This window comes from Ambystoma mexicanum, chromosome 6p (assembly GCF_040938575.1).
Source record: "Ambystoma mexicanum isolate Mex_15411 chromosome 6p, UKY_AmexF1_1, whole genome shotgun sequence".
In the NCBI taxonomy this organism is placed as follows: Eukaryota; Metazoa; Chordata; class Amphibia; order Caudata; family Ambystomatidae; genus Ambystoma; species Ambystoma mexicanum.
The window spans coordinates 616,546,928-616,691,106 of NC_090935.1; the positions used below are offsets into that span (position 1 = coordinate 616,546,928).

The 144,179-nt window shown below is 46.8% G+C and overlaps 1 protein-coding gene across 2 annotated transcripts in view; it reads left to right on the forward strand.

Moving 5' to 3' along the window:
- CERT1 (ceramide transporter 1) overlaps window positions 1–8,986 on the forward strand; it is a 1,636,484-nt gene extending 1,627,498 nt beyond the window's left edge. Inside the window, exon 17 of one of the 2 annotated variants that reach the window (XM_069627469.1) lies at window positions 6,035–8,986. The gene's annotated coding sequence lies outside the window, so the exon portion shown is untranslated. The remainder of the gene's footprint in view (window positions 1–6,034) is intronic. The other variant, XM_069627468.1, reaches the window with a different exon arrangement.
- Window positions 8,987–144,179: the final 135,193 nt, after the last annotated feature.

A 144,179-nucleotide genomic window follows, 5' to 3' on the forward strand; every position in this document is an offset into this window, starting at 1 on the left:
CATTGGAGACAGTTGCCCAGGGTTACTGCCTACCCTTTCTACACATCCCTCAGTCATTCACCGGGGAACAGCTCTCTAAAAGTTCCAGATCCGCTCCTCTTGCAGGAAATTATAGACCTGCTAGAGAAAGGTGCCATAGAACCGGTACCTGTAGCGGACAGGTACAAGGGCTGGTACTCCCCCCTACTTTCTCATACCAAAGAAGTACGGAGGACTGAGACCCATCCTGGACTTACGAGAATTGAACAAGTTTCTCAGGAAGGACAAGTTCAAGATGGTAACTCTCTCTCAGATCCTTCAGGCCCTCCAGCTCCAGGACTGGCTGGTATCTCTGGACCTTCAGGATGCTTATTTCCATGTGCCAATCCATCTCACACAGGAAATACCTGAGGTTCACAATTGGAGACTCTCATTATCAATTTCGAGTTCTGCCATTTGGGCTGACCTCCGCCCCGAGGGTCTTCACCAAGCTGATGTCGGTAGTGGCGGCGAGTCTAAGGAGGGAAGGGATCCACATCTACCCCTACCTGGACGATTGGCTGATCAGGGCTGTATCTTCGAAACAGGCCCAGGCCCAGCTAGATTATGTCTGCCACTTCCTTCACAAACTGGGCTTCTCCCTCAATTTAAAGAAGTCACAGATGATACCATCATAGAGACTCCAGTTCATTGGAGCGGTCCTGGACGCTTCCCTGGGAAAAGCCTCGCCACCAGAGGTGAGGGCTCAAGATATTCTACAGATAGTCACCAAGTTTCAAAATGCCCAACGTCTCCCAGCCTTCGACTTTTTGAGGTTGCTAGGCCTCATGGCATCCTGCATCTTCCTTGTGCCAGAGGCTCGCCTGAGAATGAGATCTCTTCAGTGGGCACTGAGAAGTCAGTGGTCGCAATTCTCAGGGAGAATGACAGATCTCCTCCGGATTCCGGACAAGGTAGCCCGCGACCTTCAATGGTGGGCCTATCCAGGGAACATCTTGAAAGGAGAACTGTTTTGGCAACCATGGCCAGAGATAACAGTAGTCACAGACTCCTCACTCACGGGGTGGGGAGCCCATGCCAACGACTTGACCATCAGCGGTCGTTGGTCTCCATCTGAGTCCAGACTCCACATCAACCTATTGGAGCTAAGAGCAATCAGACTAGCGCTGAAAGCTTTCCTGCCATCAGTACAGGGGAGAAATGACCTGATAATGACGGACAACACGGTGGCCATGCACTACCTCAACAAAAGAGGAGGCGTAGGATCACTGCCACTGTGCAGAGAGGCGATGCAGCTCTGGTTTTGGGCAATCCAAGAAGGAATCTCTCTATCGGCAGTCCACCTAGCCGGAGAGAAGAACTTGACAGCGGACGCTCTGAGCAGGCAGAGCAGTCTCCCACGAGTGGGTGCTAGCTCAGGAAGTCCTTCAAGAGATCTTCGCCCTTTGGGGAACCCCTCAGGTGGATCTGTTCGCCACAAGCACCAACAGGAAGTGCGATCTGTTCTGTTCAAGGGAATTTCCCCCGAGAGGAGCTCTAGGAGACGCGTTCGTAGTGGACTGGGAGTTTCCACTCCTTTACGCTTCCCCACCAGTCCCTGTTATTCCTCAAATGATCAGGAGGTTGAGAAGATTCCGGAAAACCATGATCCTAATTGCCCCGGATTGGGCCAGGAGAACGTGGTACCCGGACCTTCTAGATATGTCCATCTGTCCTCCAATCCGTCTTCCACTCAAAGAGAATCTTCTCTCGCAGAAGCGAGGTCAGGTTCTCCATCCATCCTGACACCAGAACCCTCAACCTTCACGCTTGGCTTCTGAAAGGGTGAGGTACAAGGATTGGGATCTCCCTGATGACGTCATGGAGGTGTTGCTTTCGGCCAGAAGGCCAGCAACAAAGTCTTTATACCGCTGCCGTTGGAACAAATTTTGCAGCTGGTGTAGGGAAGAGAATATCGACCCTTTTTCATGTGGTACACCAACGGTGTTATCGTTTCTACTCTACTTGGCAAACTCAGGCCTTCAAGTTGGCACTGTAAAGGCTATGTCGCACTTTCTATCTTCAAGCGCACTGCGGAGGAACCATCGTATTTCAAACTTCCTCTAGTGGTACAATTTCTCAAGGGATTAACTAATGTGTATCCTCCAAAACCATTCCAGGTTCCCTTATGGGACTTAAATTTAGTCTTAAACTTCCTAATGGGCACTCCATTCGAACCACTTCACTCTTGTGCGCTGAGATTTCTCACGCTTAAAACTGTCCTATTGGTAGCACTAACATCTGCTAGGAGGGTGGGTGAGGGAGCTACAAGCTCTCTCCTGTAAACCCCCACATACAATCTTCCACAAGGACAAAGTTGTCCTACAGGTGAAGCCTAATTTCCTCCCAAAGGTGGTTTCTGAATTTCATATTACTCAGAAAATTACCTTACCTTCGTTCTACCCTCCTCCCCATCCGGGGAAAGAGGAGGAAAGGCTACATAGGCTGGACCCAAAACGAGCTCTCGGCTTTTACATCAGCAGAATGGCTAGGATCAGGCAAGCAGACCAACTGTTTGTAGGATACTCAGGTCACAAGTTGGGACTACCCATAACAAAACAAACCATCTCCAGGTGGATTATTTTGGCCATTGTGGAATTTTACAAACTGGTAGGGAAAGAGCCACCCCAAAATCTCAGGGCTCATTCAACCAGGGGCATCGCAGCCTCTTCGGCTCTCCAAAGAGGGGTAGCGGTCTGAGAAATATATGTGGCTGCCACATGGTCGTCCGCACATACATTCACAACATTTTACAATCTGGATTCCTCCACTACTCAAGAGATCAGATTTGGCAAGGCCGTATTACATTCGGTCCATCCCTAAAGGGATACATAACATTCTCACTCCCACCTCCAATTACATGCCACTGCTATGGGAGTCTATCAAAGATAAGGAATACGTCGGAGGACACAATCCCTTCGAAGAAGTTACTTCTTACCTTGTAACGTTCTTCCGACGGGAAGTTCCTCCGACGTATTCCTTATTGCCCCTCCCATCCATCCCTGCAGTGATACTTCCCTTGTGGTTGCAGTTTATGCTCCTTCAAGGTCAATAACCAATTCAGGCATGACTTTTCTTATGCTACAAAACGGAACTGAGCAATGGACGCAGCGCGTGGCTAGCTATGGGCATGATGACGTCGGCGCCGATACGGTGGCCGTCGAGGGACATCGACTCAGCGGACGTCGACGCGCAGCGCCCTCTACAGAAAAAATTTCCGAGGCCAGCAAGCTGGAAACGTATTATCAAAGATAAGGAATACGTCGGAGGAACATCCCGTCGAAAGAACGTTACAAGGTAAGAATTAACTTGTTCTATTTACCAGGGTAATTTTCTATACACCCTGGTAATTATTAGTCCACAGGAACAATTTGATTCCTGGGAAAATACTCTCACTGAATTAAGCTTATGGAAAACTACCCAGACTATTCTTTGAGTACACTCCTTTGGGTGTATTTATGTACATATGATAAATGTTTTGCTTCATAACTTTTCCTTGTTTTAATGGTTGCAAGAATGTCATTTGAATAACCGTGTGTTTTGAATAATAAATGTTATGTCTGTACTCTTAGGTCTTATTCTTTGGATTTCATTCCTGTGACTTTCTTGTGAAAGCAAATACCTTGTATTAATATGGGGATTCAACTGAAATAACTGACAGTAATTAGGACTGTCTTTAGCGTGGGTACCTCTTTTAATTTTGTGTATAAAATATGGTGGGTATCTGTCACAGGAAGGGACCTATTCATGTCCTTGCTTGTCTGGATGACTGGCTGATTTGATCATGCTCTCCAGAGGTAGTCGGCGCACCTGTACCACATTGGTCATCTGTTGCATAGGTTTTGTTTTTACCCTCAACTTCAAAAGGTCCTAGGTCACAGCTTCTAATATGGCCCCTTTGGTCAGGCGTGTTCTGACATATGCTTGGGCTCTTTCCTCTCGTGGACCATGTGTCAACATCTTTTAGATGGTGCAGCTTTTTCAGTACAACAGCAGTATCCCAGCCATTCCTATTCAACATATTTCCGGTGCCAGAGGCTCAGCTGTGCATGAGATTGATCCACGGGGGAGCTGCCCTCTGTGGTCTATTTTAGGGCATCATGGCAGACCTTTACAGGTTTTGAGCAGTGTGATGGGATCTGCTGCAGTGGACCCTCAAACAATCTGCTAAGTGAGACAGCCTTTTCTGCAACAGAGGCTGCAGTTGACAATCAAAGATGCGTCTCTGAGCTGCAGTGGTGATCAGCTGGAGAATTGAACTGCATATGGAGCACATTGAACTCCTGGAGCTGAAGGCTCTCAGGCTGACTCTGGTTGCTTTTCTTCCATGTATGGGGCAAGCAAGTCCAAATTGACCGACAAATGTGACCATGCATTACTTCAGGAATGGTGGTATGCGGTAGCTGGCACTGTGCAGGGAAACAATGTGACTGCGGTCGTGGATTCTGGAGAATGTTTTCATGGGACAGAATGTTGTTGCCAACACCCCAAACCGAGGTCTGTGGGTCTCCCACAAGTGAAAATTGTCAGGAAATGAGTGCCCTTTGAGGTTGTTGACCCTTAAGGGACTTTTCCTGGTTGAACGAATGGAGAGTATACTCCTGGTGCTTTCTGTCAGGCCTCCATACCCAGCCTTCCCCAAGGAGGAACTGATTTTGTGGATGGGAGCATCCTTCCTACACAAGTTTGTGTCTGACTTTCAAAGGTGTCAGAAGATTAATTTTCTGGTTATTTATCATGTTATTTCTGATGAATTGGTCCTTCCTCCCAGACATTTGGCATCCCGCTCTCTCCTACCCCTAATGTGGAGTGCGTTTTGACATAGTTAGGTGGTTCCTCAACCTCTGTGTGTGAGTGAAAATGGGTGGAACTGGGTCTCCATATACATCACCCATGAGGTTACATTGGAAGTCATGGGTGCCAATTCGGAGCCCACAGTGCGACTTGTGATGACTGAAAACGTTTCTGTAGTCGGACTTGCACCCGAGGAGGGATCTGCTGGTGGAAGAATTTATTCATCCAAAGAAATATTCTCGAAGGTGAGTAATTTTTTATTTTCTTGTATTCACTGAAGGAAATGTTATCCTGTGGGTTTGACGCACTTTAGTGCTTTAAGTCTTATTGGAATTCCATTTGACATAGAAAATGGATCTACCAGTATTTTTCTCGCCTCCTTGCCATTCCCTGGTCAAGATGGAATTTAATAATTCTGATCCTAAACAATCTGTCATAATCCAAGTCATCTGAACTGAGGCTTTTTGCATTTTGCTGGCGCTTGTACAGAAAGCTGTCCCCCAAATAGATTCTTTCTGGATTGTCCTTATTTGGGGTATGCTATGGTATGGGGTGCAAGAAAGATGCCCTTGTGTTTTTGTGCACATTGAGTGCACAGGCTTCCTAAACGGAAACACCTCACAGATCTTTCTCAGGCGTCACATGGGCATCCGATCACACATTTGCCATACATTGCCTGGTTTTCCTAGCAGAAAGGACAACCGTTTTGGTTGTTCTGGCTTCATCCCCTGAATATTCTGGTTCCATGCTTTCCTACCACCTTCTGTGTTGGTACTGTTTTGTGAATCACAGATGAGAAAGAATGGTATAGATTAAAAGATGTTTCTCCTGCATATTTAGTGATCTTCCTGCCCTAACACTCTTGGGGGATAGCTCATAACCCAAGACATTAGTAGCATTCTTCTGCCTTTGAGAGCAGTGAAAATGTATGGAATGGAAGTCATCCCATTTGTGCGACTCCCCTCTAAGTAAATTGGATGTCCTGTTTGGTACCAGTGATGTTCTGATGTCTGCACCTATATGCACACCCCCCTGGTAGCCATTGAAAATATTTCCAAACTAGTCTTTCACAAGAAGTATTGCATCATAAGAGCAATATATGTGAAAATGTGTCCATCAGCAAAAACATTATCAGAGGAAAGTAACTTGTTCATTTGTGTTTTTTGCTGCATCATTTTATTTTCATGTAGTTGGTGGTTTAACTCTATATTTCTGTCTTTAGTCATTCAAAAGAATACTGTGCGAACATTCCATGTTGGAGGAAGCGACCAGTATGAAAGCTCCAAGCTGGAACATAGGGTCTGCAGCCTTTTTACCGGCCCATGTCCTAGAAGTGCCCTGAAGTGAAATAAATCCCAAGCACCTGAACATCTAACACGATCTTCTGCTCCCTGTGTTGAGTTGGTGTACAGCTGGAAATACATTTATGAACACATGTTCATGGCTGTATTTTTTTTATTTTGCTTCCTTTACTTGAAAAGCAAAAAACTGTGGGTTAATGCTTTAATTTTATAATATGTGCAAATTGCTCTTTTTACTGTTGCCCTGCATTAAAGCTACAAAATATTTTCTATTTTTGTGCATGTGTAAAGAGCACAAAAACGTATGTGCACAAAATGTTCACTGGCCTTTTTTCCAGGTCTGCAGTAAACTCTAGGAGAAGATTTGACATGTTTTGTTTGCTTTGTATAATGTATAATCATTGATTTCATTGCTTTCCTCTTATTTCTAAAATGGATCACTTTATGTAAAATTTCTCAAAGTAATTATTGAGAGCTGTCAATGACAGATTACTCTGCCTTGTTCTCATCATACTCCTATGAAGGCCTTCTGGCTCTGAAGGAGCAATCTGTGAAAAGCTTTATTTTTTCCAGAAATCTTTATATTTCTATTGTATTTTTTAGTTGTGAAATCTGATACAAAATATGTGCTATTAAAACATGATCCAGAGATTTCAAGATTGATTTCAGTTTGATGTGGGAAAGCAACGGCCTGGGAAGCAAAATCTTGAAAAAGTGGATTGTTTGAAAACATTGTTGTGGTAGACAGATGCTGTATGTAGTCGTGAACTTGAGCGAAGGTGCAATTTAATATTTCTTGATGAACAGCAATCTTGATAGATGGCTCTAAAGTTGTAAAACATTTTAGTTATTAGAGCCAGTCTTGGAGAAAGTAATTCAGTGTGTACATCTAGAGCAGACAGTTTCTCTTGTTTAATCTAGTACATTTTATGTAAACAGATTGTGCATGCACAGCACTGAGAAAACGTATATTTGGACAAGCACAAATCGGTGTCCTTGTAGGATACTATGTGAATGTCCTAGACTGGAAAGGATTACAGATTTTAATCATTTTTTCCACTGACTTCATCAGTCTTACAGATCTCTTGCTGTGTCAGTAAGTTCTTTTTAAAAAAGAATCAAACTTTAAAATATGTATATATGAACTAGATAAAGTCCGCTTCCAGATGGTAAAAATTAAGAACTGAAATGGTAGATTCAAAGTAGTCATTCTCAAAGCTGAAACCGACATATTTCTAAGTATTTATTCTGTATCTGGTGGTGCACTTGTCCAACAGTAACACAATGGTGCACACTTACACATTTCACTCTTACCTTTCCAAATGACATTTTTATTTAATCTTCAATTTATCTGCATGTACTATGCCCTATTGCAGTAAAATCTGTATTTGATTCTAAAATGTGGAAAGTGCCTATTTTGTGAAGCTAGTTTTGCAAATAGGACAGAATATTGCTGTACATGTGATCAACAACTTTGAGCATTTTAGTGTTTAAATCAATTCCTTAATATACCTCAAATCTCTATTCTTTACCAATCAGCTTAAATAGTCTCATTAAACAACACTAAAAGGCATCTTAAGTTGATTACATACGGAGAAGATTTATGTTTGTTCGATCATTTGCCATTCTCTACTCGATAACTGGCATATCAGTTTCCACTTTAATTTGCAAGTCTTCATTTTTTCAAAAGATATGGGAAGTTTACAAGCAGTATATGATTATTCATATCATTAGTTGCATTTGCACTTAATGTAATGTACTTTTTGCAATTATACTGTAAATAAAATTATTACACTAAAGGAACTATTTGTAAAGAATGCAGATTACTTTTAGACAAAAACTATTCTTTGTACTGATTAGCCCTGACCAGTACCTAAACTGTTTGGCATAATACTTTGCCATTGTGTGGAATATGAAATGCTTCAATTTGTGAATATGCATTGATTATTTGCAAAATCAATTATTTTTCCAAACATTGTGGAATTTTAAAAGCATCCATTGGAAATTATTCCCTGCAGACTTGGTGGTTTAACTTTCCTAGCTTTACCTCTATTGTTATACCTCTGATTTTCTTTGCAATGCCTCACTCTTTAATTTTTATTTTCCTATTGGAGCCTTGAAGCACATGTGAAAGTATTGCTGCCTGTAATCTACCGGAAGCATCTTTTCTTTTAATGATAGTGGATTTTTTGCAATGGTTGCATGGTCAGAAATTGGGATGTTCTACACAACTTTGATTTGCTTTGGGAAAATGGTGGTTACAAAAAGGTCTGCAGATGCAAGACTACTTGAAGGCTCTGGCTTTGATTAAAACACTGATTACTGTGTGCAGCTTCCATATAATGCTTCTTTGTCTTAATAAAAATGCTATCAGGTTTAAGGTAACAGCTGGTCTACTTTGACCAGATCATAGATTGGGGCATTTCTTTTTTTCTTTTTAATTGGGACCTACGGTTTAAATTGTATTATTCACTGTAACAAACTTGCTTAGATCAATTTTGTAAAGATCACTCTGTTCTTACAATGCAGGCAACGGCTGCGACCTTCCACTGAGCAGGGCTAGTTTTTCAGTAAACATGTTTATTCTCTGCAACTTAATCAAATTTATAAAATAAGAATTGTTACTAATATTTTGGGCAGCAGTTGTACGGATATTTCTGTATTTGGAATTCTTTTCATCTACAGACGCAAATTAATCGTATGTTTACGTACCCTGAGAGTGTGTAGACTGTGGTTACTGTTTGTTCCAAAATAGCTTTATGATCCCGATGATGTTTAAACAATTGATTAAACAGGTTGGTTCTTTCATGTTGCAATCAAAAATTTAAAACCAGTATTTAAAAATGACAAGTATTAAAATATTATGGACAATGTTTGGGTCTTTTGTGTGTGTTTTAAAAAAAAAAATATATATGTATATTTAAAGAATTCTACCTAAAAGTAGTGGAGCGTAATAGAAGTAGCCTTTCAGCACTACCATTTGGTACACTGTCCACTTTCTTTAAATTATTGTAATTTATTGCTTTTATAGAAGCAGGATTTGAAAGCGTATTTCTCCCTGTGGGTATCCTGATGCCAATTTGTTTTCAGTCAGTAATTGTGGGAGTGTGGGGGCTGTAACTGGTGACAATGGCCTGCATTCTAAGTTAAAAGACCCAAGCCTGTGGAGAGCTAATATCTGTTGCCACCTTGTAGATCCTGTCACTCCTTAGATTATTTCCATTAGTATGCCAGTATAATGGCCAGGGTGCTAATGGTTTCTTTTTTTGTGGGGTGGGGTAGCTGAGTCATGCACGGCATTTTTCCACAAACTGCAAAAGAAAAATTCTTATAGGAATTTGCACTTGTCGCTTTTCTATTTTCCTGTTTGATGGTGTCTTTGTGGGTGTTGGGCGGAGAGGAAGTATTAAGGGGCAAGATGCGTTTTTTCCCAATTCAATGCGGGGTGGTGGGGTACAAAAAGAGCGGACTGCGCCACACTCAGTAGCCCACTCGTCCATCGAAATGTAAGCCTTTATCGTTTAATTCAGCCCATTGTCCAAGCAACCTGATTGGCTGCTCAAATCAAGTGGGCCTTTTCTTAGTAGCAGTACTACCCTTTCTGTGTTTCTTAACCACTTTTTTTGCCCGAGTCTGCTACTCTTCACCACGGGTATACCGAACTTTCAGGTGTGGATGCTCAAATGAAGTCTGTGACATATTGAAGCATTTAGTAAATAAATTGTCCAATTGCCACATGTTTTGCTCTGAACTCTGGGTACGTTATTATCGTTGCACTTGCTTCTGGGGTCCTAAACTCAGCATGTAGTGGGAGGCCGATACGAGCAGTATTCCTGAAGGGTTTTATAGGCAGAGCTGCTGGCTTTTAGTGTTGAGTTCTGTAAACCGAACCTCAGAATGTCATAAATGTTTTTTAGAAGATGATAAACCGCAGTTGAAGTGCATTCCTTTGCTAAGACTGCCCCTGACTGGAAGTGCAAAGCCACTTCAGAACCACTTCAGTGTAAAAAAAAGTTTGAAAGACCTTTAGAAGACCTTTCATTCGTCACTAGCTCCCAGTGCTCCAGATAGGAGTTTGGATTGTCACTAGCTCCAAGGGCTCCAGATAGGATTTTGGATTGTCAATAGCTCCCAGTGCTCCAGATAGGATTTTGGAGTGAGAGTATTTTACTCCCAATTTTTAGAATTGGGGAGTAAATCCAATTTCAAGAGTAAAAATGATTTTCCTCCTTCGCAAGAGTAAAATGTGTCTGGCAACTATCCAATTTGTGCATAAAATTAAAACTTTGTTTGAAAACATAAGTGAAAAAACAGCTTTATTTCATAGTGGTTCTAATATATTGCACCTGTGGAAAACATTTCCCCATACAGGAACCTTGTAGATGCATACTACCCAGGTTCATCTTCATGATACTTGGGCACAAACCCTGTTAAGAGTTACTACAGATGCCATCTGTTGACATCGGTTGATTCATAAATCAAGTCCCTCACTCTACTAGCATCACTTCTCTGCCTCTCGGGCCTACTGTTGCTGCCTGGCACTACTTGCTTGACAGCCACTCCATGTTTTTGCCCATTTCGCCTTCCCTTTGCTACTTAGTTTCCCCTGTCTCTCACTTTCTGACGCTGTACCTCTCACTCTTAAGTATTGCGGTGCCACATTTTGTGGTCTGTTTCTCTGTCAATCTGCCTCTCCCATCTCTGCATTAAATTGTTGCTTTTTCCTTCCTATGTCTCGCTGTGGGGCCTGGGTCCAAAATACCTTCAGCTATCCCTCCACAAATACCTCCCCTCTCGAGCTCTTCGCTCCTCTGCCTCCAACTCACTCAGGGTCAGTCGTTTTTCTAAGAAACGAGCAGGGGGTAGATCTGTCTTCGGCTGGGCCCTCCCTCTGGAACAGCCTCCCTTCCACTCTAAAACTTGAGAAGAACCATCTCCGGTTCTGGAAGCACCTCAAGACCTTCCTCTTTTCTTCTGCCTTCGCTCCCCCTCTCCCCTGCTGAGCTGTTCTCTCTTGGCACCGTGCACCTGGCCACCCTCTATCTTTTGGGCCCAGGTACCTGCTCATCCTGCCACCGGGCCACCCCTTGCACTGGGGTCTGTATCTGTACCCATACAGCCCCCCCCTTTTTCTTCCTGCACTTATCAGACCTACCCTGTCTGCTGCCTTAAACCTGGCACTTGCAAATTGCTGGCTGCGTTAACACTGTTTGTTGCCTTTATTATTTATTTATTATTTATCTGTTTCTCCTCTGCTTCGCACTTTCCACATCTCCCCTTTCCATGCACTTTTCCCCTCCCCCCTCTCCCATGCACTTAAGCGTTCTCAATGTCACTGGGCCTAGTAAGATCGCTGTTTTGTTCTCCCCTGTTCCCCTCCCTTGCCTTGTCGCGCTCTGAAACACTTGTGTACGAGCGCGATAGAAATAAATATCAATGTATCTGTTCATATAACTCCCCTTACTCTCTCATGTCATTACTCTGGCTACATCTGTTTTTTTTTATTTTCTCGGTTGTGGTTGCAACTCCTTTTGATTATCTTTCTTGCACTGTCTCTTATGTGATTGGCCTGCCCTTCTTTAGTCTTGCTGTTCTGTCCATCTCTCCCCACCTGCTGTTGATCTGTGTTTTATTTTACTGTCTCCAAATGTCTCTTTTGCTCTGCTTCTCACTCCTATTGTGTGTTTGTCCAATTATTAACTCTGTTTCCCTTCTCACTTCCTTCGTTGCCCTATCATTTCGCTCATTTCTCTCCCTTCCTGTTTTGGATTGTCTAATATGTTCTGTCCCTTCACCTCCCCCTCCCCACTTTTGCTCTTCTGTATTGCTTAGGTTCAGAGTTGCGCTTCCTCTCATGTTTTTCTGTCTTTTAACATAGCACCAATAAATATCCAAAAAGCTGAAAATGTCTTTTCTATTTAAAAATCTAGTGCAGCTTTACCATTGGGTGCTCCTTTTTAGATGTGTGCAAACCTTCCTCTGGCCATTAGGCTGGGAATTAGAGTTAGAGGTTTGTCTGACCAGATCCAGCACTTGCTTAAATGCAGATGCTTTCCCAACACTGTATGCCATTACAAGTACAAGAGCCCATGAGGTGTGTATTCTGTGCCTTCACAGGTATAGCAGCCCTGATGAAGTGTATGTTCTGAGCCATTACAAGTATAGTGGTCCTCATGGAATGTGTATGTTCTACTTCTGAGCCATCACCGGTATAGCAACTCTAATGAGGTGTGTTCTGAGCCATTGCACATATAGCAGTCCTCATGGGATGTGCTTCTTCTGAGCCATTACAAATATAGTAGCCCAAATGAGATGTATGTTCTGAGCCATCATTGGTATAGCAGCCCGGACGAGGTGTGTGTTATGAGCCATTACAAATGGAGCATCCTGGATGAAATGTGTGTTCTGAATCACTGAACATTTAGTAGTCCTTTTGATAAATCGAAAGTTAAGTCAACAGATACAATTGAATGTTACTTGCATCTTGCATATTTCTGATGCAGACTCATAACTCGCCTATTAACAGGATTTTAACGAACAGGTTACACAATAATCTCTACAGCAGGGTTATTGACCCCCTGAGCTGCCTTTCTCAACAGGCTGTTGACACCAACAGACACACAGGGTTAGGGCACTAGCAGTTCCATGTGAGGCTTGCCTGACATACACAGGTTGTCAAAAACTCCAAGCCTGTTTGGACTATCCTACATTAATCAGGAGATTCATAATGAGGCTTTGAAATGTGCTAGATTTTTGGCAGTGGGACTCAGTATTCGGACATGGGAGAAGCAGAAGTTTTGAAAAGCGCAAGACTGAGTAGAAGGGGTTGAAGTATATGACAGCAATGCCATCTTCTCACACTATCGGGGGGTGGTGGGAAGAGCTCAGACACTGTTCTTGCTCTGTACTTTAGCTCGCTGCAGAAAATGGCAACACATGTTGTGCTTTCCTAACCGCAGCTCTGTTAAGAAATCCAGGTACTGTCCCAAAACATAGTCTTGCTAAGAAATGTGGGCATGATGCAATCAGCCCTGCAGTAAATATTTGGCATTGTGCCATGACATGCGTATGATAAATTAGGCTACTTTGCCTGAACATATAGCAGTCCTGTTGAAAGGTACAGGTATGATCTGTGCCACTAAATAAATATATACAGCACTGCTTCTACCTGTATCCATTATACCTGCTTGCGGTGGGTGGTCAGAAAGGGAGTTCAAGTTCAGACCACATGCCTAGCTATGCAAAAAGTTTGCAATCCCCATGCTGCTGCAAATGCGCTGCCTCTTTTAAACCCAAATAAGCAGAAATGCAACCTTTGTTTAAGACTATTTTCATTTTACACAATAATACCTGTGTCCTAAAGCAAAGTGGGGAAAGCATGTTCATGATTCAAGATGCTTTAATAACCTACAACATGCAGGCAGTTGAACAAAGTGAACAGAACACAAATTCCCTTTTACATTACTCAGAGTATTATCTTGATAGAATCCGTAACAGAGGAGAGTGTTAAAAAAAAATGAGACCAGGACTCATGCCAGTTGCTTCTTTCAAGGTACTGTGTCGATTACTAAAGTAAAGAGTGGATTTGCAAGTTTCTGCTAGCCAGGCTGTCACCAGTGAGCTCCATGATTTATAGGGGTGCTGCCATAAAATAGCCTGTGTAAGTGGTACGCAAGGAAGAATTAAAAGGGCCGTATTGACAAGATTTCTGTGCGTAAAAAGGCCCAATACGCACCTTAACGGGAGGGCTGCCAGGTCCTCATTTTTTGTTCTTTAGTATTATGGGGAAGTCGTCATCCTACAGTGGGGGTAGAATCCATAGAACATTTCTAATGGATGCATTCCTACCACGGATTCCTCATCTATGATATCCCTGTGCAGCTGTTCTCCAGACACTTTCCAAGAGGCGCAGCACGGCCCTTCGTTGGTTCGTCCAACACCTTTGTGTCCTCGCCGGCTATGACGTTGGGATATATATATATATATATATATATATATATATATATATATATATATATATATATATATTGAGGCTTGTGGAATCTGCTTAGATCACATGCTGTGCATAGGCTGACATCTAGTGGAAGCTGCGGAGTATTAGTTTGTTTTTTGAAACTCGAAAATGGGCGTCGACCTAGGGTGTGCCAGTAATACTATCCCTAGTTGACGTCCACTGTACCCATGATCCCTCACGCGTGTAGGACCCTCAGATTGTTTTTTCCGCCATACTTGTTGGAAGCATAGTTCCCTGGCTTTTTGCCATTTGTCATATATTAACCGAAAAATTCCCGGTTCTCTTATCCCACGTCGAGACTCCGAAGATCGACGCCGGTACTGAAGAACGGACAGCCGTTGAGACTGCACGACGGACTTTGGGCCTCGGAAGGCCTCTGGCCTCGGCCCTGCAAGTAGGGAGAGTGGGGGGTGGACATACTCGCACTCGTTTATTTTCCTGCATACACTCGCCCGCTGCTAACAACATATGGAGAGTACTCCTTTTAAATTCTGCCCCAAGTGCAACCATAAATTCCCTTGGGTAGATAAGCATAACACCTGTAATCTGTGTCTGCCTAGGGACCACCCTGAAGCAAATTGCCGAGCGTGTAAGCTCTTTAAAGCTAAGACACTAAAGGACCGCTCCACCAAACGTTGGGCCCACTATGCCAGGTAGCTGGAGGCCATGGAAGCTGTGGGTTCCTTCAGTGATGGCAGCAACGCCGCCCTATCGGACGGCGAAGGCACAGGAGTGTCGTTAGACACCCAAGCGCGAGCCCCCGACCTCAGAGGACTGTCCGGCGGGGCAGTTATGGGGACTACACCCGGTGGCATGATCGCTACACAGACATTTACATCTAAGCACACTAATCCCTCCCGAGACTCGACACGCGTGTTCGGCAGAAAAAGGCACAAAGAGAGCAGTCTGCAGAATCGGTGTCCTCTGGGCGTTCCAGGTCTCGATCGCCTCATGACGCACAGCAACCGTCTACGATTGCTAAGGGTGCCACGCTTCCTAAAGTCACAGAGGTATGGTCATCAGAAGACGAATTCGACCACCACCACCAAGCAGCTCGTTCAAAGTCGACTCCGGCAGCTCGTTCCACATCTGCCTCCGAGTCTCGACGTCCCCCTTCTAAAAATTCAGAACCTACGGAACCCACCTCCGAATCTCGATGCCAGGCGTCTAAAGATTCAGGGAAAGCCAAAGAGTCAGGGAAACATGCCTCTACACATGGTAAAGAGGACAAACGGAAAAAATCATCTGAACACCAGGTTCAGAAGGACAAACATAAATCTTCTGATAAGCCCAAGACCACTGTCACTAGGCCTAAGGTTGTCCCTCCACTCCATATGATATGGGGTTAGAAGAGGAACCTCAACAAGAGGTGTTCATTCCCAGTTCCAAAGAATGGAGCTCTGAAGACATCGACAGTGATGAATGTCTTTTGTAACAAATTTTTATGAGAAAAACCCTGATTACTTTCTGAGCTATCAGAATACCCCTGCTACCTCTACTCCCTCCGGATCCAAAGACCCTCAGCCTCCTAGTAAGAGACCTCGTACTGAGACTCCAGCTCGGGGCCTGATTTCAGACCCACTCACTATTCAACCTTATCTTCAGTATAATGAGGGGGCGTGGCCTGGAGCTCATGGTGGAAGGAGGCTAAGGTGCCGAGCTCTGGCCGAGACGCCGCATTACGATCCTTTCTCGACTGCATGCAGGAGTATCTCAGGCGACAAACTTAATCAGATGGTGGCGGAACCCACTGCCGACTAGCGACGGCAGTCCCGAGAAAAATCGGGGCTGGGAACATGAAAATATAGCCCTACACGGACCCCCCCCCCTGCCCTTACTTGCATCCAAGATGGCGGCCTCCACGCAGCACTGATGCCGCCTGGGACCCCGCGACAGACTGCCGCTTCTACGCCCATCACTCGGGGGAGGAAGAGAGAAGGGGGCTGGAATCCAAGGGCACATAAACCCCTGAGGCTCTGAGGAAGAGCGCTCGGCACCCATAGCCCCGACGCTACGCAGGGTGTTGTGGCCCGCCCAAGGGCCCCGTTAAGTGGGGGCGGACTTAGACCGCATCGATACTACGGACTCGCGGCCTGATAAGGCGGAGCACGGCTTTCCATCCACCCGCTCCGCCGAATATAATCAGAATCGTGGGAGAGGGTCGCAGGAGGGAGAGGACCCGGACTGCTCCGGAGGCACTCCGGAAGGCTGAGCGAGGCCCCCCCTCACAGATACCTAGCCCCATCGGAGGAGCACAGAGCGTACATCAGCAAGAAAGTGCACCCACACCAACGGCCTCTGAAGAGGAGGCAGACTAACGCCACAGGCTCGGGGCAAGAAGGCACCCGATCCCCCGCAGGCGGACCACGCCGGCGCATCAGTGTCGTGGAACGAGCGCTCACAAGGTGAGGAGTCCGGGGGCCCCAACAAACAGTACAGAGGCATCAGCGGCCACCTCCCTGGCTCTGTGCCTTACACTACTTAACCATCCACCCAACGCACCCTCCCCAGATCCTACCACGGGAAGGAGACCCAGACCCCAATGGGGAGATAAAACTTCCAGCTCCCCCCACTGGATCAGTGCCTGGGGTGTGTCTAAAACGTATTAAACACCCCGGTAAAAACCTATGGACCACCGGCACCTGACGCACTACCCCTTCACAAAGCACAACCCTACAACTCTCTAGCAGGGCACCATCACCCAGTACTTACCTGATCCAACCAAAGCAGGAATCAATATCACCGCCCCCCAAGGCAGGCTCGGCACTGCATACTCAAGAACTTGCCATGTCCTCCAGAAACAAGCCAAAACCCACTACAATGGACAATTATGTCTCCACCAAAAGCACGGCTGACCCGCATCCCTCCGCCCCTGAAACCACTCAAACAAGAAACACGGAACCCCCAGAGAACCAGTCCCAAGTGCTGGAAGCCATAGCGTCTCTGTGCACATTTATAGATTCCAAGATAGATGAATTCAGGTCGGACATTCAACTTGTGCGACAGGACGCCAGGAATTTTACAGATAGGGTCGCCACTTCTGAAACAACCATAAAAGAAACGACAGAAAACACAGTTGAACTGAGAGCCAAGGTAGTGGATCTTGAACGGAAAGTGGCTATCCTCGAAGCTAGGGCCGAAGAGGCTGAGGGGCGCGCCAGAAGGGGCAACATCAGGCTACTGGGAATTCCGGAGGGCGACGAAGGCCCAAACCCCACTGCATATATAGAGTCCCTGCTGCAACAGGAAATAGGCGCCGGAAAACTCACACAAGCCTTCGCAGTCGAAAGGGCACACAGATCCCTCCAAAAGAAACCTCCTCCGGGCTCGCACCCTCGCCCAATAATCGCAAAAATACTTAATTTCCAGGACAGGGAAGTCATCCTGAGTCACTCCAGGGAAGGAGGACCAATAGAACGCGGCAATTCAAGAATATCCATCTACCCGGATTACACCCCAAAAGTACAGAGGGAGAGGAACTCATTTGTTCCAATTAAGGCCAGGTTGCGGCAACTAAATATAAAATACATGTTGCTTTTACCCGTCCAGATTAAAGGTCATCTTCAAGGGCCGCTCGATCTTCCTCTGGAACCCGCTGAAAAAAACACAAGTTGTCCCTATGATCGTACAACTGGGCAGACCGATCTGGACCAGAACCTGTTCCACCCTCCAACTGAGTCACCCATACTGTCCCAACACTCCCATCCTTGTAGATGCATGCAAAACCATGCCAGACCTCAGGGTGGCAAGAAGCTGGGAAAGCGAAGGGATCTATGCATGGGGCGACATATTCGAGGATGGCAAATTCAGAGAATTTGAATCGATCCTCAAGTCAGAGGGGCTCAGAGGAGGCCAATTCCTATGGTACCATCGCCTCAGACAGGTCACAAAAAAGTGGAGTGGCGGCGAGTGGCAGTCCTGCAGGTTACTCAGAAAGCAGAGTCTGTCCTCCTTGCCTCTCATTGTTGGAGGAGGAGCTTTTCACCAATCTATCTACAAGAACCTCCACGGGACGCGGAGCGGCGGCGAGTGGCAGTCCTGCAGTCATGGCTGTCGTGTCTGCGGGAGTTGCGTTCGCCGCCAACTCCCCCCCAACTGAGGAAAAGCGCAGGCTGCGCAGTACACGTCCCAACTGGGACTTTGACGAACCGCTGCCTTTGGATTTGCCAAACACCAAAAGAAATGTAGGTGTGAAAAGCCCAAAAGGGAAACGAGGAAGACCTACTAAGCATGATATGCTTAAATCCCCAAATGACATTTTAACCGAAATTCACCTCAATTCTCCACCGGCAACTGTCTTGACCTCGGCCGTGGCCGAAAACGAGTTAAGAGTTACAAATCTCCTCTAAGAACAACGACGAACTCATGCATTTCAAACATGGAAACGCCAACAACAACCATGACGAACTTGGGAAACTCCCACCCTTTGACCCGCTTACCTGATACTCTCGGAGGGGAGACCGGGTTGGCGTCGTCTGGTGGTGTAGTTCCTGGTTCGACTGGCGGAGTTCCTGGTCCATTGAAGATCTCAGGAAGCGCTGTGCACACGACGCCGGCCGCCGTCGCGGGGGACAGCCACCGGAGAGCGATGCAGTGGAAACGGGGGAGGGGCGGGTAGTGGTGGACCCGTCCCCCCTGGTTGCCGTACAGGCACAGATCCATAGCTGCATGGGAGCCGAGCAGACGGAGCTGCCGGGGGCGGGGAGGAGTCGGGCCAGTCGAGAGAGGCGGGCCAAGGAGTTGGCATGGACGCTGGGCTTCCGAGATCAGTAACTCCAACTGAAACTGACTCGGCGGCCCCATGTAACGCAAAGAAAAGACCAAGGGTGCCCGTCCCTGCACCACAGACCAGAATAAACATTTTCCGAGGAAAGAAAAACCTCATAAGGAAGGGACGACCATTGACAAATCAGATCCCCAAAGAAAGTACTGGCAGAGAGACTGAAGCCTTGAACATGAAAAAGGGGAAAGAGAACGAAAAAACCCCTTCTCAGCCGTCTCTAATGAGCTTCTTCAAAGGCATTAGTGTCGGCCGCTTCTCCCCTAACGTTGAAATAACTGATTTGGAAATATTGGAAGCCATCAAAGACTATCCGTCCTTATCAAAACATAGGAGGTTGGAACGACAAGCGGCATTTGATCCGCCACCAACTTCTCAATGCTCGCTAGCCCCGGAATCTTTGCTAAAAGAGTCAATCAACTTGGGGCCAAAGGAGCAACAGATATCCTCGAGCACGAAGAAATTGCAGGGCAGAAGGATTATAGTCCTGCCCATACAAGAGCAGGAAAGTGAAACATCGCCCTTAGTGGCACCGAAAACGCAAAACATGAACATGTTTGTGAATCCCAAAAAGAGCTCAAAACATTAGCAACTAGCTCTAAATGCAACAGAGACCGGAGACAAACTGACGAGGGTGTCCCCTCCTCAGCGATAACGAAACAGCCTCCAGAGCCTGCTCTTAAAATCATTGATCCCAGTTCAATAGCTGGGCAAGCATCCAACAACTCCTTACCCACCAGACCACCCAGTAGGAAATCGGCTCCATTAAACCCGCTGGAAAAGGGGACGGCTGGAGCGATTGCAAGAGAGACTACTGGGTACTCTCCCATACTTAACTCTACGCCCATAATGGTCCCAATCATATGTCGCCCAGGGCACATAAGATCTGAAGGCCTGGAAGAAGGACCGGTTGGCATGCATCAGCGACCCCTACATAGAGGCTTCTCACTAGATAATTCTTTGAACACTCTGCAACAAAAACCATCGAGTAAGACAAACCCTCTCTCTCTTACACCAAGGAAGACACCCGCCCAGGGCATACCCTCAGCGAAAGAGACCCAGACGAAAAAGCCCAACATTTTTTACCATCATGTCAGCCATCACAATTGCATTAGCTCCTTTCACAAAACTCTGAGTCCATGAATGATACCTTAAAGGACCAAACGTCTCTTCAGGCCACGATACTCACAAAATTGACGTATTTGGAAGGATATGTAATGGCCCAGACTGACCGGCAAAAACAGCTTGAAGAAAATCTTCACTGCAAATTACCAACTCGGTCTCCAGCTGTGCTACCACTTCTATTGAATGATGGTTGTCCGGCAGATAAACTAGCAAACAACAAGACCCATGAACTGATGCCACAAATTGATCTAACTACCTCAAGTCATCGAACTTTATCTTGTAAGACAAAGACGCCACCAACAGCAAAAAAATTTGTAACAGCAGCAGAAAACTGTAGAAGCACGGAAGTTCTTCTAATTATAGACGAAAACAACATTCCACAATCTGACACTACGGATCAGCCATTTAAGATCTTTACAAAAAAGACTCCTGACCTAGAAAAAGTACCACTAACAGAGAGGAAACCTCTCGGAACAAAAAAGCCTCAAGTTGTTACAACGGGCTCAAAGAAGAAACTGTCTGATCGTCAGCCACTAAGATTGGGACCGCAGGAAAGCAATTCTCCCAAGCAGCTCTCAGGTAAAGCCCAAGATCCAACTACACACTCACCGAAGTCAGTGGATGAATTTATGGGAAACGAAAGCCTAATGAAGTTATCTCAACACTTAGAAGATCCTGGACGGCTAGCCCCTCTAGGCGAGCCTTATCTTTCACCAGTTCGAAAAGTGACTTTTGGAGTTTCCCCGGACAGCCCAATAACGACTTCTCTCAACAGCAACATGGTCCAAAGCCCTGGAGTTTTCTTGACGCTTGAACGCTGTAAAAAAACTATAAGAATAGAGGCGGCTGAAAAAGGAGTAAGAACGAAGATAAAGCCTTGCCATGTCCAACAGTCCCCAGAAAAAAGACAACGATCGCCTATGCTGGAAAGTCCAACGAAGAAAGCTCGATGGTCAAATCACAGTACTGAATCGCCTAGACATTCATCGAAGCAACGAAAAAAGACAAGAAATCCGCCATCTAAATAACACACGCAAAAGTCCCATGCTCCAAACCATCGATACCACTCGCAGACGGAAAAATATCATAAAGACCAAAAACTAAAAACGGAATGGTGATGGCAATTAAAGCTGGAACAAATTAAAGGAAACTTTGATGAAATAATTCTGAATAGGAGATCAGTGCTAACTCTGCTCCACTATGTTTGCAGCCTGAGAGCAATAACAACTGACGACCTGAAGATTGTGGACCCTAGCCATAAAAATGGCAGAGCACAAACTTACCTCTCTATTTCATCGGAAACGATAAAAAAATCTTTTGATTAAAGAAACCGGCGAGTCGCTCCGACTAGGATACGATCTTACCATCCCGAAAGAAAGCAGAAAAATTGTCCAAATCAGAGAACGTGGAACGGCAAACCTCAGAGTTTCCACGACCACGGCAAAGACAGCGAGAACCACCAACAACCTCAGAGGCCCATGACAAAAAGTGAAAAGTCTTGCTTAAAAACAAATAAGGTAACCACGCAACGATTGGCCGAAACTGTGCCATTTCCTTCTGGTTTGGGGAAAACTATTAGACAAGAAGTGCAACATGTTTCCCGGGACGAAAAGCTAAATCCAAAACCTACGTCTGTTTAGAGTCTTTGGGCCTGGCTGCCAAAAGCCCTTATAGCAAAAAAATCCTCATAGCAACACAGGCCTCCCCTAGAGGTCAGCGAGGAGCGGCGATCACCTACTGCAATTAACTTAAGACTTGGCTCATGGAACACCAGAGGCTTTTACCACCTAACTGTTTCAGGAGACGTAAATTTGGGCGATTTTGACATCCTGTGTCTACAGGAAACTTGGCTTACCAAACGACCGAGATTAGACGGTTATGAAATAACTCTAGCCCCGGCAAAAAAGAGCATCAAAGGCCGTCCATCATCTTGTCTATTGACGGCAATTCGTATAGGCCATAGATTAAAGCTGAAAAAAATACTAACGGCAAACCAGTCTTTACTAACTGTGCTCCTAACATGGACACATAAGCAAGCCACTGACGATGAAATGCAAACATCGCCGGTGGCAATCATAAACACCTACTGGAATCTGGCCAAAACAGAAGCTGGAACTTACATGAAGGAAATGGAAGCGGCCATTGATGAAATTCTGGCTACTTATCAAATATCCTACCTGTTAATCTGCGGAGATTTAAATTCAACTACTCCCTCGCAAAAACTTAAAAGAACCCGTACGCCAGCTGATCAGAGAGGAAGGTTATCGCAGAATTTAATGAACTCTAGAGAATTACACAATCTCGAGCTGGTCTTCCCTAATTCGGATCGCATCTCAACATGGTCAAATGGAATGACGGAATCAACTATTGATCATATATTTACCTCGAGGTCCTTTTTGGACCTGATTTCAACCTTCGAGGTAATTAAAACAAAATCCAGCGATCATAACTTGTTGGCAGTCAATTGGAAAACTCTGACAGATCCTGTGGAGATCTTGGATTTTCAATTGGAAGCGAATAGGCAAGGAAACAGACTCAGTCTCTCAGCAGAAAACATCAAGGAGCTGACAGATAACTACAAAATTCTCGAACTCGAAAACCAGTCCAATAAAACCGACTATGGACCTTTACTTACATTATACAAGAAGCCCTGTACTAAGATCTATTCATCGCCAAAGTCAAAAACCATAGTTACGATATCCAGGTAGTCGAAAAACAACGGATCTATCGGAAAACTGTGAGAAATGCATCAAAACAAACTTCCGCCAATGCTGAAAATCTAAAGAGTGATGCAAAAATCGTTTACCGTTCATGGCTGCGAACTCACCGACTGAACATGCATCAACAAGACGCTGAGGCAATTATCAAATCTATCTGCTCAAAGAACTCAAAAGAATTCTGGTCTCTGCTAAACGCTACATCATTGACGTCTTCCAGAAGTATCCAAAATACAATGGGAGAAAGTGCATGGAGAAAACATATAGAAAAAAACCTTCAAATCTCCTCCTGACAGACAACCAACCAACTCTGTGGAAAGTGTTAGCATGTGGGACAGATTCTCAAGCTAATAACGTCGTTGAAAAATTCGAGAGCTCCTAGTCCGGAGGGCATTACCAACATTGACCTGAAAGCTCACCCGGCTGCTTGGACAACATTTCTCAGTGAAGTCTTTGCAAGATGCTCGGATTCCAGAACGATACCTGTTTCGTGGACGTCGGCTATCATAGTGCCCATCTACAAAAAAGGAGACCCGAACAACCCTGTAAACTATCGGCCAATAGCCTTATTGGACCCTATTGGAAATGTTTACGGTTCTCTACTTCTGAAACGATTTCAAACTTGGGCCAACGAGGCTCCGTGTAATGACCACTTTCAATCTGGGTTTAAGAAGAACACGGGAGCCACTGTCGTTGAGCCTTCTCAAAAGTAGAACGATGGAAGGAGGTCCTGGGCTATATCTGGCGTTTATTGATTTTACTCAAGCTTTTGACAGTCGATAGATTACTTTTATGAAAAAAACTTGAAGCGTGGGCATGTCCAAAAGAAATCTTGGACCTCATTAAAGCCCTCCATACGAACACCACGGTCAGAATTCGATTAAATTGTAAAGGATCCATCTCTACAGCTATCGCGACAAGCAGAGGAGTTAAACAAGGATGCACCTTGGCGCCTTCAATTTTTCTGGCATATATTGGAGATTATCAGCTAACAGAATCTTCGGTAAGATCTTTTCCACCAAAATTGGGGGCGCAAAAAATAAGTAGACTCCTATATGCGGACGATTTAATCCTGATAGATCAGACTCCAGTGGGCTTGCAACGCCAGTTGGATAATCTCGACTCCTATGTGACAGCAAATAATCTGGAAGTAAACAAGGAAAAGACAAAAATCCTTGTTTTTGAAAGAACAGTGTAGAAATCGAATAACAACAAATGGTACTACCGCTCGTCCCCGATTGGAAAAAGTCCAGAGCTTCAAATATCTAGGCGTGATACTGGACAGTACAAAAAAAGATCTAGCCATGCAGGAAGCGCTTCATTCGAAAATGAGGAAACTAGCTACAAAAGGCAAAGCAATTGATAGAAAATTTGGACGATTCTCGATGATTCCAGCTTTGAACTTTTATAAATCCAAAGTAGTGCCTTCTGTAACATACGGAGTGGAGGCTATGTTACAACTTCCTACCACTATCTGGCATAAACTTGATGCCGTCCTGGGATTGCCCTCCTCTACGCCTGTTGCCTCAATCCGTAGGGAGCTGAGTTTGCTGTCTGTTAGGGTCAGTAAACTGTAGCTCTCTAAAACTGTACAGAAAATGTCTGCTACCAACGAGTCCTACCTTGTTTAAACTAATAAAGATGGAACTGGACATGGGCACCAATAGATCGCTACAGTTTTGGAAAGAAAGGATGCTGACACTACTTAAATCAATTGAGAGTGACGAAGAGGAATTGCTGTCAAACCCATCGAGGATTCTAAGAAAACTGAAAGATCTCGACTGGATCCAGACGTTGGACAAAGCCTCAGAAAATAAATGAACGCTTCATCTGCCTCCAAATATAAAAAAATTGAATGAACTCCAGGGTTACGTAAAACAATTCCCGAACAGGCAAGCAAGAAACTGCCTTTTAAGAGCCAGGCTAAATCTGCTTCCAACAAACGAGATAAAATTTATCGGAGGCTTATCAGTTACCAGCGACTGTAGACTTTGTAAAATGCCAAGCGAAAAGGAAACAGTAAGGCATCTTCTCCTCAACTGCACAGAAATTGGGAAAGTTAGGTCTAGCTACATGCAACATTTTGCGTCTGATCTATCGCTTGAATCTGAACTATGCTGGTGGTCAAGGATGATTAGTGGAGATAGATCAACCTGGCAAATCGCGACTACCAAAATACTTCAGTATGCCTTGAGTAAACTAGAAACCAATTCAGCATAAGACGGCAAATTTAAAGGGCCACTAGTTGGCTGAAGACTCTGGTGAAATCGAACAAAAAACTTTAACATTTTAAAATATAGAAGATAACACGACACATTGACAAAAGAAAAAGTTTTGTAAAAATCATTTGTTTGATTGAAACAATAAAAAAAAGAAAAAAAAAAAGAAATGGCGAGACTGGCCAGAAGAACCTAATTCAGACCCCTTGCTTCAAGAGATGCATGAGCTCTCAGACAGCTGGAAACGAGTAACCTGCCTCTACGGACGACTGATGGACAGGCCCAACCCCAAAAGTGCAACACTAAAGGAAAGGTGGGAGATCGACTTGGGGACCACCCTGACGGACGTTGAATGGGAAAGAATACTACTTTATCCCAAGGAGGTCTCTAGGAACACTCGATTCCGAAAAATCCAACTCAATGTTCTCTATGGAACGTACATGACTCCGAAGAGGGTGGCCGGCTTCAACAAAAAAAAATCCCCAAACTGCCCTTGGTGCGGCAGCGACGCAGCGGATCTGCTGCACATGTTTTGGACCTGTAACAAGGCGAGGCACCTCTGGTCTAAAGTAAATCAAACCTGCATAAATGCCGGCATCACCAGATACAAATGGGAACCGAAAGAATGTCTACTGGGAGCCCACCCCAGGGCAAGCAAGATCAAACATGTGGTCAAGCTGATGGACATTTCCTGCATCCTGGCCAAAAGGACCATGGCATGGCTTGGAAGTCGAAAGGGGGTCAGAGGTATGAACACTGGATCAAAGACTAGATCGGTGGACCGCAGCGGAGACCAGAGCCTGGCAAGATGGAGCCAACACCGGTGCGGACGACATAAACAACACCCTTGAAGCATGGAAGGCCCTCCTCCGTGATATACCCTTCTCCGCAGATCACAAACCCCCCCTGAAGCACCTGCCCGTTCCGACATAAATAAGGCAAGAAATCACTCAATCCCTCGACTCGGACTTCTCGTGAGGCCTGAAACAACATCTTCCTACTCCTCCGCTTCGGAACCTAAGCTGAATACAACACCCTGACTGAAGAAGACTGTGCTGCCTGTTGTTACTATGTTGTTATTTGTTAAATGTTTTCTCGTTTGGCTAATCAGAACCATTACTAGATCTAACCTGTAATGTGTAACTTAACCAAATGCCAATAAAAATCTGTTTATAAAAAAAAAAATCTTCAGTATAATGAAGACCCAGACATACAAATACTGGACGACCAGGTAGGGGTCGAATGTGGGGATGATGAGGACCAGGATGAGGAGGAGGAAGACGAGGCAGAGGCCCATAGTCGCAACTCCCCTATTCCCAAGGACCCACCGGTGAATGACTCACCTGTGGATAATCAGCCAAAAATCCCAGAGAGGGTCCAATTACTCAAGAGCAAGGAATCATTGTGGGGAGGCAACCAACAGGCTACCCAGAATTTTGCCAGAGGTCAAAAGAGGGGCCGTGGTAGGGGGAGAGGCAGCCCAGGTAGAGGCGATACTCCTCCCAACAAACAGTGACGCTCCGCTCAGGGTCCCTTCCCATGCATCCCCAGTAGGGGGGCGCATTTCCAGCTTCACCCACGCATGTGTGGGGATCATCTCGGACAGATAGGTGCTGTCCACAGTGTCCGCGGGATACTGTATCGAGCTGTTGGAGCGCTCCTGCAACCAACCTCCAAGACAGAAAATACACTCCTTGGAGCACCAAAGAAATCGTCATTCTTCTTGCAAAGGACGCAATAGAACTCGTCCCGGGCAACTAGGTAAACGAGGGTATTTATTCAACTTACTTCCTTGTGCCAAAAAATGATCTAACAATGCGCCCAGTATTAGACTTGCGCCCTGCAAACAAGTATGTCAAGCCTCAAAATTTTTGCATGACTACACTCCAAGACGTAATCCCCCTACTAAAAAGAGGAGATTACATGGCATCATTGGACATGAAAGATGCCCATTTTCATGTTTCCATGCTCCCAGCGCACAGAAGATTCTTGCGCTTCAAGGTGGACAGTCGGCACTACCAGTTCAAGGTGCTGCCCTTCGGTATAGCCTCGGCTCCAAGGGTATTCACCAAAGTACTGGCGGTGGTGGCGGCACACCTACGCAGGGAGGCAATCCCAGTGTACCCTTACCTGGACGACTGGCTCATCACGGGGGAGACCCCAGTAATTTGCAGATCCAACATCCAAAGAACGATCGACGACCTCTTCGAATTGGGCTTCTCAATCAACGAGAAAAAATCAAGCCTGGTGCCAAGCACCTCCAAACAGTTCCTAGGAGCTGTCTTAAACACTCAAGAGGGGTTGGCCTTTCCATCAGAGGAAAGAATTCAGAATCTATTACTGCAAATTCCTCAATATCAGTCCGGTCGTCAGATAAGGGTTCGCAAAGCGATGTGTTTGCTAGGCATGATGGCGTCCTGTATTTACCTGGTTCCCCACGCGCGCCTGCGCATGCAACCCATGCAGGAATGGTTGGCGAAACAGTGGTCTCAGGCAAGTGGTCAGTGGGACGATCTAGTGGTCTTTTCGCCAACACTACTACAGAGTCTTCGCTGGTGGACAAGAGAGAACCTGTCAAAGGGGAAAAACCCTTTTATGATCCAAAGATACAGTCTGTAGTCACTACAGACGCGTGCCTGTCAGGGTGGGGAGCACACCACCTTCACCACACAGCTCAGGGTCTGGTCCCACACAGTGGCCAAGAATCACATCAACCTGCTAGAACTCCTGGCAGTCTTCAGAGCGCTTTGAGCGTTCGAACCCCACCTAACGAACCTGTCAGTGCAGATCTTAACGGACAGCATGACTGCGATTTTTTACATAAACAAACAGGGGGGGCACCCTTTCACCAAATCTGTCGAGGCTTGCCCAGAAAATGTGTATATGGGCATTCAGACGGAACATTTACCTGTTGTCTCGGCATGTTCCAGGGGATCTCAATTCACTAGCGGACGCTTTGAGCAGAGACCCCCTCCCAGAGGAGCACGAATGGTGTCTACACAAAGAAGTCGTGGGAGTCCTCTTCTCACAGTGGGGTTTCCCCTCTATAGACCTATTCGCAACAAGCAAGAATAGACAATGCCCCGGACACATCCAGGTTCCCCCAGCCAGACTCCATGGGGAACGCCCTATGGATGAACTGGTCAGGGATGTTTGCCTACACTTTTCCACCAACCCCTCTGATGAGGAAGGTGGTCAACAAGATGCACAGGGAATCGATGATACTCATCCTAGTTGCTCCCATGTGGGTGAGACAACTGTGGTTCCCGCACCTGCGCAAGATGGCAGTGTGCGAACCCATCAGACTACCGTGCTGGCACAACCTACTCTCCCAGCAAGGAGGACAAACAGTGCATCCTCAACCCAACTCAATGGACTTGGCAGCATGGCTCCTGAAGTCAGTTTGGCCATCTCAACCTACCACATAGATGCATGGATATCCTAAGAGTCATGGAAACCGAATACTGCACACTGTTACTTTGATAAGTGGAAAAGATTTGTTATTTGGTGCCAGAATAAACAAATCAACCCAGTTGATTGCACTCCTTCCAATATTGTCACCTACATGCTCCACTTACTGGATGCAGGGCTGGTATTTAATTCACTCAAGGTACATCTGGCGGCGCTATCAGCCTACACCACCTCCCATAACAAGGTGTCATGGTGGAAGGTGCCAGTTGTCAAAGCCTTTATGGAAGGGGTGAAGAGACTCCACCCTCCAATTTCTAATCCTCCACCAGGGTGGGACCTTAATGTGGTGCTTGCTAAACTCATGGGACCTCCCTTTGAACCCATGCATAAAGCTAGTCTCAAACACCTTGTGGAATCAGAAAAATCCAATATTAAGGCTTTTACACCATGCAAAAGGAAAATACACCGACACGGGCTTGTAAAGATTCCCAGAATCTTTTATTACAAAACTGAACAGTTATAAAACAAAGTACACAAATAGCTATTTGGCCGTCAATACATCAGAGACCACCAGCAGGGTTCAATGTGAGAAGTGAGCAGGATTTGCTAGCTGGACATCGGCGTATTTATACATTTTCGTTATAACGATGTCCAGCCTCTCAAGATAATCATGTACTGGGCTAGGGTCACGCCAGGTTCGTTCCTAATTTACATATCTCGTGCATGCGGTTTACTTTTTAATACATTCACTAACAAACATTATTATTCTCTAAGTTTAACATTACACTCTTTACACATTACTTTAATACAGATCAAACAAATGTTTCGCATGTCGTATTTGGATAGCGTTATTGTTCTTGTATACTTGTAGGTTAACATTGCTGATTCAAGTAATCCCCTGATCCCGAGGTCAACAAAGGACAAGGTCTACATGACCCTAACATGTAGCCTGAAGGCAGGTTGGACATTAACTCTCCTACAGAGGTTGAAGAGGTTAAGGCAAGAACAAGAGCACACAAGACGGCCATTTTAGGCCACAGGGTGACTTTGTACAATAAACAAAAATGGCGGCTCTAACCTAAAATGGAGGCTTGATTCACTTGAGGTCACGACCTTGTAATGCGAATTTCCTCGCAAAGCGACTGGGCATAGGCCAACATATAGAATGAGGACAAAACAATATATCAGTTCTAACAAACCCTCCTTTTGGCCTATGCCAAGCGCTAAACCACCTTCAATCATTTTGCGATTAACTCCACATTTCAACGTCTATACACCCCGAATCATTGTCAGACATATCTATTGCCGTTAGATCAGACACTAGAGTTTCTTTCAGCACATACTCTTTGGAAACCTTATCTGGGGCGTATGTTTTATGCCCTAATACACTTGTTGCTTGCGCGCAACACCCCCCTAATACTGAACATATACCAGGGAGAAACTTTCCAAGATAATCGATAGGGCCGAAAACAGCTTCCATCCCCACGACCGTAGGAGGTCCCAAAACCATGCACTAAGTTCCCAGTTTCCCTCAGGAACATGCACTTCTGAACTAAGAACATGTAGATTTTGGATAGCCCTAATGATCGTTGTAGAGGAGTCTGGTACGTAAACGCAGCAAGCTGACCCCACTAGTTTACATACTCCTCCACGCTCAGCCAGAATGACATCTAATGACATCCGGTTCTGAAGAGCCACTAATCTTATCGCTTTCTGTTCTAAAGTCATATTGCTGAGATGCTGTCATTCCATAGACCAAAGAATAGTGCTCTAAGAGGAGCGTAACAGGCAGTTGTCAAAGGTAAAGGATGAATATACCAACCTAGCCCCTTATCCCCATGTTGCGGTAGATGTGAACAGATCCAGCAATTGGTTCTATTTAAAATTGCATGAGTGGCATTCATGATTAACAAAAGGGTATTATTCTGATAGTTCCGTCTATGCGAAAAATCTCTAGGCGATAAAGTATGCAATTGCACGGAAGGAGTGGGGATAACAGATACATTTTCAATAGGTAAAAAGTCCTCTAACGGATATGCTTCCTCTAGATACCATAACCCAAAACCAACAGTTACTAAAAATCCAGTTATTATAACAAAAAGGCAACAATACACTTTGGGGGTCCCATTGCATGCTTGATCATTGTCTCTGCTAGTCACATATTTATCTAAACGTTCGGTACGAGCGGTAGCAGGTGCAGGCATTGTAGTCTTCAATCGAAAAACACCAATTGTTCGTTTGCTGGCGACTCCAGTCGCGCGTCTTCTTAATGTCTTTCCCACAACCCTTAGCCAACATAATCCTCCCGTACAGTCGGGCCAAAAGGCAAGCCCTCAAATGATTTTCTCAATCGCACAGTCAGACCGTGCTGTACATCTATTTCCTTGGACGTAAATTATATTTCACAGTTTCTGGTGAGAACAAAGTGTCGTCACTTCCTCCTGGAGGTGGCGAGTGAACGGAAATGGGATCAGAAAAGGATTGATCCGGACGTTCCACTGTTGGAGAGTGCGGAGACAAGATGGCCATTTTGTCTGGCCTTGTGAATTCTGGAACGGTCTCTGATACTCTTGTCGGTTGTTGCTGTTTCAGGCACGTTAGTTACAGCAGTGGGAAGGGATTCTGTGTCTTCTGTATCTTATGGCACGGGCTGCGGGATCAGTTTGGTGTGCGTCGCATGGATCCAGTTCTTACGACCCGCTACCCGCACAGCAGTCTGGGTGACTAGCAGGATTTGGTAGGGACCCCTCCACCGAGGTGCAAGGCAAGATGACCTCTCAAAAACTTTCGTGAGGATCCAGTCCCCCGTTCGTAGACTGTGACCAGGACCCTCGTATCATACAAGTAATGCCTCTCGCACCTGGTGATAAATTGAAAACAGATTTTTAGTCAACTGGTTACAGTAATCTGAAAGAAGCACATTCTCTATGTCCCGCAACAAACTACTTTTTGGCAAACCCCAAATATTAGCAGGTCTCCCCATTACCACCTCAAAGGGAGAAAGCCCAGTCTTAATTTGAGGGGTTGTTCTCATCGACAGCAACACGATCGGTAAGGCGTCCGGCCATTTTAACTTGGTGCCAGCACACGTTTTAGCGAGCTTGTTCTTTGTAATGCCGTTATGCCTTTCCACTAATCCGGCACTTTGAGCATGTCTGGCCGAATAAAACCGTTTATCAATCTGTAATCCTTTGCATATTTGTAGGATTACATCAGCGATAAAGTGTGGCCCATTATCCGACCAGATGACACGGCAGCCCGAACCTAGGAAAAAAACTTTCAACAGAGTTTTTGCCGTGGTTATGGCCGTTGCATCTCTAACCGGGAAGGCCTCAACCCACTTAGTAAAGGCACAAATGACAACCAACACATATTTAAGATTGTTGCAACGTCCCATTTCAATAAAATCAAAGTGAATAACCTCAAACGGAACAGAAGGTGGAGCGAAACTTCCTCTAGGAGTCCAGGTACCTTTTCCTACATTATGCTGCAAGCAGACCATGCACCCTTGGACAAAACGCTCCGCAGTTTTGAAAATCTTATCATTGGCCCATACACTGTGTAGCATTTTAGTCAATTTACGCGCACAAACATGTGTCGGACCATGAGCCATAATAACCATCATTGTAATGTAGGCGTCAGGGAGTAACCATTTTCCTTCAACATTGTCCACCCAACACCCATCATCCAATCTCCCTGCACCCTCGACCCATCTCTTAGTTTCCTCTGTGGTAGCATCTGCTTGAATGTCTTTTACAGAATCGATACTTTCACCCAAAGTGCAAATATTTACAGTTTCTCTTACAGTATACATTTTTGAACTAAAACCAGTGGCAGTTTGTTTAGCTATCTGATCAGCGAAAGCATTCCCTTTTCCTACATCATCTGTAACCTTTTGATGTGCTGCACATTTTATAATAGCTAGTTGAACAGGGAGTGCGAGTGCTGAAAGTAATCGTACTATTAAAGTGCCATGCTGAATTTTCATGCCATGCAAGGTCAAGAAACCTCGTTCTTTCCACAATCTACCGAAGTTGTGAACCACCCCAAAACCATACTGACTATCGGTATATATATTTACTGTAAGCCCTTCAGAAAGTTCGCAAGCTCGGGTTAACGCTATAATTTCTGCGGCCTGCGCGGAATTATGCATAATTCTTTTGGTTTCCACAATCGTGCTTAAAGTAGCAACGGAATAAGCAGCCGTGGATGTACCATTCGGAAGTTTTAAACAAGAGCCATCACAAAATAGCTCTCCTTGTGGGTTATTCAAAGGCGTGTCTTTCAGATCGATTCTACCTTTAGTCTCTTGTTCTGTCGCATAAAGACAATCGTGTGACGTTTCGTCACTTTCAACAGTATCTTGCGGGACAGGTAAAAGTTCAGCCGGATTCAATACACAACACCTCTGAATTTAAATGTGGGGGGCAAACAAGATTAGTTCATATCTTGTCAATCGTGTGGAAGTGAGGTGTTGCGTTTGAGTTCTATTCAATAAAATATCTACAGAGTGAGGTACCATTAGGGTTAACGCATGACCCAGGACCATTCCCTCACTCTGTTTTACAGACGCTGCAGCAGCAGCAACAGCTCTCAAACATCTCGGCAAAGCGCATGCAACAGGATCAAGGGCGGATGAGAAATAGCCGCACTGCCTATTCTTCCCTCCATGTTCCTGCGTTAACACAGCTAAAACACATCCATCACGTTCATGCACATACAACACAAAGGCCTTGTCATAATTCGGAGTTCCTAAAACCGGTGCTGAACACAGCGTGGATTTGAGCAAATCAAATGCTGTCTGGTGTTCCAAAGTCCATGACAATGGCAAAGAAATGCCCTTCTTTGTCAAAGCCAGCATTGGTTTAATCGTTAACGAAAAGTTAGGGATCCACAATCTACAGTAAGAAGCCATACCTATCAGGGCTCTAGCTTCCTTCTGCGTATTTGGGACAGACATGCCAGAAATAGTCTATTCGTTCAGGTGTCAACCATCTTCCCTCCTTTGACAGGAGATAGCCTAAATAGGTGACCTCCTGACAAAAATATTGGAATTTTTTGAGTGAAGCTTTATGGCCATGTTTCGCTAGATGACAAAGCAACAACACGGTGCCTTCTTTACAGGCACCCTCAGAATCAGCAGCCAAGAGGAGGTCTACATACTGTAGCAATGTGCAAGTAGTAGGCAACTCGAGAGTATCGAGCTGCTCTTTTAATGCTCTACTATAAATACTTGGACTCTCAGTGTACCCTTGTGGTGCACGAGTGAATGGGAACGAGCGTCAACCTAGGGTAAACACGAACAAATACCTGCTATGCTTGTGTATTGGAATACTGAAAAACGCGTTTTTAAGATCAACAACGCTAAAATGAGTGGCAGAAGCCGGAATCATGGTTAGTATCGTTGTAACATCAGGTACAATAGGAAATTGAGGAGCCACAATTTTGTTAATAGCGCATAAATCAATTATGAACCGAAAGGGAATCGCATTATCACCTTTTTTGTTTACTGGCAAAATGGGGCTGTTACATAGGCTACCCGTAATTTCCTCAATTACTCCACGATGTACAAAATCAGAAACTATACATTTCAAAGCCTGCTCGCCTTCAACTGAGATCTTATATTGCGGGATGCGAGGCAATTTTACTCCATGTTTCAGAATAATTTTAACAGGTTCAATTTGAAGAATGCCCACATCATTATCATCAATTGCCCATAAGCATTCTGGAACATTACTGAATTCTGACGGTAAAGGTTGAGTCAAAACCTGAGATGCGAGTGGTTGCTGAGGTGAAATTGTTAACTGAACTCCGTCCGGAGAACATTGTATTACTGCATGCAATGCCTTCAACAAATTTAACCCCAGCAAGTTCTCCCCACAGTTTGTGGTAAGTAGAAATGGACACTGTTCCGTGAAGGGACTCAGTGTTATCGGTACCGGCAATGAGACCGGACAAACTACAGGTGTGCCTGAAAACCCTACGGAAACGTTGGACTGCCCTGACAGGGGAATATTTGGAACCCGTGAATGATCAATGGAACATTTCTGTGCTCCCGTATCTACTAAAAATAGATGCTTCCTATTTCCCACCGCCATCTCAACGTAGGGGCCTTTCTGATGAACGGGAATAGGCGTTGGTTCCAAATCCTGCTTTGGGCAATCCTAGCGAAACAGAATATTATCAAAAGGAAGCTCTTCAGAGAGGTACGCGGCAGAAGTGTGATCAAAAATGTTTCTATTATCCACATTCGAAACTTCCTTATCTTGTGAAGGAGGTTGCTGTGATTCTGGTGCAAACTGACCTCTGCCAGGACCCCCTGCACCTGGGCGACCTCCGGATCGTCTACCCATGTTCCCAAATGACCTTTGCTGCAAGGTCGGACATTGTGCGCGCCAGTGGCCTTCCTGTCGACAATAGGCACACTGGTTAATGGTTACCGGAGCCAGGGGCGTACTTCCCTGTGGAAAGTACTGACCTCTAAATTGATTACCCCCTCTAGGGTTTCTAACAATCTTTTGTAATAGGACTTTTGTTTTCAGGTCACCCTTTTTTTCCTCAAGTTTTTCCTTTTCATTATTTACACGATTTTCATAGTACTGAGCCATATGCAGTACTTCTGATTGAGACTTTGCCTGCCAAGTGATTTCGGAGGACATAATCTGTAACTGGATGTCAGGCAGCAATCCATGTACAAATTTGTCAACAAATAGCCTTTTCCCTGACTCTGTGCCTAAGTCTTGTCCACTGAAATCTGAAAATACCTGTTCAAACTGATTGAAGAAATTGGTAGCACCCTCAGACTTTCCTTGGGCCGTAAGCTTGTCCCAAATTATTCTTTTTTCAGGAACTATGGTTTTCAATTTTACAATAATCCTATCGGGCAAAGTTAATATCACTTGAGTGGGTCTCTCGCCAGCTGGTCTTTATCTAGCCTAACCATGTTATCCCATGTATCTCCTAACCCAGGTACATCATCTACAGATCTGTTTCCATAAATCAACTGGCAGGAGTACGGGAAATAATAAATCAATATCACTTAAGGTCAATACCGACGACTGTAAGACCGACTCTATTTCTTTATAGAACCCGGTCGGATTCTTTCTTACATCGGGAATAGATTGCTTTATGGTGTTCACTTCCTGTCTTGAAAAAGGGACGTGAACAAACTGTGATACGTAATGTGCAGGAATTTCCCCCGCCAGTATTCCTCGCACAGCATTGGCCGCAATCTCAACTTTCGGGACAAATGTCAGAGGCACCTCTCTCATAGGTAACTGCGAAGTAGGCAGCTCCGAACGCTTACTAAGCAACAGAGCCAAATCAAGCGCTAAGGCAGGCGACGAAGTATCAATCGAAAAGGCTCTCTTACAAACACTCAACAATTCTGCGGGACAACAAATCTTTCTTTTTACACTCATTCTGCAGGTACTCTACCACCACCTGTATCACCTTCTTTTGCATTTGTAACGTATACTGACTGTATCTGTCATATACTTCATCTGGAGTTATCGACATATCCGAAATCCATCTTATCGCATCCTTTGTACAAATTCGCGCTTCCTCACCCTTTAATTCACGGCGAGGAGAAAACCGTTTCTGTAAGTACATAATACCGAAACTACCACCATCTGCTTCCTCATTCTGTAACCCTTCCAACTCCTTCCTATACTCAAAAATCCTCTCGACATGCTCATATACCTTCTCCGCTGTATCTCTGGACAACGCTAAGGCGTTCAAATCCTGTAACCCTGGTGGGAAGTCTACATCCTTTAATCTATTCCACATTATACTCAAATGAGTCCCTAATCCTTCAATAAAAACATTTTTCTCAGGAATATCTTTTACATTTTCGAGTGTGGAAAAAACATCAGCTTGTTCACCCTTCTCCATACAATGTTTAGCCCAAGCGATCAATTCATTCTTTTTTTCTGGGGGCACAGTATTACGAGTCACAACCCTTGGTCTCGCTCCCTGATCTACTACAAGCGATGCAGAATCACTTGGAAGAGGAAGAGTAGGCACATTCTGAATATCAGTAGGTGGAGGCAAAGGGGCAGGCAAAGGAGCGACGGCTAGAAGAACAGGAAGAACAGCAGGGAGGACCGGAGGAACTATAGGAGGGGGGGATAACAACGGGAAGAGGCAAAGCGCCAGGAGGAGGGACGTATGGAGGTGGCGCGGAGGCATCGGGCCTTCGTTCATGCAAAAGTTTATTCATCAATTCATCTGACGTATGAAAAACTTTTGAAGGGTACATTTTCTGAATACCTAATTGAAACGCCCTGTCCGTGTTCCTAACTGACTCCAATTGTTTATTTTGATCATATAACAGTGCCTTTTCGACACTTGTCATATGTCTACGCATATGTTTCTCTCTACTCTTTTGTTGCTGCAAAGCTTCTGTTTTCCAACTATGCAATGCGTCAATGCTGCAGGTCTAGCCTTTTTCTTTACTAATACCGACTCTAGATATTCTATACGAGGGATTTCAAAACTACCATTGGTTGGCCACTGAAGATTAGAATTATGTCTGGTCTGTCTGTGCCAAATGTCATTAAATGCTATACTACCAAAGCCTTTCTTAAAGTACATAGTACATGCCGGCGACCCCTCCTGTGGTGCGGGACGGCTATTTTCCAAAGATTGTCTGTCGCTGCGGAATAATGCCCTAAAGCAGGCAGACAATTTCCCAGGCATATCAAAGTTCTGGTGTTACCTGGTCAAGTAATTGTGCTCGCGAGTACAATGTGCCAAATTAAAATTGTCAGGGTTAAAATAAGAATCCGGTCACAATTCACCTGACCAAAGGACTGGGAGGCCCGATCAGGTTACTAAGGACAATGCTAAGGACCCACGTGTCTGCTGATTTTTGGCAAATTTACCCACCTTGATATATGGACCCTCGTCAAGACGTCGTCTCGGGCTACAGCTCACCGTTCAGGGATCGGATCGTGCAGTTTTGTCGAGGAATTTGCTTCTCGTCCAGAGTGGCCGTTTCTGTTGGCACCGTCCGATCCCGGTCCGATAGCCGAGCCAACCTTCAACGAGACGAAGTCGATCTTGAGGGTCCCTATTCGGGCGCCATCTGTGGAATCAGAAAAATACAATATTAAGGCTTTTACACCATGCGAAAGGAAAATACACCGACACAGGTTTATTACAAAACTGAACAGTTATAAAACAAAGTACACAAATGGCTATTTGGCCGTCAATACATCACAGAGACCACCAACAGGGTTCAATGTGAGAAGTGAGCAGGATTTGCTAGCTGGACAAAGGCGTATTTATACATTTTCGTTATAACGATGTCCAGCCTCTTTCAAGTTAATCATGTACTGGGCTAGGGTCACGCCAGGTTCGTTCCTAATTTACATAACTCGTGCATGCGGTTTACTTTTTAATACATTCACTAACAAACATTCTTTAAGTTTAACATTACACTCTTTACACATTACTTTAATACAGATCAAACAAATGTTTCGCATGTCGTATTTGGATAGCGTTATTATTCTTGTATACTTGTAGGTTAACATTGCTGATTCAAGTAATCCCCTGATCCCGAGGTCAACAAAGGACAAGGTCTACATGACCCTAACATTTAGCCTGAAGGCAGGTTGGACATTAACTCTCCTACAGAGGTTGAAGAGGTTAAGGCAAGAACAAGAGCACACGAGACGGCCATTTTAGGCCACAGGGTGACTTTGTACAATAAACAAAATGGCGGGTCTAACCTAAAATGGAGGCTTGATTCACTGGAGGTCACGACCTTGTAATGCGAATTTCCTCGCAAAGCGACTGGGCATAGGCCAACATATACAATGGGGACAAAACAATATTATATCAGTTCTAACAACCTGACTTATAAGACTGCCTTCTTAGTAACCATTACATCCACAAGAAGGGTCAGTGAAATTCAGGCTCTGTCGGTGCAGGATCCTTTCTTTACTGTTTGATTGTTTATTTGTATAGCGCCCATACACAATGTGTTTCAAAGCGCTTCACGGAGGGAGGGAACATGGGGGAAACAAATTACATTCTTACAAGTCCTTGAAACAATTCAGAATGTGAAGATAACTATCGTACTAGGCCTGGCGACATTTCTGATAGTGTAAGTGCTGAAACATTTATGGAGGAGAGGGGGAGGGAAAGAAGATGAGAACAAACAAGCAGTAACATTAATGCATGATGACAATTGATGTAGTACAAGTGGAAAACAAGAGGAAGGGGAGGATGGACAGACAGGCTGCTATCAAAGGTCAAGGGACACATGATAGGAGTAAGTGCCAATGGCATGAGGGACAGAAAGAGGGGGGAAGAGGGGAGAGGGTTGATAGTGGGGGGACAAGACATGCAGCCATCAAGCATGTCTAAGCAAGGATATGAGGTAACAGGGTGCTGAGGGAGAGAGACCACACCAAAGAAGAAACTGGAGAGAGGGCAAGAGGGTCGTAAAGACAAATAACAGGGAAGGGGCATGGGATATGGAGGGGTAGGAGAAGAAAAGGGAGAGAGGAGGAGAGGGGGCAAGGAGACAATTTGGGTGGGGAGGGGGGATGAGGGGAGCAACACGGAGCATGGGGGGGTGAGGAGACAGGGGAGCAACACGGAGCATGGAGGGGGGACAGGGTAGCAACACGGAGCATGGAGGGGGGACAGGGGAGCAGCATGGAGGGGGTGGGGGGACAGGGGAACATCGGAGCATGGAGGGGGAGGGGGGGACAGTGGAACATCAGAGACACAGGGGAAACAATGGAGCATGGAGGGGGTGGGGGGACAGGGGAGCAACACGGAGCATGGAGGTGGGGACCGGGTTGCAACATGGAGCATGGTGGGGGGAACAGGGGAACATCGGAGCATGGAGGGGGGGTCAGGGGGGACAGGGGAACATCGGAGACACAAAGGGGAAACAACGGAGCATGGAGGGGGTTTGGGGGGGACAGGGTACCATCGGAGACACAAGGGGAAACAACGGATCATGGGGGGTGGGGGGGAAAGGGGCGCAACACGGAGAAACTAAGGAGCAAAGAGGGGGGACAAGGGGAGGAAATACAGAGCAGGAAAAATGGAAAGGGAGGGACTCGCCAGAAAACGAACAGGGAAACAAACGGCCTTAGAAGGCGGGCCTTGGGGAGGCAGGGCCGGCGTCCACCTGCCAGCTTCGGTATTGGGCCTTAAGTGGAACACAAAGGCCAATCACAGTGCAGCAGGAGCTGTGGTCGATAGGGACAGCAGACAAAGAAGAAAGTAACCACCATCTTGGAAGGTGGATTCAAGCACATGGCTCCAATGAAGTTGGTTCTACGAACTCACCCTAGGTTCTCGCCTAAGTTAATTTCAAAATTCCATGTTGACCAGTCCATTGAGCTTCCGGCCTTCTTCCTGGAACCCAAAAGCTCTGCTGAGGTGAAACTACACACACTAGATGTGTGAAGAGCGGTCCTTTACTACGTAGACAAGACCAGACCGCTAAGAAAGACAGATCAGCTGTTCTTCTCCGTAGCTACGGGCAGAGAAGGAGATCGTGTCTCTAAAGGCGCCATCTCTAGATGGATAGTCAAATGTATCCAGCTGTCTTGCTCCCTTTCAGAAAAGACACTGCCATTTACGCCAAGAGCCTACTCTACAAGAGGCACTGGGGCCACTCTGGGTTTCATTGCAAATGTACCCCTTGACACCATTTGCAAAGCAGCTACATGGAGGTCTATTCACACCTTTACTCAGCACTACTGCATTGACACTCATTCCAAGACAGATACTCAAGTGGGACAAGCGGTTCTAAGACATTTGTTCGCTCATGACCCTTCTCACATCCCACCTCCTCCTTCTAACACTGCTCGCTAATCTATGCACAGCATGTGATCTAAGCAGATTCCACAAGCCTTAGAAGGGATACAATTCTCACCGTAATCGTAGATGCTTTTATCTGCTTAGATTCATATGCGCCCGCCCTTCCTCCACTCTGAGAGAAGGTGCATGGATGCTTGTAGTCTTATCTATCTGCTTGGATACTCTGTGCTACTCCTCATGTCATAAAAAACACAATCTGAGGGTCCTACACGCGTGAGGGTTCATGGGTACAGTGGACCTCACACTAGGGATAGTATTACTGGCACGCCCTAGGTTGACGCCCATTTTCGAGTTTCGAAAAACAAACTGTATTCTCCAGCATGGGGTCTGGCATGGATTCACATGCTCATGAATATTCCCCGTCGTCAGGCTGGGAATCCTCGGTAAAGAAAAAATCAGTATCAGTTTCGTTTCTGATCTGTCCTTCTTAGTAGTAACCAATCACTGGTCTCTGGGTCATACTGCCCCCAGCCAACGACTGCCCTCTCCCTAAGCCCCGCCCCTGGCAGCCATCCTCAGATTTTTACCGCACGTTCAAGTTTTGGGAGTCCTCGTGCTATAGCTCTCGAGTTTTTACTGTTTTATGCATTTTTTTTCAAGAGATTTCTCATTTTTTTCAGTCAATCGAGCCTCATGCTTCACCATTTCTACTTCCGATCAATAGGGACCCGTTTTGGAATTTTCTACGCCCCTCAAGGGCGAAGTTTTCGTCGAGTTACGGTTCTCGGAGGATTCCAGAAGTTTGAGGCCTACCTCGTGGACATGGCCCAGGAGAAAGAAAGCTCGACACCCGGATCCAAGCTGTTTAGGAACTGCCCTGGATGCGGATTACAGAATGTGTCCAGGGAGGACGAGCATTCGAGATGCCTCTACTGCCTTCACGGAGACAAAACGCACGTGGAGAAGTACTGTGCATTTTGCATGAACATGACGGATCGGACTATGAGGGATCGACGGACCCGTCTCGCCAGCTGGCTGGAAGGAAAGAACCCAGCAGGTGAGAAGTAGTAGTCCGAGCGGTCTTCTAAGTCCTGTGAGGACGCTCCAGCGACGGGGGCCCAACAGCAGGCAAAGCACCGCGAGTCTGCGGGCACCGGGAGCGCCGAACGGTCGGGCTCCTCGGCTGCCATGCAGGGCGCACCTTCACCGGCGCCATCAACCACGAGCCAACGCTCTGGCTCGGGGAAGAGAAAGTCCGAGAACCCGGCTAAGCTTCTGGAGAGGCCCCGGTCGATCTCGAAGGAACCAGCCAACGGGGAGCGAGGCGGTGAACCTCCCCCCGAGGTGAAGGCCTCAAGTGCACCCAAGGTGGTGAAGGCCTTGATTCACCTGGCTAAGTCCTCTACTAAGGTAGTCGCGACGGCCCTGGCGAAGCCAGTGGAGGCTACCCCAGTGGAGGCGACCTCGGGGCCCAGAGTTTCCCTTCCACTGCGGAGGGAATCCTCTTTTTAGCCCATCGAGAAGACCCCCGTGAAGACCCCGGTGGAAAAAGAGGGGGGGCGGTGGCCGTTACGGACACAGCCTCCGAGGAGGAGTTGGTGGAAGTCGTGGAGGGCCTCAAGGGGAAGTTTGGGGAGGCCCCGTCCCATGGGAGGAATCCCGACGAGGGGGACAAAGAAAGTGAGGGTGGCACCAACGAGGCTCCCATAGAGGAGGAGCAACCATCGCGCCCGTCGCAACCCGAGCCACAACACAACTCGGTGGCCATTTTGATGGCAATCCAAACCTTATGCACAGTGATAAGGACGAGTTTGCCCCTAACCCCAACGGATGACCCAGCGGAACCAGGCCCGTAGGGAAGCCCTACAAACAAGAGGAGAGTTCATCCACCTGCACCTTTCCAGCCCTCACGGCCTTCTCAGCTGTTGTCTCCTTCTCCTTCCCCTATCCTTGGGGATGACACGGGAACAGATACGGCCACGACGGGGACGGATGACAACGGTGGTGAGGACGGGACGGACCTCACACCACCACCTCCTCGGGCCTCCCCGTCCGACGAAATTGGCTCCTTCCACGCCATGATTGCCAGGGCATCCGAGCTTTTCCAGCTCTGCCCTGAAGAACAAAAGAAGGAAGGATTCCTCTACCAACGGCGCGAGGCCAAAAGGAAGACGGTCCTTGCGGTGCTGTTGCTGGATGACATCTGGGACGAGGGACTTGTTCTTCTGAAGAACCCGTCCACGACACCTGCCAAGAGGGACCGGTAGGAGAAATAGTACCGGGTCCCCGAGGCCGCCACCTTGTGCCTTAGGGCACAACCGACCCCGGATTTGGTCGTCTCGGAGGCAGCCAAGAAGAAAGCAGGGGGGTGTCAGCCTCAACTTCTACTTCCCCACCGGACGGCGAGGGAAAGAAACTGGACGCCATGGGACGAGTCATCATGGTGGCGGCGACGATTAAGGCCGTCAACGCCCTAGCTATTATGGCCCGCTACGACAGGGAGTTGTGGTACAAGATCGCCCCCCTGTTGGACTTCCTACCGGACGACAAGAGAGCAGAGGCCTGGCGATCCTCCTAGGTGAGGTGGTGTCGGACCATACCATAACGGTAGCCACGGACATTGCCGACACCGGTTTCTGCCAGTTGGGCAACGGCATTTGCCTTCGGCGGGCGTGGCTCAAGGCGACGGATTTCCGCCAAGACGTGCAAGCCAAGGTTTTGGACATGCCCTTCGACGGGAACAATCGGTTTGGAAAGGTAGTGGATGAGGCCATCAAGACCGACATGGAGATGGCTCGGGCTTTGGGAGTTCTGCAGCAACGACGGCCCGGCCGCCCTTTCGGAACTACGGAGGCAAGCAAAGTGCCTCCAAAGGATTCAGCGGTGGCTCCTCGACCTACCGTCAGGCGGCCCACTCCTCGTCGCAGGAAGCCTACAGGGGACGAGGCAAGTCAGGTGGATCTCGCCGTGGTTGCCAGGGAGGCGAAGGCGGCAAGGCCGCTGCCAAGCAAGATTGAACCGGCTGTTGTGTCGGGCCCCCACCGGAGCACCCCGGTGGGAGGCCGGCTGACGAAGTTCGTCAGCGCGTGTGAGTCCATCTCCACTGACCGTTGGGTGCTGGATGCCCTGGCCCACGGGCACACTCTCGAATTTCTAAAGAAGTGTCCCTGCATTCCTCCCGTGGCCAGGAAGGAAAACCATGTCCCTCAACTGCTGTTGGAGGTACGGGCGATGCTCAAGAAAGGAGCCATCGATCTTGTCCCAAGGAAGCTCCGGGGCTCCGGAGTATACTCAAGATACTTCCTCGTCAGAAAGAAGACCGGAGGATGGCGTCCCGTCCTGGACCTGCGTCGACTAAACTAATACATCAAGGCACAGAATTTCTGGATGGTCACCCTCCAGCACGTGCTGGGCCAGCTGGAGGAGGGCGACTTCCTATCGTCGGATTTGGAGGATGCCTACTTTCACATCCCCATTCTAAAAGGACACCGAAAGTTTCTCAGGTTCGTAGTCCAAGGACGGCACTACCAGTTCAAGGCCCTCCCATTTGGATTGAAGTCGGCGCCCAGGGTATTCACCAAATGCCTATCACCGGTGGCGGAGCGGCTGCGCCTGCAGGGATCCACGTCTACCCCTACCTGGACGATTGGCTCATCCGAGCAAGGACAAGGAAACTCACCGTCGAGCACACAGCGAAGACCGTCTGGCTGCTCCCGGACCTGGGATTCTCCAACTTCCCCAAATCCCACCTGGTCCCGTCGCAGGTCGCACTGTTTCTGGGAGCCAAGCTCAACACAGTAGCGCGATTGGCCTCGCTGTCGGAGGAAAAGACGAAGGCCATCCTGGGCAAGGTGCAGCGTCTGCTGGCCACGGACGTGACCACAGTGAGGTCCATCAAGTGCCTTCTTGGAATGATGTCCTCGTGCATCTATCTGGTGCGCCTGTGCAGGCTTCAGATGCGTCCCCTACAGGAGTTCCTCGACGCCAGTTGGATGCAAGTGGCGGGCAGCTTCGAGGACAGGATCTCGCTCGACGAGGTTTTCCGCCACGCAATCCGGTGGTGGGGCACCCGCGCTTATCTCTCGGCGGGCACGGACTTTCAGACCCCAGCACACCAGATGCCTCCCTAGAGGGGTGAGAAGCGCACACCGAAGATCTTCACGCGAGAGGCCTTTAGCTCCCAGAGGAGAGGCCGCTCTACATCAACATACTGGAGCTCCGAGCAGTGTTCAGGGCCCTCGGGTCGTTTCTCCCGTCCCTCAAGGACAAGGTGGTGAGCATCTTCACCGACAACACCACCACCACGTTCTACATACGGAAGCAGGGAGGAACCAGATCCCCAGCCCTATCCAAGGAAGCCCAGGATCTGTGGCATTGGGCCGTTGCCCAGGGGATATTTCTGGTGCCCTTTCATCTAGCAGGGATTAAAAAACACAATTGCCGACTCACTCAGCAGGGAGCTGCGCTCGTGCCATGAGTGGGAACTATGCCAGGATCAAGTGGATCTACTCTTCCAGCGATGGGGCAAACCCCAGCTCGACCTGTTCGCAACGGCGACTAACTCCAAGTGCCAGAGGTTCGCTAGCAGGTTTCCCCAGCCGAGGAGCATGGGCGATGCTTTCTCGTTCCCCTGGGACGGCCTGTTCCTGTATGCGTTCCCTCCGCTGCCGTTGCTGCTCTGACTCGTCAACCAACTCAAGAGGTCCCGGTGCAGGATGATCCTCGTCGCACTGGCATGGCCGAGACGGATCTGGTTCCCGGACCTTCTGGACTTGTCAGAGTCCCCACCAGTCAAACTGTCGACGGACGCAGATCTTCTCTCCAGAGAGGGAGGCGCCATCCTTCATCACGACCCGGAGTCGCTGAACTTGCAGGCCTGGCTCCTGCAGCACTAGAGTTTAGAGGGTACGATATCCCGGTGGACTGCAAGGAGATTCTTGCATAGGCCAGGGCATCCTCAACTCTCAAGTGCTACGGACACAAGTGGAAGAGGTTCTCCGTCTGGTGCCATGCACAGAAGTTTAACCCTCTACGGATTACGGCCCCTCAGGTGCTACTGTACCTACTGTCGCTGGCCAAGGCGGGACTAGCACATGCTTCCATCAAGATACACCTGGCAGCGATTTCCCAATACACCAGAACTACAGGACGGCCATCCCTGTGGGCTCATCGCCTGGTAAAGGAATTTATGCAAGGACTGTTCCGTTCGTTCCTGCCGGTGAAGGCTCCGGCCCCGGCGTGGGAGCTCAACGTGGTGCTGAACAGCCTCATGGGGCCATCATTCGAGCCTCTGCATTCGGAACCGTTGAAGTTCCTGTCGTGGAAGACAGCGTTCTTGTGCCCATCTCCTCTGCATGACGCGTGGGAGAGATCCAGGCCCTATCCTGCAAGCCTCCATACTTGACTTTTCACGAAACGAGGGTGGTGCTGAGGACGCACCCCTCCTTTATGGCCAAAGTGCCGTCAGACTTCCACCTCAACGAGCCCTTGGTGTCACCAGTTTTCTTCCCGTTGCCTTTGTCGCCGGCCGAGAGGACTTTGCACTCGCATGATGTAGCTAGAGCGCTGAAGTTCTAAGTGGGCCGCATGAAAAGTTTTCAGAAGACGTCACAGCTGTTTGTGAACTTTGGACCTGTGAACCAAGGGAAGGCCCTCTCAAAGGCTTCCATTTCCAGATGGCTCTCCGGCTGCATCATGCACTGTCACCGGTTGGCAAATCGACTGTTGCCCATCCGAGAGCCCATTCGACCAGAGCAATCGCTGCTACCACAGCGTTCTTGTCTGGTGTGCCCCTGCTGGACATCTGCAGGGCTGCTACGTGGAGGTCGGCGCACACCTTCATGAGATTCTACTGCGTCGACCGGGATTCCAGGGTGGAGTCCAGTGTCGGCCAAGCAGTGCTGCGCAACCTGTTCGCCTGAAGGTGGGCCTGGTGAGGAGGTAAGAGTTGCTTAATGTTGAGTTTATGTGATGCTTAATATTGAGCCTTTGCCACCTCCCGTGGTTGTGCATGTGTGTACTGCTATCTATTCTTATATTCATGAGCATGTGAATCCATGCCAGACCCCATGCTGGAGAAGGAACAAGTTACTTACCTGTAACTGTTGTTCTCCAGCATGGGTCTGGAATGGATTCACATGCGAACCCTCCCTCCTACCCCTCTGCGGCTTTTCACTTGGTCATACTGCCACTTTACGTGCTACCAAATCTGAGGATGGCTGCCAGGGGCGGGGCTTAGGGAGAGGGCAGTCAATGGCTGGGGGCAGTATGACCCACAGACCAGTGATTGGTTACTACTAAGAATGACAGATCAGAAACGAAACTGATACTGATTTTTTTTTTCTTTACCGAGGATTCCCAGCCTGACGGGGAATATTCATGAGCATGTGAATCCATGCCACACCCATGCTGGAGAACAACAGTTAAAGGTAAGTAACTTGTTCCATACTCTGCAGCTTCCACTAGATGTCGGCCTATGCGAAGCTGCAGAGTATTACAGTTGTTTTCAAAATTCGAAAAGGGACGTCGACAGAGCATGCCAGTAATACTATCCCTGGTGTGACTTCCACTGTACCCAGGGTCCTTCATGTGTCGGGGTCTCTCAGATTGTTTCGTAGACAGACGCTATTTCGCGTAGTTCTCCTTTTCGGCATACCGCCATTGATTTATACAAATTAGAGATAGTTGCTCTTCCTATGCTTTATATTCTACATCGCCGACTATTGATGACATCTGACAGCGGTGAAGATATGCCTGTCGAAGACTCCCATCGACTGAACCGTCTGGCCTTGGAAGGCTGCGTCGGGCTTCGGCTCACACAGTAGGGAGTAGGGGGGAGGACATTTCAGAATCTATTCACCGCTTTTCTTACATTATTCTTGCCTAGCTGCCATTTCTTTCCATTATGAATAGAACCCCTTTCAAATTATGCCCCAAGTGCAACAAAAAATTCCTTTGCGTTGACAAGCACTTAGTGTGCAGCCTTTGTCTCCCTTGGGATCACGTCCAAGGGACCTGTCGAGCCTGTAGGCTCTTTACACCCAAGACATTAAAGGACCGTTTAACCAAGCGCTGGCCCCACCACGGAAAGCAGGTCGAGGCTACCATGGACGTGGAGGGGACTTTCAGCGACAACAGCAACACTGTGTTATCCAAAGGTGAAGGCATACTTCAGTTTCCCAAGCGCAGGCCCCGACTCCATCAGACAGTCCGGCGGCCTTGTTACGGGGCCAACACCCGGCGGCAGTAGCGCACTCAGTCCTTTCCACTAAGCACACAACCCACAGCCGAGACTCGACATGTTCATCGAACAAAGGCCCACGCACAACATCTAGGGAGAGGTCTGTAGAATCACTGTCTCCTGGGCACTCGAGGTCCCGATCGCCACATGACCGGGCTGTCAAAAGACAGAACAGGCGTCGTGACTAAATCCATTCTCGAATGTCGCACGTCAGACGAGATTTCAGATCATTCCGTAACCGAAGTTCAACGTTCTTCGTCAAACGGTAAAAATCCCTATACAGGAGGCACTAGCCCGTTTGGTTAAAAAACACGTCCCAGAAGGCCTAATGAATGGGAGGGAATCCAAGAAGTCTTTTAAGACCTCTCACAGGGAGAAATACCATAAAGATAGGTCCCCACTCAAGGACGAACAGGAAGAGGATTCCTTGTATACAGCCCTAAAGAAAAAGAGCCACCCTTCACCACAAGTCCCAGTCACTCCTCAGGATCAGGGGTTTCCATTGGGCCCTGTGTCCATTCCTAGCTCTGCCCAATGTGCATGCGAGTATATCGATAGGATCATGAAAAGGATGACCTTCATAGCAACCTTTTTTTTAAAAGGACCCTAGTTATTTCCAGAGTCTTCAGTCAACCCACCCACAACAGTGCCCTCTAGTTCTCAGGACCCTGTATCGGCCACTGCTTCTCAACCCCCTTCCAAGAGGTCTTGCCCCGATACCCTAACTATTCCATTGCAGCAAGACCCCCAGTCATTGACCTGGACACTGATAGAGAAGACCTCTATGTAACCCAGGAGGCTGCAGACCCTTACTATGGTGATGATAATGAAGAGCCAGACATGTATAACATACTCTCCCGTCAACCAGGATCCTCCTGTGGCAGATTCTCCTATAGATAACCAGCCACTACTAAATGACATGCTCATCAAGGCAGCTGAGCACTTCTAGATAAACACACATGGAACTCAACAAGATAAATACTTTGTTGACGACACTTTGGGGGATAAAAAGGCTGTCACTCAGTTCTTTCCCCTCGTGCAGTCTATTCAGCGAAAGAAACAACCCTTGCTGGAAACGCCCAACCAGACGAGGACAGTTATTCCCTGCATCGAGAAGCTCTTCTGACTTGGTCCATCAAACCCTCTCTATATCGGGGGACAGCTCAAACCTGACTTGTGTAGTTACAACAAGGAAGGAAGAGAGCAGGAATACCCCTAGCCTCTTCTGAAGCACCTCCGGACAAGGAGACTAAAAAGCTGTACACGATGGGTAGGAAAGTGGCCTCTTTGGCTGTCTTTCAGGCGAGATAGCCAATTGTGTCGGCAGAAGGCAGGGTAGTTTCAAGCTGCATGTAAAATAGTAATCTGGACGCCCCTGACAATGCAGGAAGGATTATTGCAGAGGGAACAATTAAGCGTCATGCTTGGCTACGCCAGTCTGGCACTTCTTAATATGCCCGTTGAGCCCAACGTACTCTTTGGAAAGGCTGTTGAAGTCACCTTGAAAACTGCTAAGGAGGAATACGATGGACTCAAGTCGTTGGGCCAGCTAACCAATAAACCCGCTGGCCAGAGAGACAATAGGAACTTTCGACCCTCACGTGGACCAAATTCACAGAGGTGTTCAGGCTACAATTGGAATCAGGGAACGTCCTGGGGTAACAATCAAGGCCAAGCCTCACAAGTTTACCAGAGGGGGCAGCGCAGATCCTGCGGCCGGGGGAGGTCCTCCTCGTCTAAATGTGGTACCACACCTCCAAAACAGTGGCTAGCAGCTTTAGGTGCCCTCCCATGCCTCTCCAGTAGGAGGGCGTATTTCAAACTTCACCCAAGCATAGGAGGGAATCACCTCAGACAAATGGGTGCTATCCACTGTAGCAGGCAGTTATTGTGTGGAGCTCATCCAGCAACCCCGGAACCACCCCCGCGCCAGAAGACTCACTCAAGGGAAGACAAACACATCCTCATCAAGGAAATTGCAACGGTGCTCCAAAAGGATGCCATAGAAATCGTCCCAGCCATCCAGGTAAACTAGGGTATTTATTTAACCTACTTCCTTGTGCCAAAGAAAGATCTAACAATGGGTCCACTATTAGACTTACGCCCTGCAAACAAATGTGTCAAGCCACAAAACTACTGCATGACTATGCTACAAGAAGTTATTACTCTGCTAAAGCGGGGGGATTCCATGGCAACATTGGATATGAAAGATGCTAATTTTCATATTTCAATGTTACCAGCGCACAGAAGATTCTTGCGGTTCAAGATGGCAAACCAGAACTACCGATTTCAAAATGCTACTCTTTGGAATAGCATCCGCACCAAGGGTATTCACAAAGGTACTGACAATGGTGGCAGCTCACATGCGGATGGGGGCCAGTGTACCCTTACCTGGACGACTACCTTACAGAGGAGACTCCCCAAGTTTGCAGTCAAAACATTCAAAGAACTATTGACCTTCTATTTCAATTGGGCTTCTCAATAAACGAGAATAAATCAAGCTTAGTGCCGAGCACAAACAAACCGCTGTAATAAACTCAGAAGAGGGGTTGGTCCTTCCATCAGAGGATAGAGTCCAAAACATGTTACTGCAAATCTCTCATTATCAAGCCGGCCCCAGATAAGCATACGCAAAGCTATGCGTTTGCTAGGCATGATGACGTCTTGCATTTACCTGGTACCACAGGCCGACATCTAGTGGAAGCTGCAGAGTATTACAGTTGTTTTCAAAATTCGAAAAAAAGGATGTAGGAATACTATCCCTGGTGTGACTTCCTCTGAACCCATGGTCCTTCATGTGTCAAGGTCCCTCAGATTGTTTTTTTCCGCCATGCTAGACGGAAGCGTATGGCGGAATTCCTTTCGGCGATAAGCCATTGACTTTGTATAATTACGATAGTTTTTCTTTCTATCCTTTCATCGACTACCGTAACACCACAGCGAGGAAAGAGAAAGAATACTGCCATCGGAGACCATCGCGACGGACCGCACTGCCTTGGAAAGCCGTCCCGGGCCTCGGCCCAGACAGTAGGGAGATTAGGGGGGAAGCCATTGTTAGGCCATTTTAGAATGCATATTCTCCCCTTCCTACACTTTGTTGGCCCGGCTTCAATCTCCATAACACAGAATTATGGAAAACACCATATAAGTTTTGCCCTGGGTGGACTAACATTTAGTTTGCAACTTGTGTCTCCCGAGAGACCATGTTGAAACGTCTTGTCGAGCGTGCAGGCTCTTCAAGCCTAAGATGTTGAAGGACCGTTCCACTAAGACCTGGGCCCACTATGCCAGGCAACTCGAGGCCATGGAGGTAGAGGGAGCCTTCAGCGATGGCAGCAACGCCGTACTTTGGGACGGCGAGGGCACCGGAGTAACTTCAGCTACTCAAGCGCAGGTCCCCAACCCCGTAGGACAAGCCAGCGACCATGTTGTGGGGACTACAACCGGCGGCGGCAGCGCTACAAAAGCACACACCACAAAACACAAGCCCCAGTCGTCATTTGACAGATGAGTCGAATACTCGATAACGTTCGACACCCCGTGAACGGTCCACTGAGTCCCGGTTCTCTTGGCAATCTCGTTCAAGATCGCCACACGACAGGGCTAAAACGTCGAAAGACGTCAAGGGTGTCGCACGAAAAACACCTTCCGAAGGTCGTTCATCCGCGGACGAAGTCTCGGCCCCCACACTCGAAGTTCAACGTTCATCTGGTAAGACGTCGGGCCCCAAAAAGTCTGTTACACACTCCTCTGGGCCCCAGGGTGGTGAAAAACACCAATAAAAAAATCCTCTAAGACCCCTCATAGGGACAAGAGTCCTTCTAGGGACAAGTCTTCACAAAAGGGAATTTTGTCCAAGCCCATAGAGAAACCTAAGGACTCTAGGCCAAAGCTTATACCTCCTACTAATGAAGCTGTGAGTATTCCCAACATTGTAATCCCAAGTTCAAAGGAATGGTCTTCGCAAGATATCGATAGTTATGCGAAGAATGACCTTTATGGCGAATTTCTTTGAAAAAAAACCCAGATTACCTTCAAAGTTTTCAATCCGCTCCTCCCACCTCAGCCCCTTCTGGCTCTCAACCCTCTGCCTCTCAACCCCCTCCTAAGAGGGCTCGCTCTGATGTCCCCACACAGGGCAGAAGTATAGATCTATATGACTCTGAAATAGATCCAAAGACCAGGACGATCTTTCATTTGTGGAAACATCTGACCCTCAACTTATTGATGAGGACACAGACAAACTTCATTATGGGGACGATGAGGACCCAAACGCAGACCAGAAGGCGAACATGTATTCCATAGATTCTCCTATTAATCAGGACCTCTAGTGGTAGATTGCCCTGTAGACAATCAACCGCTCCTCAACGAAGTCTTAGCCAAAGCGACAGAACACTTCCGTATTGACACAAAGGAGGTACAGGAAGACAGACTTCGCTGAACAATTATTAGTAGACAAAAGGACAGTTTATCCCGCTGCTAAAATCTGTGCAACGTAGATTTCAACCTTCTTTGGAGGCACCTAAACTCGCACGGGCCGTTAACCCGCCTGTGGGAAAAACTGTTCAGGCCTGCACCTTCAGACCCCTTATACATAAGAGGCCAGTTAAAACCAGACTCTTTGGTTGTTGCCACCACAAGAAAGAGAGCAGGCACACCCCTTGCTTCCTCCGAGGCTCCACCGGATAAAGAGAGCAAGAAGATATATGCAATGGGCAGAAAGGTTGCCTCTTCTGCAGCCTACCAAACAAGAATTGATAACCATGCTACACTTCTGGCAAGTTACAACTGCCATAATTGGGAGGAAGTTTCTGCGTTACTCATCTGCACCTGAGCCACTTAAATCTCAACTAGCTCAGGTGGCAGCAGACGGAAGAGCTGTATCTACTTGTCTCCTCGTCAAATTTCGATGCGGCTGACAATGCAGGTAGAGTCATCGCAGAGGGCACTATTATAAAGAGGCACGCATGGCTTTGCCAATCAGGCTTCAGACCAGAAACACAGGCCACCCTAATAAATATGCCAGTGGAACCTGATGTGCTCTTCGGCAAAGCTGTGGAAGACGCACTTAAGACAGCAAAGGATGAGTATGACACTCTAAAATCCTTAGGTCAGCTCACAAACAAGCCCACGGGGCAAAGAGGTAACAGTAATTTATTTTCTGAGCCAACATTCTCAGAGGGGATCAGGATACAACCAAGGCCAAGGTTCCTATGGCAACAACCAAAGACAAGCCTTTCAGGGCTATCCACGAGGACAACGTAGAGGTGGTAATCTGGGCAGGGGCCCAGCTTGAGGTGGCACCCAACCTCAGAGCAAGTGACATTCCGCTCCAAGTACCCTCCCATGCATCTCCAACTTCACCCACGCATGGGAGGGTATCGCCTCCTCGGACAGATGGCTGCTGTCCACGGTAGCAGGGGGCTACTGCATAGAACTACTTTAACATCCTTGCGACCCCTACACCCCCGAGACAAAAGGTCCACTCAGAGGAATATCAGCGGATCCTTCTAGAAGAAATAACAGCGCTTATATTAAAGGGCGCCATAGAAGTGGTCCCAGCCAACGAGGTAAACAGGGGTATTTATTCAACTTAATTCCTTGTGCCAAAAAAAATCTAACTATGCGCCCAGTATTAGATTTGCGGCCTGCGAACAAGTATGTCAAGCCACAAAAGTTCTGCATTACTATGCTACAAGAGGTGATCCTGCTTCTAAAAAAGGGGGGGGGGGTTACATAGCAACACTGGATATGAAAGATGCCTATTTTCATATTTCAATGTTCCCAGCGCACAGAAGATTCTTGCGTTTCAAGATAGCGAACCAGCACTACCAATTCAAGGTGCTACACTTCGGAATAGCCTCGGCTCCAAGGGTATTCACCAAGGTACTGGCGGTAGCGGCAGCGCACCTGCGCAGGGAGGCAATCCCAGTGTACCCTTACTTGGTCGACTGGCTCATAACCGGGGAATCACCTTTGATTTGCAGACAAAACATCCAAACAATGATCAAGCTCCTCTTTCAATTGGGCTTCTCAATCAACGAGAAAAAATTAAGCCTGGTGCCAAGCACTTCCAAACAGTTCCTAGGAGCTATCCTAAACACAGAGGAAGGATTGGTTTTTCCCTCAGAGGAGAGAATAAAAAATGTGTTACCGCAAATACCACATTATCAGGCCGGCCGCCAGATAAGGGTGCACAAAGCGATGCGTTTAATAGGCATTATGGCATCTTGCATATACCTGGTTCCTCGTGTGCCTGTGCATGCGTCCCGTACAGGAGTGGTTGGCGAAACAAGGGTCCCAGGCAAGCGGTCAGTGGGACGATCTAGTGGTGGTTTTTCGCCAACACTGGTACAAAATCTTCGCTGGTGGACTAGAGAAAACCTGACTAAGGGGAAACCCATTTACGACCCACAGATACAAGCAGTGGTCGCAACAGACGCCTCACTGGCAGGATGGGGGTGCCTCACTACCTTCACCACACAGCCCTGGGTCTGTGGTCCCACACTGCAGCTTAGAACCACATCAATGTGCTGGAACTTCTGGCAGTATTGAAAGCCCTTCAGGAGTTCAAACCTGTCGGTGCAGATCCTGACGGACAGCACCACAGCGATATTTTATATAAACAAATGGGGGTACACGCTCTCCAAATCTATCCAGACTTGCACAGACAATCTGGAAATGGGCACTCAGATGGAAAATGTTCCTGTCATCACAACATGTTCCAGGGGAACTCTACTCTCTAGCAGACTCATTAAGCAGAGATCCCCTACCAGAGGAACACGAGTGGCATCTACATGAAGAAGTCGTAGAACACCTCTTCTCTCAATGGGGTTTCCCAACTATAGACTTATTCGCCACAAGCGAAAATAGTCAATGCCCAGACTTTGCACCCAGGTTCCCCCAGACAGGCTCCTAGGGGAACGCCCTATAGATGAACTGGTCAGGGAAGTTTGCTTACGCTTCCCCCCCACCCCTCAGACTCCTCTCATGAGGAAGGTGATGAACAAGTTACACAAGGAACCGATGACCTTGATCCTTGTTGCTCCTATGTGAGCAAGACAACCGTGGTATCCACATCTGCGCAGACTGGCGATGTGCGATCCCATCAAACTCCTGTGCCAGTACAACCTACTCACACAGCACAGAGGACTAACGGTGCACCCACAACCATACTCTTTGAACTTGGCAGCATGGCTCCTGAAGTCAGAGTTCTAACATCTTAATCTACCAGAGATTTATGGATATCTTGAAGGAATCAAGAAAACCGAACACTAGGCACTGTTACTCTGATAAATGGAAACGATTCGTAATTTGGTGCCAGAATAAGCAATTCAACCCAATTGATTGTACTCCTGCAAACATTCTAACCTATGTGTTCCACTTACTAGATGCAAGGTTAGTGAGTACACCTGGTGGCTTTGTCAGCCTATACCACTTTCCATAACAAGGTCTCATGGTGGAAGGTACCAGTCATCAAAGCATTTATGGAAGGGCTAAAGAGACTACAACCTCAAATTTCTAACCCACCGCCAGGTTGGGACCTTAATGTGGTACTCGCTAAGCTCATGGGGCCCCCCTTTGAGCCTATGCACAAGTCTAGTCTCAAACACCTGACTTATAAGACTGCCTTCTTAGTAGCCATCACTTCCATAAGAAGGGTCAGTGAAATCCAAGCTCTGTCAGTGCAGGATCCTTTCTTTACTATACATAAGGACAAACTGGCTTTACACACTCACCCTAGGTTCTCCCCTAAACTCATCTCCAAATTCCATGTAAACCAGTCTATTGAGCTACCGGCTTTCTTCCAGGAACCCAAAAGCTCTGCTGAGGTAAAACTCCACACACTAGATGTGAGGAGGGCGGTCCTCTACTACGTACACAAGACCAGACCGCTAAGAACGACAGATCAACTGTTTGTCTCCATAGCGCCAGGCAGAGAAGGTGAACGCATCTCTAACAATGCCATCTCTAGGTGGATAGTCAGATGTATCCAACTATGCTATTCCCTATCAAATAAGACACTGCCTATTATGCCAAGGGCCCACTCCACAAGAGGTATTGGAGCCACTCTGGCTTTCATTGCAAATGTCCCCCTTTTTTTTTTTTTCTTTTTTTTTTTTTATTGGTTTATCCAACCTTTAAAAGAAAAGATTAAAAAAACTACAAAACAGCACACAGATCACTCCCTTACAAATTTCCCTTTCCTCCCTCCCACCCTCCTCATAGGTAGGCTGCTTTGGGATCAGGACAGAACAAAGTCTTCCTTTCGTCTCATACAGTACTAGGCTTTGACTCTGCTTCCAGCCGAGTTTTTAGGAATTGTAAGAAGTTTATTAGAGCAAACAGTACTGCTCTATTAAGTCCTTCAAAGAGAACTTGCCACCACTCTTCAGTGCTCCTTGTACGGTGTGTGTTGATCACGGGAGCAAAGCAACGGCCCCTTTGTTGCTCCAGAGACCGGCAAGACATGGTCAGATGTTTCAGGGTTTCTTTGGCCTCATTACAAAATCGACAGTTAAAGTTGAAATTAGTCTGTTTAGACCTAGTTCCCATGCTATCTTTTGTAGGAAAGACATTTAGTCTGAAGCGCATGTATAAGGCCCTTGCATGCTGATTCGGAAGGCGCATTAGGTAATTAGCACGTTGGTCATATGCTTTAGCCTCACCTGGTACTTCAAGCATTGATGAAGAGCCTGCTCTTTGGTCACAGGTTTGGAACCAGTCCAATTTCCAAAGCTGCTTCTTAGCAGCCTCCGGATTGTCCAATAACAGAGAGAGGGTGATATCGTATTCTTCGAGTAGAGCTTGAGACGGGCGATTCCAGTTCGCAAGAATGGTATTTGCGTTTTCCAAATCAGGCCTGTGTAAAATGCCGAATTGGGGCACCGGGTCCGTCAACATTGTTTTACGATATAAATTTAGCAGATTCCAAGTGACTCTAGCGTGCATCGAAATCAACCCTAATTCATAACGTATACAGATAGTTGATGTACCCTTTGGTAATTTCAGCACTCGTGACCAGAAGATGTTTTCTAGTGTATTCCAAAGCTCATCCGAGGCTCCAAATGCATTTTCTCCTCTTTATATCAGAATGGGAACCACTTTCTGTTGATAAAACATAATGATTGGTTTTAGAGAGAATTTCCCGTATCTGTTATTGATCACGGAAGCTTGGGATGCTAACTGATGACACTTGTTTTTGGCTGCTTCGCCCCAAGGACCGTCGTTTCGGCTCGCACTAATTCTCATGCCCAGGTATGTTGAATGTTTTGCAAGCTGAATTTTGTCCTTGGCAATGTACCAGGATTGTTTCTTGCCCCTGCCACAAGAACCTTCTAGTTTTTCTAAGATCAGAATTTCGCATTTTTGGTTGTTAATAGACAGTACATTCGCTGTTATATATGCGTCTATTGGAGTCATTTTGCGTTGAAGCCGTATTGGGGTCTGATCTATCAATACAAGGTCGTCGGCGTATACCAGGTAGTCAATGGGTGCGCCGTGTATTTTTGGGGGAAATGTGTTTGCAATAGAGAAGACTTCTTGTATGTCTGATATAAACAGGTTAAAGATTGTAGCAGCCAAATGGCACCCCTGTTTTATGCCTTTGTGTTTTTATTTTGGCAGGCAATGTGCCTCTCATATCAAGACGAATATTAATGGAGGTTTCCATGTGCAATTCACGAATTGCACTCACTAGGCTCATAGGGCAGTCCCACTTGACTAGTTTCTTCCACAGCAACTCTCTATTGATACTGTCAAATTCCTGCGAAAGATCTATCATTGCCAGGTACAGCTTGGTGTTTAGTCTGATTGTTTCCATCTTTAATATATTCAGTATAAGTAGATTCAGGCCACATACATCCCCCTTTACAAACCCTGCTTGTCTTATACAGTATTTGCAAAGCAGCTTCATAAAGCTCTATACATACTTTCACTCAGCACTACTGCATTGACACTCATTCCAAGACAGATACACAAGTGGGACAAGCAGTTCTAAGACATTTATTTGCTCATGAACCTTCTCACATCCCCCGCCTTCTTCCACTGCTCGCTAATCTATGCATAGCATGTGATCTAAGCAGATTCCACAAGCCTCAGAAGGGATACATTACTCACCGTAATCATATTTCTAATGCTTGTATCTGCTTAGATTCACATGCAACCCACCCTTCCTCCTCTCCAGCGAAGGTGCATGGATGCTTATGAGCATGTCTAATACGGATCTGCTTGGATACAAGTGTACTCGCGCTACACCTCATGCTACCTCATGTCAGAAAATAACGATCTGAGGGACCTCGATGTGTGAGGGATCATGGGTACAGTGGCCGTCACACTAGGGATAGTATTACTGGCATGCCCTGTAGACGTCACTTTTCGAGTTTCGAAAACAACTGTAATACTCTGCATCTTCCACTAGATGTCGGCCTATGCATATCATGTGAATCTAAGCAGATACAAGCATCGGAAATACGATTACGTTGAGTAATGTATCATATATATATATCACTAACAAAAAACGTTGTTAAAGGGATGTTGTGGTTAAGTTGCACTACCAAAAAACGTATGAAATTCAATGGAAAAACATTGTTACAGGGACGTTATGGTTACAGGTAAAACCGAAAACCTGCAGAAATTCACCAGTTATGGAAAGGTATGCAACCATAACTCTTGCTACCACTGTGCACTGCACGGACTAACACCCATGACCTCAAAGATGACATCACAAATGTCATTGCTGACATCACTGATGCCATCACATATCTGGCTCCCTCTTTTTTTGTTCACTGACATATGGAGGGCAGGTGGTTTGCTTCAATGACAGTCAGGAAGTAAACATTCAAAAGGTACTATATTTGTAGACCTTACACTCCTTTCCTAAGGGTTCTGTCACATCATATGATACATGTACATAGGGCAAGATGCAGGCCTGAAACATAGCAATCATTTCTGTGCATGAAGATAATCAGTTAGGTTATGAACACTTTCTGGTAATACTGCTGCTTTTTGCTTACTGTACCTTCCCGGTATATGGGCATAATTGTGCGCGTTGTGGTCTGTTTGTTTTCTGTGTAGTAGTACAAGTATGTAGTGAGTGAGGGGGTATTAGCTACTTATTACATGCTTCACAGTACGCAAAACTCTCAAAATAAAGCATTCATTATACTATCTAGTTACAGGAGGCAAAACTTTCTTCACATGTTTAGCACCACCACAGTGAATACTTGACAAGATATAAGTTTGAATTGATATGTATTGCCCTTTGTGAGACACGTGTTTCGGCAACTTCTATGCCTTTTTCAATCAAGGCGATTAGCTATTTAAGTTTCTGACAACTTTTGTCTGTGATGGTTGCACAAAAAAATAACGGGTTGAATCCCACCTCAAAAGTCCATGTTTGATCTTCGACCGACGCTCGCATAGAAGTTGCCGAAACACGGGTCTCAAAGGGCCATAAATGTATATCAATTGAAACGTATATCTTGTTTAGTATTCACTGTGGCACTGCTAAACATGTGAAGATTTTGCCTCCTCTTAACTATTGGCATAGAGCATGGGGTAGTCTCTTCACAGGCAGACGACACCACTATAGGCGCAGGGCAACTTAGGTTGATATCTCAAGACCCCAATGGTTTAAAGCATTATACTATCTAACGGCAAAAATGTGAATATTGGACCTCTATGGTGCATGCTGCAGACAATGTCTACATTTCTGCATGAGTTGATTGCTATACTGGAAAGAAGTCTGTAGTGCAATGGTGTTTATAGCAATGGATTGTGTAATGTTATGTTACTTTGCATTTATATAGCGCCTTATGTACCATCGGTATGGTCTGAAGGCGCTGGTAGGTTGAACGCCCTTGGGAACCAGAGTTCAAGTCAGTAGAGAGTAGTGAGTCAAAGGTGCATGTGAGCACCGGATGTGTGCGGCTGGTGTGGCATTCGTGTAATAGCTGCTTCTTAGCGGTAGGTGTGGTGGTTGAGAGATCAGGATTATGTGTTCGTTCTGGCAGGATTTATCCAGACCGAATGTGGCTGCGTTAGGCCTGAGGAGAACAATAGACAAGAAAGGAGATCCCAAAACAAGCTACCTATTGATGTCAACATTTAAGTTGGAAATTCAGGCTAACATGAGGTGACTATAGATCAAAATCTTGCGTGAAACATATACCACAAGATATAAGCAAAGGCCGGTATTACAAAAATATATTTAGTTTTATTTTCTAATACATGATAAAACAGGGGACGTCAATGGTCCATTCTTTTTTAAAACAAAAACATATGAGACAACATATAACAATAATGCATAAGACACAGTATTCTCAAAACATATAAATATCGATTGGCATGTGTCAAAACTCAATAAAGCCCATTGCCGACTTAGAGTGGTGTTAGTAAACAAAGGTGACTTCCAATAATATACAATGTAGTTAATTTATCAAGGAAGACCCCATAGGAAATGTGCCAACAGAAATAACTGTTTCCAGCCTTAGATATGTGAACACTCAAAAATGAGAGAGTATAAACTGATGTAACCGGACAGCTGATGGTCCGACTAAGGCTTTCGTCAGGACACAGAGAGGACACCTGATGTTGGATGTCGTGTTTTCGGAAGAGATGCTTTTTGTTTTTGACAATATATCTAAAAGAGACACAATAATATAAAACTATTACCAACCAGCTAGATGATTTGTTGCAATTGTAAAATGACCACATTATTCCTGATATTTCCAAACATTTAAGTAATTTCTTAATGTGCATCACAAGTATATCATTGTCCAATAAAATATATATACCACTTTTTTGCTTTCGGATTCATCTAGTAATCCATCCGATATTATTCTTATATCTATACACACGTCTTTCCTTTTTTTTGACCTGACACAATTATCTTTCATTTATGATCATATTGTATCCACACTTATGGATTCTCAAGTGCAGCAAGACAGCCCGGGGGGGGGGAGAGGGAAGGGGTGAAGGAGAGAACAGGGACATGGGTCAATAAGAGCAACAGGGAGAAGAGGTGATAGTTATACCTACTGGATTTCGCAACCTGTCTGTGTAAGTACCTTGTCAATTTCTTTAAGGTGGACCCAAATGAATTCAAACCATGTGTTCATCAATACAAATATTTCACTCGTGTTGGTAAGTATGTGCACACAGCCCGGCGTGTACGTTTGTATTAGTGAAGTTCTACAAAAAAGACCAACAAAAGGGCTAATTCGCATGTGTTTTGCCTGTGACTAATTTAATTCTGAGGTGCACAACAACTATGTGTTCATACCTGGTGGTTTATGGGAACCCGCCTGAGTGCACGGCCACTGCGTATTTTTTCGTGTCGCCGGCATGGGGAATCTTGTTTATGTAAGAAGCTGTACTGGAAAACTTGTTTCCTGGATGGTGCTCTATCTCGAGCGCTCTGTTGTAATTGAAAACAGAGAAATATTTCAACACTTACTTGTGTGGCAAGAAGCCTACGGCGTATCGGGATCCATGTGTAAATGCGAACAACTCATGTTAGATCACATGATACGACTGATATAGCCAACGTATGGCGTAATGACGTCACGTGGCCAATAGAAATCTGGTGATATCTCTAGGGCCAGGATCTATTTATGTGGTGGCCATTTTGAAATATCTACCAGCGCATCCCAAAATATGAGTGTGTGTTTATGTCTGAAGCGTACGAATGCTAGACACATCGAATATAATTGTTAAACCTTACAGAGTGATTATTGCAGCCCTCACGTGCCAGCCCATGGTATTTAATGGAAAAAATTGACGCACGAAGGTCGGAGGGAAGACTATGGTTTTTACTTGCTTAGATCAGAGATAAAGATGGTGTATTGACCATGTCTAGTGTATAACCACATGCAAGCTATATCTAATGTCAGATGGTTTTATACACGGCTACTACAGCCCCCAGCAATGGGAATATGTAGATATGAAAGATACTGTATGCGTGTCGATGCTCACTGATGCCACAGGTCTGTTGCGTGTAAAACTCATTTATGGCCAAATAGGTTCCACTCGATGTACAGATTTAGACCGCATTTTACCGAGTCTAATTTATGGATCCATTTTTGTTCAAGTTTACGCAATTTCAGATCCCTATTTCCCCCGCGGGGGTGTGGATCTACAGTTTGCAGCACACACCATATGTCATGTCATTGTGTGAATGTCTCATTTTTTGGTAGTGTTCCACCAGTGGTTTGTCCTTAATCCCATTTTTTATACAGGAACGATGTTCCCCTATTCCGGTACGGACTGTTCTTTTAGTTTTGCCAATGTAAACCAGCCCACATGGGCAGCAGATACAATAAATGGCCCACTTAGTTGCACAATTTGTAAATGATCTGAGTTTCCAAACGACAGTTTTCAGGTCAATGGATTTCAAATTGTTGGTAAAATTGCACATTAGACATTTGCCACATTTGTAATGTCCTACTACCGGAGGCAAGTTCCAGAGTGTCGATTGTTTGGACAAGTTGGCAGGCTGTCTAGGATATGGGTGCACCAGTTTATCTCCTAGATTTTGTAACCGTTTAAAAGCAAAACGGGGAGGAAGAATGGAAAAAGATTCTGTGTTAATCATCTTCCAATTCTTGAGAATAGGCTTTCTCAAATCGTTACTTACAGGAGTGAAAGACGTCACACAGGTTATTTTATCCAGTTGAGTGTTTTTTTGTTTAGAAAGACAATCAATCCTTTGAATATTAGCTGCCCTCTTGTATGACCTAATGGTATGTGAGGGGTAACCTCTGGCTTTCAAATACATTTTTAATACCTCGCTGTGGGCGACAAAGTCTTGTTTATCAGAACAGTTGCGTCTGATGCGCAAAAATTGTCCAAAAGGTAGGTTTTTCTCTCAATGATTGCGGATGAAAACTTCCAAAATGAAGCAAGGTATTCTTTTGGGTCCCTTTTTTGTATAGACCTGTCCCAATTAGGTTGTTTGGCATTCGATACAGGAGTAAATCCAGGAATGCAATTTTTGTATTATTGGCCTCCCAGGTGAAATTAAGAGACAGCTCACATTGATTCAGCCAGATATTAAAGGTCTTTAGTTCTTCCATGGTGCCCCGCCAGATCATAGATATTGTCAATATAATGATACCAGGCTTGGATGTTTTTGGCAAATGAATTGGTGTCAATATATATATGATTTTTCTCAAAATGGTCCATATATAGGTTGGCCAGATCAGGGGCAAATGTGGCCCCCATACTGGTGCCATTGAGTTGTTCGAAAAAGGAACTGTCATGGATAAAGTGCAATGTGTATACATTCAGCAATAAAAGCTGAAGGTGGACGTTTGTCTTCTCGTGTTTCGAGCAATTCCAACATAACATTGATGCATTTGATCTGTGGTATGTTATTATAGAGTGATGTCACATCAAGTGTGACGAACAAATCCTCAGTCTCAATGGTGAGTGAGTCCAGAATTTTATCATTGCAGTGGAATCCTGCACAAATGATTTCATTTTACTCACGAAAGGTCTCAGGAACACATCGGGCCTGAGGAGAACGCCTGGCTGGGGGGGGGGGGGAGTAACCAGCAGTGGTTACTTAGAGTGATGGGGAGTATGCGGCAGATGTTGGTATGCGAACAGTTATACCGAATGGTGTCATAGTATCTCTGTGTTCTAGTTGAATGGTGGTGTAAAGAAGAGAGTAAGCGTGGTGATGGGTTACATGCTCTTTTAAACGTTCCACGCACTCCAGTCTGCCCCACGCACTCCAGTCTGCCCCACGCACTCCAGTCTGCCCCACGCACTCCAATCCGCTCCACGCACTCCAATCCATTTCATGCATTCGAATCTGTTCTATTTACTCCAATCCGTGTATTCTAAGTTGTTTTATGCACTTCATCCACATTTCACCCGTACCATCTACATACGTTTCATCCACATACGTCGCACACGTTTCATCCACATACGTCGCACACGTTTCATCCACATACGTTTCATCCACATATGTCGCCCGTTTCATCCACATACGTCGCACACGTTTCATCCACAGACGTCATCTGTCTACATACGTCACCCGTTTCATCCATACACATTATGCATTCTATCCACCTACGTCATCCGTTCTATTCACATACATCACTCGTTCTATTCATATATGTCCCCATTCCATCCACATACTTCACCCGTTCCGTCCGCACTATGCATTCAGCGGCTCTGCGTACTCATCCGCTCTTTGCATTCTTTCGTTCTAGGCACTCGTCCGCTCTAAGGCACTCGTCCGCTCTAAGGCACTCGTTTCCATCCACAAACATCATCGGTCTACATACGTCACCCATTTCATCCACACACGTTACGCGTTCTATCCACCTACGTCATCGTTCTATTCACATACAGCACTCGTTCTATTCATACATGTTACCCATTCCATGCACATACTTCACCCGTTCCGTCCGCACTAAGCATTCAGCGGCTCTACGTACTCATCCGCTCTACGAATTCTTTCATTCTAGGCACTCATCCGATCTACATGCTCTACGCCAGTCATCCACTCTACGCCAGTCGTCCGCTCTAGGCGCTCACTTGCTCTTGCGCACCCCTCCTTTCTTACGCACTCATTCGCTCATATGCACTCGTTTGTTCCATACACTCGTCGGCTCTACCCACTAGTCTGTTCTACGCAATCATCCACTCTACACACTCCTCCATTCTTATGCACTTTTCCGCTCGGCGCACTCTTCCGCTCGGTGCACCCATCCGCTCTGTGCACTGATCCGCTCTATGCATTCGTCCTTTCCACGCATTCTTTTGGTATATGCGCTCATCCGCTCTATGCGCTCATCCGCTCATCCACTCTATACACTCATCCACTCTATACACTCATCCGCTCCAGCGTTCTACAGACTCTTTCGCACTTCTGCACTCATCCGCTCTACACACACATCCTTTCTGTACATTCATCTGCTCTCGGACTCCTGCGTTCTACACATTTCTCTGCACTTACGCACATATCTGCTCTACACACTCGTCCGCTCTACATATCCAGCTGCTCTACACTCATCTGCGCACTCATCTGATCTGCCCACTCATCTGATCTGCCCACTCATCCGTTCTGCGCTCTCATCCGTTCCACACGCTTCATCCATTCCACACGCTTCATCCATTCTTAAGATTTCATCCACTCCATTCACTTCGTTCATTCATCATGCATTACATCCATTTCATTAATTTAAATCTCGTTACTGTTTTCGTACGATTTATTCTTATTTTCCACTTCACTGCTTTGATCTACTTTACTTGTTCTATTCTGTTTGTCCTTTTATTTTGTATTGGCGGTTATTAGATGTCAATTTCTCGCATCTAGTAGTTTGTTGGATTGGTGTCATTCAGATGCTGTTATTCTGTTTGGGTTAGTTTGCGTATGGGTTGGTTTTAGGGAAAGAGCCAGGTTTTCAGTAGTTTGCGGAAAGACATTAGAACTTCAGTTAGGCGGATGTGGGGTGGGAGTGCGTTCCACAGCGTGGGGGCCAAGGCTGAGAATGATGATCCGCTTAACCGGACTGAGTTTGTCTTGGGTATGACTAAGAGGCCAGCTGAGCTTGATCTTAGAGTGCATGGAGGGTGATAGGGTTTTAGCTTGTATTGAAGATATTGAGGTCTGGTTGTATGTAACGCTCGATGGGAGATGCATAAGGTTTTGAAAGTCACCCTTCGGACCACTGGAAGCCAGTGCAGAGTCTTAAGGGCTGGGGAGATGTGGTCTCTTGGTCCGAGCGCAAGTAGCAGTTTGGCTGCGGCGTTTTGTGCCCTTTGAAGTTTATTCAGTTGGTAAGTGTGGACTCCGAGGTTGAGGGGGTTTGCATAGTCCAGTCTTGATATAACAATTGATTGGACCGCCGAGAGTCTGTTGGGAAAGGAGAGATATGGAAAGATGCGCCTAAGGGTTTTAAGGTGGTAGTGGCAGGATTTTAAGACGTTGTTGACTTGGCGCGAGAGTGTTAGGTCAGAGTCAAGGGTGCATCCAAGGTTTTTCACTGAGTTAGAGGGGGTCGGTGAGTTGCCCATGGCGGATGGTAATAAAGTGGGTGTGGAAGAAGCTCGGAGTTGCCACATACCATGATTTCAGTTTTGGAGGGGTTTAACAAGAGGTGGCTTTGGGTCATCCAGAGCTCTGTCAAGGAGCAGGAGGCGAGGTCAGGTCGGCAGTTGGGTTTTGAGTTTCAGGAGTTTTAGAATCAGTTGAGTGTCATCAGCGTAGTTGTAAAAGAGGATGTTGTGTGAATGAATTATTGGTGGGAGGGTGATCAAGTAGAGATTGAACAGGAGGGCAGATAGGCATGCTCCTTTTGGGACTCCCGTGTTGACTGGTCGGGCTTGGGAGGAATAGGTGGAGAGTATCATTATTTGGTACCTATCTTTGAGGAATGAGGCTATCCATTTAAGAGCGGTTCCACGAATTCCTAGGGAGTGGAGGCGGTCAATAGGGATTGAGTGATTGTGCTGAAGGCGGCGGATAGGTCGAGAAGGATTAATGCGGCGCATCCCGCGGAGTCAGCCGTCATTTTAAGGTTGTCCCAGATTGAGGTTAGGGTGGTTTCATTTCCATGACGGGCCCTGAAACCTGATTGTGCGGGGTCTAGGAGATTGTTGGCTTCGACAAAGGCATTTAGTTGGGAGTAGGCGGTTCGGTCAATGAGTTTGCCAAGGAATCTGGTGTTTGAGATGGGCCAGTAGTTTTTGGGCTCGAGAAGGTAGAGGGAGGATTTTTTTATTAGAGATTTGACATGAACCGTTTTGAATGCATCGGGAAAGATACCCGAGGAAAGGGAGTCATTTATGATGGATCTTGCGTGGTCTCCTGCGCAGGTGGAAGCGAAAATGTCTTTGAGGGTTGTGGCCGTGCAAGGGTCTAGCGGAGAGCCGGATGGTTTGCGGGCAGATAGAAGTTTGAGAAATTGGTCTGGTGATATTGGCCTAAAGGATTTGAACGTTGGTTGAATAGAGGTTGCAGGCCGTGGGTTGGTCAGTAAGGGGGGAGGGTTGCCTGGTGGATGTAAGAGAGCCAGTTTGGTGGTTAAAGCATTTGTTCTCTCGAAAGCCGTGGCGTAAAAGTGGAGAGAGAGAGTCGCACAGTGATTGTGAGGGGGTTGGGGCGGTCGTAGTGCATGCCGGTTTGGTGAATTCGGAGATGATTTTGTGAAGTTCTTTACTGGGGTTTTTTGCAGTTTAGGATTCAGAAGTTGTTGTGGGCTTTTTTTGCTTTCCGGATTTCGGCCTTGTACTGATGCAGGTGTCGGGCCAAGGTGGTTCTGCTCTCCTGGGTTTTGTCTTTCTGCCATTTGCGTTCTAGGTATTTATATAGTTGTTTAGTGGTCTTCAACTCAGGTGTGAACCATCTAGGGAACAGGCCACAGCGGGCTGATGGTTTGCAAGAGGGTATGAGTCGCATTAGTGAGGTGTTGAGCCATGAGTCAAAGGCCTCGGGGGTTAGTTGTTTAAGTTGGCAGGTAGGAGGTGGAGACTGGAGGAGTGCGTCAGCTAGGTCAAACAATTATTAGTTTTTTTCAGCATTTGCAAAGCTTCGGAGGATCAGATTCAAGTACGGGAAGGGGGTCGGGTGAGCGAATGGCGAAAGAAACAATGAAGTGATCGGACCAGATAATAGGGGTGGGGGATTTAGATGTATCCGGTTGTGGGAGCTAAAGATGGCATCAAGAGTGTGTCCTTTATAGTGAGTCGGGCCGTTTGTGGGATTGGAGGTTAATTGCGTCTAGACCGTCAACCAGAGAGTGTGTCATAGGGTTGGTGGGGATGTTGAGCCATATGTTGAAGTCTCCAAGGAGGGTGAGGTTGGGATGGTTTAGTTGAAGGGTGGCAATAGAGTCGCAGAGGATGTTTGAGAATTGTCCATCGTAGCCAGGGGGGTCTGTAGATTATTAGGAAGCTGTGTGAGAACGACGGGGAGAGGGATAGTTTAACAAGGAGTGATTTTCAGGAAGGAATGGAAGGTTGGTTGTCGATGATTGAGGCAGAGAAGTGGGACTTGAAGACTAATGCTATTCCCCCACCTCTGGAGAGACGGTTCAGTGGGATGAGGGAGTAGCCAGAGGGGGAAGGCTTCATTGGCGATTGAGGGCGAAGTCGTCAGAAAACCAAGTTTCAGTGATGAAAACCAGGTCTGGTTTGTCAGAGGCGAGGAGGCAAAAGATGCAGTGTCTGTTTGCTACGGATCGGGCATTAAATAGGATGCAGTTCACTTTGGTAGGTGAGGTTGGTGTCGGAGCTGGAGCGGAAGGGAGTGGGGGGGAGAGAGTGGAACTGGAGAGGGAGAGGGTGGTTGATGATCGATGGGAAAAGTGGGCGAGCGGAAAAGTTGGAGGGTTTTGGGTGGGTGGATGCATGTGTTAGGATGATTGGCTTTGGCCCTGGGGTGAGCGGTTAGGAGTTTCAGTTGCAGTTGGTGAGAAATCGAGGGAGAGGGGTTTCAGGAAGGGTGAAGCGAGGGGGGAATGTGGTGATTGGGGGAAAGAGGTGGTGGGTCGAGACAGAGGAGGCGAGGAGTGCAGAGAGAATGAGGGGGACCAGGTACGTTTCCTCTTTAGTGTCTTTGTTGCAATTGGTGTGTGAGAGAGTGTAGGGGGGGTTGGAGGGGGAGAGGGATGAGGCTTCTGTTCTTGCTAGGGCTAGGGGTGCAGTTTTTAGGGAGGGGAAAGGGTGTGGTCGAGGGGGGAAGATGGTGGGGTTTGTGGGAAAGGCAGTGGTTGGATGATTGCAGGGCGGGGAGTGCCCGGTATAATAGTGAGGGGAGCGGGCATGATCAACGTAGGCTGGTCGGTGGTGGGCTTCGGGAGAGCAGTGGTTTTAGGGTGGTTGGCTCGCCATTGTGCGCCTCTGGCTTGTTGTTTGGGAAGGGTAGGGGATGTGAAGGAGGGTGGGATGATTTGGGAAGGGGGGGATGGGGAGGCAAGGCAGACCGGAGAGTGGAGGCGGTCCACGGTGGTTGTTTCCGGCAAACCCTGGTGGAGTGGGTGCACTCATGGTTAGTATGAGCTGTTAGGTGTAGGTTTTGGTGCAACTTACACTTTATTGGACTTTATAAGTTCTGCTATATCACTGGGTGTTTTGGTTACAGGGTTCCACTAAGACTGGATATATTATTCATTTATTCTAGGTTTTATTGTATTAGTTGTACTAGGTTGCAGATATTGGGCCGTTTTGAAGTGTAGCTAGACCTTAGGATATGCTGATTAGGCGGCCATTTTAGTTGCAACTACAGAACAGTTGCTCTGTTGGGTAGGCTTTCTTCTAGTAAGCTGGAATACAGGTAACTTATTAGGGCAAAATTGAATGTAGCAACACCACAGGTACGGTTTAGGTGGATTTTTAGGTGCTGTTTAGGAAGGCTTTCAAACGTTAGTTCTAAATTCAATGGGGGCACGCTATTAGGCCCACTTCTAAATTTGAGTTTTGTACAGATAGGATATTAGGGATGCTTCTATATTCAGCTAATAACTCAACGCTACTGGGCACACTATTGGAGAGGGATATTATGTACATTGAGAGGGTATTAGGCATACTTCCGAGTTCAGCGTACACAGAGTATATTAGGTACACTTCCAAGTTCAATTTGCACATAGAGGGTATTGGGGATACTTCTGAATCCAGCTAGGGCACATTATTATGCACATTTCTAAATTTGGGCAAGGTGCACTATTGGGTCCACTTCTCAATTTAGCTTTGCACTGAGAGAATATTTAGGGACACTTCTAAATCCAAGTTTTGCACAGAGACGCTTTTAGGGACACTTCTAGATTCAACTTTACCCAGAGATGATATTAGGCTATTGGGTACACTTCTACATTCAACTGTACACAGAGATGACGTTGGACTATTAGGTACACTTCTAAATTGAAATGAATTATGTATCTCATGATAGTTCTCCCAATGACATCTGATAGTTTTGTGGCAACATTATATTGACAATCCCTTGTGGGGGCTTGTTATGAAAACTAAAGGCACGTGTGATGTCATCAGTATGTCATCAATGACATTTGTGATGTCATCTTGAGGTCATGGGTGTTAGTCCCAGTGCACAGTGGCAGAGCGAGTTATCATTGCGTACCTTACCATAACTGGCTTATTTCTGGGAGGGTTTCGGTTTTACCTGTAACCATAACCTCCCTGTAACGTTTTTCCATTGAATTTCATAGGTTTTTTAGTAGTGCAACTTAACCATAGCGTCCCTTTTTAACGTTTTTTTGTGTGTATTTCTAGGTTTTTAGTAGGGCACTTTAACCATAACGTTGCTTTATCATTGTTTTTTCAATAAGGTGATAGGATTTTAGTAGCGCAACTGAACCATAACGTCCCTTTAATAATGTTTCTTTCACTGAATTTCATTTGTTTTTAATAGGATACTTAGTTTGTAAAGATGTACTGTACAGCATACTGAAGCCGGTGACTCTAGCCGCTGACTCTATACTAATAGCCACAGTGGTTGGGAACAGTGCGTCTGGTCACGGACATCTGGTGGAGTCCAACGTACCGAGAAGGGGAGGAGGGTCATAAAAAGCGGTAACAGGCAGCAAAGACAAAAACATACAGAAAGAGCAGCAAGTGCATGAATGGGAATGGAAAATGCAGTAGCTGTAAAAAGTCTGCACTTGCGCAACAAAGAGCGCAAAGGCATAGGGTATGCAGCATAATGGAAAGCACCAACAAGAGAAGTGACGTTTGCCTTCATCAATCTTACTGCACACCTGCTTCACAATCCAACAAAGGACGAAGAGGCAGAGTTAGGGACGTCAACTACTGAGAGCAGAAAGTCACTGCAACGTGGTAAGTACACTAAAGGTTGTTATAATTGCACAGATCCGGTAGCGTAAAATAGTAGGAAAGCATGATGTTTTCTGTTTGTGCGCAGCAATGACTACCACCCTAGAATGGCTGGAAGATAATTTTCTGCATGAAGAAATGAGTGAGGACGATAACCCTATTGGTACCCATCACATTGTGAAAAGGGAGAAAGTTACTGCAAGGGAAGCAGCAAAGAGTGGATGGAGGAACATTTCCTGCATGACGAAATGAGTGAGCATAGTAACCGCATATGTAGGGAAAGCAGTGTCAAGATTAAAACAATATAGTGCTTCATGTAAATTAACCACGTGTTGTCCTTTAACAGAACATACAGGAATACAAAGGAGTACACGAGAAGCAACAGCTTTTGCACAGCAACATACGGCCACCGAAAATGAAGGAAACGCTGTACATATAAAAGTAGACCGCCTGGACGCCAAAATGGATCAGTTGCTCCTCAAATTTGCTGCCTTCAACATTTTTTATAGAAGAACATATTATGGGAAAAATAAGATATCGCTGTCCGACTTGCACATGCCCGCCTTCCCCGTACCTGCAAATTGCGTGTCATGACAGATGCTTCGATGAGACCTCAATCCCTTCTTCCCCTCACCAGCAGCTTGTACAAATGGTGAAATCCCCAGTATAGGTATCCGTTTCTGGTTCCCCCTTCCCTTTCCGAATAGTGGCTATGAATGTGTGCTAATAAAGATTGATATGTTAATTTACTGATTGTATATGTGCCTTTTCCTTTGTTTTAAGAAGGCCATTATAAGTGTGAAGGGCAGAGAACTGGTGGGGATGATTGCAAGTGAGGCAAATGGAGGAGTCTTACCACCGCCGCACCTGGCTGCCCTATGTGCAATCACAATGGAAGCATCCGTAGGACACCATTACGGGCCGCATGTTTGCATGCACAGAACTGCCTGTAAGTTGTTGCAGGACCGTACGTTTGTCTGTCGCACAACTGTGCACATGCGTATCTTGTCCTGTGACGCCTGGTAACAGTCACTGGGCAACATATGCGAAGAAACGTGTGATGCAGTTGTAGTAGGTGGAAGTGCGCACCCATGTCCTGAGAGTACCTTTTGACGTAAACATTCCACCTACTGTATCGTGTGCACACCAACCTTATGTAACAATGTTCAATGCACATGTGCCGTACATTTAAGTAGTCCGGGGATGGCAAGGGTATCCATAGGAGAGGTATGCACGTTGCCACAAAGTAGTATGGGCAATATACATGCTGCAGATAGGCATCCAAATGGATGTCACCATGGTAATGGAACAATGCTGCGCATGGGCCTTTATTTAGTGGACACGAGCCAGATCCATGCACATCGAAAAAGGACCATTTCCTGCAATGTATGGAGTGTTACAATGAGAGTGGGCCCTTACAGAGATCCTACACTCTTCCTTCTGCATGTAGGTATTGTAGGGAAAGACTTAGGCCCACTTTCCGGTGGTACGTGCTCCACAACAGTCCTATAAAAGGGCACACCCCACAAGTGTGCTGCAGTCCCTGTTTGGCTTTCCAGAGAAGAGCAGCGGTGCATATTGGTTCTTGCAGAAATTGCTTTCTCACCAATTGTGTGCCTGCAAAGTACCTCTCCAAATAATGGCCACCAGAGCTTCTGCTACTACCTCTAACTCAGGAGCACCCACACCCTTACCACCAACGCCTCCTTCTGAAGGTCCAGAGCAAGGGAACATGTGTCATAAAGTGGAGGGACATCAGAAAGAAAACCAGGATAAAGTAGAGGGAATCTCCATTGCCTTCAGCCAGCGTGAGTCGTGGGTGTGGAAACTATTTAGGACCGTTGTAGATGTCCCAAAATCACGTGCAAACCAGGTGCAATACTCAGTTGTGGGAAAAAACCTGGCTTGTACAGCTACAGCACCACCTCCATGCGGCGGCACCTGAAAGTGAACCACCAGGCAGCTGTTCGGAGGGTTGTCGCCTTCCAAGCAGGCAGTAGGTAATTTACCTCTGCAGCATCCTCCGGATCTGCTCCTGCTACCACTAGGCACACTCCAGTGGGCCAGCGTGTCCCGCAAGCAGCCTTGCAGGACATATGCACTGCAACAGACAAGTACCTTTCAAAGGTCACTGTATTGTGCATATACTGCGATGCGGTACTGTGTAGGGGGGGGGAACATTTTTGAAGTGCTTTTGAGGCTTCGGTTCCGGGAGCATGACAGAGTGCCGCCTACCCAAGTGAGGTGCAACCCACATCTTCTGCTCTCCACGTTTGAGTTCTTATCCCTGTGGTTGGTACCCTTTGCTAGATCTCCCTTCCATTCCTGTCTTTTGTAGCGTGTCGGATAACAGGAAAAAAGCTACACAACCAGAAGGAGGGAGGGGAGACAAAAAGGCTCTTTTCAGAGCCACCTTGCACTGTTGAAAAATAGAAGTTGAATGAACGCATGCAGGCAGTGGCTCAGTCTATGAGCGCTGCATACAGGGATGTCAACAATGGGCGGCGTGACTCTGTCAAAAGCAGTGTACGCATTTGCAAAACGAAGTGGTGGCTCTGAAAAGAGCCTTTTTGTGCTGTTTGTGTTTGCAACGTTGGAAGTGGTCAACAACCACAGAGAAAATTGCTTGCTAAAGTTGTAGGAAGCACTGCATTGCATTTTGGATATTGCGCAGGAACAGCTCAAGGCCAGCATCAGTCAGATGAAATCCATCTGAACGAAAAAATGTTGCAACTACGAAACGTAATGGTTTCATTGTGGAAGGACGACATGCCAACGTATTGCAAAAAAGCGCAAACAGCCTTGTTCGCATTGCGCCAAGCTTTCTCCATTTGTGGCCCACAGAAGGAAGAACGCAGCCACATCTGTCTCTGGGCAGTGCGAGGAAAAAAATGATGTGCGACTTTGGAAACATTTCCATGAGTTGCCGTAATGTCTCCTTCATCGCAAACTGCAGTGAGATGCTGCTAACATGCCCTAAACTGCTCCTGCCACAATGAACAATAATGTCTGGACAATGAACAACACCAAACTGGCACAAAAAGGACCCAGATGGACCCACGTATTCTGTCACAGTGCACATCGACCTTATGGAACCCAAGGTGTGCTGCCAGTGCAGTGTTCTGTGTAAACTTGTACCCAATGTATCCAGGAGTCGCCCAAAAGCCATATAGTCTGCCTACTGAACGGCAAAACCGTCCCCGTAGCCATCTCCACTCCCATTTGCAAACAGACGTTCTAGTACATTCTGTTTCTACACACCACACCCAGGAAATCGTATTGACCAATCCCAACTCCTGCACAGTCCCATTTCCATTGTAGCCACCCTGAAAATACCCAGATGTAGCACGTGTGCTCCTCCGACTGGCGCGGCTTTCGCGAACATATTGGTCTGTGTGGGAGGGCTGTGCAAACACATTTTAAGCATCATTGAAAATGGGCGTCTTGGTGGTAGTTGTGAAAAATGTTTTGTTTTTGTAAAGCAACGTGTAATGAAACCCCTTTTTGTGTACTCGTTGTTGGGGATTGCTCTCTGATTTTCCTCCGTACATTACACAAGTGTCTGCAATGTACATTATACAGAAGACTAATTTGTATAGGGGAAAAAATATCAACTCCACTGACAAACGTCACACTAGAAGCACTACAGTTCCCATGGCCACAGAAGAACATCCTAGCATGGAACAGAAAAGCAGACATGCACCTGATTTGAGCAACTACTGCGAGCGCTGCGCCCCAGTAAAGCAGGGCCACTACTCCTTCCCTTTCCAGTACTTATTTTACCAGCACTCCCTGATTGGCTACTGTTAAACGATTGCAGACACATTCACCAATTACCAAGAATTGTGCATGTAACGCTATTGCATCTATTGAACAGTCCATACCAACCGTTAAACACGCAGAGGTCAAGTGTCGTGTAAATCAAAACCACCTGCACAGGAAAGTACTGTAAAACGATCTACGAGTTCTGCTCCCACATACATTACTACCCATCACCACGCCTTGTAGGTATTACTACTTTTTGTACAGTACATTGGCAACTGTGTATTAAATGCATAGCTATAGGGTACCTAGCAGTGAATCTCCATAACATACTCCAGATTCGTACTGTTAATTCTCCCATCACCTACCATTAAATGGCTCCTACAGTGGCAGGTGGTGGCAAAGTTGCCATTTGCCCATAACAGCCATTGGTATATGGAAACGGTTACTCTGTTCCGTCAATTTTACAATGCTTTCCCCCATTTATAAAATTTGTAAAAATCGCACACAAAATGATCAGACAGCGTTTCCCACCAAACTAAGCCAAGTGCATACATTGCAAGCATAACGACTGTTTCCTGCCTCATGCCCTAGATAACAACAGTAGTTAAAGAATGTAAAAATGTGTGCATTTACAACAGCAACATACATAAATGTGCATAAGGAAATTAAAGCCCAGAAGCAATGCCTGCACTCATGTAGCAAGCATACATATGTGGAGAAGTACATGCAAATGCATGTACAAAAATATTCTGCTTTGCACTCTGCATCTTTCCGCACCTTTTTGTCATCCTTCCACAATGCGAAGTACTGCATTTTTTAAAGTAAATAGGCCTACACTAATACACACACACGTGTGTAATGAGTCATACAATACACTCCAAATAACCCACCTATCCCCTTAACAAACATGCTTATGCTCCCAAGTGCCCATTCATATTGTAAGCCTTCCATTTATACACACACACTTTCTCTTCCTACCTACCAAGATAGCCCCCTATAGTTTTGTGGAATGTATTGCACAAATGCAAGCACTTTGACAACATATTTTGTTACCATCTTTTTATACAGTTGCAGTACCCACCTCTCTCCGGAAAGCCACTGCTGTGTGCACTTCAAAATACAACCTGCAATACACCTACTCTCAGCAAGCAACAAAGTACAATACCATCATACTGTTGTATGTCTTCCTAGAAGAGTGCACTATTGTTATATTGTAGCATATAGATGTCCGGCAACCCACCAATCTGTACTTCATTGTTACTCATGACACCTCTACAGGTGCTCAGTGTTTATGTTGCCACCCTTAGACTAATCCCCACACACTAAGACACTGTCCCCAACCTAAATTTAGAGATCACTAGACAGTGACACACTTCCATCTATATGCCTACTCTCCTATTGACCCACTCATGCACATTGCACACATACACATTTGAAAATGTGCACACCCACACTTCCCTTTCTTTGCCAACAGCTACTGCACAATGCCTACCAAACTGCAACTCCGTAGAAAGCAACGCAGAAAGAGAGCCACGCAACCTAAAACCACAGAAAGTAGCCATCCGCTGCCAGCTGCTCGTGACCAGAAAGTTGATGGATAAGACGTAATGCACTCATTAAGGAATATGGATGCATATACCAGTGAAGACAGTGTAGTTGATCTGTCAAAATGTGCGAATGAAAATAAAAACACTAAATACAGTGCAACACACACTACTGCTAACAGAGCACGTACAAATGCTAATGTAACCACAAGCAAGCATTCTAAAAAAGTAATTTTACAAAAAAGTTGCACCAGAATCCTTCAGAACCTTATACAGGGCAGAAATCGCGCTCAACCCTCAAAACCTACCGCAGAAAAGTCATCCTGTAAGCTCTTGTAGACAGTGCAATGATCATGAAACAAATTGTTTATAGTAATTTTGAACAGAATGAAACCACTAATAAGATTAATTGGTAGATTGCAAGCCCTACTTCGAAACAAACGCAATATCAGCATAGATATCTTTGGCCACATCTGTACAGGTGAGTGGAGTCACACCACCAACGCAGAGCCATACTACAATGAATAATCATACAAACAACAACAAACAAACCAAATTCCCTTACATCCGAGTGGACAAAAAGATACACAATACCACAATGGCTGAGGAAACACTACTTTCAGAAATATCCCCATCAAACTTAGATGGCACTCTCCATTCCACCACAGCAACACGCCTCACCTACAAATTGCCTTGCACATCAATGTGTAATGTTCGCCAATGCTTAATCAAATCTTTGCAGCAATTTCTCAATCAGTATGTCAAAGGCAATGACAAAAGAAAATAAAATACTACAAACTATGGACTCCTGTCCATTGCGCAAGTACACTGGAATACAAGGACATCCCTTAGCGTGTATTTCTGGACCTGCTTGCGAAAGCACCTTCCACCGTATCAAAATGTTAGCAACCCACCATTCAACAGTCATAAATCTAGTTTACTAACTGTGCTATGCAAAAAGTCCAGCGTTAGCACTGCAACATTTAAATGATAGTCTCCTACACAGTACAGCCAAACAAGTGCTCGATGAAATGGAGCACATCCAAAGGAAATATTGTGGAACTGAAGAGCACTTACAAATGCCAGCATTTGCAGACAACAGCACTGACAGCAGTGCAGCTACCAACGTTTTATATCACACATACAGAAAAGAAATACAAAAGTTCAAAAGCACATCTGCAGAAATGCCAAACCAACTATGTGTGTTGTCATAGAACCTTCTATAGGAAGAGCACCAAAAGTACAGATATAATGCAGAAAATAGAAGGCAATGAGGAATCCCAATGGTTTCAATTGGCTCTGTACCTTCTAGCTGAAAACAAATACGAAATTACAAACACCTCCATACTGTGCACATACTGCACTGCAAAACTTGACAGTAACCAAAGGCCTTCACGAGCAATTAGTAATAATTTGGAAGTATTTCCACTGCCAAACGCACTGCAGCAGCTTAATTTGTATGAGTATTATATTCCAAACAGTGCACCCTTTTCAAGCAGTGATACGACTTCAACCGAAAACTGCTAAATTGACTCCCACAGAATTACTGAGAGGCAGTAGTTTATTTACCATTAGATCTCAAACAAAATGTAGATGCTCTACGAGTGCAAAGGCCAGTACAATAATCTTTGATTATCTTGGTAAATGGTGTACCTACAAAAGACAAAAATAATTGTCAGCAACTAGTGGATTTAAGCAAAGTTAGGGAAGTGTTGCAATACCTTAAAGAAAACAATGAATACTACAAGGAAATAAACGTTCAAGAAAACCTCAGAGAAACAACCAAAATAATTCAGGACTCAACAACAACTGGCCAATTTGAACGTCTAGATCCTAGTGCAGCCTCCAATATTTTAGACCACTATACAATTCACCGGATGCAACATTTCTGTCCGATATAACTGACGCCAACTTGCTGGCGATGCGGTCACCATCAGTTGGAACACTGAATTCGCTAGTACTGCAGACAAATTCTACACAACCGCAAGAATCGGCACAAATACATGATATGCAAGGAGGATCCACTAACGAATTAGAGAGCTCAAAAGTCGTTGAGGCAGCCAATAAGATACAAGGCGCACACAATGACATTTTACAATTAAACATCCAGGAAACAAAGGCGGCAAACATCTCAAAAGACTCTGCAGGCAACTTATGTGCCAGTGACAAAGAAGTACTGATGCTTGATGAATCCAAAATAATGGACGTGGCGGCGTCTCCACTTGTACCCTTTCCAACACTCAATGCAAGCGCCTCCACGACTCATGACGTTGCCGCCCATGAAGCACGGCTGACGGCACGTTTAAAAGCTGATTTCATTCTCATGCGCGAGTGCCTAAATGACAGCTTCATAAACAAACATAAGGGACGCGCAAAACTTCGACAAGTGAGCACGATGTTGAAATAACCTAATCACTCTGCTAATAAAGCAGCCTCCATACATGATCCAGCAATTACAGTGGGCTCGATCAATCTAGACCTATCGGATGATTGTCAGCCAACTGGCTCATGTAAACCAAGAACTGATAATGCCCATGTTGATGAAACTCAAACAGGACGGGCTTAATACAGCCTGTTAGGAAGCAGACCATCTCAGACGTGTACAAGTAATCAAGTTAACGACCCCACAAATACTAAAGGGAACATTTCCATTGCAGCTGGTATCCAGATTCACAATAACGTTTTAGCAGCTACTTCCATTGCTTTAATGCCGTTTATGAAACTGTACGAGTTGTTGAACGACGCGGTGCGTGATCAGAATTCTATACTAGCTACTGTGAACAACAAATTGACATCTCTGGAAACATTCATTGAGCACTTAGGCAGTCGTTTGGACCTAGAAGCTGCAACTCCACGTCAGTGGCATTCTCGCCTGAACGAAATAACCAAACGGGAGGCACACGAAAAAAGTTGATCTTGCAGAGGCCTTAGTCGAATGCACAAAATGGATTAAGCATAACGTCGCAGTGCAGCCTCGAGGGAGCACAAGAGTTTTGCACCTACAAGTACCACAACATTGACCAGGACATGAACAAACCATGCAATGTTCAACTAGACCAACTTGTGATGCCATTCACGGAAACAGAGTTAAACTGCACAGAAGAGTCTCTCAGAGGCAGGAAAAAACCTTGACATGAGAAACAAAAACAAGGAGAATGTAGTAGCTCCAAACTCTACCATATTGATGGTTAATGGAGTGACAATGGCAGCCAGCTCGAACATTCCCCTTGACTCACAAACTAATGCCCTGGCTAGTAAAGAGGCACTTCCTGTACAATCCTGTAAGTCACCTAACAATGATAAGTCCATATCCTTGAATGCTCAACAAAACAAAGCAATAGTATTGGACCAAAAAGCCTCGTTTGGAATTTTCTCTGGTTCGGCCAAATCAATAAAATCCACAGATGCTCCAGCGCTGCTTAAGTCGTCTAAGCAATCAAAAACTGCGAGAAACACGAAGAAGGTCCCAGCCCCAAAACGCCCATGCACAAACAATGCGAAAAAATGTATAAGAAATCTGATCACGCCTCCACGACCTAAAGTTGAAAAAACCATCTTGGTGCTCAATCAGCCAGAAAAGCAAAATAATAACAAAAATCAATTAAAAGCACCAACAACCACCTTAGGTAAGGCTACAAAACGTGGGCGAGAAGACATTAGTTCATCAGTGGATCTTACTGCAAATGACTCAATAAATCTGTGTGATCTATCAACTTACACAGTAGACGAAGAAGAGGAACCAGAAAGCGCAACGATTGAAAGTGAAGGCCATGAAATGAATTGCGATGAGAGACCGGGACAAGCCATCACTGGCAAGTTTGCTCAGAATGAACGTTACCCACTGGGTCCAGCTGGACTGCGGCCACTTGGACGCAATAAGGAACAGCTCGTCAATTCCAACGATCGACTTGGAGCACAAAGTAAATCTTTTGGAGCTCCAGTAAATCCAGTACTGAAGCTTAATCCGAAATACACTAATGCGCAATCGCAAAATCAGAAACACCAAAGTAGTCGAGACAGATCGGCTCAGCAAGCGCCAGTAAATGATGATTGGTGCAAACTGGAACTTGAAAATATCTTGGACAAAAATGAAGTAAAATTTAAACAGAGCTAATGTAATGAGGTTGCTTTATTATGTACTTGCCTTACGAAACATAAGATCAGATGACATTGCAATAGTAGAATACAAAATAAGATCTGACTGGGTAATCCTACATATGAAGTCAAAGACTGTAGCAAGACCACCACTAGATGCAAATGATCACTTATTGTTCTTCGGATTTGATTTATCAGTGTCTGAAGAGCAGCAGTCTTTCCACAACCCCACATATGAGAAAAGCCAGCATCTTTCTTCCAACAATGCCAAAAGAGAAGTGTTGTGGAAACAACTCAAACAACAGTCTGCGCATCCAGCCGAAACAAACAAACAAAGGAGAAATGTATAGGACCAGGCAGGGTCAAGAGGCATGACCCAACTATTAACATCATGGAATACGCAAGGATTCGCCCACTTGTTTCAAGAAAGAGAGCCACAAGATATGAAAAGTGTGTTCATCTGTTTGCAAGAAACGTGGCTCCACAAAATCCCTTCATGCGATGGCTACACGATATTCTTAAATGAGGCTGGTAAAAATCAATTTGGACGCCCTTTTTCTGGTCTATTGTCCATGATAAAGAACTCCTCAGGTTGGGAAGTGCTAGAAATTAAAAACCCAACTTATTTGTTCAGGCGCTCACTCTTCAAATATCTACATCCAACCAGTCAGGAAATATACAAAAACAACTATTGCTAATAAACACCTACTGGAACCCTGTAATGATCTCAGAGTCGGACTATATGGCTTCATTAACACTGCAAATAGACAGCTGCTATGCATCGTTCACAGATCCATTCATCTTAGTGTGTGGTAATCTAAACTACAGATGGTTCGATGAAACAAAAGTTCGTAACCCCAGTGACATGCTAAAAATTCCAACTGAACTTTCAGATCGTGGCACTAAATGGGATTACGAGCCAACGACATGAAACTGCGTAATGCTAAACGGATGAACCAGAGGCGAAATCCCTACAGCCCCCACTTGGCCCCGAGGGGAATTAAAGAAAACTCTGGATTATTTCTGGGTTTCCGAAAATCTACACTTTCATATTTCAAATTTATCAATAAAGAAATCTACATCAAGCGATCACAATGCACTTGTGCTATCCTAGGAGACCTTATATAAATGATGTCAACCCAGCCATACAACGCTACTAGACATCAACAGCGCTCAAAATCGACTGCGAATAAACAGCAAGCAGATCGACAATCTGACAACGGATTATATCCACACCTGTACCCATAGCTCATATGTAGAATGTGTCTTTACTAAAACAGTTCACCTGTATGCACAAGTCGATGCCCAGAAGCTATAAACATCCATTTAGCCCTGAACTATGCGAAGTTAAGAAAACATTACAAAAAGATCTAAAAATGTTAAAGAAGGCTGGTGGAAAAAATCTAACTTAGCTGATGGCTAAGAGTCGTCAACGTTATCGAAATTGGCTCAAGTCTTTTAACAGCATACGGGGACAAGAACAAGCTGAACTGATGCTGCGCTTACTGATTCAAAAAGATAGCTACAACATATGGAAAATCATAAACTCTGGTCATCTAAATCAGATGAGCACTCTAGTGAATGGAGTGAACACCGATAGCTGGGTGAAGCACTATACGGCAGTATTCAACAACGATGATGCAAATAATCTTGCCAATCCTACACTAGAAGCTTGCAATTGGGACGTGATCGAATCTGTTGAAGATATCGTAAATGCAATTCAAAAACTGAAGTCCTTGCGAGCCGCCGGACCTGATGGGATCTCAAACTATATGCTAAAAGCAAATAAAGATAATTGGGCGCAATTTATAAAAGTGTTATTCGATCACATAGCCCATACGGCAATGATCCCTGTCTCCTGGACTTGAGCTGTTGTAGTCCCAGTGTTTAAAAGAGGAAACCGAGACGATCCGGCAAATTATCGTCCCATAGCATAGTTAGACACTTTGGGGAAAATATTTGCCACCTTCCTCCAAAGAAAAATCTCCATATGGGCAGAAGACGCCATGATTTATGACGTAAGACAAACTGGGTTCACCAAAGGAGTCGGAGTGGAACTTAACCTGATGCTATTAAATCTGGTCAAACTGGATGCAATAAAACACAAGAAAAGACTGTTTCTAGCATTCATTGACCGACCTAAAACAAGCTTTTGATAGCATCAATCGTCAGCTCTTGTGGAAGAAATTGAAGACCTGGGGCTGTCCAGATCAGCTACTATTTCCGTTGATGGAACTACACGCACACACCAGCATTCGCATGCGTCTAAATACAGAAGGTGAATTATCAGAAGAAATAAAAACCACAAAAGGTGTAAAACAGGGTTGCCCCTTGGCAGCCCTGCTGTTTAAACTTTTTATATCAGATCTTCCAGCAGCACTTGCACAAGCACGGTCTTTTCCCCCCAAAGTAAATGTTAATCACTTAAGCCACGTAATCTAGGCAGATGATGTAGTGCTGCTTGACAGCACTGAAATAGGTCTACAAAGACTGCTGTCAGCTCTGCAAGACTACCTAACGGCAAATCAGCTAACAATAAATGTGAAAAAGTCACAAGTTGTCGCCTTGGGACATAAAACTAAAACGAAGAAAGAGATCTTTAGGCGGAAAGTATACAACGAATCATTGACTAGAACAGATGCAATTCGATACTTGGGAGTCTCTTTCAACATCTCGATTAGAGAATGGAGCTGGACCAATGAGGTCTCATATCGCATGAGAATGTTTGCATTGCAAGTTCTAAAACTGCATGCAAAATATGGAAAATTCACACTACAACCATTAGTAACCTTTTACCAGAAAAAAGTGACCCCAGCGGTATGTTTTGGCTGTGAAACAGGGTGGAATATTGATGCAAATTTTTGGTCACAATTGGAAGGGAGCTTTTGGCGTAAAGTTTCTCAAACTCCCGCAATGTGTCTCAATGGTGGCAATAATGCACGAGCTGGGTCTTGAATCCTTACATTCCCTTGTCTTGTGGAAATCGATAACACTTCTCCGAAAAATGAGACAATCACCCGTAAGAAAAGCATGCCTCATTTTAAACAAAAGTAATGATGCATCTGCCTCCCTACTAAACAGTTGGGAAGAGAAATTAATGGCTATTCTGAACACCGCTGATATAAAAATGTCCTTGGTTCTAAATATTCCACAACTGGCAAAAGAAAAATTCAGACAATGGAATTGGATCCTTACCACAGAGAAACGAGCCTCACTGGCAACAGCGATAGACTTGGGCCTGACATTGCAAAAAGCAGGCAAATTGCCAAAGTATCTTGTCAAATTTCCATCGAATTATCGTCAGAATCAGTTTCTAAGACTACGCCTCAACCTATATCACACGCAAAAGAGGTTGATGAAAATAAAAGATCCAAAGACTAAGAACGATACTTGTCGATTCTGTCAGAGGTGGAATCAATTAAACATTTGATAATTGAGTGCCCGAAGATTGCCGTCCAGCGCTCCGTGCACCTAGAACGTTATGCTCCAAAAAATGGAAATATGATAGAATGGTGGAGTTACCTAATAACGGGGATACATGTCCAGCTAACATGTGATGTTATTAATTTTATGGACATGATACTACCGCAATCACCAAAGTTGCTGTTTAGCCCCACAGGATGACAAATTGTAGACCAGAACAGATGACTGGCATTCTCTTAAATTATCGTTGTTAGCCTGTTGAATGACGCTGAAGAGAGAAGTTAAAGACTTCGCTTCTTTTCTTCTTTCTCCTTCTTCTTTCTTGTTCTTCTCTTGTTCTTCCCTTTTTTTCTGCCTTTCTTGTAGTGTGATAGAAATACATGGATATTTTGGAATAGGATTGACAAAAAGTTTTTCTTTTACAAAACTAATGTCAATAAATTTTTTTTAAAAAATTCAAAACATGTCCGCTACACAGCTACTTCAAAAGGTGCAAGAGAAGGACAAAGTTTTACAGTCAAGTATTACAATTCTCTTGGCAAACATGCATGGTTCAAAAGAGTCCTGGTTCCGACTGCATGCAAATGTATGGTGTATGCTACGCAACCTTGGCCCACCCACATGCTTTGTCACTTTAAGTTGTGCAGAGTATGCACGGGAAGACTTGCACACTTTGCTACGCATAGCAACAACAAAAAAAACAGGTGTAGACATGAAAACACCAGGAGAGCTTTGCTCTCTTGATTCCAGTAAATGTTTCACGCTACTTCCATCATTGCTTCCTTGCCATACTGCACTTCATTTGCAATAAAGCACTTGCACCCTTGGAGAAGTGGGACACTTCTTTTGGAGAAAAGAATATCAAGCCAGAGGAGCACCACACATCCACATGCTTTTGTGGATTAAAAATGCTCCTAAATTTAGTGAGGAGAGTGATGAAACTGTTTTGCAGTACATTCACAAATATGTCACTTGCGAAATCCCTTCGGAAAGTACACATAGTGACCTACGTGCACAAATTTTGCAATTCCAAAGACACAAGTGTGGCAAGCATTGTCGATGCAAATATAAGAACAGAGTCAAATACTACACCAAATGCCGCTTTGGTTTCCCTAGACCATTTTCAACAAGCCATGTAAACAGCCTCATGGCTTCGGTTCCACACAGTGTGAAAGGAAAATCTCCTAAGAACACATACTGCATAAAAAGGAGGGAAGCATCAAAGTACATGAATGATTACAATGCAATTATTGCCCTCCTATGGAATGCCAATGTTGATGTACAGTACATTGCAGACAATTCCACTGCAGTTGCACGATATGTCACAGCCTACTTGACCAAAGCAGAGAAAACAGAGCTCAAAGACCTCTGGGATGACATATCATCTGACAAAACACTGGCACAGAAATTGTACAGCTTTGGCATTAAAATGCTGTCCCATAGAGAATGTGGCAGCTACAAAGCTGCTGACCGTTTAACCGGCACCGCCTTGTATGGGAAATCTGAAAACATAATGTGGCTAAGCCTTGGGCCTGCTGCATCCATAAAAAGAGTACTGAAATCATACGAAGACATACAAACAATAGCCAAAAGCGATCCCAACAGCCAGGACATTTTGAAGAACGACTTATTGGACACATACTACCCAAACAGGAGTATTACTTTAGAAGCCTTGTGCCTGTACCAGATAGCCCAAAACTTTGCATACAAAAACATTAAACCAAATGAGGAAAAAGGTAGATACAGAGTGGATGAAGCTGTCATTAAAAACTCCACAACACAACTGTACTACATGGCTTTACTACAACTTTTCAAACCATGGAGAAAAGATTATTTATTAGCCACCCACACCTCCAATGTAGATTCTTTCAATGCCAGTGAAAGTACAATTACAGATAAACTTTACACGGTACATCATCATATTGGACAAGGAACACCAAGAAGAAGACGACCTTCAAGCACTACTAAATGTAGAACCTTCTGAGAGCAGTGAACCTTTTCTAACAGGCAGCCAAGACCCACTTGGACAGCCACTCATAGAAAATGAGGCAGAATTAGCCATGACGGAAGTAACCACCACTATGCTCCAGTATGAGCCATCTGCAGAAGAGTTGGCAGTACTGAAATTCCAAGAAAAATGATGAGCAGCGTACCATTTTTGTATAAGTAAGTGAAACCATTGAACATGGTATACAGCACGAAAGTAAAACTTGCACCTCTGACAACTACAAACCTGTACTGCTGTATCGAAGTGGTGAAGCTGGTTCAGGTAAAACATTCTTAATAAAAATTATCAGTAAATACCTCCAACAATTAACAAACAACAACTGTTCTGCTGTTGTAACTGCCCCTATAGGTTTGGCTGCCTACAACATAGGTGCAGTCACTCTACACTGATTGCTACTCCTCCCTGTAGAACACCAAAACAAATTAGAGTACTATAAACTTTCACCAGAATCTGCTATGGAGCTACACAGAGTTCTCAGACAAATGAAAACGCTCCTAATGGATGAGGTGAGCAGGGTCTCCAACCTAATGTGTGCTTTGATTCACCTCAGATTGCAAGAGGGCCTCAAAACAGACCAAGAAGAACTCTTTGGAGAAAAACATGTCATTGTTTTCGGAGATCTCCTTCAATTAACACCAGTGAAAGGTGAACCTATCTTCAAAACCTTAGGACACAAAGTGTGCCGTAAAAGTCTTGGAAGCATCGGGAATGTAAATCTCTGGCAACATTTCCAATACAGAGAACTAACTCAAAACATGTGTCCGTCTGCAGACCTCACCTATGCCAACATTCAAAAAAACATTGGGATTGGTGTACTATCAAAGGAGGCGCAGTCTACCCTCAATACTAGACGCATACATGAGCTGTACGGGCATAACACATGTGCTAATGATGTCATGGAACAATTCGCTCAGAAAAATGTCAGCTGTATGTCCTTAATGCCAACTTTAGCAAGCTGTGCACAATTTAATGCAACAAAGCTGAAAAAAGAAAAACAACCACTAGTGGAAATTCATGGCACAGACAAACTGGACGTACACGGTATGACAATACCTATGTGTCAAAAAGGCATAGCATGACTGAAAACCTTAGAGAACTCTATCTCCAACACAGCTGGTTTGGAGAAAATGTTATCATTATGTGTCAACTGTAGAGTTATGCTAAAGCGTAACATTGATGTACAGCAAGGTTTAGTTAATGGAGTACTTGGTACAGTTGTTGGCTTTCAGACATACCCATGGGACAACAGCATTCAGTTTGTGAACATCAAGTTTGACAAACTTTCAGAAGTTAAAAATATAGGATGGACAACGGCGTGGTTCCTTTTTTCAAAGACCTGTATGTACGCAGAGAACCGTTTCTCTGTCACTAGCATATGCAGTAACTATTCATAAATTGCAAGGTCTAACCTTAGATCAAGCATTGATTGACATTGGCAGCACAGTCTTTAAAGAAGGCATGAGTTACGTAGCACTGTCATGGCTATGTACACTGGAAGGACTGTATTTAGTGAATTTTGATGCAACTGCAGTCTGTGCAGACATTCCTTGCATCAGAGTACAATAGACTACAGGCACTGTACACACCCCATCTGAAAATGTACCCTATTCCTCAGAAACCAAAAGGTTTGAAAAGAAGGCTCATTCAATCAGAAATTGCAAATGATTTGGTAACAGTACCATCTAAGAAAATGAAAGCAACTCATAATGCATCAGCTACCAAAAGCACATCCAAAAGGAGTAGAAAAGACAAGCCATACCCAACTCCACCCACAAAAAGAAATGCCTCTTCAAAGAAACAATGTACCCTTCCATCAAAGTGCTCAGACACAGAAGTACCTGGGCCATTCAAATTTTCCAATATAACAGGTGTTAATTGCTATGTAAATGTAACAATAAATGTTCTATTCCAAATGCCAGCAATTGTTGAAAACATTTATTTAAATGGTGCAGACCAGTTGTATTTGCAAATGCTCGTCCTTCACAGAAATGCAGTAAGTAATCCTGACACCATTTACAGTGTCTCAGGAATAAGGCAAGAATTGGAATACAGTGCAGGAATGGTGAAATTCACTTTAAACCGACAAGAAGACCCACAGGAATTTCTAATGTACTTACAAATACTGGAAAGGAAAAACATACCAATAAATGAAATCTTTCACATTTCCTACATGTGGAAGCATACACGCAGTCCGTGCAACCATGTCATTCAGGAACAAGTGCCTAACTAATGCTTCGTGTATGTATCAATACCTAACTTTGAGTCCATTCCATTTCAGCAACTGGTGCAAAATGCAAACCATAGCATATTCTGTACATTGTGCAATTCTGATAATCGTTTGACGCTACATATACACTCACATAGTCAATATGTAATATTAATGCTCCTAAGGTACAATGCCGATGGAACCAAAAAACGGCAACTTACTGCCTTCACACACAGACGGGTATCACTTGGCAAGCAAACCTTCACATAAGTAGCCATAATCTACCACACAGGCGACTCAAGCAATGGAGGCCACTATACGGCATACATTAGAAAGCAATGTTCATGGTGGGAATGCAATGGTACTTCCATCACTCCAGAGCAGAGATTACCTGCAAATCTTCCAAATGGCTACTTAATATTCTTGAAGCCAAAATGTCTTCATTGATGTACAAACCTACCTCACCTTACTCCACAGCACCAACCAGTACCTTCATAAGTGGACAAAACAAAATTCTTTCCACAGTGTCGCCCTACAGCAGCATCTTAGCATACTGCAAGCATTGACGAAATGCACTAAAGTGTGTTTTGGACATTTTTATCCCCAATGAACCTAATGAATACACTCACACAAATAATACGTGTACACAAATCACAGTAGCAGTATTTTCCACAGGATACGTGACAGGGAAAGTGCGAAGTATGAGGGTTCAAAACTATCGTCAGCAACCTCTAAAACCACCACGTATGCAAATCAGTCACCAGCTCTCTAAGAATAGTTATACAACTCCAAGACATATGGACCTTTAACTACGTAAATCCATAATGGTACACTACCACTTCAGAATGTACACCGATGTGCAAGTAGCAACAGGAATGCACAAGCTTGTAAATTTACCCTTTATGAATGGGACACTGTGAACAGTTACTATACGCTGCCTGGTATCTAACTGCGACCAGAATACTACAATGTTATTTGCAGCATTAAAACAACCCAACTCATCCTTCAACAACTACTGTGCTACAAACATATCTTGAAACACTTCCAAAGTATGAGCAGTTACAGTACGCCAACAGGTACGTAACTACCGTCGCATTTCTGCAGTAGCACAGTACAATGCCACAATACTTGCAAACCAGACGCAGCAACCAAACTCATAAAGAGACAGTGGTACAAAAAGGAAGCTGGTAACCATTCACAAAACGCCACCTGCTATACAACGCCATCCACCCTACCAACGTGTATAGGCCACAAATCGTAAACCATTACATTTCCTCCGACTTCAAGAGTACACCTTAAAAAGTACAGTAACCAATCCAAATGGGACTCATTCCTTGTGCACCTTAGCAGCAAAGAAATTTGGAATTTGTTTTGTTTTAATCCAGCATGGATTTTCTTTCCCCATAGACCGAATGATAATGCAAAGAAGCACAGGAACTGTGCTCATTGCACAGTACACTGGTTCAAAGCATAGTACTTATGAAGTACTAGTTGTGAGGGTCCACAAAGTAAAGAACTATATGCTATGTAGTGGACTGCAAACTAACAAAATACCTGCTCTAAAATGTTCTGTTCTCTTTTCCCATAGATAATGCAGCAACCAGTACTACAACATTTCACATTCGATACACAAAACACAGTACAGCCCCCCTCAATCCAAACACTAAGTCTGCAACGATTGCTATTATACTTCTCTACAATGTCCACAGTGCAATCTGTGCACCTATTTCTGCTATACACATAGCAATGCCACCATTTGCAATGCACACCTCTATTACACTGCAGTTGACATTGGCTGCCATTTCTTCCACACAATACATAACCTGTTTCCTACGTACACTCTTCACCTAAGCCTGTAATAAGTGCACACACTGAATGCACAACACTACAGTAACCTACCTGATAATCTGCACAATCACAACAATGCAACTTGATGAATGCATCCATACATCTTATGTACCTGTCCTAACTGTTGCCACATGCACACACTGAATGCACAACACCACAGTAACCTACCCGATAATCTGCACAATCACAACAATGCAACTTGATGAATGCATCCATACATCTTACGTACCTGTCCTAACTGCTGCCACATTTGGCTCCTTGCTTTCCACTGCCACTGTGTAGGCCATTAGGTAATTTTCATTGTTATGTACACCATTTCAAAAAAAGGTATCCAACACATTTCACTGCAGCGCATGGGTCATAGCTCGCCAGCCATATTGAACCACTGCGTTACTGCTTAAGTTCTCAAACTTCTGTTTCCCTTTCTTATTGTATAAAGGAAACACCATAACCCCCTTACAATGTTTGATTAACTTACACACTAACTCCTTTTCTTTGATTAATGGCACCCCCAAACAGTTTCATTCTGCACGACACCAAACTGTGTACGATGGGCCACCCACCCCCGTATTCTGAGGCAGCGAACAGTCTGCCAGCGTCCACTGTTGCCTCGTAACACACTGCACACATAAATGTTCCTTAGGCACTGTAAAAGCACATTTTATGTATGTTGCCATCTGTGCATTCACGGCAGCATGTGTACGGCACCATAATTTCTACTTGTGGGGGAAGCATGTTTAGCTCTAAGGTCAGACATTGTATGAAAGTATAGCAAAAAAGGATACCTAACTTGCACTGCAGTTGCTCTGCCCATGTACCCCAAAGGTAATCTGCAACGGTCCCATACGCCATACACTGCAATTTCTCGACCACCCAATACAAGCGTGGAATTTGCCATAGTTATGCAAGTACAACTTTACATCACATGTGGATTACAAATAAAATGTATTAAGCTGCTCTTCTGTATGCATATTTATAAATTTACTGTACCGCACACTTTCTCTCTGTACATTGTACAGAGCTTTGTGACAGCAGTAAGGACACGCTGTTACAGTACCATGTCTCCATTATTCCCCGTAAATGTGATAGTACTTCCTTTTGCTGGCATTCTTCCCCACCCCCGCACATGCAGACATAAAGGCCAAGTCGTGCACTAAAACATCACACCTTCTGCTCACGTGTGCAGTGCTGCATTCCCTGTTTTGCCCTTACTATGCCCTTTCACACAATTGCTAGTTCTACGCACCCTCAGTGTATTGAAAGTTATAACGGCCACAGGTGCACGCAGCAGTCAACCAGCACACACACATCGACAGCTTACATTTCATTGACGCACTTCTTAGCAAACCAGCTCCTGCATTCTCCAGCAATCCGAGGTGACCCCCATGGGGGTTCTTGTTTTATTGCTTACTTTGCAGACAGACACATTGTGTCGTGAGTCGAACAACACTCGCTACCACTGTCATGTTTTGTAAAAAGGAAATGCATGAAAGAGCGTTTGGTGGCAATGTTTCCAAGACATTTTGCTTGTGTGGAGCCGTACAATCACAGTATCACCTACAAAACAGAGAGCAAGGCAATGGGTTAACATTTGATGCTACCCACTAGCACACAGTACATGGTCCATAAGGCAGCTACCTATTACGAGAACCTTCCCGCAAACTCTTGTCCTGTACGCTGCCACTAATACCGGCTACTTAAATCTACTCGTATTCCTTTCTTCTCAGATATCTTGCACCTTACTGCGCATGCCACCCCTTCCACGTTCCAATAGACGGGTGGTGGACCAAGCATTGGAAGATTACCATAAGCAATTTCTTTTCCGTCATTATCTGGGCTGACCGATATGGGCCTCTATGTCCATTTGCGCTTCCGGCAATACGAACCAACCTGCAAACCTTTTTGCTGTAAGGCAACCCAGAGGCAACAGCTGCTACCTTGTCTACCTTTCAGAGAAAATGTGTTGTTCCACACGGCCCACCAAGCACCACTAAGTACTCCTTTACCCACTTTGCTAGATGAGAGCAGAAGTACAGAAGTGCACACACAGCATTGCTCACTGGAGTTTGCGATTTAAGAGCAGTGAATGTAGCCAACATACACATTCTTGTTAACATTCTGTAGCAAAATAAAGCACTTGCAACAATTCACTGTTGTGTTAGTAATAGAATGTTTTGCAACCGTATGCTCTGTGTGTACATGTCTGCTTTTGTTTGTTGTTCCTTTCCAGAGCTAGGTGCTCACATGACAGAGTGCGCTATGCTTGCACGCACATAAAGAAAATACCTGGAGTGCATGCTGTGAGGAACAACTCTCCACAAGTAAAGTCACTGACGCCAGTGACTGCTGTGATGGTGTTTGCTGCACACATGTATAGTTAATGGAAGCGATGCGCAAATTACAATTGCACACAGTAGAAGCGCCAATCGCGTTTCGTTGACCATCTCAACAAGTATGCAAAACAAAGCTAACAGTCAGATGGCCTGCTGTCCTGTATATGTCTGGATTTAACGGCGTTGATGAGGTTGTTGGCTGCAAATGTATGTGTGTTGCTCTGTACATTATCCATACTTTACATGTGTAATGCTTAGTAACTTGTGTCATGTTGCAATCTCTTCCTTCGCTCTCAAAGCACAGGGTATTATGAGGGGCACACCATACGAAACATAAATGGTGGCATCTCAGTGCGTGAATGGCAACAAGGCCAATGACTTACACCATATGCATGTTCAGGCCCTTCACGCCACCTCTAGTGGTGTACTAACTGCAAAATGTCCTCCACAACCATTCTGTAATGGTAAGCACCCACAGGAGACATACATATTTCCAAGAGTGTACGCTGGAGTTACATATCAGTATAGAATGGACCCAAAGAAGGCAACATTCTGAAACCTACCTCCAACCAGTGTCCAGAGTGTTAGGTCAAAGGGCCGTAGACATGCATACACAGCAGTAGGGGCTTGCCACTCCCAACACAACATAGCACACTGATTACAGAAATCCCAATATCATCTGCAATACACTCCCCATCCCCAATGAGCTCTGATGGTAGTTGCCTGTACAGCTACCCAACAATGAATTCTATGTCAGTAGTTGCGTACATGGGCCATGTTGCAAAAGTTACGCGGTAAAACAATCCTTTCATGTCCCAATTTCTTACTACACTCCCTCAAGCAAGGCTCTGTTCACGGCCATACCATTCCGAACGCAAATGGTGTGTTATCTCACCAATGCTGCTGTAGGGACTAGAACATGTCTTCTACAATGATTCTACAAAGGCTTGTACCTTAGGACACTTACATATTTAAAAGTCTATGGTATGTCACAAGGTATGGCTATAATAACGTATGCAAATGTCCTAAGGAAAAGGGAATGCACGCTTTGTACATATGTGTGCAATCCACATACCAATATCACAGTACTCCCATACATGGCAGCATTGCTTTGCGGTTTGTGCCCAACAGCCTAGTTCTTCGCCACACCGACTGCAAGGCAATAAAGCCATGCATTGGAAAAATTGTGGCCACGTACCTTTCCTGCCTACAGGTACGTATGAGTACAGTAAGGAACCCAACCAAGGCAACATTCTGAAACCTACTTCCAACCAGTGGCCAGACTGTTAGGTCCAAGGGCCCCAGCCATGCACAGAAGCCAGTAGGTGTTTTGCAGACGCAACATAGTACTCTGACTGGAAATATCCTCCTATTGTCTGCAATGCGCTCCCAATCCCCAATGGAGTCTGCCTGCACTCACCAAAAAAAGATAGTCGCCTCTACAGCTGCCTGCCAATGAAGTATGAGTACATGCGTAAAAGGTCCATATCGCAAACCTGTGATGGTAAATATTTCTTTCCATGTGCCAATGTCTGACTGCCTTCCCTGACCCAAGGCTCTGGCCAAGCCCTAGCCTCTTTGGTGCATGCGGAGGCCTATGGCCTCCGCCCATGCACCCAAGAGCCTAGTCCTTCAACACACCCACTAGAAGTCAATAGAGGCATGCATGCTACCATGTGGCCACGTAGCTTTCCTGACTACGGGTACATATGGGTACACTAACGGGCTCAAACAAGGCTACATTCTTCAACCTACTTCCAAACAGTGGCTAGACTGTTCAGTGCAAGAGCCCTAGCCATGCACACATGCCAGCACACCTTTCCAGGAACAACAAAGCGTAATAAACTGACTGCAAATACCCTCATATTGCCTCCAATGCACTCCCCAGCCCCAATGGAGTCTGCCTGCACTCACCAAGAAATGATAGTCGCCTGGGCAGCTACCCCCCAATGAAGTATAAGTGAGTAGTTCCATAAAAGGTCCATATCGCAAAACTGTGATGGTAGAAAATCCTTCCAGGTGCCAATGTCACTCTGCCCTCCCTGAAGCAATGCTGTGGCCAAGTCCTAGCCTCTTGGGTACATGCGGAGGCCTACGGCCCCTGCCAATGCACCCAAAAGCCTAGGCCTTGCCCACTACCACTCCAAGGCAATGGAGGCATGCATGGGAACATGGTGCCCCACACCATACTTGTCACACGTACCACAGCCACCGACCCCCCCCGCCCCCCTACCCACTGCCACAACACAATGGTAACCCACAACGGCAACATAACCACTGACACCCCTAGCCAACAGCGGGATGTCAGAAGATATGGGTATAATAATTTATGCAAATGAGGACAGGCAAAGGAAATGCACTCTTTGTACGTATGTGTGCAATGCACACACCATTATCACAGTGGTCCCATATATGCCTCCATTGCATTGCAGGTGTTGTGCCGAAGACCTACGCTCTTGGGTACATGCGAGCGGCCTACGGCCTCCGACCATGCCCCCAAGAGCCTAGTCCTGGTACGCACCCACTGGAAGGCAATAGAGGCATGCATGGGAACATGTGGCTATGTAGCTTTCCTGATTACAGGTATGTATGGGTACACTAATGGACCCAACCAAGGCAACATTCTCACACCTACTTCCAACCAGTGGCCACACTGTTATGTCCAAGGGCCGTAGCCATGCACACAAGGCAGTAGGGTCTTTGCAGGCACAACACAACATAGTACACTGACTGCAAATATCCTCATAGTGTCTCCAATTCACTCCCCATCCCCACTGCATTCTGCCTACACTGACCAAAATATGATAGTAGTCTGTGCAGCTATCCACCAATAAAGCATATGAGAGTAGCTGCGTGCATGGTCCATATATCAAAAGCTGATGGTAACAAATCCTTCCATGTAGCAATGTCACCCTTTCCCAATTTTTTCCCATCATCTGCAATGCGCAGTCCCCATTCCCAAAGCGGCGTCCACGTCGTCGCCACAGAAGGCACTCGCCTGATGACCTACCCGCAAATTGCCTCACTGCTCTCCCATGCATGGAGGCATTGCACTGCGGGGGTGCCTTACCCACAACCACTACAAGGCAAGGCACACAAGCATGGGAACATTTCACCACAAACCCACCGCCATAAAACAATGCACACGCACAAAGTCAACATCACCACCGGCAGCCCTAGGCGACAGTACTACACATTGGCAATTTTTGGATTCACCCTCTTTCACCCACCCGATCCTGCAAACCATGTTTTGCAACCCCTTCCAGCACAGCACTATCCTCCGATATACCATGGCAGCGTTTCCCAAAAACTTTGACGCACAGCACACTTCCCTCCAGCCAACCACCTGCTGCGTCCAATGTTCGCTGACATCATGGCGTACTGCAGACCAATGCGACTTCGATCCGCAGAGCGAACAGGGAAATGGGTCGGCAGAGCAGACCTAGATATCACACATTTTTTGGGACATACATTTCAGTTCTTTGCAACAAAAGTACTGGTCGGATTTCCACCGAACACACAAAAGCACGCTTTCTGCCCCGAACCCCCGCTCCTGCCGCAAATTTGGTGAAAATCCATTCGGCCTGTAGCCATGCGCAAAGTGTTTCCCCATTCAGTTTATGGAAAAAGATATGTGGCACTCCCCCCTATAACTTTGTCCGCCCTGCACGAAACCTCACCCAACTTGGCGAAATAATTCAGAGCCAACCATATACTTTTTGTTGCAAAGTTTGGTGACGATTCCTCCAGGGGGAGCGAAGTTATAAGCTGCCGAAAAAGTGCTCTTCCTATGAGTTTAGAAACTTAACCATAACTACACGGCCCCTACCGCGGGCTTTGTAATATATATATATATATCTATCTATCTATCCAGGACTGAACAGCGTGGAAAAACGCTGTTCCGGCGCGCAGCACTCCCAGGTTTCAATTGCCAAAAATAAAATGACGTCACGCCAAGAACAAAAGAGCAGAAACTGCCAAGGTTGAAAGAAAAACTAACAACCTTTATTTCACTCGTTATGTAGCAGTTTAAAAAAGTAATTCTCAAGCATTAATATATATAGCGGCATCACGCCCCATTACCTTAGTACCTTTTTTCCGTGCACTGTTTGCTAATCGGGAACCCGCTCATCAAGCTTCTTGTTTTTGAAAACGCCATGCCGACTCCGTCAAAGGCCTCTGGTTTGAAGCCATGTGCGGATTGTGGCCGGCAGATGTCTGACTCCGATCCGCACCAGATATGCTTATACTGTTTGGGCGAGGACCACAATACCTAGGATTTCATGTCGTGTCCATCCATACACCAAAAGGCACTATGAACGGGCGACGAAGATCTTCATGTTAGTCTACAAGGTGAAGGATGAGGTTTTGCAGTCTCAGTCTAGGATGCACGGCGCAGAGCTCTAAAGATTGGGGGGCTTTGCGGGTAAGGAGAAGCATTGGTAGAGGTCATGCTCCCTGAGTGAGTCCTCTCATGGCCACTCTTCTTCCTCCTCAAAAAAGCCTCTGCTCTAAGAGTTCCCCTTAGCGGATGACACAGGTGCCTTTTCCAATCCAGTCTTCCACGCTGGAAGAATGGGAGAACTTCCGCCTGAAGAGGGTTGACCTTTTGGTGTTGATGACTGTGGCGCAGGCAGCTTCGACAGCGGTACCAATGGAGGCCCACCGCATCTTTCGCGACCGGCAGGCTAACCTCAGAAGACCCCTCCTGCATGCCTAAGGAGAGCGAGTTCTCTCAGCGCCGCAATTGTCATGTACAAATATATCCCACTCCCCAGGGGTGCCTGTATGTCTAAGATGCATGACATCTACGATGAGGAAGGTGACCAGATACCTTTTGGGCTTGTTTCCATAGGTTCTAGGGAAGCAAGAGAATTCCCGGAAGAATTTTACAGAGGTGAGAATGTACTGAACCTGGCAGATGACCTGCAAGGGGCCAGCGGCCTAGACACTTCCCTGTAGTTGGACATCTTACTGGCTCCCACCCCAGGTTAAGCTTCAGGACTCAGCGCCTGATGGCTAAGGTGAATGATAGTCTGGGGCTCTCTGTTCCATCCAGGTCCAGAGTTAAATACGAACTCTGTGACATTGTGAACATTGCCCCAAAGAAGGAAACCCTCTTGCCCTTTAATGTGGCGGAGACGGCCCCGGTACTTAGTGTGGGAAAACTTCCATCTGGTGCTGCAGTGGACAGGGTCCTGGCGAGGAAGCACTGTCTCGCTTTGTTGGGCACTGCATTCCTTTCTGCCCACGCTTCACCTGAAAGCCTGGTGGTTCAGGCCATGACAGCAAGCCTGAAGACTTCTACCATTTCGTCCTTTCCCCCAGACAGAGAGAGTAAGAGGCTGGACGTGTGGGGCAAAATGGTGTTCACATCGGGCAGTCTAGCACTACGAGCCATGAACACCTCTTGTGCCATGGCGAAATTCTCCTTCAGCCTCTGGTCATCAGTAGCCAATGCAGCGGAGTATGTCCCAGAGACAGATGAGGGATGGTTTCTGTCCATGGTCTCGGGTGGCATGAAGGCCACATGCCAGATGCTGCAATCTGGACTGGACACAGCGGACTGCATGCACGGGTCTATGACCACTAGCACGGTGGCCAGACACCATTCTTGGCTACAGATGTAAGGTTTTGCAGTAGATGTTCAGACCTGGCTTTTAGACATGCCTTTCGACTGACTGAATCTTTTTGGAGCTACGGTTGACGATGCCTTCCAGTCGTCTAAGGCGACTGATAAGTCTTTTGGGCTAGCAGTCTCATGGCAGGGATTTTTGCCCCTTTCTTGCCTTTGCCCAGAGGGGCAGTGTACAACCTGCCCCCGGACGTGGCCAATGGAGACACTTCCTGGGAGGTATAGCTAGGGGTACCTGTACCTCCCCCCCTGCTCCCCAGGGCACCAAACCTCAGTGACGGGCTTAATGACTCATCACCAGTGGGAAGGGAGGCTTTCCTTGTTCAGAACGGAATGGTCCGAGACCACGTCCGACACTTGGGCCTTACAGTTCATCAATCAGGGTTACTGCTCCAATTTCTCTAGCGCCCACTGAAACACAGTCTCCTGACCACCCCCTTGTCTCTGGATTACATCCGCGTAGAAGAGGCCCGTCAGCTTCTGTCCAAAAGAGTATCAAACTGGTTCTGTGCTCAGAACAAGAAAGGGGATGGTACTCCACCTAATTTCTGGTGCCAAAAAAGGTCAGAGGCTTGCGCCCTTTCTGCATCTGCTGTTCAAGATGGTTAAACTTGCCCAGATCCTGCAAGCCCTCGATCTGCAGGACTGGTTGGTTTCCCTGGATCTTCAGGATGCCTACATCCATTTACCGATACACCTTAAGCACAGGAAGTACCTGAGCTTTGTAGTGGGCCAACAGCATTACCAGTTCAAGGTCTTGCTGTAAGGTCTTGACTGCACCCAGGGTTTTAATCAAACTGCAGGCACTAGTAACAGCTCGCCTCATGAGGGAGTGCATCCATGTCTTTCCCTACCTGGATGACTGGCTCACCCGAGATCACTCACCAGAGCTATTGTCTGAGCATTTACTCCTCGCGTGTACTCTATTGCATAATTTGGGCTTTTCCCTGAACTTTAAAAAGTCTCTGCCATCCCAGTCTTTGATTTATCGGAGCAGTCTTTGGCACCTTCTGTGCCTCATGGCATCCTGCATACTAGTGGTGCCGGAGGCGAGGCTGCACATGAGGTCACTACAGCAGCTTCTCTGTTGCCAATGGTCACAGTTCCAGGGCCACTTGTCGGACCTTCTACAGGTCTTGAGCCAAGTGGCCCAGGATCTAATGTGGTGCGTCATGCAGCACAGTTTACTGAGAGGTGTGTTTTTTCGTCAGCCTTGGCCCCAGATGACAGTGATCATGGTTGCATCTATGACTGGCTGGGATGAGGGCGATCAGGCAAGCCCTGTTCGCTTTCTTCCCCTCTGAAATGCAACACTGTGCTGGTCCTGACGTACAACGCAGTGGCCATTCGCTACATCAACTAACAAGGTGGCGTGGGGTCCTTGCCTATGTGCAGAGAAGCAATGAGACTGTGGTTCTGGGTTCTGCAGAACAGTTTCTCCTGGACACCTCATCTGGCTGGATGGGAGAATATCACAGCGGATTCCTTGAGTAGTCAGACTTCAGCCTCCCACGCGTGGGAGCACTGTCACAAAACTCTGGAGGAGATCTTCTATTTTTGGGGGGAACTCCTCAAGTGGACAGTGCCAAGGGGGAATTTCCTTGTCAGAGAGCTTTGGGAGACGTGCTGACATTCGAGTGGTCTTTCAACCTACTTTACTCTATCCTACCAATCCCAGTCATTCTGCTGGTTCTCAGGACACTGCGCCTGTTCGGAACCACGATGATCCTGATTGCCCCAGAATGGGCCCAGAGAACGTGGTGTCCAGAGTTGCTGGACATGTCCATCTGCCCTCCCTGGCCCCTTCTGAGGAGCGTGGACTTGCTCTCCCAATCAGAGGGGCAGGGGCAGCCTGAACCTTCATGCTTGCCTACTGAGAGGCTGAGATACAGGGAGTGGGTATTTTTTTGAACACATCCTCTATGTGCTCCTTTCAGCTAAGAGGCCTGCTACAAAGTCAGTTTATGCTTGTAGGTGTCATGAATTTCAGACTTGGTGCCAGGAGAGGGACCTGGATCCCATGGCCCGTACTCTGTCACCTGTGTTGGATGGTCTGCTTTCCTTGGCCCAAGCGGGCCTACAGATTGGCACTGTAAAGTGTTACCTTGTGTGTTCCAGTGGGTCCCCAGAACAGAGCTAGTCTTTCACTGTCCCCTCTGTTATGCAGTTATTGCAGGATTTGTTTAACCAGTATCTTCCCTGCCAATTTTTATTTCCGGCGTGGAATTTGAATTTAGTTATAACATTTCTTATGGGCACTTCATTCCTGTTCAATTAGATTGCTCACCCGTAAGGTGATTTTCCTGGTTACCATCACTTCCACAAGACAGGAGTGCTCCAGGCATTGTCTGTTTGACCTCCCTATTTGTTTTTCCAAAGAGAAGGTGATGAGACTGAGACCCTCCTTTCTTGCGAAGGTGTTCTTGGATTTCCATCCCTCTCAGAAAATTCATCTTCATGTGTTTTTTTTCCTCCGCCTCACCCTTCTAAGGCAGAAGAACTATTCCATCGGCTGGACCCGGTACGGGCCCTGAAGTTCTAAGTCTCTCGTACAAGAGAGGCTAAGAAAAGTTGACCAGCTTTTCATTAGTTAAGCAGGTGCTTGTGCTGGCAGAGCTGTGACCAAACAGACCCTTTCAAGGTGGATCATTCTGTGCATCTCAAAATGCAATGATCTGGCTGGGAAGAATGTGCCTGAGGGTATTAGAGCTCATTCTCCCAGAGAAGTGGCTATCGCCTCTGCCGGGCAGAGGAGTCTGTGTCCTGTACATTTGCCAGGCAGCAACATGGGCATCTCTGCACACGTTCGCTAAGCATTACTGCTTGGATTCCCTTGCAGGCCAGGATGCCAGTTTTCATAGGGCAGTCCGCCAGAGTTTTCTGGTGTTAGTAGTGTCCTTGCTTCCTCCCTCCTCTAGTTTTACATACTGCTTTGGGAGTCTATCACAGATGAGGAATCCGCGGCAGGAAAGAATCCATAAAAAGAACTCTGTAATGTGCTTTCTGATGGTTGGTCCTGCCATGGATTCGTCCTTGCCCTCCCATCTTGCAGAAAGATAGTACACCATCGGTTTTACGGTCCCTCTGCTTCAGAGTGTTAGGGAGGAAAAAGTGTGGAACGGAGGCCATGAACCAAAGCACCGCTATATATATTGGCCCCATTGTCATGTCAGGCAAGGGGCGCGTAGAGGCGTCGGACAGAACCAACGCAGAGCTGGGCTGTGCCCTCTGGCGGCGGAAAGGTTTCCGGAGAACAGCTACACTGGGATAGGGATATCGTCGATGAGGAATCTGTGACAGGAAAATCCATCAGAAATAACATTGCCGAACAATAAGTAATTGGTTCTACTGCCAAGTCATTTCTCCAGATATATCCCAATGGGCTTCAAGCACTGTAATAGGTACAATTGTTGCTCCACTCTTATTTCTCTATCCCTCTTAAGTATAACTAATTGGGTTTTGACCTGCACTCAGATCTATCCAATGGGAGTCCAACCCAGAATGCTATCGTACCAGTTGCTTTTTCAAAGTATGGTTTGCTGTACAATCAAACCTGCCATACATTTAAAAATTGAAAAAATACATAGAACATGAAATTCAATCTACACAACTTCATAATTACTGTCAGATCACAATAGATAAGTTGTTGTATCCTTATATAATTGGACAATTTGTGCTGAATGTTAGTCCAAAAATCCAATTTATTTGTATTTATATTTATTTACTGCTTTCGCCAAAGCGCTTTACAAAATGTTTAAAAAAAACGGTCCAATAATTGGCAATGTGAACAATCAAAATTAAGCAGTAGAAACAGGAGGTGAGCTTTTATTGCGAACAAAAAATATTATAGGTTGAAGTACGAATATAGAGCATAAGAGCATTCCAGTTTTTGGGAGCAAGGAGTGAAAGACCGAAAACGAGAGGCAGAAGTTGGCTTAGAAATGGAGATTCAGAATGTTAAAAGTGGAAAAGGTAAACCAGGCAAAGAAAATGAAAAGTAAGATAAAGATCAAAAGAAAGCATGGAAGCAGAACGAAGAGATGAAGTCGCAGAAGAACACAGGTAACTGAAACGGAAGACAAATAGCGGAATTGAACACAGAACATAGGAGAATTCTTAGCAAGATAGGAAAAGAACTGAACAATATTTCTCCAGCATTGGATCTTTTGTGGATTCACATGCTTAGAATATTCCCCGTCATCAGGCTGGGAACCCTCGGTATATTTATTAAACTTTTTCCATTGGAAAAAACTCGACACTTCTATGACTATCTACGTCCTTTTCGGCGCTTATGCATGACCCAATAGGATGTACGGTTTAAATAGCCATGACCCCGCCACTTTCTCCAAAGTAGTCGGTATCACCTCGTGTTTCTACTCTTTACAAGGTTGAATTTTTCTTTCCCAATGTCTGGGAAGGCGTTGTTCCGCCCATATGCCATCTGCGGAATGAAGAAAGTCTACGAAGGAGATGGGCATGTGGATTGCCTTTATTGTCTTCACCCCCATCACTCTGCGGACAGCTGTGATATTTGTAAGGGGTTCTCACAGAAGACGCTGAGGGACCGTAATAGGCATCTAGTGACATGGCTGAACGAAGGGGCCTACCCTTCATCGGAGGTAGGGTCTGCGCACAGTCTGGCATTGAGGTCTAAGTCTCCTGTAGTTCATCGCCGCACTGTATCAGCAGAGCCTCCGGCGAAGAAGCCACGTCCTACGGAAAAGCGTTCCTCGTTGGGAAAACATCCGGCGAAAAACGCCTCTTCATCATCATCAAAGCATGGTTGTGTGGACCAGGACCGTCAATAAGGAAAATCTTCCTCTGCGTCAAAAAAGGACAAGCAAGACCCTTTAAAGAGCTCCTCCTTAGGGGACCATCATAGGTCTTCCTCGAGTAGAGACTCGACGAAACACAGGTGTAGCTCTAAAAAGGCGAGATCGCCTAAAGAGCCTGTGTCACAACTACCACCACTGTCAATGGGAGTCCCATCGTCAACGGCTTCACTACCACCTGCGCAGTCAATACCTGCAGTGGCCTCGTCGACCCCGACGGTGATGATTGAAGTGGCTCCAAAATTTCCATTGTCGACAGTGGATCCGCCAGAGATTTGGCAACCGGCAGTGTACGATACAGTTCTGCCGGATACCTTATTACAGAAGGAATCGGCTTTCTCAGTATCGTTGATGAAGGAAGACCGTGAACAGATTGTTTGTCCAGCTGATCTTGGCTTACAGGGCATTGGCCCGTCAACGGTCTCGGGGATGCAAAATGCCCCCACTACATTGTCTCTACTAAATCCCCAGTCGGTGTTATCTTTACAAGTGTTGTCCACGCTGCAATCTCTCTTAAGCCAGTTAGATGCAAGGTTACCCCCCATAGGTACACCTCCAGGGATACCATTGATACCTGTCGACGACACGCAAGGTCCCGCTCCACGGTCAGCGTCAACGACTGGTTTGTCGATCTCCCGTCCGGTTACCGAGGAACCTCCCCGCTCACACCCGGAAGAAGGGTAAATTGCAAGATTCTGAGTCAGATCAAGGGCCTAGAGACTCCTTCTCTGACATTTCATCGTCCCCTTCGAGGGATCCTACGTTGGAATCGGAGGCAGAAGTGGAAGCTCCCAGAAGCCCGGCAAAGCCATCACCTCCAGATGACATTGGGTACTTTCATGCTATGTTGGGGAAAGTCTGCATCGAATTTGGTCTGACCCCAGAGGAAGCGAAGAAGGAATGCTTCTTATTTGACCATATGGGGAAAAGGAGAAAGTCAGTCTTCTCGGTTCCCATTCTGGACCATGTTTGGCAGGAAGGCTTGCGAACCATGCGCCATCCATTTTCGGAACCTGAAATCAAGGACAGGTTGGAAAAGAAATTCAAAGCCCCAGATTCTACACCTAAATGTTTGACCGCACAGCCCTCCCCGGAATCAGTGTCCGCAGCAGCTGACAGAAAAGCCAGATCGCAACACAAGTGCACACCACCTCCGGACAGTGAAGCTAGAAGGCAGGATGCCTTTGGTAAGAAGGTCTTGTCAGTGGGAGCGGCGACGGTCAAGGCAGCTAACTCGTTAGCTATCATGGCAAGATACGACCGTGAAATGTGGCATCGCTTGGCCCCCATCTTGGAACACCTACCTGAAGAGCACAGGAAAACAGCCATGTTACTGGTGCGTGAGGGGGAAGAGGCATCAAACCACTATCAACATCGCTGTGGACTTGGCGGAGTCGGGATTCAAACAATTAAATAACGGAGTGGTGCTAAGAAGACAAGCCTGGCTAAAATGTACAAACTTTAGGCCGGAGGTCCAATATAAGGTGATCGATATGCCATGTGAAGGTGAGCAGTTATTCGGGGAGAAAGTGGACGAAGCCCTTAAAGGCATGAAGAAAGATTCAGACACGGCAAGGTCGCTGTGAGCCTTACAAAGTGGTTGAGCATTTTGGCCTTTTCGCCCCTTCCGCGGAGCCTCTGGGAATTCCCGGTTCGTGGCATCCAGAGATCGGAGTTTCCACAGATCATCATACTCCTCCCAAGGGTACAGGCAAGCTGTCCAGGTGACACGAAGAAGCTGAGATTTCCAGGTTTCTAGGAGGAGAGGAGGACAGTCTTCATCCACCAAAAGTAAGCAATCAAAGTCCCAGCAATGACCATCTTCAGGACATCCTGGGAGGCAGAGTGTCCCATCGCGTTGACGTGTGGGAGAGAATAACATCAGACCGTTGGGTGTTGGACACGGTAAAACTAGGCCACTCTTTGCAGTTGAAGAACATGCCATCTCACATTCCACCTGTGTACTCGGTGCAACCCCATATACACATATTACAGCAGGAGGTTGTGCTTATGCTGCAAAAAGGGGCTATAAAATTTGTTCTGTGGGCCGAGAGAGTTCTAGGAATTTACTCCTGCTACTTCGTGGTCAAAAAGCCCAATGGCAAGTGGCGACCCATTCTGGACCTTCGAGCTCTCAACAAGACTCTGCAACGCCTGAAGTTCAAAATGCTTACGCTTCAGGATGTCATCCGGTCTATACAGCCAGGAGATTTTCTGACGACGTTAGACCTACAAGACGAATATTTCCACATACCCATGTGTCAACGAAACAGAACATTTCTGAGGTTTGTGGTGGGTCAGAGTCATTACCAGTTCAAAGTGCTTCCATTCGCCCTGAAATAGTCTCCCAGGACGTTCACGAAATGCTTGGCTCCAGTGCCAGCATGGCAACGAAGAAAAGGTCATCACATCTACCCTTACCTGGACGACTGGCTGGTAAGGGACTCGTCGCCGGCAGTGGCTCAAGCAAGCCTAGAGGCCACCATGCAACTGCTGCAGCGGTTAGGCTTTGCAATCAACTTGAAAAATCCTTTTTGGCTCCCTCAAGGAGTTTGGTATTTTTGGGCGCAGAGTTCCAAACTCAATCAGAACTAGTGGAGCCGTCCTTAGAGTTCAAAAACTCAAACAAAGAGCGAAGGAGTGGAAAACTGGCACCAGGGTGTCAGTCAGAAAATACATGTCGCTGCTAGGAGCCATGGCGTCATGTATTCCGCTAGTGAATAACTGCCATCTCTTCATGAGACCGATACAGGAATTTCTGGCAGACCGATGGTCTCAAAGTCGCGAATTGTGGTCCGACAAGTTGAGGATCAGCAGCGAGCTTCTAGAAGTACTTCAGTGGTGGCAACGCTCAGACAATCTGACGAGAGGGATGCCTCTGCTGGAACCAGATTTTCAGTTGACGGTTGTAACGGATGCATCTCAGACAGGATGGCGAGCCCATCTGGGATCCCTAAAGGGTCAAGGCCAATGGTCCCCAGGAGACTCGACCCTTCACATCAATGTGCTGGAGTTAAGAGCGGTACGTTGGGCTCTGAAATCTTTTTTACTGCGCATACAGGGATCAGTAGTAAGAATATTAACGGACAATACAACAACAATGTTCTACCTCAGGAAACAAGGGGGTACTCGTTCCAGAACGCTCTCAGGCGAAACTCAGGAAATATGGCTTTGGGCCCTCAAACAAGAAATAAGCATAGTGGCTTACCATCTGCCAGGGTGAACAATGTAGAAGCAGACACTCTCAGCAGAGAGATGAACCAACTCCACAAGAGGGAGTAGAACGATGAACAACTGTCGAACATCTTCAAGAAATTGGGTCATCCTTCTCTGGATCTTTTCGCAACCCGAGAGAACAAGAAGTACAGGCATTTCGCCAGCAGATGGCCACAGCCCGGCTCGCTGGGGGAGGCGTTCTCCTTCCCGTGGACTGGCAGGTGCGCGTATGCGTTGCCTCAATTTCCGCTCATTAGCCGGACTCTCCAATGGGTTCACAAATATCCATGTCGTGTGATTCTAATTGCTCCTCACTGGGCTAGACAGTCGTGGTTTTCGGACCTGCTCCAGCTGTTGTTGGCAGAGCCGGTGAGGTTCCAAAAGACTCCGAAACTTCTATCCCAAGACAAGGGAGCGATTTAGAATCACAACCCGGGCTCCCTTAGCCTGACGGCTTGGCTCCTGACTTCTCTGAGTTTGGGGCCCTGAACATTTCTTCAGATTGCCGCCGAATTTTAGAGGCAGCGAGGGCTCCGTCCACAAATACTTCATATGCATGTAAGTCGAAAAGATTATGTGTGTGGTGTAGGGATCAACCGGGGGTGGACCCGCTAAACATAGCGTCAGAACAAGTTCTGCCATATTTGCTACACTTGGCGAAAAGAGGGTTGTCTTTCTCCTCCATAAAGGTTCACTTGGAAGCCATTTCAAGATTTACTCGTAAAAGGCACTCAACTACGTTGTTCAGCGATCGACTGGTCAAGCATTTCCTGAGAGGGTTATTTCGGACCTTTCCTCCAGCCAAAAAGTTCCCTCCTAAATGGAGTCTCAGTCTGGTGCTATCAGGACTAATGAAGGCTCCTTTTGAGCCTATGTCGTCGTCGTCCCTAACATTTTTGTCGTGGAAAATGACCTCTTTGGTGGCTATTACTTCTGCAAGAAGACTATCAGAGCTGCAAGCACTGGTGATTGATCCACCATACTTGCGTTTCTTCAAGGACAAGGTGGTATTGGCAACTGACCCTCATTTTATACCAAAAGTTCCAGCTACATTCCACAAGCATTTTTCGATTGTGCTGCCAACATTCTCCGTGGCGGCCTCTTCTTTCGCAGAAAAAGCTCTCCATACGTTGGATGTCAAAAGAGCATTGAAGTTTTATCTGAGTCGTATACAGGATTTTAAGCGTACGAGACAACTGTTTGTGGTTTATGGGCCCTCTGTAAAGGGAAAACCAATCTCCAAACAAGGACTAGCCCGCTGGGTGTCGTCAACTATTGCCTTCTGCCACTCTAAAGCAGGGAAGCCTCTGGAAAGACGTCCAAAGGCTCACTCAACAATATCCACCTCATCATCGGCGGCATTATGGTCCGGAATCCCGCTTGTGGACATCTGTTAGGCGGCATCCTGGTCGGTGCCGCTTACCTTTACTCAGCATTACTGCCTAGAGCAACAGCATGCAGCAGATGTGCAGATGGGACGGGCAGTCCTGCGCCATCTGTTTCAGTAAGGTAAGCCCCACAGAGGGGAGTATGCTCCTGTCAATGTACCATGGTTGGGGGTTCTGTCTTGCTAACTACATGTGATGTTCTTGTAGTAGTGGTTTGCATTGCACACCTCCAGATTAGGAGTACCGCTATATAATCTATTCTAAGCATGTGAATCCATCAAAGATCCATTGCTGGAGAAGGGAGTAGTTTCTTACCTGTAACTCCATTTCTCCAGCGTTGTCTGGCATTAAGGATGTTAAAATCGACCATGTCGAACGCTGCCGACAGTCTAACATGATGAGCATACTAACGTCACCATTATCTGCATTTTCAAGTATTTCATCCCATACCTTGAGCAGTGCCGTCTCTGTCCCATATGCGGGCCTAAAGCCAGATTGGAGTATGTCTAAATGTTATTATCTTTAAGGTAGTGCTGGAGTTGCATGGTCACAACCTTTCCTAAAATCTTAGTAGCCCAGAGCGCATTTGAAAAAGCTGAGCTTTGCTGTGGTGGTGTAGTATTGGGTTGACTGTACATTTTCAGTTCTGGAGGGGGGGCTTTTTGTTTTTATTTTGTACTTCCCTTCGTCAATAGAAATGTAACCAATACAAAAGATCAAAATTGAGAAAATGTATTCTAAGAACCAGAAACTAAATACTAAACATGAATAAATATTCAATTGAGGGTAGCAATTTGAAAAGTAGGAATTTTATGACACTCAGAAAAGTTATCTTTCCCAACACCTCAAATACGAAACGTAAGTATCCTGGAATCTACATGGACTAAACCTATAGAATGCCTTGCTGAGATTTGGTAATGTTTTGCAACGAATCCCACCAAGTGAAAATAATCAGCTCAGATTCGCGAGTAGTTCAAGTAGCAATGTGTATTTGGGCTCATGTATCCTGAGAGAGACTTAAATACTCACCTAAAAACTCGGTGTGTTCTCCCACTCTTGCGAAAACAGCGGAGACTTAAAAAAATCAGTCTGTGCCCCACTCCTGCGAGACAGGAGAAACATAAAAATGGTGTGCCCCCTCAAACCCTGCAAGAGGTGAAAGACAGTTCATTGTATGCCCTGGCCCCTACATGACATGGAGACATACAAATTGTGTGTCCATCACCCTTGCGAGACTGGACGGACATTGCTCCAAAGAGGAGAAACTTTAAAAATGCAGTGTGTGAATTACTCTTTTAAATCACTGGAACGTCTAGAATAAATTGATTGGATATAAGAAGCACAACGTGCAATACACTTTGAGTGGGGGCGTCATCAACATTTGTGTTACTCATTACCTCAGTCCCCATCCTTCACCACCACAAAACAATTTAATCTCCAGAGCTTGAGTTTAGTAGCACCACTGACCACCACAGTGGCCGCCACCACCCCCTCCACTTCCCAGGCTACCCTTCTCTCTGGGACACAGGTCATCCTCTGACTAAACTGCTGAACTTGAGGACCTTTTTCTTGTGCTTGCCAAAGCAATGGGATCTTGCAGTACTCAACTAGGGGGATAGGGAGAGGTGGCGTGTATTCATTTTAATGAACCTCAGTTCTATAGGAGCCACAGAGAGGCTTTTATGGTCGGAGACAACTCCAGCAGCAAGAAAAACACACTTTGACTGTACAGTAGCTGGGGGGCAGTGTAGGCTGTCAGTGGCCACGTGTACAAGTGCTGCTGGCCACACTGGTTGGAGAAATAATACTGCAGTGGATCATAGTTCTTGCCAAGCTGATTTGCGTCTCTCAATACCCATCAGCTATTGGTATAGCTCTAGTCCCACTATAGCTACCTATTGCTCTCACGTATCCAGACACATTAAAGAATGCAGGATCTGGAAGAGAGACCTGCACCCGACACAGTTGGAGTGGAGATGGCTCTACCAGATGAACACCTACATCTTACTGGCTGTTGGCCGATGCTAATTTCTTGTTGCCAGTCCGTCAAGCCTCTGCTCTGCAAGCAAGTGATCTTGCAAACGCCTCTCGAGTGCAAACTTGCACATTCCTACTACGCCTTCTGTATTTGTTGTCTTATGACCCACAGTCTGGAATGTAGCCACTTTAACCTGAAAACAGCGGGTCTATGAATGCTCCCAAAAGATCGTTGAGGTAAGATAGCTCAGCGAGTTGAGTGCTCGCTGCTGTGATCTGTGTGATCTGCAGGTCGCAGGTTCGAATCTCGGCATGGCCAGCTCAGCCTTTCATCCTTCTGAGGTTGATAAATGAGTACCAACTTCGGTTCGGATGATACATTTATGGAAGTATGTTCTCTGTAAAGTGCTTTGGCTTAAGGCACTATATAAATAACAAATCATTCTCATCTTTCATGTGTTTTAAACATAGTTAATGCCCAATGATTGGCAGCATTTATCGCACCAGCTGCACACTGTCTGACTTATCACTGTTGTCATGTTCCATTGCTGTTTTGGACATGTTCATTTTGAGCAAGTAGGTCAGTGGAAGTACACAGCACTTTGGCTCACACCCTGTCTGGCTTACTCAAAGTACCGTAACAAATAAAGATTGTGCATGAGCTTCAACTCCAATGCTGGACTGTGACTATAGCTGTAGTCACTTAAAGCATTGCCTTGCTCACACAGCCCGTCAAATATCCATTGGTTCAGCAAAGACCTTTTAGCTAATGATGTGCTAATTGGTGCTGCACCTGCAACACACACTAAGCATTTCTGGCACTCTTACACCATCTGAAATGGGCAAATAAGGCTTACGGCAAGCCTATTGCAGGGGTTAGATTTCAGACAAAACATATCACCGCAAGGTAGAGATCATCTGCAAAGCATGGCACGTGCACTGTGTTTCCTGGTCTTAGTGCAGCAATGACATTGTCGCCATTGCCTGCTGCCACACATCCCAATGGTAGATGCTGGGGAGCTAGCCACTCTGCCACCACCCTTGCTCCAGTTTATCCAAAATGTATGTTGCAGTATGGCTCCTGGTAGGGAGAATTCTCATTTTATGGCTAATTTCCCTCACCTAGTGAGTCCCCCAGCAGCTTTGCTGGATTTCTGGAGTTCTTTTTTTTCACTTGGTAAGAGTGTGCCTCTTTTTCCCACTCTTACCTGTGTTTTTGCCATGTGCATTTCATCTGCTTTTGTGATTGTGGACTCTGGAGTACACCACTTCAGTAGCCCCCTTTTGTGTGTTACACAGCGCCTTCAGTGCAGCGACACAGGGTTGTCTTTTAGACTTCCCACCGACTCCATTTCTGAGGCTGACTACTGTCCCCCAGAAAAGGATAAAGTTGCCATTAAATTTACTTAGTCAATTAACCATATATCCAGTACACCCCATCTTACATGGAGTACTGGAAAGGGTTAACCCATAGCCCTTTTTATCTGTACCTCCTAGAGCATTTGTTCGCTCTTTTAACATTTAGACATGGCTGGTGGCAGTGGTATCTACCCTAACTTTTCTACCGCGATTATACTATATATCATGGTATTGTTTTAGGCTATTATATTAGCCTCAATCTTAAACCCGCTTGACCAAATACTCTTTCTTTTGGCTCCGGTCGGGTTTATTCGCCATTTCTTTTTGTTAAAGTCCTTCTTGTGTTTTACTTTGCGCAGCAAACCAGGTTTGCCTTCTTTGTTCACTGTCTTTTGGCGGGCTTCTGCCAAGAAGCCCTCCTCCAGGCGCCTGGGTGTCTAGGTGGGTTGAATGTGAGGGAGGGGTGTAGTCACCCCCTGCACAGGGTATCCTATGAAACCAAAGTCGCATTTTTGCCATGATTGGCTGAGGTGGTTGTCTGGGCTGGACAACCCCCCTGCTGCGCGATTGACCGCCAGGCTGTGTGAATGGGGGATTTTCGCATAAAAGGCAGGTCTCTTGGGCTAGAAGTCAGTCGCCACTGGAACTACAAGGAACCGAAGAGAAGCGGAGAAGAAGACGCCTGCTGCAACTACCCCGTCCCGGTGAAGCCCTGCTGCAGTCCTGAGCTATCTACCCTTCGACGACCAGAGAAGATCCAGTCCGGAGTCTTCTTCCCTTGAGCCTGGTGGAGATAACCATCTCATCTTCCACAGCCAGAGGATCCTCTTCTTGGTCGAAATCGCTGCACACAGCTGTAGTGGTCCGGATAGCCATCTGAAGAGCCTTTCCTGTTTTTAAGGAGTGCACAGTCGCTCCTGCCGGCCTTATCCCTGTGTGGTGCAGACCCCTCCAGACGTCCTCCTTCGTACCGAAGCTCCAGGAACCGTGGGTCTGCAGGAAACTACCAGGAACAACTGCCGTGGCACCAGCTTCTTCATTGAATAAGGTACTGTGTTCTGCTTGAGGAATTAGGGTGAATCCCTTTTCTTCACCTCCAAGGCTTGCCCTTGTCTTCCCTCCTTATAACTTTTGCTTCCTCTGTTGACAATATCTTAGTACTCCTGGCAACGTTGAATCTTGAACTGTCCGACTGTGTGATCCTCGACAACAGGAACCCGGTTCCACTTGACACTGGCTCCGGCCTATTGACTCTTGAATTTCTGTCAACGAGTGTTCTCTGATTCTGTCTGCCTTGACAAAAGTATTGCCTATGATTTTTGCCCTCAACTCTCTCTGGTTAACTCGGGCGCTAAGTGTGTTTTTGCCCTGGTAACATTTCTTGCCGCGGATACAAGTTTCTTTAGTAAGACTGAACTGTCATTACTGTCAAAAAGTGATCGCATACGTATTCCCGGTAACGTCTTTTGTTTCACAACACTGGTCCGTTAAAACATAAGGTACTTACCTTGAGTTAGTGTACCAAAGTGAATTGGTTGGTTGTAGTGTATTTTAAGTGTGATTTTGAGTTAATCGAAGTGTTGTGTTTATAACAAACGGTTTAAAAATAAATGTACTTATATTTCTTACCTGAGACCTTGAGTCAGTGTTTGCTTGAGTCACAGTTTGTTTGTTTGTTTGTTTTATTCACTTTTTATGCGCGCCAGACCCAGGGGTAGCAGGGCGCAGTGGTCAAGAAAATGCGAAACTTACAGGTTACATCATAGCAAAATGTACATTGGAGATTACATAGGGTCACACAAATCAGGCATACAGTAATTACAGCAAATATACAAGTTCAAGGAGGTCAAAATACCCATGGGAGGTGGGAAACACCGGTCAGCAAAGGTCATTCGAGGTAAGGAGTTGGATAACTTTTTTCCTGAAACAACGGTAGGGCAGGTCTGCTCTCAAGTCTTGTGGTAGTGAGTTCCAGGTTTTAGCCGCCTTTACTGGGAAGCTGTTTCCTCCAATAGTGTTAAGTCTAAAGTTCGGTATTGTCAGGCAATTGGAGTTGCCAGCTCTAGTAGGTCTAAGAGATGTTCTCCTATGGAGTTTGTCAGTCAAGTAACTAGGGGCGGAGTTATTAAGGGCTTTGTGGGTCAGGGATAGCATCTTGAGTTTTATTTTGTTCTCCGTAGACAGCCAATTGTAATGTCGTCTGGTGGAAGAGATGTGGGACCTTTTATTAATGCCTAGTGCCGCTCTCAGGGCATTATTTTGTAATGTTTGTAGTCCTCTGGTTATTTTTTTATTAGCTCCAGAGTATAGAGCATTACAATAATCTATTCTGGAGAGAATTAGGGCTCTAGCCAGGATTAGGCAGCTCTTGTTGGAGAGGAATGGTTTACCGGCTCTAATCAGTTTGCACGTGTAGGCCGTGGAGGAGTCAAGGGATTTTAGCTGTTTATCAAAAGATAGGGTAGAATCAAGATAGAATCCCAGGGTTTTTACATCCTTGGATACTTGGATGATGTTTCCCGTCTATGTTGAAGGAGGAGAATTCCTGACCTAGTTTTTTGATATTGTCTTGTGTACCCATGATAATCAACTCTGTCTTATCATCGTTTAGACAAAGGCCGTGAGTGGCCCTCCATGCCTGGATGATAAGGTATACCTTGTTCACCAATTCTGTGTCCTTAGCATGATCCCCAGAAAGCGGGAGGAGGATCTGTGTATCATCTGCATAATTAGTGTAGGTGATACCAAGATGGTCCAGATCGTCAAACAGGGGCTTAGTGAAGATGTTGTATAGAGTTGGGGATACGCAAGAGCCCTGAGGGACACCACACGAGATCGGGGTGGGATCTGCCTCCGCTGAGGGAGAGAAGACTCGCATCGTTCTCTCACTCAGGAAAGACTTGATCCATCCAATGGCTTCTGCCGAGAAATGAGCGGCGGAGTCCAAGTGACTACAGAGGACTCTATGATCCACCAAATCAAAGGCCGCTGAGAGGTCCAGGAGTAGTAGGAGTACTGTTCTCCCTTTGTCTCTTAGCTCATCAATTTGGGCCTTCAAGTCTATGAGGGCAGTTTCTGTTCCGTGTAAGGGTCGGAAGCCCGATTGTCTTTCTACTAGTAGGTTGTGTAGTTCCAAGTGCCTTTGAATTTGGATGTAGGCAGCTTTGTCCAGAACCTTAAGAAGAAACGGTACCGTAGTAATAGGGCGGTAGTTAGTGGGGATGAGGGGGTCTAGTGTCTGCTTCTTTAGGAGAGGGAGAACCCAGGACTGTTTGAGGTTGGCAGGGATCGTACCTGAAGCGAAGAATGCGTTGATCAGTTTAGCAATAAAGGGGGATAATTCTCTGGCAGCGTCTTTTTTTATCAGCTGTGCTGGGCAAATGTCACCTTTACAGTTTGATGGTTTAAGCGACAGGATAACTTTTTCTACTTCCAGGGTGGTCATTTTGGAGAAGTGGAAGGTGTTACTCTGCATCAATGGGTTGTTGGTATGAGGCGGATCCTGAATTTTGAGTGCTGCTTTTTTTTGCTGGATTTTATTTTGGAGTGTGATAATTTTATTTGTTAGGGCTTGCTGGATATCCATGCACCAAGGTTTGTCCTTGGTACAGGTGTCCTGAATGGCAATGGGAGACTCGAGTTCCTTTAGAATGGAGAAGAGCTCTTTCATGCTAGAATTGGATTTAGCTATGCGGTCATCATATGAATTACGTTTTGCCTGGCAGACTTCTTTTTTATACAGTGTGGAGAGAGTGGAAAGTTTGGCTTTATTGTCAACTGATGGGCAAAGCCTCCAAGTGGTTTCACTCTTTCTTTTTAGGATACGTAGATCTTTTAGCTGTGGAGTAAACCATTTGTTTAGATGAGCTTTCGGCTTACTTGGTCTGAGTTTGAGAGGGGCCACTTTATCTAGGGTAGTGAGCATGATGGTGTTGAATTCTTGCACTAGGATGCTGGGGTTTAGGTTAGCTGATAGCGCATTAAGGGTCGGTAAAATGGCTGGGATTACTTTCTCTAGGGTGATGCATTTTTTATTTCTAGTTAAACAAGGTGGCGCTAGTGGAAGGGCTGTATGGTTGGGTCTGGCGGTAGCTAGATTAGAGGACACCAGGGAATGGTCTGTCCAAGGTAAGGGCATTATGGATGAAATAGTGGTTGTACAGTTGCAGTCAGCTATCCAATCCAGAGTTCTTCCCTTCAGGTGCGTAGGCTTATCAACTCTTTGAGTTAGGCCGAGTGAGAGAATAGTGTTGGCTACCAATGTAGCATTAGTATCTGTAGTGTCATGGAGACCTAAGTTAAAATCCCCAAGAAGGATCGATTGAAAGCAAGGTTTAAGATTATTTGTGAGTAGGTTATGGAGGTCATCTTCGAAGGTGCCTAACGGGCCAGGGGGTCTATATAGGAGGTGAATGATAAGGGTTTGATTATTGTTTAGTTGGAGTTTATCAGATAGTCTCACAGGATTGAATCGATTGGGTGGGTACTAGTCTGAGTGAAAGGCTTGTTTTAGAGATTACCGCGATGCCGCCACCTCTAGCACCTACTCGGTCGTGTCTAACTATCGTGTAGCCGTCCGGGATGGCTAGCATGAGCGCTGGTCCTGCTGCATTATGTAGCCAGGTCTCAGTGATAGCGAGAAAGTCAAGGTTGCCTTCTATTATTATGTCAGCAATGTCTAGGGCATGGGCAACAAGCGATCTCACGTTGAGGAGTGCTCCAACAATAGTTGGGGTCTTAGTGACCTCCGTGACTTGAGGAGGTGGAGTAGTAGACATATTAGGTGTATTTGGGACATTGATTTGAGTTGGACAAGTGTAGGGATTAGGTTGTAAGGGTTGTCCAGTATGACGCGGTTTGCAAGTTTGCTTGAGGTTTGTTTTGATATTGCTAGAGGGCAAAAATCTGCGGGGGGGTTCATGCAGTTTCGAAAGTCTAGCACAGAGTCTAAGGTTCCTACTGGGAGTGACACATGGATGAGATATCACGGTAGCTGTCACAAGGGACTCATGACTCGGGCGTACATAAAAGTCAGGAGAGTTAGTGTTAAGGTGTACTATGGGCTTCAAAGGTGGCAGGGAGTTAAATACGTTGGTATCTGGCATGATGAGTAGATGTAGGATAGTCCTCAGTAAGGTTGTGTAAATAGCTGGTAGATACATAATTGTATGGAGGTGACCTATCTAGAGTACCACGTTAGTGATTCGTGTGCAGGCAATCAATGACTCAAAAAGGCAATACTCCGGTATGGCAGACTAGGCAGTGCAGGCAATCAATGACTCAGAGGCATTACTCAGGTATGGCAGACTAGGCAGTGCAGGCAATCAATGACTCAAAGAGGCATTACTCAGGTATGGCGACTAGGCAGTGCAGGCAATCAATGACACAGAAAGGCAATACTCGGGTATGGCAGACTAGGCAGTGCAGGCAATCAATGACACAGAAAGGCAATACTTAGGTATGGCAGACTAGGCAGAGCGGGCAATCAATGACTGAAAAAGGCATTTCTAGGTATGGCTGACTAGGCAGTGCGGGCAATCAATGACTCAGAGGCATTACTCAGGTATGGCAGACTAGGCAGTGCAGGCAATCAATGACTGAAAAAGGCATTACTTAAGTATGGATAGTTCAGTGCGTGCATGTGCAGGCATTCAAAGGCATCGGAGACATTACTTGCATGCAGTGCGGTTGTCACGTGGTGGATGGGCAGCTACTGTGACCAAAGTGTTATAGACCAGTGGCGGTGGGTGTATAAGGCGGTGGAATTGTTTTAGCGCCTAGGGGTACGACTGACCAACTTGGGAGCAGTGGGCGCACATATTATGCAGCTAGTAGGCTTACCCAATGATTTCAGGTGCTGGTGGGCACTAGTAAGTGGTCCTGCGGATGCGGGTCCTCCATGCTGGATCTTTCGTGAATGGGCCAGGGGGACTTGCAGAGGCAGAATCGGCACGAAACAGGCAGCAAACAGGCGATGTCCTTAGGCTGTGGTCCTTGGTGCTGGTGGGCCGGCTTCGCCTTCCGGTGACCAATGGCCCCTGAAAATGGAACGGAGGCCAATCAGGGGTTGCAATGCAGGGGTGTGAGCCTAGTTAGGCTTCCATAGTCGGCAACGTTAATCGGACGGCCATATTGGTCTGCATCAAATACCACATGTATTGTAATGGCGAATGCACACTTGCCTCGGTAGAAAAACCTGATTACAGGTAGAGAGGCAGTCTGCTTCTTTTTTAAAGGGAGCGTGGCGGCGACTGGCACGGATGAAGGAATATGGAGGGATTTTCAGGAAATGAAGCGCAGCGAGGGCAGCGCTCCTCCAAATTTCGGCAAGGCACAGTGGCCTTAGTGCAGTAATTGTGGTCCCTTTGTGTAATCTCTGCTACTGCTCATATACTCTTGAGATAAGCCTAGCTGCTCCGCTACTGCTACCACTTTAACATAGTAGTACAGGCTTGTACCAAAGGTAAAACTTGTATTGCCACCTGTGGTCTTAATTGTGTGTAGTGGTCCCTAAGGGCACTGTTAGGCAGAATCATGTGCAGTTCCCTTAGGGAGCACTACACAAGATTAGGACTACAGGTGAGAGCAATAAATCCCCTTTGGTATCAGTCGGTACCACAAAGATTTAGTGGGTAGCTGTGGCTGAGCAGTCAGACTTATCTCAAGAGGGAGCAGTATTCAGGGTTTACACAATAGGTCTACTGTACTATGGTACAAGGAAACGCTGACCAAAGCTTTGTATTGAAAAGTAGTTATTTATTTTATACACTTCTAAGAAAACACATTTATCACAGTCATCAAGCAAGTTAAATTTAGTCAAGGAAAAATATACACACTCCCTATATAAATTGTAGACCAAGTGAACCTGAGTAAAAACTGAGCAAAATGGCACAGTGAAAACTACACACAAGGGATGGTCTAACAATTTCTCACAAGGGAGGGAAAACACAAGTCATTCAGAAATAGCTTCTTATACACCCTAGTAACACTTCCCATTAGTTTGTGACCCAGTTAGAGCAAGACAGTGCATCAGTATAAGCAGTAGTTAAATGAAAACTGAGCAAAATGGCATTTCACAAGATTAAACCGTGGGAAGGAAAGAGTAGTTATAAGAAAGAGGTGCACCACACAGTTTGAATGGAGAATCAATCTCGAGAGGGCAGATTTAACAAATGTAGCTAGAGTCAGTAGGCCTGTGCCAGAGTCAGTGGTACAGGGCCAGAGCCCAGGAGCAAAATGTTCTTGTAGCTGCAATCAAGTCTTTGGTTAAACATTTTGAAAAGGTGGATGCAGAGGGCGAAAGACAATGTTAAGAGAGGGGGCGGCCAACCCAACAGGTAGGTGAAGGATTTAAAACACCTTTAGTGCTACCGCGAAGAAAGGGCGGCCTGGCGGAACAATGTACCTTTAAAGTGAAGGAGTGGCTCCTGCGGTGGTGGTTGTTCCTGCTAGTTCCTGCAGTTCGAGGGGTCCAGCAGAGGAAGAGAGGCTCTCGTCGTGGAGGAAGGTTTGAGGTGCTGCACTACCCAGGGATGAAACCAGTCGCGGTGCTGCCAAACAAAGTTTAAAAGGTACGCTCCTTTTAATCGCGGCCCAGGTCGATAGCTGCCTGGCTATCCGGTCTCCAAGTGCAGGGCACTGGCAATTCGACCACGGCAGGTTCGGGAAGGCGATTGGCAAACTAGTTGGCCCCACCAGCTCAAGGGAAGAAGGCTCTTTCAGATGAAGATCTCCTCTTGTCGTGTGGAGAAAAGTGGTGAGACTCTGCAGCAGGGCTTCACCGGTGGTTCAGTCGTTGTAGATGTCTTTGGCTTCTCTCCTCTTCGGCTTCTTAGTTCCAGTGGCAACGTCTTGCTCTTCCAGTCCTCAGGACCCTGCTTTTATGCAAAAAGGTCCCATTCATACAGCCTAGCTGTCAGTCACATAGTGGAGTGGTCATCTTGGCGGGAGACCCTCCAGCCTATCAGGTTAGAGTGCGACATGGGTTGCCGAGGCAACCCTGTCCAGGGGTCCTACTCCCCCTCCCACACAACGGACCCACCCCAGACTCAGTGGCACCGAAAGGAGGGCTTCTGTGCAGAACCCCGCCAAAAGTTCTGGCAAATAAAACCTACCGGAGCAAAGTTAATATTAAAATGCAGCAGCGGTATGTTAGAGGCTGTCAGAAAAAGTGGTAGCCTCGAACAATGGGAAAATCCCATAGAGAAATATTTGCGGCCGAATATTTATGGTAGTAACCACTGCCACCAGCCAGAAACTTTACAGAGAGGTACTTTAAGGTACCCCTTCGAAAATTAACATAGGGAAAAAAACTATTAACCCCTTCTAGCACCTCCATAGTAAGATGGGTTGTACTGGTTAAGTTCATAAAGATTAACTAGTAAAGTCAATGGGGACTTTACATGCCCTAGGAGACAGTAGTCAGTCCCATGGTATGGAGTCTGTTTGGGGGCCGCTACGACACCCCTGTGTCAATGCACTGAGGGTGCTGTGTAACGCATGTGCATAAAGATGGTTCCTATGGGGGAGAGAAAATCCCATAGGCATTAAACACAAAAATAGCCTAGAACACACATAGCAAAAATGCCTAAGAGTGGGAAAAAGAGTCTCACTCTTAGCAGGTAAAAAGAAACAAACCCTTCAAATCCAGAAAAGCTGCTGGGGGCCTCTACAGGTAAGGGAAATTAGCCATGAAATGAGAATTCTCCCTAACAGGCACTGCACAGGATTCTGCCTAACAGCTCCTACCATCAAAGTTTTGCATGAGCATAGTAGATATTTGGTGAACAGTATGCAGCTGCTTGCACTAGAGGGGAAGCTGACCCAAAGCGCTTTTACAGCCATGTAACCGTGTTTTGCATGATTGCCCACATATCAATAGTAAAGCAGACTTTCCCATCCTCTGACTTTTCTCACCTAAAGAAATACTGCATCATATTGCGCATGTACATCCTTGCCTGAAAAATCTATCCAGCTGGGAATTGCTAGTGGGCATTAGCACTTGCCAACAGCTCTCATACCTCTATTTTCAACAAAGGCAGAAGGTCTGCTGCAAACATTATCACTAATTTAGCATTGAGCAACTGTACTCCTGGTTACTATGATATTTCTGACTGCATGCTTGAGGAGGCTGGGCTGGCGCATAGGCATTGTTCCCCCTTCCACCACATGTTTGCCTTGTACTGGCAGGAACACTACTTAGCTGTGGGACTGACACACTGCCCAGTTATCAGTTCACAGTGCGGGGAAGTGGCAGTATGCTGCTGAGTTCGCTAGCTCTTGGGGCTTTGCTGTGTAATGTTGGTCTCCCTCTTGTGCATGAAGTCACTTCATATGGCCTGTCAATGATGTGCCCAGATTGGTCCTTTCATTCCCATGAGACACAACCCGTCTGCACAGACTGCAGGGGGCAAGAAGCTGCTCTTGACCCTGTACAAAGAAATATCACACCAAAGATATGTACTGTGGATGTCGGGAGCTGTTGAGCAGAGGCAGAAGGAGGAACATGTCCCTCTACAAGGCGCACAGGTGCAAGAGGTGGCACTGGTTGCTGTGATTGACTGATAGGTGGTGCTGTTGGTTGACGAGCAGCACTACCACCTCATGATCTCTTAGGTGTTGCATGGAGAGTGTACACAGAGCAAGTGCCTTGTGAAGGTGTTTCTACACTGAGCCTGTGTGGGGTGGTTGCCTTTCAGGCCGTTTGTGTTCTCCAACCCGCCCTTTGGGCTACTGCTGGGTTAAACTCTGTTTCAATGGATTGCATTCTCCCGCATATTCCTCATCTTGCTAGATCTGCCCATCACCGCTAGTTGCTTGTAAAAACTTTGACAGGGGCATAGTGTGACTCTACGCAGTCTGTGTAGTCCAACTTAATGTAGCCCTGGCCGTGACATCGTCTGCAATGCTACCAACAACCACGCCTGGAGAGACTGGCACCAAGGCATAGAAAAAGATCACACGCCCTCAAGCTTGTCCCTTTTGAAGCCGAAGAAGGCACCAGCGACCGTCTGTTCTGGTGCATCAGGCTTGTCCACCTGGACCCTTTCCTTGGCATTGCATCTAGTGCAGGATCTGTGCTATGCCAGAGTACAGGGTATCTATTTCCAATGCCAGAGTCCAGGGTGGCTATTTCTAATCCATGTGGTATATCTTTGATGAGGGAGACCCTGTCTTCTTAGTGATGAAATCTTTAATGGGAGCGTGGTTTGACCTAATTGCAAACTTTATGGCAGACCTCATGGAGTTGGAGCCTGGCATTCATGACATGAGCAAGCTGGATACTTTTCCTGACATCGAGATGCAGCAGGCAGTGCCGCACATGCACCCGCATGCCCAATTCCGTAAAATCGTTGGATGTCATTGCGTCTCTCGGAGCCCCATCCAGGTCCTTAATGCAAAATGGCCTCGTGGATATCTTCGATAAACGCCCTCAATCAGAGATGGCTTTTCAATGCAGCGATAGTGGATCACATTTTTGCCCTGTGGCAGCACCCTTGCTTGATGCCAGTGGTTGACTGGGAGTTTATAGAAAATGCAAAACCGTCCAGGATGGTCAAACCTTTCTTTTATCGCACCCAAGCCCGTGTGGCCTGATAGTCCAGGCCACGACAGTGAACTCAAGGACATCGAAATCCATCTCAAACTTGCCGACGGGCCGGGACTCGAAGAATACCGACACCTTAGCAAAAAAAGCATGGTGCTCAAGGCAGTTAGCGCTTCTAGTTCTTTGGCAAAGTGTTTCCTTGTACTCAAACAGTGTCAGAGGCAGCATGACACATGTCAGTGGTCAGTGAAGGCTGTTTGGACATTGGTAATGACGGTACAGAGGCAGCTTGTCAAGACCTTCAGGCTTGTCTTGACGCAGCGGATTGCATCAGGAGAGCAATGGGGACGTTGACGGTCCTCCATAGGGCTTCCTACCTGTGAAGTTCCTGTTTTTCACGGGGAGTCCAGTTGAAGCAACTCAACATGGGGTTCAACAGGGTGCACCTTTTCTGGCCCAAGGCTGTCGAGTAGCTAGAAAAATTCAAGAAGTCAAGACTCACAGAGAAATGGTTGTGACTGCAGTGCATCATTCTACGATAGCCACATCCTTCGACTTTGGCTCAAAAGGCGAAGATGTATGCTGTTATACCCCTATTGTGAGAAGGGCGCTGTTGCCCCAGACTAAGCAGGCCCAGAAGAGGTTTTCACGTTCTAGTAGGGTCAGGTAAAGGTCAGACTTCTTTGTGTCCCCACTGTCATGCCACCAACTCCAAAAGCTCAGTTCTTCCCTCCTATTTCTCCGGTTAGAGGAAGAGACTCTGGCAAATCAGCAGGTGGAAGGAGATCACCTAATGCCTAGTTTTTCCACCTGGTGGAATTGGCTATTGCCTACCCTTCCTAAGAAAACCCCAGGATTGACTGCCTACTTTTTCTCGACAATCGGAGTGAAAATCCTTATTGAAAAGTGCCAACCTGCGAAAAAAGGGAGCAGGTTATTCCTGCTACTACTTGGTATCCAAAAAGGGGGGAGGTCTCTGTCTCATACTGGACCTCAGGCCTTTGAACAAGTTTCTGAGGAGCGATAACGCAGGAGATTCTCCAGACTCTACAATCGCCGGACTGACTGGTGTCACACTTGCAGGATTCCTATTTTCACTTGGATGCATGCACCAAGGGTGTTCACCAAACTGATGGCAGTATGGTGGCCCAGCTCAGGAGGTCCAAGGACTTTGTCTTCCGAATTCGGAGACTGGGTCATCAGAGGTTGGTCCCCAGAGCAGATTATGGGTATTCTCGTGGACACTTTCTCTCTGCTCAACAGTTTGGGCTTCTCCCTGAATATTCATAAGTCTCACTTGTTGCCAGCACAGAAGTTCACGTTCATCAGAGCATTCCTGGCTAGTGAAGAATTCCCACCCGGACACAACCATTTCCCACCAATGCCCCCCGATCCCTCACCAGGGAAGAGTTATCAGCGTTGTTCAAATGGTCACATTGTTCCGGAACTCAAGCAGACTACCATCTTCAGCCTTTCTCTGCCTCGCAGGCCTCATGACTTCCTGCATTTTTTCTGGTTTGAGCCAGACTACGGCTGCCCTCCCTTCAGTGACGTCTTCTGGGTCAGTGGTAACAGTACTCTGGAGAGATGTCAGATGACCCCAGAATATTGAGGGCTGTGGTAGGCAACCTGTCTTGGTAGGCCAATAGGCAAAACAAAAAATGGAATCTGTAAGGTTTACTATGAATATCAACATCTTGCTCTGGGCAACCCTCCAGTCAATCACTATTCAGCCTGCCAAGTCTTTATAGAAAGGGGAAAGCCCATGTGCAAATCAGGCTTGGTGCCACCCCAAAAGAGGCCATATGGCTTGAACTGCTTGGTCACATCCCTTCAGGACAAGCCACCCCAGACATGTTTCTGCCTCATTGGGCATAAGCAGTGAGGTGCAATTGGGGTCTCTAGGCCCAGCAGCCTCGGGACCCATGTCTGGACATAACCTGTCCCACTATGGGTGACTTGGACAACACAAAAGAAGTGAAGGCTGGAAGTTTTAGAATTACTCTAAACCTCTGGCAATTCCTCTGTGTAACCCTCCAGACCATCGTTCTTCAGCCTGCCAAGCCATTACAGAAAGAGGAAGACCGTATGAAAATCAGGCTTGGTTCCCCCGAGGGACAACATGATGGCGGGAGAGTCATTCTGGACACCTTGGCCATGGTTAAAGTGTACAGAGGCGTGTCCCTGAAATGTTGGAGCGGTCATTGCGCAGATCTGCAGATGATGTAGGCTTTGGTCATGGGTAGAGTGCATGTGGCTCATAAATCTGCTGGAGCTGTGAGCTTTCAGACTAACACTGACTGCTTTTGCACCTTCCCCCTGGAGGGAGAATGTCCTGGTTTTGATGGACAAAACAGTACCGGAGCAATCAGGTGCGTGTGTGCGACCATTGACCCTGTGCATAGAGGCCATGTAGCTTTGGTTATGGTTGGTAGAGGACAAGAGCTTGCTGCTCATCTAGAGGGGACAGAGAATTAATTGGCAGACACCCTGAGCAGGCAGGGTTCAGTCTTTCATGAGTGGGGTATATGCCTGCATGTCATTTCGGAGACCGCATTCTTGGATGCCCCATCGGTGGAGAAAGACCACTTGAAGTGCAAACAGTTCTGCTCAAGGGAGGAAGGCATTGAGGACACTTTCCTAGTGGTGCGGACCTTCAACCTTCATTATGTGTTCCATCTGATTCCAGTCATTCCATTGGATATCCGGAGGCTGAGGAGGTTCCACGCTCACCTCCTAATGCCCCCAAATTAGGCAAGACTGTGGCACTCTGGCCTTCTGGAAATGTCTATTTGCTCCCCTCGCTGGCTTCCTCAGAGATTGGCTCTCTTTTCCCAGTTGGAAGGATGGGTGCTCCACCCAAACCTGGAGTCTCTCAACCTACATGCATGGCTCTTGTGAGGCTGATGTATGAATCCTGTGATTTGACAGAGAGGTTTAGGAGGAGTTGCTAGCTACATACATGCCTTCTGTTAGGACTATTTTTACTTGCAGTTGGAGAAGATTTGTGGCATAGTGTACAGAGAGGTACATCCCGTTGTTTCCCACTTCAGTGGTTGAGTATTTACTGTCTGGCCAAGCAAGGCTTGCATGGTACGGGGTAGTCTTTGTCGTTATTCGAGAGACTGCCTGAACAAGGTTTCTTCTTTTCTATTCCAGCTGTGGCCCAGTTTTTAAAAGAGCTGGTAAATATTGCCTCCAACCCAGCAGTTATGTGATTTTGTCAAAATGCCCCCTCTTAAGCCCACAAGTTTCAAACACTGAGGATTGTGACTCCAAAATGTCCATAGCAGATCCTCACTGGATTTGTCTTGGTCCCTCGGCACCGACCATGGAGTCGTCGATTATGGGTTGTGCTTGTGCCAATTAATGACGCTGAAAGCCTTGAAGGAGCCTTGAAGGAGAAAAGATTGAAACTGGCTCTAGGACGGTATGTGTTCAAGTTGCCTAGCACGACATCTTCAAAGAGGAAATCCTCTAATGGTCGGAGCACTGCAGCTAAAAAATCCCAGGAAAAGTCTTAAACATACAAAAAGATTAAGCTCCAGAAGTGACTCGCCACTCTACATCTTCATCCAAGAAGAAGAAAGAAAATCACTGCCATTCATCTTCAGCAGATTCCTTGCCCGACAAACGGCTGGTACGGTTCCCTTCAAAATCTACCTCGGTGGAGAAATCGGAGGGGTATTAACAGAAAATGTTATGTTTTCTCGAAGGCTGTGTCTTTCGTCTCTTTTCTGAGTCAAGTAAAAAACAACCCACTGCATACCCCAAGACTGGGAGGGACCCTGGAGATGTTCCTCCCGCGCATCTTATAGCCTGGGTGAAAGGGCTTTTTCTAAGGTTGCCAGTGCATCGTTGACTGCCAGTGCCCCGTCCTTCATCAAAGCGATGTCTGCATCTTTCTCGAAGGACCTAATGACGTTGCAGAAGTCTTCAACGTCGATGTACGCACCACTATCATGTATGGATTACATGAGGTCATTCCAAATCCATCTATGATGGTGACCAGACCCTGTTCGGCTTTCGGAGGCGGACCGGCCCCCGCAGGGGACGCTAAAGGGGCAGCCTACATGGCGGGCTGTCCCCTCAGGCCACCACCTTCTGAGGGGTGGCCAGCCTCTACTCTTCCTCCCCACTGGAAGCGGAAGAGGCATCTCCCAGAGCCTGACTTCCGGGCAGGTTACCGGGGGACGCATACTTGTGCAAGTTCCACTTGCGAGCCAAGCTGTGGTACCCCCAGGCGGAAGCATGCTGGGCAATAAAAGATTTGGTTTGATTTTGGAGGAAATATTGATGGTCTGGGGAGATGGCGGCATACCCATAAGGGTGGACACACCGCTTGTGGCAAGGAGCGTTTGGAAGGGTCCTGCAGGGCCAACACCAAGCATTGTAATCAATGGTTCTCCCACTCCTGCACCCACGCCCACAGCTGCCACTTTGAACCTGAGCAGCAGTGCCCTGGGGGCCGCACCCACCTTGCCCCTGTCCGCTTCAGGAACAAATCAGCCTGCAGTAACGGTCACCCCCCTGCTTTCTGGCAGGTCCTCATTAGCTTGGCACATCCCCCGGGACATGAAAGAGCGGGTATGGTCAAGAGAGTATTTTGACATATTTTACCTGCTGTCTGTAGAGGATGCCGGCCCTAACTTAACACTAAGCACTGAGGAAAACCATCAGAGACAGCAAAAATATCACCCAGAAGAGAACATTGCTAATTGGGAAAAAGCGTTCGCTATATTGACTGTGATAGTGATGGAAAAGTTCCCTGAACACGGGCCAGGTTTGGTAAAATATAGGGAGACGATTGTTGGAGAGGCTAAGCAATATGGGTCGACAGGTTGGATTGACTATGATAGGCATTTTAGGAAAATGATGGCGGATTGCCCGGAAATTACCTGGGACCAAAAAGAAAGAGGGTGGGTCTCTTTTATGGGAGGAAAGCAGAGGACCAGTGTGGTTTGGACTGATTTTTTACAAGGGAGGCAAGAGAACTCAATACGGTAAGAAAGACCAGGGAGGGAAGGGTCACCCCTTTCACAACAGCCCCCAGGGACGGTGGGGGCATTATTTGGGAGTTGCCAGCTCAAACACAAACGGAGCGCAAGAAGGGCGGAAGTACAACCATGAATGTGAAAAATGTGGGGGAGGTCATCCGCTGGTCAAGTGCATTAAACGAGAGGGTGCCACCGGGGGCAGGGGCCAGCGTAAAGGACAGTAATCGGCCACATGCTGAATTACCTCCCCTGGTTACTAGTCCAAGGAGGCACAGCAATGATTTACAGACCAAGGGGCCCTCCCCGGTAAATCTGCCTATTTTAGTTGAACATCTGAATAATTATCCCAAGCGTCATGAGAGATTTGCTTTTTCGGGGTTTCACGGAAGGATTATGCATTCCTTACGAGGGCCCACTGACATGCCGGTTAGCAAAGAACTTACCCTGTGCAATGGATCAGCCAGGCGAGGTTGGAAAAAAGATAAGTAAGGAACTGGAATTGGGCAGAATTTCCAGCCCTTTCCCAGGCCACCTCACCCCGGTAACTTTATTGTGTCACCACTAGGCATAGTTCCAAAGAAAGAACCTGGTAAATTCAGGCTTATTCACCATTTATCCTACCCAAAGGGTGAGTCGGTGAATGACTGCTTGAGCCCTGAACAATGTTCTGTTCATTATGCCTCATTTGATCAGGCCTTGGTTGTAGTAGCGGGCATGGGAAGTAGGGCTTTGCTGGCAAAGGTGGACATTGAGTCTGCATTCCGCCTACTGCTGGTAAACCCGGTCAGCTTCCACCTGCTTGGTTTTCAATGGGAAGGTAGCTTTTATGTTGATAAATGTATGCCCATGGGTTGCTCAGTGTCGTGTTCCCTTTTTGAAACATTCAGCACTTTTTTGGAGTTGGTAGCGAGCAGGTTAGAGCAATGGGGCGCCATTGTACATTACTTAGATGACTTTCTGTTTTCAGGCAGGGATGGCTCCAGTGACTGCGCTCGTGCTATGTCTTCCTTCCAGTTTTAATGAAAGAGATGGGGGTTCCTTTGGCTCCAGAGAAGACAGAGGGGCCGTGTAGGGTCCTGACTTTCCTAGGCATTGAGATCGATACTGTGGAAGGGACTTGCAGGTTGCCAGAGGATAAAGTCAAAGGGTTGGTGGCGGAGATGGAGAATAATCTGGCAAAAGACAGAACTGCCTTGGAAAAAATGCAACAACTCCTTGGGAAACTTAATTTTGCAGCCAAAGTGATCCCAGCCGGCAGGGTCTTTGCACGCAGGCTAGCCAGGGCAACTGCGGGTGTAGTCCAAAAGCAACATCATATCAGATTAAGTGCTGCCCTAAAGGCAGATTTAAGGATGTGGCTCAAATTTCTGGAAAGTTTCAATGGGGTGCAGATTTGGCGGACCCCCTGGGAGACAAGAGTGGAACTACAGTTGCATTCTGACGCAGCAGGTAGCAAGGGTTTTGGTGTGATTCTAGGACCAGAGTGGTGCACCCAGCGATGGCCACAACAGTGGCACAAAAAGGGCAGGACAAAAAACATCATGGTCTTGGAAATGTTTCCCATTGTGGTCGCACTGTTGTTGTGGCCCAAAGCGTTAGCCAACAAAAGAGTGCACTTTTGGTCCGACAACAAGGCCGTTGTCCAGGCAATTCAATTACAGTCAGCGTCTTGCCTGGCGATACTGAGCCTGCTCTGAAATTGATGGAGATTTGCCTTTACAGTAATATTGAATTTAGGGCTCGGCATGTGCCGGGTGCTGTGAATATTGCTGCTGATGTTCTTTCTCGATTTCAGTGGACCAAGTTTCGGAAGGCCCACCCGGTGGCCAGGCTGGAGGGAGCGCAGTTCCGGAAGGAGTGGTGGCAGCTGGTAGCATCGACAGGGCTCTCTGTGAGTTAAGTGAGTGTTCGCTCACACCGGGCGTTCGGTTTAGATACCAGCAGAATTATGGTAAGTTCAGGAGTGTAACTGTGGCTTTAAATTGCATGGAGCGCAATGCTGAGGAACAGGTACGCGCGTTTGTGTTTTGGGCACACAGGGAAGATAAATCAAAAAGCTGGGCGGCATGTCACCTGGCGGCAGTAGCTTTTCATTTTAAACTGGAAGGTAAGAGTGATCCCACAAAAGGGTTTCTGGTGCGCACCGCTCTGAAAGGCTGGGCCCGATCGGAGCCTAGTAGAAAGGATGTGCGCAAGCCCATTGACTTTGTGTTACTTGTAAAGTTACTAACTGCCTTGTCAGGCGTATGTTTTAATGAATATGAAATATCCCTATTCAGGCTGGCATTCGCATGGGCTTTTTTCGGGGCTTTCAGGATCAGTGAGTTGGTTTTGACATCCAAAAATGACATATCTGGGAGGGCCATTGGCTTGGGTGACGTCTTTTTGTTCAGTGAGGGCATGGGCGAGGAGGGTCAGGATCCATCTGAGGAAAAGCAAAGCAGACCAGCAAGGTAAGGGTTTTAGTATAGAATTGCATGGGTCTCCTCTCAAGGATAGCTGCCCTGTTCACCGCCTCAAGCTCTTCCTGGGGATCAGGAGGGTTGGCTGCAGATAATTGTTATGGTGAGTATTGTCCTAGTTTTGGGGGCATTGGTGGCAGCGTAAGCCACCCCCAAAGCGTGGCAGAGTATCGGGGCGGTCCTAGCCAATGAGGGATTTTCACGCTGCAGCTTTGGTGGCAGTGGCTCAGGATTGGCCAGGCTCGAGCCAAATCTATCGACGGGCACTGACTCCCCTTTTAGGGCTTTATGCCAACAACCTCCTTGTCAGTGCTCCAAAGTGTCCCACTGGTAGTAACCAGAAGCATGTTCAGCTTGTGCCTTTGGCAGACAGGGTGACACGGTTCACCCTTACCTGACTCTAATGTAATGTGTGGCTGGGACCGTCCCAAGTTTGTTTGCTCCAAATAAACTGTGACCTTGTATATTCCAAATAACCTTACAAAAGTTGTCTGTTGTTATTTCATGATGTGTTTGTGATATACTGGCCACAGGAGGTGGGGGTTACCAATGGGGATCTCCCCGCTAAGAGGTGGACCTGCCCCCACAGGGGGCGGTTGAGGGACAGCCTACCTAGTGGGCTATCCCCTCTGGCCACCACCTTCTGGGGGGCGGCCAGCTTCTACTCTTCCTCCCCAGTGGAGGCGGAAGAGGCGTCTCCCAGGGCCTGACTTCCGGGCAGGTTCCCGGGGGATGCAAATAAGGCAGGCAGTCAGTCTCTTTTCCAGCAGCTCCCGCCGTTTTTTTTACCCCCACCCACACCCTGGTTTTTCTGGAATTGATCTATGAACCTCGAAAAAGAGTAAAGTAGTGAAGTAAGTAGTAGCGCAAGGTTAATGCAGTTAGAATAGTTTTATGTGACATGGTGAGGCGTTCGTATCACTGAAAGAGTGCAGGTAGATGTACTATCAATTACAAAGAATAGATACAGTATAATGGTACTGTGTTGTGGTATGTTGTGTCTAATTTTCCTTTTTCTATTACAGGTGTAGTATCGGGGCGGTCCTAGCCAATGAGGGATTTTCATGCTGCAGCTTCGGCGGCAGTGGCTCAGGATTGGCTGGCCTCGAGCCAAATCCATCGACGGGCACTGACTCCCCTTTTAGAGCTTTATGCCAACAACAACCTTGTCGGCGCTCCAAAGTGTCCCACTGGTAGTAACCAGTGTTTGCCTGGTAGTAACCAGAAGTGTGTTCAGCTTGTGCCTTTGGCAGATAGGGTGACACGGTTCACCCTTACCTGAGTGTAATGTAATGTGTGGCTGGGACTTTCCAAGTTTGTTTGTTCCAAATAAACTGTGACCTTGTATATTCCAAATAACATTATTCCCCATCAGACAAGGGCAACAATGTGTTCTTGACAGCAATACAGGTTGCACTGAGATGGGCTGGCTGCAGATAATTGTTATGGTGGGTATTGTCCTAGTTATGGGGGCATTAGTGGCCGCGTAAGCCACCCCCAAAGTGTGGTGGAGTATCGGGGCAGTGCTAGCCAATGAGGGATTTTCACGCGGCAGCTTTGGCGGCAGTGGCTCAGGATTGCCTTCCCTAACAGCTGAAGGGGGAAGAAATCACGGGGTGCATAGAAAGCGAGACCTGCAAAGTGCAGAGCCAGCAGCAAGAAAGTGCCACCTTCCGCCTAGAGGTGATGCGACTGCTGGGAAGCTCCCCAAATGCTTGGGAACACACTGGCGTGTGGGGTGAGGCGGCGGACTGCTGATCGCAGCAACAGCGAGCACTGAGCAACGAGTGAAGGTGTGGATCGAGATAGGTGAGAGTGCTGGGACTGAATCCGCCGGCGTATGCCAGCCGCAAGAGTGGAGCAGCGTAGCAGAGCACTGTAGCACCCCGCGGGAAGCAGCCGGCTGTGATGCGCAGACGAGCGTGCGGTCTGCTGAGCGCATCCAGGCAGAGGGAGGCCGGCCAGCTGGGACTGCGGCTAAGTAAGGAGCTGGCCCTGCCGCATGCAAAGAGGAAGAGCAAAGATGGCCCCAGGCGGAGGCGGTGAGTGAATTACAGCCGATGATAGCTGCACAGCGTGGGGACACACAGGCAGCCTAGGCAGTGGTGGTTAGCGGAGGCACAAGACGTGCCCTGCTGGGAGGCACACTGGATCCCTGGAGCTCTGCAGGGCAAAAGTGAGCGGGAGAAGAAATAGGGCACAGAAACAAAGCCTACCTTAGCCAGAGTGCTTGTGGATGCGACAGCCCAGAGGTGCAGACCATGAGCACGCAGGGGTAACCACATGCACCAAGCTCAGTAGAGCCTCGGCATCACATGGGGAGAAGGACATTGAGGCGGGGGCCCAGGAAAGCATTAAGTCCTGCTTGGGAAGCCTAAAGAAGAAAACGTGCTCTTGAGCCGATCACCAAGCCATTGGTCCCGCCAATACCCAAACATCAATAAAGCCTCGTTTGATCCACACAATAGCCTTCCACAATGATCCAATAAGCAGGACGATTATTTGATGCTGAATAATTGCAGGAAAGACCCATCCCTTTTGTACAATTTATCCTAGAAGCGGAGGCAGAAGGGACCTGAGCCTCGGAAGGGAAAGGGAGAAGTGTGCAGCAACAGTGCACACTCGCCAAAATGTGCCATAATCAGAGGGCAGCCACACTGAATCTAGAGGGCGACATTGCACCAGAGATCGCGGTGCACTGGAGCGAGGCAGCATGGCCGGCAGCGGCAACACTGAACCACATTTGGGGCAAGTCTAGCAAGATACAACAGTGAAGGCAGCAGGATGGGGGCAGGGAGAGCAAGAAGAGATGCCTGGCCACAGGTAAACTATCTGACGCCTGGGAACCAAAGGGTGGCCTCCGACATCGGACAGGGCACGGCCACAGGGGAGCACCTGAACCCCCAGGGGTGCCTAATATACTAAGGACGACGCTGACGCAGTATACAGCAGGGAAGGAAGTGCCACGAGGAACGGACCGGGCATTGCTGGGAGTTTACCCATAACAAACCGGACTGCGCCAGGGACACTGCAGCATTGGGAAACCCTCCCCCCAGCAGGGGGCCATAGATCTTGCAGGTCTGGCCCAGACCTAGAGAACAAACTAATCACACCTTAAGGGTGGCAGTCTGTGTGTGGGCGCTAGCTGGTAGAGTGCCACGAGGAGAGAACACTGAGCACATGCCGGACAGGCAACACAAGGGCAAAGCTAGACAAACTAGGATGGAAGCCTTCGCAAGCAAAGGCGGTGGGGGGGCAGTGAGGCCCTGAAGGAAAGCTGCACAATGAACTTGAAGCAAAAGCAGAGTAAAACCAAATCCTGAAAGCCATTGCGATGCTACAAACTACCCTGGAGAGGGGACTAGACGAGGTCAGGATAGATGTGGGGTTGCTGCAGCAGGACGTCACGGCACTGGCAGACAGGGTGCATTCGGTGGAGACACTGGCTGATGAAAACAACCAAAATATAGAGGGGGCCCTGACGGAGGTGCAGGAGCTAAAACTGAAGGTGGCAGCGCTGGAAAATAGAGCCAAGGACACTGAAGGAAGGGCATGGCACAGCGACATAAGGATACTAGGCCTGCCTGAGGGGACGAAGGGCAGGGACGCTGTGACATACGTGGAAAATTTGCTGCTGCAGGAAGTTGGGGCAGGCACCTTGTCGCAGGGCTTCATGGTGGATCGTGCCCACAGGTCCTTGGCCAGAAGACCCCCATCAGGGGCACCCACGAGACCCCTGATTGCGAAACTCGTAAACTACAGAGACAGGGAAGCAATCTTGGCATTCTCCAGACAAAGATGGATCATTGAAACGGGCACTGCTAAGATCACAGTGTATCATGATTAGACATTCAAGGTGCAGAGGGCAGCTTTTAGACCCACGAAGGAGAGACTGCGACAGGCAGGCTTGAAGTACATGCTAATATATCCCTCTAAGCTAAAAGTACTGCACAATGGCACAATGGCACCTCCCACTTTGACAGCACAGACAGGCCACAGACATGGATGGACGCGATAGGAGCGGCTCCCCTCCGGAGGTGGTCGGAAACAGCCCCATGAGGAGCTGTGATGAAGCTGGAGTGCCTGACCCTATAGGAACATGCAGTATGGCAACACGTATCTAACGAATGGTGGGAGGAGACTGTGCACCTCACTGGAAAGCTGAGGAGAGGATTCATTGATTTTGGGACTGACGGGTAAGCGGTTCACTGGCAGGTGCTGTATGCCCCTGTCATTAACTTGTGTTTAATTTCAAGGGTGCCAAGTAGAGGCATCCTGCTGCTGGAGGAGGCATTTGAGGTAGGCTTGCTGCCTGCGAGTCTCTAAGAGTCTATCATAGTGCCAATACTTCAGACTGGCAAGCCGCCGCTTGTGTGGCTCGTACAGACCACTTTCAATGATCAACCAAGACTGCAAAATTCTGGCTGCAATGTTGGCGAACAGACTGAGGCGAGTAATTGGCTCTTTGATTCATCTCGATCAAACGGGCTATGCCGCTGGAAGGGACATGTCCTGGAACCTGCATAGGCTGCACCACGTAATCGACAAAACCAAGGGGGTGGAGGTGGTATATGCTGTGTCTTCACTGGTATATGCTGTGGCTTCGCTGGACACAAAGTTGTTAGACTCCGTGAGATGGGACTGGCTGCACGCAGCGCTTTGGCATAGGGCCACACTTGCACGATGGGTGGACTTGTATAAGAAACCATTGGCCCGAGTGAGAATCGGAAGATATGTCTCAGAGGTGTGCGAATTGAATAAGGGGACCAAGCCGGGCGTACCTGCTCTCCCCCATGTTGTTCATCCTGGCATTGGAACCCATAGCAGCCTTTCTCAGGACAGACCTCAAGGAAGCAGGCATACCGATAGGTGACACGCACATGCTCTCACTGTACACAGATGATGCGTTGCTCTACGTACAGAATCCATCAATCAATCTGCCATACATACTAGAAGTACTGGATGGCTTTGCAGGGTTATCTGGTATAACCATAAGCAAAGAGAAGTCAAGGCTTTTCCCGCTCACGGGCCTGACAGCACCTGAGCAGCGGCAACTACTGAATTTAGGGATGCATTGGGCTGTGGACACTGAGAAACCTGAAGGTGTCTCACTGACTAGACCCTGGCCATCGCTAATGGATCCAGTTCCTGGGGGTGGACTAGTGAGGGAGGACCCCCAGGAGGGGGGTCCTCGGGGAGTTGAAGTGGGACACCGACAGGTGAGATGCGGTATCTTCCTTCTAACACCTTTTCCCCATCCTACCACGTAGGATACTCAGACACACTGCCCCCTCCCCATTTTATCAACAAGAACACTTTAACACAGTACGAAAGAAAACAGACTAAAACCTGAGCCGTTTACCTGACATGTCCCAACACAAGGGTCAGGCAAAGTCAGGCAATTGCCCAGAATCACACACACCTGACAGCCCTTTCCCTTCCCCACAGGGATAAAAGGTGGAGCGTATGAGAGCACACTACGAGCAAGGTAAACCACACAACGAGACAGCTATCCAGGTTCGGCAGTTCAAGAGGAGGAGAAAGGCGACGAGAACCGAAATGCCGATAAGGAGAGAAGCAACCTTCCCTTTTCCGACCCCCATGAAAGGAATCATAAGACCGGAATAATAGCCAGCGTGTGTTGCAGCAGATGTCAACGGTACACGGAGCCCCCCAACGCTGATAATCAGGACGGGGGAGACTCTTGCTACTGTGCTATCGTCCTTGACTCCAGACGAAAGGAACAGCCAAGCGGTTCATTGCAGCCGTCGAGGGGAGAACCGATAAGAACCTGAACTGTGTTGAAAGAAGTTACGAATGGCTAAGTAAAAGGGAAATTAAAGGGTTATATGTTCTTTCTTCGCTGGTCATTTCAACGCCTTGCATTTAAACGTGGAAAGAATTACAAAAATGGTCATCAAATTTGTTGTTTTGGGGGGATTCCACCTGCCTGAAACTCCCCCTCCCCACCGATTTTTACCGATTCCCTAACCCCCAACCACTTATCTGCCCTTTCCCACACCCCCATAAAAATTTTGTTTAACATTTTCTTAATTCTTTTCACGTTTAAATGCCAGGCGTTTAAATTACTGGCAATGAAAAAACGTCGTACCAATTAAAAAACTGTTAACTCTACAAGGGGAAACCAGCTGCAGAGGGGTCCGGCACCACGTAGGTGCTCACTCAGGAGACTCTGGTTAATTCAACCCACTGTTGAAACTACCGAAACCAGAAGGCCGTAGGAGAGCCGCAAGAGGAAGGTCAAAGTGGTCATACGGGGGTCTAGTGTACAGTCGAAAGTCTTTGACCGGCAAACCACTGGAAAACTAAGGGAAGCGAATCCCGCATAGTGAGAAAGTAAAAAGAACTGTATAATTGGCAAGAGTTAACCTGACAGAGGGGTGCCTGCAGAACAGGGCAAAGCACGATGCCCGATGAACATTGTGTTGACAAAGAGTGAACCCGACAGAGGGATGTCCACAGTGAACTGTTGAAAAAGACATTACGATTTGTGAATGTGAAAGGTGAAAATATCTTTTAATACAAGCCATAGTGAATCCAACGAAGGGAGGCTGACATTCGAGGGGGGTCTGAGCCCTGAAGAGGCGGACCCAGGGGTGAAAAGCCATCACCCACTGACACGTGAATGTACCGGATAAAGTTGTCATGAATACAAGCCATGGAGAACCCGGTGGAGGGAGGCTGAACATCGAGAGGGATCTCATCGAGGGGGGTCTGAACCCGAAAGAGAGGGACCCAGGGGTGAAAGCTCAATCTGAAAAATAACATTTCGCCAGCATTGGATCTTTCATGGATTCACATGCTGTGAATATTTCCTGTCAGGCTGGGAAACCTCAGTAACTTTAACCTAGCATTTTCCTATGGAAAACTTTGACACTTTAGTGTCCTATTGACATCCTTTGTGGGTGCTTTGGGCTACACCAATAGGGCGTCTGGTATAAATAGAACGCCCCCGTGGCTTCCCTTCAGATTTCAACCGTCTCCAAACCGTTGGGATCACCTTGTGTCTACTCTTCGTGTTCTACACATGCTTTTGGTACTTCGACCATAATGTCATCTGTGGCCCAGAAAAAATTGCTTTTTAGACCTTGTGCAACCTGCAGCCATGCAGATCGCCTGTATTGTCTATGTCCCAATCATTCGGCAGACGTCTGTGAGCTCTGTCGGGGGTTTTCTCAGAAGACAACGTAAGACCACAATGGCTTAACGAGGGCACTTTCCCGGGTTCAGAGGTTTCGTCCCCGGGAAGCAAGTCTTCGGCTCCGGCGGTGAAGGTGTCTACGCAGTGCAGGGCGTGTCCGCGGAACCCCCCGCCCACCAAGAAGCAACGCTCGGAGGTGCCGGCTTCAGAGGTGGGGAAAGGTTGTTCCTCTGAATCAAGGTTGCATCGGTCCAAGGGGGCGAGTAGCTCTTCGCTGTCAAAGTCGGCGAGACCGGAGAAGTCCAAGGGGTCAAGTGATAGGCCCGAGAAGTCAGCGCAGAAGTACGCGGTGGTGGAGAGAGATAAGGCAAGGGTGTGGGAGTCTCCTCGAAGCACTCGTCGTCTAAGGACCGGCATAGGTCCTCTTCCAGCCGGGACTCGTCAAAACACTGTTCTGGCACTTCGTCGACGCGGCCACATCGCTGGTGAAGGTCAGGCCTGTGGAGGCCTTAGTACCGACGATGAGGTCATCGTCGACGAGTGTGGTACAATCCTCACTCCCTACATGGACGGGGTGTCATCAGCTTTGCCTACGGCCATGACTGTCAGTGGGCCGCAATTGCTGTCGACGGCGCAGCTGGAGACGGATGGTGGTATGTTGCTGACGGGAGACCCGTGGCAGTCGGGGGCCGGCTTTGGCCCGTTGCTCCCGGTGGACATTCTTCAACATGATCCAGCTCTGTATTTGTTGTCCTAGGGTCTGGAGGAGGAGCATGAACCAGGTTTCCATCGATCTGCACTGGGTATGCGGGAGGCAGGTCCATCTACATCTAGTGGGGTTGGGGCTGGGGGGCCCCTGTACCAGTTGGTGAACCCACACTCCCTGCTGTTCATGCAGGTGTTAAGTATGCTCCAGTCGCTGTTGGGACAATTGGATGCAGGACTGCCAGCAGCGCCGAGCCCGGTGGCTCCACTGGTGCGTAGTGTGCCTGTTGAGGCCCCTCACCCGAGTCTGCCCAGGAGTTCGCCTCTGGTGCAGCTACCATTGCCGTTGCCTGTGGTTTTGGGCCTTCCATGTAGTCATCCAGGGGAAGGGGTGCTGGTAGATTCGGATCCAGAGAGCAGTTCTTGGGAACACGTTGTCGTTGGTGTCCTCGTTGCCCAGGAAAGACGATACCTGGGATACAGATCTGCAGGTGGAACTACCTAGAAGCCCTAGTCGGCCGTCTCCGCCGGATGATATTGGTGCGTTTCACGCTATGATGGTGAAAGTGTGCCAAGAATTTGGCCTTGCTCCTGAGGAGGAGCGAAAAGACTGTTTTCTCTTCGATCACATGGGGGAGCGACGGAAGGCAGTCTTCTCGGTTCCCGTTTCGTACCATGTGTGGCAGGAGGGCCTGCGCACGATGCATCATCCTTTTTCAAAACCAGCCATGAAGGGGCATCTAGAGAAAAAGTTTAAGGCACCTGAATCGACCCCCAAGTGCCTCATGTCTCAGCCCACGCCAGAGTCAGTGGTCTCGGTGGCAACTTGTCGGAAGGCGAGGATCCAGCACAAGTGTGTTACGCCCCCGGACAGCGAAGCCAGAAAACATGATGCTTTCGGGAAGAAAGTCCTCATGGTGGGTGCTACGACAGTGAAGGCAGCAAATTCCTTGGCCATTATGGCCAGGTATGAAAGGGAATTGTGGCACTGGTTGGCCCCACTCTTGGAACATCTCCCGAAACAACAACGCAAAGCAGCGATGCTGCTGGTTCGAGAGGGGGAGGAGGCCTCCAACCACAGCATCAACATTGCAGTGGACCTGGCGGAGTCGGGCTTTAAGCAAATAAATAATGGTGGTGTTCTCCGGTGGCAGGCGTGGCTGAGCTGCACAGACTTTCATCTAGAGGTCCAGCATAAAGTAGTGGATATGCCCTGGGGGAACAGCTCTTTGGTGAAAAAATCAATGAGGCACTAAAGGGAATGAGGGAAGACACTGAGACGGCAAAGTCACTGGGGGCTCTTCAAACAGGCCGTTCTTTTCGTCCCTTTCGGGTGTTTCGAGGGGCCTCCGGTAATGCAGATTTGCTGCTTCCCGCGTCAGAGGTTACAGTCGCTCCAGTTACTCTTCCCAAGGCTTCAGGCACTCGTTGCGGTCGGCGCAGAAGGGCAAGGACTATCAGGCGCAGCGTATGAAGGGTCCTGCCGCCTCAGCTGCTAAGGGACGGCAGTCTAAGTCTCACCAATGTCTGCCATAGGGGCAGTCAACTTGGGGGCAGAGTGTCGTGACACGTTGATGAGTGGAATCTTATTACAACGGGCCGCTGGGTACTAGATACGGCGTCCTCCCCTCCCAATTCCACCGGTGCACGTGGTGCAGCCGCACCTGCCAGTCTTGCAGCAGGAGGGTAGAGCTCATGTTAGCGAAAGGGGCGATAGAACGAGTCCCGGTGTTGGAACGGGGCCAAAGGGTGTGCTCCTGGTATTTTCTCATCTAAATGCCCAATGGAAAGTGGAGGCCTTTTCTAGATCTTCGTCCCTTGAACAAGAATCTGCAATGTCTGAAGTTAAAGATGCTTACGCTGCAGGATGTGGTCTGGGCGGTACGGCCGGGAGAGTTACTGGCATCGTTGGATTTGGAGGACGCTTACTTCCACATCCTGATGAGACCAAACAATCCTGTGCTTTATGGTGGGGGACAATCATTACCAGTTTTGTGTCCTCCCGTTTGGGCTGAAGTCCCAGAATGTTCACAAAATGCCTAGCCGCAGTCGCTGCCTTACTCTGCAGGGGGGGCCATCATTTATACCCGTATCTAGACGACTGGTTGGTGCGGGGGCTGTCGCCGGAAAGGTCGCTGGAGTCTCTCCAGGCATCCATGAACCTGTTACAATGGCTGGGGTTCACCGTCAACTTTGCAAAATCCTTTCTGACACCATCCGGGGAGCTGGTTTTTCTCAGTACTCAATTTCTCACACAGGACAATCTGGTGAAGCCTTTGGACGAGAGAGTGGTGAAGTTGCAGTCCAGAGCGGCCGAATGTGGCCAAGGAACTGTGGTCTCGGTCCGCAGTTACATGTTACTGCTGGGTTCCATGGCGTTCTGCTGATCCCGAATTGTTGCTTGTTCATGCGGCCTGTGCAGGAATTTCTTGCAAACAGGTGGTCGCAAAGTCGAGGGTTATGGTCGGACAAGGTGGTCATCTCCCAGAGACTGGTGTAAGCCCTGAGATGGTGGCCATGCACAGGCAACCTTGTACGGGGCATCTCTCTATGGGAGCCAGACTTTCAGTTCACTATAGTGGTGGACACCTCCCAGGTGGGTTGGAGGGCACACCTCGACCAGTCGCAGGTTCAGGGCCTGTGGTCTCTGGAGGAAACATTATTGCACATCAACGTACTGGAGTTGAGGGTGGTGCACTGGGCCCTGAAATCCTTTCTCCCGCGCATTCAAGGCACAGTAGTTCCAGTGTTCACGGAAAATACCACCACAATGTTCTATTTGAGGAAGCAGGGGGTCACCCATTCTCGGCTCCTGTCCAAAGAGGCTCAGGAGGTGTGGCATTGGGCCATTGCTCAGGGAATTCACATTACAGCTTACCATCTGCCAGGGGTCCATAATGTGCAGGCAGACGCTCTCAGCAGAGATGGAGAGCAGTTGCACTAGTGGAAGCTGAAGAAGGAGGTGGTGACGATCTTCAGGAAGTGGGGGTTTCCCCCTCTTGACTTGTTTGACATGCCACAGAATAAGCAGTGCCCCTAGTTTGCCAGCAGAGTGGCTCATCCAGAGTCAAAAGGAGACTCGTTCTTGTTCCCGTCGACGGGCCTCTTTGGGCATGCATTCCCTCCATTTCCGCTTATTCGGCGGACAATCCAGTGGATGCGGAAATACCAGTGCAAAGTGATCTTGGTCGCACCATTCTGCCCAGGCAGACGTGGTTCTCAGATCTCCTTCATCTAGCGGTGGGAGAGCCGCTTCGTCTGGGGGCAACCCAGGATATGCTGTCGCAGGACGAGGGGAGAGTGTGGCATCACGAGCCGGCATCTCTCAGCCTGGCTGCATGGCTACTGACCACTCAGAGTTCGGTCATCTAGGTATGCCACAGGAGTGTCAGCGGATCCTGGATGCGGCGAGGGCGCCTTCCACTAATATCTCTTACAGTAGGAAATAGGCGAGATTCTGTGCTTGGTGCGAACAGCAGCCGGGCATGTAGCCATTGGAAGTTTCACCGGCCCAGGTTCTTCCATACCTGCTGCAGGGGGGCCTGGAGTTGTCTTCAGTCAAGGTGCATTTAGCGGCCATTTCCAGATTCACCTGATGGCACCATGCTACTCCTCTGTATAGTGACAGATTGGTTAAGCATTTTCTGAAGGGACTTTTTCGGACATTTCCCCCAGAGAAGAGGTTTGCTGCGGTATGGAGTCTCAACGTGGTTCTCGCTGCTCTTCTGAAACTGCTGTTTGATTCCTCTCATAGAAAGTCGCATTTTTAGTTGCAATCGCATCTGCCAGAAGGATTTTGGTGCTTCAGGCGCTGGTCATTGACCCGCCGTACCTGTGCTTCTCCTGTCTACTAATCCGCACTTCATACCAAAAGTGCCTTAGGTGTTTCACAAACATGCTACAATTGCCTTGCCCTCATTCTTTGCTAAAGCGACCACGCCGGCAGAAAGAGCCCTGCATTCCCTGGATGTCAAGAGGGCGCTGAATTTCTATCTGGCCTGCACTCAGGACTTCAGGCAGTCTTTGTGGCGTTTGGTCCCTCCTGCAAGGGACGATCAATTTCTAAACAAAGACTTTCCAGTTGGGTCTCGTCTACAATTTCATTATGTCACGGAAAGGCTGGCAAGCCCTTGAGAGGCAATTTTAAGGCCCATTCTACAAGGTCCACGTCGTCGGCGCTCTGGGCTAGAATCCCGCTCACTGACCTTGGCCAGACGGCTTCTTGGGCGGTGCAGCAGACCTTCACCAAACACTATTGTCTGGTTCAGCAACATGTGGAAGATGTGCAGGTGGGACGGACGGTCCTTCAACGCCTGTTTGTATAAGGCAAGCCCCGCAGCTTCCGGAGGGGTTTGCTTACTCTATTACTTGCTGGTTCTGTTTTCCATGCATGTTGAATGTTGTTCTTTATGTTTACGCCGATGATACACAGTTAGTGTTTGAGCTTGAGGGAGAATACCAACTAGATAAGGAAAAGATTATAACCATATACAATCTGATAGACAAATGGATGGAAGATAATTGGATGTGCTTGAACAGTAAAAAAAACTGAGCCTATGATTTTCGGCTCTGGTCAAGCAAGGGCTAAGCTCCGCAAAGAATTTGAAGAGTTTACCATTAAAGACTCATGCATTAAGGTGGTCTTCCATGTCAAAACACTTGGGATGATGCTGGAGGCATCCTTGGGATCCGAAACCCAGGCAAACTACCTTCATAAAAACAGTGCATACTATATTAGGCTATTGAGAGCTATATGCCCTTTTCTGACAGAAAATAATGCAGCCACAATAGCCAGGGCCATTATACTGGCACGTTTGGACTATGGTAATTCATTGCTGCTAGGAGCCTCCAAAAAATGCATCAGTAAATACCAGATAATGGAGAACAATGCAGTCTGGGTCCTAAAAGGGATCGATAGAAGAATTCATGTGACGGAGGATAGAAGATCCCTCCACGGGCTTAGAGTTGAGGAGAGAATCCTCTTTAAGTCCATGGCTCCATCCTACCTTAGAACCAAATTCACACGATACATCCCTAATAGGGCTCTAAGATCTCAAACATCTGGCAAGCTACAGATACCCCAGGCATCCCGAACTACGGGTGCTGGGAAATCTTTTTTCGTCCGTGCAGCTCAGCAGTGGAACAATCTTCCAGGTACTTTGAGAGCAGAGCCTAACCTGTTAATCTTTAGGAAAAACCTGAAGACTCATTGCTTCAAATAATGTGCCACCCCTAGTTCCCACCTAGCGTTCTGCCTAACTCTAATTTGTCTCTCTGTGCCCCGATGCCTGCGGGCTACCGCCGCATTACAAACAAACAAATAAATAAATAAAATGTTCATGGTTATGGCCTGGGGGCATGGGGTTGGTTTGCCTGTCATGCACCTCCAGTGGTTGGTCATACTGCTTTGTAATCTATTCACAGCATGTGAATCCATGAAAGATCCAGTGCTGGAGAAGGGAGTAGTTTTTTACCTGTAACTCCATTTCTCTAGCGTTGGTATCTTTCATGAATTCACATGCACCCACCGACCGCCCCCTGCAGGCAAACCTTCATTCGGGTTTCCTCTACTTTGGAGGTTAAAATCTGAAGGAAGGCGAGGGGACGGGGCTTTTTATACCAGACGTCCTATTGGTGTAGCCCAAAAGCACCCAAAAAGGAAGTCAATAGGACGCTAAAGTGTTGAAGTTTTTCATAGGAAAAAGCTAGGTTAAAGTTAATGAGGTTTCCCAGCCTGACGATGGGAAATATTCACAGCATGTGAATCCATGAAAGATACCAACGCTGGAGAAATGGAATTGCAGGTAAGAAACTACTCCCTTATTTATTATTTTGAATTTAACAGGCCCTCGGAAGCAAGATACTTAACCACCGAACGTCCTGATATCGCTAGACACTTTTTGTGGATCTGAGCCCGGAAGAGGGGAATCCAAGGGTGAAAAGTCATCACCCGACATACATATGGAAAGGAACTTTTTGTTTATTATTTTGAACACATCGGGCCCTCGGTGGCAAGAGACTTTTTGTATAAAAGAGACTTTACCATGGGAGGTCCTGATATCTGAGAACAGAACTGTAGTCTCGTACTGGAAAAGCTCGAGCGTGTGTTGTGCTCTGGAGTCCCGCCTTGTCCTGTGCTCAAAACATGGGGAAGGGTGACCCCCCGGCTACAACATCCTGACTTATCATTTTGTGATCACTTCTTTCCTTCTTTCTTGTGAACCCTATCCCACACTCTTTTGTATTTAGTTGTAAGGATTTGCAATCTTTTTTTTGTATAGGCTCTTTTATTTGAAAAGACGCCACTAGGACTGCCTTATTATTATTTGATGGTTGTAGCTTGCTCCCATCTTACATTTAGTTTTAGATTAGGCGTTTTTTCAACCTACACATAGAGTTTAATAAACCCCCTTGAACTGTGATCACTTGTGTCTGTCTATTCTTTATACCAAGGTTGTCCAACGTACGGCCCGCGGGCCACAATGCGGCCCTCCGAGCCATTTCATGTGGCCCACGAGGCTGAACAAACAAAGGAATCCAAAAATGAAAAGCTGGCATGTTGCAGCCGGCTTTGTGTGATCCAGCAGCTCAGCCCAGCCCCGCATCACGGTGACCAAGGCCTGGCAAGTTTTGTATCCTTTGTTTTGTTGCAGGCCATGCCACAGCCCGGTTTATTTATTAATTTGTTCAATGTTTGTCAGGTCCGTGGACCCGATTCATTTATTTCTGCAATGCTGGGTCCGACCACCATTGCAGAAATAAATAAATGAATTGGGTCCACGGACCTGACAAACATTTAGCAAATAAATAAATAATCTGGGCCACGGCGGAACATTGTTACTGCCTCAACAGAGGCAGTTGCAGGCCATGGCCTGGTTTATTTATTTATTTTTTTCAATGTTGTCAGGTCCGTGGACCCGAATTCTGGGCTGTGGTGGAGGACTGTTACTGCCTCTGGTGCCCCTTGGAAGGGGGCACCAGAGGCAGTTACAGGCCATGGCCTGGTATATTTATTTATTTTTTAATGTTTGTCGGGTTCGTGGGCCCGATTTAATTAATTTATTTCTGCAATGCTGGGTCCGACCAGCATTTAAGAAATAAATAAATTAATCGGGTCCATGGACCCGACAAACATTGAGCAAATAAATAAATAAACCGGGCTGTGGCGGAGCACTGTTCCTGCCTCTTGTGCCCCCTGGAAGGGGGTACCAGAGGCAGTTACAGGCCATGGCCTGGTTTATTTGTTAAATGTTTGCCGGGTCATAAATAAATAAACCGGCCCATGGCAGAGCACTGTTACTGTTAAAGGCCCGGTGTATTTTTGTTGCATGTTTGTTTGCATGTACGAGGTAACGAGTGCTCAGAGTATGGGATGTCCTGTGACACCAGAAGCAGCGCGGCACAAGACGTATCCTGCAGCACAGCCCCTTCCTTACCCTGACCTCCATATTAAACACCAAAACTCAGTTGGAAAAAGAACTTTCGAATGGATTGTGTCCTTCCACGTATTGCTCATCCTTGATACATTCAAGACTGCTTGCAGCTTGCTTTGGATTTTTTCTTCAAGGATCGGGTGCTGTCTGGCGTAGAGTTGTGGCCCTTCGACAGTCTCTGTCCTGTCCTCAGCTGTAATGTCGACGCTGGTATAAGGAGCACGCACTGCGACCAATGCCTCAGCTCCGTTTTTCCGCATGCAAGCCTGCTTCAAATGATTCTTGGTCTCAGCGAAATTCATCTACGTTTCTTTGAGAAATTTAAACATGATTTTGCCACCCAAGACTGGTTTTAAGCGGTGTTCTGATTGTGGGGCAAAAATGTCCATAACGGACCCGCATCAAGTCTGTCTATGGTGCCTGGGAAAAGGCCACAAGGTTGATGACGTTGGTTCCTGCCAGTCAATGACAGTAAAGGCCTTGCGAGGGAGGAAGGGAAAATTCGCAGGCAGGTAGGCCCCCATTTAAATCCCCTTTTGTTACCCTGTCAAAGAGGAGATCCTCGGATGACTTGAGGGATGTTTCAGTGTCTAAAAAACACAGGTCGCTGTTGTCTTCTTCCTCCTCACCTGGCAGGGCGGTTACTTTTCCAAAGAAGTCTGCATCCCCGGCTGATTGAGAAATGTTTAGGCTAAAAATGTTGGAGGTTTTCCGAAAAGTTGTGCCGAGTATTCCTCCGAGCGCCCCTCCAAAAGAGCCAAAGAAGTTCAAACCCACTGCGTCTGAGAAGACTGGCAGGGTACCTGTAGCCTCCTCTTCACGTGCGCCAGAGACGAGGAAGAAAGCCTCCACTGCATTTGTTGAAGAAGTCTTCCTCGATACACAGGTCAAAGTCGGGTTCTCCTTCATCGCTGATAGTTAGAAATCTGCCACCTGTGCCTTCGAAGCACATGTCAAAACATTCATTGAATACGGCGATGCCATCCACGACCTCAGCTCCGTCAGAGCTGCCGAAGAATATCCAACCTCCTGT